This window comes from Alosa sapidissima, chromosome 18, assembly GCF_018492685.1.
Source record: "Alosa sapidissima isolate fAloSap1 chromosome 18, fAloSap1.pri, whole genome shotgun sequence".
NCBI classification, from domain to species: domain Eukaryota; kingdom Metazoa; phylum Chordata; class Actinopteri; order Clupeiformes; family Clupeidae; genus Alosa; species Alosa sapidissima.
Window position 1 is genome coordinate 25,152,403 of NC_055974.1, and position 136,299 is coordinate 25,288,701.

At 42.8% G+C, this 136,299-nt stretch overlaps 6 protein-coding genes across 20 annotated transcripts in view; 1 reads left to right on the forward strand and 5 right to left on the reverse strand.

Moving 5' to 3' along the window:
* The window catches only part of LOC121690330 (ephrin-B3-like), a 52,105-nt gene extending 47,691 nt beyond the window's left edge, over positions 1 to 4,414 (reverse strand). The window contains exon 1 of the mRNA XM_042070815.1: positions 3,193 to 4,414. Within this exon, the coding sequence (XP_041926749.1) occupies positions 3,193 to 3,341 (149 nt within the window). The 5' untranslated portion in view covers positions 3,342 to 4,414. The remainder of the gene's footprint in view (positions 1 to 3,192) is intronic.
* An 8,643-nt stretch (positions 4,415 to 13,057) lies between these two features.
* Positions 13,058 to 36,122, reverse strand: wrap53 (WD repeat containing, antisense to TP53). Of its 4 annotated transcripts, none has more exons than XM_042071004.1 (11): positions 36,031 to 36,122; positions 32,164 to 32,661; positions 31,681 to 31,996; positions 31,237 to 31,332; positions 30,144 to 30,252; positions 22,676 to 22,764; positions 17,858 to 18,081; positions 15,699 to 15,910; positions 14,524 to 14,627; positions 13,864 to 14,007; positions 13,058 to 13,679 (listed from the first exon to the last, which is right to left on the reverse strand). In XM_042071004.1, the coding sequence occupies exons 2-11, from the start codon at positions 32,450 to 32,452 to the stop codon at positions 13,421 to 13,423; spliced, it is 1,842 nt and encodes a 613-aa protein (XP_041926938.1). In that variant the 5' UTR covers positions 32,453 to 32,661; positions 36,031 to 36,122; the 3' UTR covers positions 13,058 to 13,420. The 4 variants fall into 4 exon arrangements, with proteins under 4 accessions (XP_041926938.1, XP_041926939.1, XP_041926937.1 ...); XM_042071005.1 differs by lacking the exon at positions 36,031 to 36,122 and adding an exon at positions 33,256 to 33,533 and having other exon boundaries at positions 31,684 to 31,996; XM_042071003.1 differs by lacking the exon at positions 36,031 to 36,122 and adding an exon at positions 33,256 to 33,531 and having other exon boundaries at positions 32,164 to 32,657.
* A 10,008-nt stretch (positions 36,123 to 46,130) lies between these two features.
* On the reverse strand, positions 46,131 to 80,934 carry gigyf1a (GRB10 interacting GYF protein 1a). 5 transcript variants are annotated; one of them, XM_042071000.1, is made up of 25 exons: positions 80,707 to 80,934; positions 69,705 to 70,513; positions 69,139 to 69,202; positions 68,494 to 68,623; positions 65,786 to 65,881; positions 65,403 to 65,517; positions 65,181 to 65,289; positions 64,519 to 64,763; positions 64,058 to 64,275; positions 63,588 to 63,720; positions 63,235 to 63,411; positions 62,102 to 62,223; positions 60,945 to 61,104; positions 59,218 to 59,444; positions 58,959 to 59,062; positions 58,069 to 58,172; positions 57,761 to 57,834; positions 56,340 to 56,480; positions 55,717 to 55,914; positions 55,304 to 55,506; positions 54,922 to 55,085; positions 53,833 to 54,002; positions 52,814 to 52,861; positions 49,710 to 49,854; positions 46,131 to 48,710 (listed from the first exon to the last, which is right to left on the reverse strand). In XM_042071000.1, the coding sequence occupies exons 2-25, from the start codon at positions 69,760 to 69,762 to the stop codon at positions 48,643 to 48,645; spliced, it is 3,273 nt and encodes a 1,090-aa protein (XP_041926934.1). In that variant the 5' UTR covers positions 69,763 to 70,513; positions 80,707 to 80,934; the 3' UTR covers positions 46,131 to 48,642. The 5 variants fall into 5 exon arrangements, with proteins under 5 accessions (XP_041926934.1, XP_041926932.1, XP_041926933.1 ...); XM_042070998.1 differs by having other exon boundaries at positions 58,069 to 58,169; positions 63,588 to 63,723; XM_042070999.1 differs by having other exon boundaries at positions 55,304 to 55,503; positions 63,588 to 63,723.
* Positions 80,935 to 102,095: 21,161 nt separating this feature from the next.
* LOC121690438 (interferon-induced very large GTPase 1-like) lies at positions 102,096 to 115,454 on the forward strand. Of its 5 annotated transcripts, none has more exons than XM_042070991.1 (6): positions 102,096 to 102,491; positions 102,850 to 102,917; positions 103,154 to 103,211; positions 103,446 to 103,703; positions 104,573 to 104,833; positions 110,384 to 115,454. In XM_042070991.1, the coding sequence occupies exons 2-6, from the start codon at positions 102,891 to 102,893 to the stop codon at positions 115,072 to 115,074; spliced, it is 5,295 nt and encodes a 1,764-aa protein (XP_041926925.1). In that variant the 5' UTR covers positions 102,096 to 102,491; positions 102,850 to 102,890; the 3' UTR covers positions 115,075 to 115,454. The 5 variants fall into 5 exon arrangements, with proteins under 5 accessions (XP_041926925.1, XP_041926926.1, XP_041926927.1 ...); XM_042070992.1 differs by having other exon boundaries at positions 102,096 to 102,487; XM_042070993.1 differs by having other exon boundaries at positions 102,096 to 102,458.
* A 3,252-nt stretch (positions 115,455 to 118,706) lies between these two features.
* Positions 118,707 to 123,701, reverse strand: LOC121689967. The gene is made up of 7 exons (XM_042070226.1): positions 123,449 to 123,701; positions 123,045 to 123,290; positions 122,560 to 122,817; positions 121,974 to 122,276; positions 120,697 to 120,961; positions 119,898 to 119,981; positions 118,707 to 119,797 (listed from the first exon to the last, which is right to left on the reverse strand). Exons 1-5 carry the CDS (start codon positions 123,688 to 123,690, stop codon positions 120,910 to 120,912), a joined length of 1,101 nt encoding a protein of 366 aa, XP_041926160.1. The 5' UTR covers positions 123,691 to 123,701; the 3' UTR covers positions 118,707 to 119,797; positions 119,898 to 119,981; positions 120,697 to 120,909.
* A 3,206-nt stretch (positions 123,702 to 126,907) lies between these two features.
* LOC121689966 lies at positions 126,908 to 135,502 on the reverse strand. 4 transcript variants are annotated; one of them, XR_006024947.1, is made up of 4 exons: positions 134,952 to 135,502; positions 127,559 to 134,767; positions 127,211 to 127,272; positions 126,908 to 127,026 (listed from the first exon to the last, which is right to left on the reverse strand). XR_006024947.1 is itself a non-coding variant. In XM_042070224.1 (3 exons), the coding sequence occupies exon 3, from the start codon at positions 132,913 to 132,915 to the stop codon at positions 128,227 to 128,229; it is 4,689 nt and encodes a 1,562-aa protein (XP_041926158.1). In that variant the 5' UTR covers positions 132,916 to 134,767; positions 134,952 to 135,013; positions 135,300 to 135,502; the 3' UTR covers positions 127,004 to 128,226. The 4 variants fall into 4 exon arrangements, 2 of the variants coding, with proteins under 2 accessions (XP_041926158.1, XP_041926157.1); XR_006024946.1 differs by having other exon boundaries at positions 127,211 to 134,767; XM_042070224.1 differs by having other exon boundaries at positions 127,004 to 134,767; positions 134,952 to 135,013; positions 135,300 to 135,502.
* Between the last annotated feature and the right edge of the window lie 797 nt (positions 135,503 to 136,299).

The following is a 136,299-nucleotide window of genomic DNA, read 5'->3' on the forward strand; positions in this document are numbered from 1 at the left end:
TGTACTCTACACAATGACAATAAAGTTTAATCTAATCTAATCTAATCGAATCTAAAACATACTCACATTCACACACAGACACACACACAGTAGTAGATCACAGTAGTAGATTTTCACTAGTATTTAAAATCCAGAAGGGTGTTTATAGTGGCACACTGCCCCAGGCGTGTGTGTGTGTGTGTGTCTTTTTGAAGGGCTTGGCATAAAGGTAACACTCCTGTTGGCACCTATTTATGACATACTCCTGCTTGAAGAAGTGTGTGTGTGTGTGTGTGTGTGTGTGTGTGTGTGTGATTATGTGAGTAAGTATTTGAGTGTCTAAGAGCATGGTCTGTGATACACTCACCGCAAATCTGAATCAGTTTTCTAACTGTCCGATTACCATGAGCAGAACCAAGGCATAAGTTGATATCGAAACTGGACAGTTGTCCACAATGTAGCCTAAACCAAGGTAGATGGTATTCAAATTTCAAGTAACAGACATGCAAATGCAACCTGAATTTAACTTTAAAATCAGTCTGAGTTATTTCACATGATCTGTTTTAGAGCTCTGTCCAAAAGGCAACATGCAAATATTACTAAGCTCAGCAATAGGTGGACACCAAGAGATAAAATAACCTAATTTGCCTACTGAAAGCCTGATTGTGAAGTCCCATTGTAAAAGTCTAAGCAAATGAAATACTGGCCGCAAAATCTCCATATGTTATTAAATTACTGTAGTAAGCCAGAGGAAAAGTCACAATGGATTTCCCCCCCGCCCTTCCCACGCGGAACGTCTCCACGGTGATCCCCAGTCTAAAGCAATTCCATTTTCGTAAGCCTAACTCCGAGTGACATTGATGGTCAGCCATATTGATTTCCTTTTATTTTAAGATATTCCCTGCTGCCACACACATACCCGCGCACGCGCATCTAAACCTCCTCCGTACATCTATCCATCATCTCTCTCTCTCTCTCTCTCTCTCTCTCTCTGCGTGTTTCTCCCGTACCGCAGGAGCAAGTTCATTAGTTGCTGATATGAACACATGTTGTTCATTTGCCTCTCATCTGAGAGAGGGGAGGGTGTCACAGCAGCAGCACCATCATCTCGAGCAGCGGGTCGGGGATGGACAAGGAGAGAATGGAGGAAGGGGGGGGGGGCGTTTTGATTTACAAGGGGAGACGAATCAAGATATAAAGAGAGAGAGAGAGAGAATAGGGTAGAAACCTGCACGCCAGACACTGAAAGAGAGGGAGAAAGACTCAAATGAAACAGAAAGAAAGAAGGAATAAAAGAAAGAAAGAAAGAAAGAAAGAAAGAAAGAAAGAAAGAAAGAAAAAAAAATGACAAGAAAGAAATCGGTGCGTTCCTGTTTAGAGACAGATATGGAGAGAACTCCTCATGATTCCACGCAACCAGACAGGGACCTTCCTCAGGTAATTCACCAGCATCCTAAACAGCAGGCAGCTTTTGTCTTTGCCTGGCGCAGATTGTTGTAGCCTGGAGCCCCATCAGGCCGTGCAGACAGTACAGATGCCCATTAGGCGACGAGCGCGTGGGTGTGGAGCAAAAGAGAGCTCTCTGCCGTTCAGTAATTAGGATGCAAGTGTCTGTTTGGCGGCCCGTAAAAGCTCCAGGCTACAAACGCGATTCGATTCGTTTAGTTGCGTGTTGGCTGGTGTGCGTGCAAGTGTGTTTTTGGAGTGCAATTGTATGTTAATAATTTGTGTGTGTGCGTGTGTGTGTGAGAGAGAGAGAGAGAGAGAGAGAGAGAGAAAGAGACAGAGAACATTATGTGTGCGTGCGTAAAAGTGCGGGGCGGGTGCAGTGAACGGACTGTAGGCTACGACTAATTTCACAACCCCCCCCCCCCCCACACACACACACCAGAAAATGTCACTTTTACAGATCCTACACATATTCCCATTGGTTTCATTACCTATCCACAAAACCAAGATAGGTCAAAAACTAATTTGGAGAACATAAAAATAATCATCATTGTAGCCTAGTAGGCTGTGGGAGCCAGCTCACGAAATTATGCTGTAGATTAGCCTGGAAACAAGGGCAAAATCGCTCATTAACAGTGGGTGTAAAGAGCCTAGATGACAGACCGGGGCAGAGTTAGAGTCCCCTCTGCAGCATCTGTCGAGGCGAAGGGACCCACGACTGCCACATGGACACATTAAAAACCTATTCGTCTTTCAAGGGCCCCATGGCATTGCTAATGGGCCCTGCATAACCTACATACCGATTTAGACCGGCAGCGTCGGGTGTCCACTTAAACAAGCAATAGCCTACATGACAAACGACCCCGGTGTGGGAGAGTCAGGCTTGAATTTGTCCTTTGATTGTCTTTATAGTGGGAATTGCTCCGACAAGTGAGCGTGGGCAGCGTTTTAAACACAGAAAACAAAAGCCAGTAAAGAGTAGGCTACAACCAGCTAGTTCAATAAAAGTTCAGTTATCACAAAAGCAATGCGTTAAAATCGAGCACGAACTAACCTTCGGCTTGTCCCCAAAGACATTCATCAAGTGATGTTTGACTAACATAATTCCTTAGTAAACGAGTTGCCTCCATTTCCTTCTCCAAATGGGAAACACAGGTGGCAATCTAAACTAACATGTAAGGTCAACCTTAAGGGGATTTCTACACTCATGGAAAGAATGCTATACGGTATTTAGAAAGGTTTTTGTTACACGCATCAGTGCGCTAAGCCTTCGGCTGTTTCAGCAACACATGCATACGTTTGTTTTACGTTCTATCTGATTTTATAAAATAGGCTATATATATTTTGCCCTCTAACATTTGGTGGTTTAGATCCCTCTTTTAAATGTGAAAGTTGTTTGTGTTTTGGTTGTTGTAGCCCAACCAGGCTGAAATAGAATATAAAGAAGGCAGCACATAATGACCCAACTTCCTTTGCTTGTCGTAAAATTCCTCAACACACACAGTCAATGAAATCTGGCATTTATTAGTCTGGCAGCAGCATGCCCATAACTTCTGCAGACTCCTTGATGAGCTATTCGCCGAGCTCGTCAATGGCCAGGCTTTTTTTTATTGAACTCTTTCCAAGAGCACCGGGGAGGAAATCTTCAGAACTATCCACGCTTATCTCCACATACGAGCGCGATAAGATGGGATTTACCCACTCGAACACGTTGGAATCTCACAAATAAACACTTTGCCAAACGCGCTTAGTTTCGGGTCTTACCTTTTGTTCAAGGAATTCCAGTAGATGGGCTCCATGTTGGTCGCAGAGATTCCAAGTAAATCCACTAAGAATATTAGCAGAATTCCCCATCCTTTCCCACAGCTCCGACTCTCCATTTCAAAAGCAAAATCCCGTTTACTCGCCCCCATCAATGCCAAGGGATTCTGTTTCCCAAAGGTAAAAGGACTAGACTCTCCGATGCAAAGCGTTGAAGCCCGATGTAGGCTGTAGGTGGTTCGCTGTTAGGGGATAGGTGTTCTAGGCACTGGCATGGATAAAAGCACCCCAAAGGAAAAAGCCAACAGAAAATAAATATTTCAATTCACTGAAAAGAAGTTTACGTCCACAATAAAAGGCCACGGTGAAAATGTATCAAATAGAAAAATAGTCTATTTTAGTGTCTCCTTAGAATACGCGCTATGCCAAATCCATGACTTGTGTTTATGGTCCTGCCGTTTCAACGCAAGTCCTTCCAGACAAACTGATTCCGCTTCAAAAATATTATCCGTTTTTAACAAATGGTCTATTGAAATGTTTCAATAGAATATCTAACGATTATATGTCCTCTCCTGTCTCTCGTCTTGTTATCTGTTAGGATTCTGTTCGGTTTCTCTCCCATTCCCCCTGTCACTCTTTCTCTGCAGTTTGTTCTTCGTCTCCCCCGAGAGGAATGGGAACAGGACAAAATAATCAAAGCATGCGCGTAAATTAATGATTGTTTAACATCAAAGATATTTCCTCAGCTCTCGGCAAACCATCCTCACAAGGACATGTTGATACAGGCGAGACTTCTCATCGCAGTTTTAGTCCTGTCTTCGTTTCCTTGCGCAGCCGAAGCTCCTTGTTCAATTTTCACCCTCTTCTCCAAATGCAACTTGTAATTCCGTACGTCCAGTGACCCACGCTCATTCGCGTGCCTTGAGCATTAAGGTCTGTCGATGATGGGAATCAAATGGTTGTTTCAGGTGCAGCGACCCATAGAAATCATAAAAAAAAAAATCCAATCGCTGAAATCTATTGTAAAGTCAATATTCAATAACAAAAAGCGAAGTCGAACATGAAGATAAGTAAATATGTAAAATGTTGTTCCAGCTATTTGATAGAATTTGTACACAGGAGTTTCCTGCGTGTGTTAAAACACACAGATAAGGCGAGTCATGAAAGATCTGGATGGCTTTTCTACTCACTTGCTCAAAAGCCTCCTGGCCCGACTTGTCCTAACGCTCGCAGGCGGCACATTGACAGACTGGCTTGTTTGAGAAAGAGAGGGAGGAGAAAGGGGAGGTGTGCACTGGAATAAAAAAATCCCATCTTCCGGCTGGCAGACACACTAACGGAGCGGATTTTTTCTTCGAGATTTTTTTCTTCCCCCATTTTTCCAGGAGGCGGTATCAAGCCGTTTCAGCCCTCCCAAAATTTACATGGGCACCCCTATCTCCCCCTCCTCTCTCTAACGGGATACAGTGTTTCAGTGGCCCGACACGGCCCCCCCCCCCTCTCAAGCACCCCCCCCCCCCCCATGGCTGTTGCCACCGTACGGTCACACTATCACGCACGACAGGCGCCACGCGCGCGCCGCCAGGATTATGATAGACCCAGAGCGCCCCCAATGTTCACCGTGCATTTTGCGTCAATGCATCCAAAACGACTCCATGTTATGGTCACACAGTGCAGATGTCGCATCAAACAGATTATCCCTGCATTATCATCCCATGACATATACCTCCATTTTCAATAAAATAAATCCTCTCATGCCTAGTGATATACGTTCCCTTATATACTAATTAGAGTTGAAGAGACTGACCACCTTGCTTTCTGTTCTACATTCCCACCATTTCGCTTGGATAATCTTGACAAGGCCAGGGAAAGATTTTTTCTCCAAACAATAACAGTCTTAAAGAGCTATTACATTTGATATGATGCAGAGCGTCCCTAGAAAGTCTCACACCTGGCCACCTCAATCCTGTTCCTCTACTGCCACCGTGTGGCCATATCACCCAGTTCTTTAACCATGATCTCGCTCCAAAAGACCGAACAGAGCCTTGCGTTTTGTGAGTCTATGAACGTAACCTATCAATAAACAATCTGAATCAACGTAATGAACAGAAATATTAGAGCATAGGTTCTCAAAGTGCGGCCCGCAGAAACATTTCTGGCGGCCCGCGATAACATCTGATAACATCTGTAAAACTGTACAACTGTACTGTGTGCTTTGAAAAGAATGAATCTCTGTTTAGTGGTGTTTCGTGGCCGTCAGGTTTTCCTGTGGTGCTTTGGTAGCTGGAATTGGCCCTGAATAAGGCCTATGCAGATAAGAAGCAAGGCACACTGAGGGCACACTGAGACTGTTTTGCAGGTTTAGCCTCAGTTATGAATTAAAATGTGTTTAATGCAATAAATATAAACTGTACAGATGCGAACTGGTCATTAAAATGATTACAAATGGGATTTTTTTTTCCAGGTTTTTTTTTTCTCTCCCCCCCCCCCCCCCCCCCCCCCTCCTTTGGCGGCCCTCAGTTAATGTTGGGTTCCTGAATTGGCCCTCACCAATCAAAACTTTGAGAACCCCTGTATTAGAGGATAGCCTAGTAGGCCAAACAAATAAATGATTAGGTGTGCAATTAACTGATGACAAGATAAAGAATGTAAAGATGAAATGTTAATTTGCATTAGATAAAATAAAATAAAAACACTTGTTTGTTTAAACTGAATTATGAGCAAAATCATTCACCCCGAAAACAGTTTTAGGGTTCAACACAGTTCATGCAGAGAGATCAACCTGAGTCTATGACTGTCAGTCAAAGGGTTGAACCAAAGTCCTTTTAGGCAAGTCCCTCTACTCGGCGGCCATATTGCAACGCTTTTTGGGCACTCATCGGGCATCCTCTTTGGCAGAAATGCGCGTGAGCAAGGCTTCACGACACCAATCTTGCTCCAGCTGCGAGTTCACAACACACGATTGGCTCAATGTATTCACATCACGCCACATGATTGGCTCAATGTATTCACATGTCGACGTTTTGCCGAGGAAGGGGTGGGATATGTGTAGACAACGGCCATATTGGCGTTACAAACTAGCCCCATGCATTTTTTATGGAGGATTTTTTGAGTGCTGTGTCTCCACATTAGAAAGTCTCTGGTTGAACTGACTTTCAGTCAGAAGAAGGAGATGAAGGGGATGAGGGGGCGGGGGTGTTGATGACATCATCAGTCTGCGTCCCTGTCTCGGTGAGGCCAGGCTCCCTGCCTACTCTCTGCAGCTGCAGCAGGTTGTCGGGGTGGAAGGAGGAATCGGTCAGATCCACTGCTTATAACTGCACTGCACTCTCTGAGAGCAGGGGGAGAGAGAGAGAGAGAGAGAGATGGAGTATGAAGACGGAAAGGAGATAAAGAAGAGAGGGGTTGAAGGAGTCAGGGAGGATGGAGAAATTTATATATATATGCATACTGGCATGAGGCCTGGCTGGAGCACGCAGACTAGTAAAGCCAGACCACTGCTGCACCTCGGAATCGGAATGGGAATGGGAATCAGCATGAGGCCATTTGCATACGAGCGCATAATATTCTTTTCTCTTAGGAAGGGAAGGTCACAGAGGAAGGTCATCAGGAATCTATGACAAAGACACGAGAGAGGAGAGAGAGATAGGATGTGTGTGTGTGTGTGTATAGTGTGTATATGTGTGTGTATGTGTGTGTGTGTGTCTATCTGTCACAGTGTCACTCACTCACTCACTCACTGCATCTCCTAAACTCATGCATAACTCTTGAGTTATGCATGAGTTTAGGAAATGGAGTGAGTGAGTGTGTGTGAATGAGTATGTGTGTGTGTGTGTGTGTGTTGGTGTGTGTAAAAGCTCTTTAACTCATTCAGAAGATGAGAGTATTAGACACGATGTGAGCGAATAACACCGGACAGAGAAACAGACGGAAAAGGACAAATGGTGAGGACAGGAAGAGAAAGAGACCAGAAAGAGACCAGAAAGAGACCAGAAAGTCCAGTCTGGAGAGTGTTGTCATGGGTACAGAGTTGAACGGAGAGCCTCAGACAAGGACGTCAGGAGCTGACCTTCAACTCTTACTCACAGAGGACAGGCTCCCCTGTGATGCGGTGGAACACTGTCTCCTCCAGCTGCTCTATCCTGTCACACACACACACACACCCACACACAAACACACACACAGTTTGTACATGACACACAAAAGAGATGCATAGGCATACACACAAACACAAGGCATGTATGTGTAAGGATATAAGGTACCTTGTCCCTTGTCTTCAAAATGCTTGCAAGCACTCAAGCTTGCCATTAGATGCACACAGACGCACACACACACACTCACACACACACACACACACACACACACACACACACACAGACACACACACACACAGACACACACACACAGGGAGCAGTGGGCTCACTTGCCGGTTCTACAGGTGTGAGACCTGCTGTGTGTGTCTCCCGCGGTGTCTGTTCCTCTCAGCCTCTCACACACTCCTCTCGTACACGTACACGAGTGACACACCGGCTCACACACTTCTGAGAAATGCGCGCACGCGCACACACACGCACACACACGCACACACGCACACACACACACACACACACACACACACACACACACACACACACAATAAAGACCATCTGGAAAAGAAATAAGGGAATCGATAGAAAAAGAATTTGCAGACTCTTTCTCTTCTCCAACGAGCCCCCTCTGAATACACACACACACACACACACACACACCTGCAAAAAGTAAATGGGCCGAGCAAAGAGAGCTAGAGCCAGTTGGTTAGTTCTCCATCACATAGACACACACACACACACACACACACCTGTGCCTCTTTAAGGCCACTGTCTGCTCACTTTTCTCCCTCTCCCTCTGCATCTCCTCTCTCACTCACAGCCAGCTTCCTCCCCACCTCCAGCACAGCCCTCAGCCCAGCCGCGAGGGCCTCCAGCTGGGCTTGCCGCTCCACCCGCTGCCCCTGCTTCTCCTCGGCCTCCAGCAGGGCCCGTGGAAACTGGGCACGCAGGCACTGGCCACCCAGACAGAGCGAAAAGAGAGAGGGAGGGAGAGAGAAAGATGGAAGAGAGAGATAGAGAGGGGGAAGGGGAGAGAGGTGGGAGTGAGGGAGAGAGTGAAAGAAAGAATGAGGGTAAGGGACATGGGCTGAAAGAGAGAGAGACAAAGAGAGAGATGGAGATGGGGTGAGTGTGAGAAGAGGAAAGAGGGAGTGAGGGAGAGGAGAGGAGAGGAGAGTGAAGGGGGTGAGGGAGATGGAGTGAAAGAGAGATGGAGAGAGAGAGAGAAGGGGAGGGAGCAAGGGAGAGAAGAGAAGAGAAAAAGAACAGTGTGTGGGTGATGGGAGCTGGCAGCGTTTTGAAGATGAACACACTCTCCTTCTGCCTTTGAGGCCTGGCCGCTGGGCACGCATCGTGTGTGTGTGCGTGTGTGTGTCCCCTTTATTCCCTGGAGTGCAATTACACAAGCAATTACAGCCCATTACTAAAACTTGCCGGCCGCACAGCCAATCCGCCGGACAATGGCTGGGTAGGGAGAGCCATGCTGTAATAATCCGTGTCCACTGCTTCTCTGAAGCCAGTGGCATGGCTGTGCATTGTCCTCGCACGGTAAGGGTGAAATTGCTTGCACAGTTTGGTGTGTGTGTGTGTGTGTGTGTGTGTGTGTGTGTGTGTGTGTGTGTGTGGAAGGAGGGTGTGCTTAACTACTTATGGTGTGTCTTCATTTCTGGGAAGATCTCCAAACTAATAAAACCCCTGCAATCTAAGAGCTATTTTGTTAGTAACAGAAGTAATGGAGGCGGTCTGGAATTCTGGGTATCGTAGTCTTTCCAATTCAATCGTTTGGCCTTCTTCCACGATTGAAAATGACTTCTGCAGCACTGAAGCAGAATCCATGTACTTTCCGTTCATTCGTTTTTAGTAGTGAAACCAAAGACAAAAAAAACGAGAAACCACTTTTTCGTTTCCCGTTTTAAAAACCAAAATGGAAAAAACGGATAACGGGTCGTTTTTTCATTTTTCGATTCTCCACCTAAATGAAAATTCTAAATTTTGGATTACGGTATCTGCCGATTCTTTTCCGTTTTGCCATGGGGGCACGTCTCTTTTGGAACTTGGTTGCCAAGGTGAGGAAGACCACCAGCTGTGCTGACTGACAACAAACTGAAAGAACAGTAAAATGGCTCTTCAGGAATACACCGAGTTTATCACAGAACTGTTTGAGAGTGGGAAAACCCATTCTGAAATTGCCACTGAGCTACAGCGAGTCGGTGCACAAAGCTGCTCATTAATGACAGTGAGAAGGGTTTTTTTTCAGAGCACAATCTCCGAAGGATTGACCAGGCACTCTTTTTTTGTTTTTGTTTAAATCCGCGCTTGATCTCCCTGGGAGTTGAACCCTGTGACCTTGGCATAGCGGGGCATCGGGCACTGCGGTTGTTGAACCCTGGGACCTTGGCATGGCGGGGCATCGGACACTGCGGTTGACTGCCCGCTTAAGCTGGCCCGACCCGATTAGAGGCAGAACTCTGAAAAGCCTCCTGGAGCAAGTGAGCGAGTTTGTGAAGGTCACTCACTCACGGCGGTAGCTCTCTGAAGCTCGGCTCCTGCTGGAGCTGCAAGGCCCTCTCCCGCTCCTCTTGTGCCCGCTGGAGAGGAGAGCCTTTGACTGGGCAGCCTACTCTTCCTGGCACCTGGGAGGCAGGGGGTCTGGAGGAAGAGGGAGATGATAGGGAAGAACAGGAGGAGAAGAGGAGGAGGAGGAGGAAGATGCAGTAGAGCCCTTATGGCTGAGTGATAGAGAAAAAGAGAGAGAGAGACCATACGATGCATACTAGACGGAGACAAGCCTACAAGCTTGAGGCAGTCGAAACAACCCACACCACTCTCTCAAAGGTATTCATAAAAAGGAAACACTCGCAAGTACACACACGCACACAGACTTTTTCCACCGAAGATTCAAAACAACACATACCACTCTCAAAAGTATTCATAAAAAGGAAACACTCGCACACACACACACACACACTCTCACACTTTCTCCACTGCAGAGTTAATGGGCAGTCTGTGGCCACGGGATGTGACGAGCTCGGAGTGGCCGGCTCCGGTCCAGTCTCCAGCGGTGGGACTGAGGGGCCAGTAGTAATTACGGAGCCGCCGGGTGAGCGGCGTGGCGTTCTGATGGACACCGGGGGCAGGCACTGATCCCCCCTGCCGGGAGGCATCGCAGCGGGCAGTCTCGCTCCGTCAGATGAGAGAGGCCTTTGATGACCTCCATGAGGGAATCAGTGAGCAAGTGTGTGTGAGAGAGTGTGTGTATGTATGTGTGCGTGTGTGTGTGTGTATCAGACAGAAAGATGGGCAGTGGGTGTGTATCAGATAGGGATACGGTCATTGGCTGTGTATGTGTGTACTAGATACGGAGATGCTCACTGTCGTGCAGCAGTTTGAAATAGATTTCCAGGGTTTCATCAAAGCGATATTTTTTTGGCAACCCTTTGGACTGTCACTCTGGCATGTGTGGCTCCTATTAGCTCTTTCCAAGACCCCTACTGTTCGCTGCCACTCGGCGGCCAGTGACAGCTCAGTCACTACACACACAGCACTAACGGTGGCACTGGTGAGGCGGCCATTTTGTGTCATTTATTTAGAGGTGGAAAACAATGGCTATGTAAAGTACAAGTCTGCTGACATATTTGCTCCAACCATTTACCAAACCGGCCGATTCTAATGAGCACAAATGAACAAACTGGTGCGTTTCCCAAATCCATAGTTGCTAACCCATTGGACTGGGGTCAGAGTTTGACTCATGTAATTTCCCGATCCCGCTCAATCTCTCTCTCTCGTTTCCTGTCAGTCTCTTCAGTTCCCCTTCATAACAAAGGCAAACAAATCCCCAAAAATATACTTTAAAAAAAGCTGAATAAAAGAGAAAAAACAAGAGACACAAATGGAGACCGAGGTGGACGTCTCCTGAAGTGTGGACGGTGTGGTTCGGCTCCGCATCCACTCCAGGGTCCTCGCCTCGACATTTTTGACCATTGAATGCCCCTTCTGCTTGGGGAGGTCTACTGGACCAACCTTAGTCCCTCGCCCCACACACCAGTTAACTTTCTCCATCTGCAGGCCTCTCTTTCTCTCTTTCAAGGTGGTTGCCTAGCAACTGAGAACAACACACAACCCGGCAGTTGTGCAGAGGTACTCATTGCACTGTGATGTGTGAGGAGAGGGAAAATAATGGCAAAAAAGGGCCCATTATTCTGTATCTGACCGCATGCCTATTTCAGTATCCTTTGTATAATTTGAGGTTTTTTTTTTTTTTTTTCATTTTTAATAATACTCAGGGTTCCTTAAAAAGGACAAACAAAAAGCTGATGGGGTCACAGAGACAAACAAAAGGACAGTAAAAATGTCCAAGGTAGAAAAATGAAAGGAACAAAAGAAAAAAAAAATGTTTTCATACAATTATTTTTATTCATCTTTGAGTAGATAATCAGGGTCGTTTCAGGTCTTTATCTTAAAAGCTGGCTGTTCCTGAACTATGACCTCAGCACACAAAGGAAGGAAGCTGCACAACTAATGTCCAAGTTATGCCCTTTCTTATTCTAATAATAAAAATAAAACAGACATGCAAACGTCACCACACATAGCTCTGCTTCATAACATGTAGGCTGAGTTTACAAGTATGCACATCTTTTCACTGTTTTCTTAAAAAAAACAACAAAAAAAAAACAAAGCATAAACACTCTCGTGGATAGGTAAACGCTTCTCCTTTTATAAATCCAAATATCATATACCAGTGTGTCTGTATGCTCAGTGGTTGAAAGGCAATAGGAAGCATCAAAACTGAGCAGATCGTTTCCTGGTGCAATGGTGTACATTTAGCTTCTAGAACTCTCCACAGAAACTCTAGGAGCGCTCGCACACTCGCTGCATATGCACACGCACACACACACACACACACACACCCCTGCGCACACCTTGGCACTAACCACAATAACTAACGTACCCTGAAAGCTTGTAGAGAAAGCGAACAATCTTCAAAGCACGCTGGAATGGCATGATATGGCACTTAACTAGTGACTGATAACGCACAGTACAATCTAAAGACTCAGTGGTAAAGCACGCAGTCACGACAGGGGAGCAGGGCTTAGCAAGGGCTGTACATAAAGGATAGTGCGGTATACACGCACGACACTCGAGTCAGTCTCCAATCCATTCCTGAGTAGCAGAGTGGCAGGAGGCTAAACCTCCAACGGGCAAATAGTTCATATGACTTTCACATTCACAGCAACAACCGCACAGAAACACTTTCTTCTGTACCATAGCAGGTGGTTGGTTGATATATTTTACTGCATGATGGGTAAAGATTTGATCCAGCTATTTCAACCTGTGTTGTGATAAACCAGCGCCGACATGTTTCCCCAATTCAATGTCAATAATGTTACCTTGAAAACAACTGCGCACGGTTCACAAAGACTCTTGGGTATTGAAGTATTTTTCATTCATTTTTCATAATTCTTATTCCTGCTATTCTACACCCACGGCCCTCGTTGTTGGTAGTGTTCAAATCTCTTACTGATCATTGGAACACTTCAAATGCCTTTTTTTCCCTTCCTCTCTTCAAACATTGATGGCTTTGGATCACATGTCCCCATTGGATCACAGAGGACTGGGTTGCCGAGCACGACTGCAGTTCACATATGTACAGGAGATAGCCTTGCGAATGAGTTTGGTCTTTCATTAAAGAGACGATTGTGCTCGAAGAACATTCTCTTTCTATTCAACACGACTCAAGGCTGCTCGTCACCATAGTCCTCCCCAGCTGTATTCTTTTGACTATTAAAAAAAAAATAAAAAAATAAAAAAAAACACTTGACACTCACACTGTTACACTCACAAAGGACCTTATGAAAGACACGTCTCCTCCATAAGACATTTCTCAAGAGTCTATTCTGTCAATTTAATATACATATATGTTAAAAGAAAATAGTTTAACAAAGTTCATATCAATGTATCATCAATCCACAAAAAAGTAGAGGAAATAGTTTGGCAGGTTGGCCTTTTATGAGTTTAAGAGTAAAGCACACGTTACTTCCCCTGACCCAGCAGATAGATTTAAATCACTTTTGAAAATGGCAGTGGAGATGTTTGGTTAAGTACATTAGTGGAGGGTGTTGGGGGGTGGGGGTGGGACAAGTCTGTCAGTTGACCCTTGCTGGTTGGTCCGGTTCAGCTCCGCCTCCTGCCTCAGCAACGGACGCCAGCGGCCCAGACCACCAGATGGTGAGGGCGTTGTCTCGTGGGAGGGCCGTGCCATCAGATGACGACGATGACGGCATCACCCCGTTGTTGTCGTCTTCGTCTGAGTCAGAGCCTGAGTCGCTGTCGCTGTGCCCCCCCGGACACAGGAAGTGGCGCTGGCCACTGGACGTCACCAGCAGGGGCATGAAAGGATGGACACTAGAGAGAGAGAGAGAGAGAGAGAGAGAGAGAGAGAGAGAGAGAGAGAGAGAGAGAGAGAGAGAGAGAGAGAGGAAGAAAGCAAAATGAAAAAGCTCAAATGTGCAGTCAGCGATCGTATGCGATTTCAAGCCCATAACATTTCTTGTCACATTCAGCATTCATCTCGCTGCTACAGGCCTACCTCATGCCGTTGGCACAGTCCCTGTGTGCTCGGAACTGGAGATGAGGCTGCAGTACCTCCTCCTGGCCATCCGGGGGTGCTGTGAGGGTGTCCCACACTGACATCATTCCATCAGTATCACCACTCAGCAGGTACCTGCCGGTTCTATAAACACACACACACACACTCAACTTGAACATTAGTCTTTATACTTACATTAAATATTATTTTAATGTGTGTGTATAGTGTAGTATAGTATAGTATAGTATATATACTCTTTTGATCCCATGAGGGAAATTTGGTCTCTGCATTTATCCCAATCCGTGAATTAGTGAAACACACACATCACACAGTGAACACACAGTGAGGTGAAGCACACACTAATCCCGGCGCAGTAAGCTGCCTGCAACAACAGCGGCGCTCGGGGAGCAGTGAGGGGTTAGGTGCCTTGCTCAAGGGCACTTCAGCCGTGCCTACTGGTCGGGGTTCGAACCGGCAACCCTCCGGTTACAGGTCCGAAGCGCTAACCAGTAGGCCACGGCTGCCCAAATATATGTGTGTGTGTGTGTGTGTGTGTGTGTGTGTGTGTGTGTGTGTGTGTGTGTGTGTGTGTGTGTGTGTGTGTGTGTGTGTGTGTGTGTGTGTGTGTGTGTGTGTGTGTGTGTGTGTGACGGTACTTACGGATCCAGGTCAAAGTAGATGCGCTGGTTGGTGTTTACACTCCTGTGGATGGAGAACAGAACCCGACCTGGATTTCTCAGATCCCAACAAAGAATCTCCTTGTCCTAACACACAGGGACACACAAATACACACACACACACAGTAAAAGTCGATATCTGTTACAGTGGAGTTATTAGTCAAGAATATACGGTCATTTCCAATTTGTATTATTGCGTCTGCTACACCTGTATTTTGTTTTCTAACAGGGAGGCTACAACGCGCGCTTAACTGAAGCATTCCGCTCGTGCTGCGTCCGCAGCAACATACTTTCACTATAATCAGTGGAACTGGCTACATCAAAAAAATCACCCGTTGTAGCCCCCCTGTAAGATTTTACAAGGGTGCTAACAATGTTAACGAGTGATTTTGTTAAAAAATATTAAATTCTTTATGAGGTATTTTTTGTGGCAGAATAAATTTGCTTTCCTTCAAGGTTGGATTTTTTTTTCTCATTGTCCTCATTGTGAGATGAAGATAAATTGCGAAAAGATGATTTTCAAGAGCTCTTTTTCCTCAACTTTAACGTTACCATGGGTGCCAATACATGTGGAAGGCGCTGTGTGTGTGTGTGAATACAGTGTGCAGATGATCGACAGCCTCAGGATTCTGTGCATGTGTGGTACACTGATTCTTCAGTTTACAACTGAAATTGTGTGTATGTTTATGTATGCATGTGTGTGTGTGTATGTTTATGTATGCGTGTGTGAGTGTGTGTATATTTATGCATGTTTGTGAGTGAGTATGTTTATGTATGCGTGTGTGAGTGTGTGTACTGTATATTTATGCATGTTTGTGAGTGAGTTATGTTTATGTATGCGTGTGTAATTGGCTCATTCATTCATTCCCTTCCTCTCCACCTCAAGCTGGTGTGTGGTGAGCGTTCTGGCGCATAATGGCTGCCGTGCATCACTCAGATGATTGGAGAGGTTCCCCCTTCACTGTAAAGCACTTTGGGTGTCTTGATAAAGCACTACATAAATGCACGTTGTTGTTGCTATTTAATGTGTGTGTGTGTGTGTGACGTGTGTGTTTATACATGTTTATGTGTGTGTGTGTGTGTGTGTGTGTGTGTGTGTGTATGCTTGCTTGTGTGTGTCTGTATATGTATGTGGGTGTGTGTTTCGTTTGTCCATACCTTGCGGGCCCCTGTGTAGAGGTGGTGTCCATCAGGCGCAAAGAGCAGGTGCGTGATCCCGCCCTGGTGGCGCGGGGGCAGCAGTGCGAGCAGCTCGCCGTCCTCGCACGAGTAGACTCCAACGGTGCGCGAGTAAGAGCCGCACGCATAAAGGGACTGGCACGGGCTGAACGCCATGCAGGAGACGATGCCACCCTGGCCCTGCTTCTTCACTGAGGACGCACAAAGAGAACGCCTCACATCGCCACATGCAGAGAACACTAGCCAAGAACCAAGAACAACGAATGGCGCATCACTGCCGCCTTCTGAAATGGATTGTGGGTCTAAATGATCTAGATCAGTGGCTTAAAGTAGCAGTTTACTTTGACGGGGTGAGAATGCTATGCTATGCTATGCCGATGTTACTCAAAACTACTCTCGGTCGTTTTGGTCCGCAATGAAAATTCACACTCATAATCATCTAAAAATAGACGCTAGATTGTTTTTAGACCGGATTTCCTCTTTAATCCCCTAGTCACCTTCCTGAAGCAGCATTTTACCCTTATTCAAACAAACAGTGAAGACAGAGCTTGGAAGGTTCTAGAAAAAATAAAAAATGGGGATAAATCCATTTACACTGATGCACATGGATGGCCCAGGACTTGGTACAGCCATCACAGAAATAAAATAAAACTTGTTCATGCAGTAATTTAATGAGATCCCCAAAGTACAATTGAACGGAGTAACATTTACAACTTGCAAGTCAATGCACTAAAATGGATTATGGGAACTTGTAAAACCAGGGGGTGGCTTTTCCTGAACCTATTGCAGATTACTAACCGTGTTAAATCATTCATACAATCAATCGTAAATGAGCCAATGTTGTTGTTGCCCCAAAAGAACACACTTCTAATCAGGCTTACTACATGGTTTTTAAAGGCTCAGCATAGTAGTTCCATTGTGCTACAAAACTTTTGGAAAGCGTATGTGTGTGTTTGTGTGTGTAATATAGTGAATGTGTGGGTGTGTGTTTGTAGTGTGTTGATTACTGAATACAGGCCTCAGTGAAAACCGTGTCAGCACTGTTTGTGTGTCTCAAAGAGGACTTAAACTTTGTGTTCTAACACCAAGAGTGTCCAATGGGTCACTTTTCAGTTCACTTCACTTCAGATCAAAAGCGTCGGCCTTTCCTTGACACATGCCTTATAATGGGGCCGTAGTGTGTGTGTGTGTGTGTGTTAATCCCGTTCCAGGCTTACAGTGCTAATCGACATCCTGACCTCCGCTTGCTGAACGTGGTTGCCCCTCGCATGACTTGCGTCTCGGACAAATTGAGTTTGAAGCTTGTAACACGAGCCTCACACTCCCAAAAACAACTCCAGTCTCCTGGAGAGGCCGCTCCCGTCTAACTGGGACGGCGAGCTGACAGCATAAATCAGCGTGTTTTGCGTTACGTGTAGACCAGTTGTAGACACAAAGGGCTAAATCAACATTCACGTGATGAAGCTCTGCCTCGAGAGTGTCACCAGAGACGTCCGTTATTCCGAAGTTGCTCACATAGGCGCTTAGGTTCCAACAATAAAGATCTGACTTTTCCGACTTGTTAAATACATGAATGTTTAAAATTGTTTTTAATTCCCACCTCAACTAGATCTACCAGTAACACTGGTGAGAAGAACTTGTCCAGGGCCATTCCACAACTCTAGTTTAAATATTTGCATTTCACAGAATGTAAGCGCTAGCTTAACTAGCGTAGGTTAGCTGTTACTGCTGTCTACACAAACATTACAATGAAATATAATGAATATGAACACACTGTGTAAAACATACCAGTACAAACCTTTGATATATGACATGACATGATATAAGTGTAAGTTCAGTGTAAATTGGCCCATATCTGCTTTAAGCTGCCTGTCCATAACTTGGCCCATGGGTCTGCTTTAAGCTGCCTGTCCATAACTTGGCCCATGGGTCTGCTTTAAGCTGCCTGTCCATAACTTGGCCCATGGGTCTGCTTTAAGCTACCTGTCCATAACTTGGCCCATGGGTCTGCTTTAAGCTGCCTGTCCATAACTTGGCCCATGTTGTCCCAAATTGTCTCAGTCTTTTTCCTATGGGCTGCATGTGATGAGCTTGAACAACAGGACTATGGGTCAATACAAATGCGTTTGGCTACGCACCAGTAGTAGGTCTCTCCTCGCAGTCTCGGCCAGGGCGGTCAGTGTGGAAGATGCGCACCATCTTGTCAAAGCCGCAGTAGAGCTGGCAGCCGTCGGGGGAGAAGCAGAGCGAGTGGGCGGCCGTCAGCTCGTCCAGGTGGTTGTATGGCCTGAAGGTCGCACGGAGGTCACCGTAGAAGGCGTCCCAAATGTGCACCGGGTTGTCACGACTACTGCTTGCAATGCTGAGAGAGGTAGAAAGAGTTTTAAAGGCAACAACAAAAAAAAGATCACAAAGGCTATGTTCACATTACTGAAGTGACTCAATCTGACCCCCCCCCCCCCCCCTTTTTTTTTAATGTGACACAGATCTGATTTTTTCAGGGTTTCTATGAATATACCAAATCTAATCTATTCCAATTCGATTTGAGTCACTTATACATGGTTCTTGATCAGATTTATATATCTGATGCAGTTTTTGATGTGCTTGTGTCCAATGTGACAACATTCAAAAGGAAAACATCCAATGTGACAACATTCAAAAGGAAAACAATAAATAAAGATTAGGTTACTTTTTCAATAGGCCTACATTAATTTGTGTTGGTTTAAAAATGTGTCTTATATCTTCTGCTTATCCTACCAGCTGCTGAACATGTCTGGCCCAGTTCAATTTCTTGGTTTGAAAATGTGTCCCAACTTAATTTTGAATTGAATAGCCCTGATGTAGACTACAGTTGGCACAAGCTGTTCCACATCCTGCAGAGCGAAATGTGATACAAAGATTATCTACTTTTTGTCAATAATTTCTTGTTGGTTTTAATGCTGTGTACTTTGGAAGTTAGATACTTTCGCAATAGAGTTAAATACAGGTCACTTGTAACACCAAATGTGAACCGTCAAAATAGGCAAATCTGATCGGAGCAAAAACAATCAGATTTGAAGAACGAAGTTGGTAATGTGAACGTAGCCAAATTGAAACCAAAATAAAAGAAAACAAGTAAGATATCACCTCCCACCAGCAAACAACACATCAGTAATACACTCATGTTCTCTCAAAGGAGACAGAAAGGTTGAGAAGAACTTCAAAATGAGCATGGTCTCTCTGGTGCCTATTACTTTCTGTTCCAATTTCACACCATGTGTAAACACTCCAAATATCTAAAACAGTGTGAGAGAGAGGGAAACAGAGAGCGAGAGAGAGAGAGGGAAACAGAGGGAAACAGAGAGCGAGAGAGAGAGAGGGAAACAGAGAGCGAGAGAGAGGGGGAAACAGAGAGCAAGAGAGAGAGAGGGAAACAGAGAGCGAGAGAGAGAGAGGGAAACAGAGAGCGAGAGAGAGGGGGAAACAGAGAGCAAGAGAGAGAGAGGGAAACAGAGAGCGAGAGAGAGAGAGGGAAACAGAGAGAGAGAGAAACCGAGAGATAGAGAGAGACGTGACTCGTGTGTTTTCAGTGTGACTAAACAGATCAGATATGCCTGGGGGATGCTAATTGTTTTTCAGGCGGCAGGCAGCACAAACCCAACAGCGTGCAGGAGCCAAGAGCCCGTTATTGGCCACGTTTAATTAATGGTTTGATTTCGGGGACACGAAAAAAAAAAAAAAAAAAAAAAGGAGAGCAATAGAAGAAAGAAGAGGCCATCAGGAGGCGCATCTCACACACACACACACACACACACACACACACGTCTTAATTCTCGCTCAAAAGCAGTGTGAAAAAAAGTGAAAACATGTTAACAGATGCTAGTCAGCGAGCTAATTGCATTCTGATTAGGACTGCTACACCAAGAAGCGACTTTCAAGAACTCAAATCCCGCCAGCATGGCCTCCACCCTTTTACCCTAGAGTGTTTGCGGGAAGTGGGGGTGTGTGGCTGTGAATACGAGAGCCTGTGTGTGTGTGTGAGTATGAATTTAATTGTGTGTATGTGTGTCTAAATATAAGAGTGTGTGTGTGTGTGTGTAAATATAAGAGTGTGTGTGTGTTGTGTGTGTGTGTGTGTGTGTGTGTGTAAATATAAGAGTGTGTGTGTGTGTGTGTTGTGTGTGTGTGTGTTTTGTGTGTGTTGAGAGCGCTTGGGGATTCAGTGCCGGAGTGTCTGTTGTTGCTGGCAGTGTGTTGGACAGTCCAGTACCGGCCAGCAGGATTGGATCTGAAGTCCAGGCCTCAACCCCCCCCCCCCCCCCCCCCCCCCCCCCCCCACCTCCTTCCCTCAGCTCGCTTCATTCCCCAGATAATCAGCTCCTCCTGTTGTTTATGGCTTCATCTGTGACCCGGCGACCTCCAACCCATCGCTCTCCTCCTTCCCTCCTCCCCTCCTTCCCTCCTTCCCTCCTCCCCTCCTTCCCTCCTCCCCTCCTTCCCTCCTCCCCTACATCAATCCGTTACTTCTCCGTCCATTCTGGCCTTTTCCTCTTTTTCTCCGCCTGTTCTTTCTCTCTTTCTCCCTTTACATGAGTCGTTAATTCTCCTTCCATTCCTCCCTCTCTCTCTCCTCTTTCTCTCGATCACTCTCTCTCTTCCCTTCCTCTCCTCCTCAACATAATAGGATGCTTCTCCTACCTTCTTTTATTTCCTTCTCCCATCTTTCCCTCCACCATTCATCCCTTTCTCTCTAGCTTCTCTTCTTGCACAACAGCGCTCTTCATTTCTTTCTTCCATGTTCCTTTTCTTTCCTCCTCCTATCTTTCCCTCTATCGTTCTCCCATTCATCCCTTTCTCTCTCGCTTCTCTTCTTGCACAACTGCACTTTTCATTTCTTCCTCATTTCTTTCTTCCCTGTTCCTTTTCTTTCCTCCTCCCATCTTTCTCTCCATCGTTCTCCCCCCTTCATCCCTCTCTCTCTCTCTCATTTCATTTCTCTCTTCCCTGCTCCTCCACTCCCCGGGGGCCATAAAGTCGGTCTGTCCTAAAGAGGCTTGTTGTTTATTAAAATGACACATGCACTGGGCAATGGACGTCTGTCTTTTGAGCAGATCCAGCCCAGTTCAGGCCAAAATGTGTTCTTCTGGACATCTCTGTGATTGGAGCGGTTCCACATTCCACACTGGAAACAGTGAGACGCTCACAAGACGGGGGTCAGACGGCAGAAGGAGACAACAGAGAGATAACCATGGAGCGAATGGAAGGTACAAAACAAAACAGAGTCTCTGACACTGGCGCTAGAGTACTGGATAAGGAGCCGGGTTTCACAAAGTGAAAAGAGTCTGGTCACTCATGATTGGGAAACCTTTCCAACATTTGCATCGCGACGGGCGTAGACTTTGCACTAACTTTTAAATCATTGATCCAGCCTAAGCAATCACATTAAGCAGGGATTCATTTCATAACGTTACTTCCTACTTTGCCTAAACTTTAGAAACTGACAATAAACAGCATTGGCAGTCAGGAAACAATGTATGCGGGCCTACCTTTGCTGTAAATAAATTGACACATTCTGCTGACTGCAATTTTTGATGTTTGAGTTGCTACTACCGTTTACCACAGCCACTTTCGATTTCGAAACCATAGCGTCATCCCCTCTCGTCACTGATTGGGCATGTAATCTGCCGCCTGGTGAAAACTACGTTGTTCCAGACTAGTATCTCCCTGAAAGGAGATCTAGGTGGGCGTGGCCAGACTTTTTGCAGGCAGTAGCCTGAAAAGTCGTGAGTTTGATTCCCAGCGGTCAATGTCGTGCCCTTGAGCAAGCCACTTAAACACGAGTTGCTCCAGGGAGTCTGGTTCTGCAATTAATTGACATCTGTAAGTCGATTTGGATAAATCATCAACCAAATAAATAGATAAATAAAGATAAAAGACAAAGCTACTGCTTATGTGCACCTGGAACGCCTGGTATTGTTGTCGCGGGTAGGAACATTACCCTTTTCGTCAGCGCTAAATGGGTACCCAATGCGTTGAACATTGACAAAAAGGGGAATTCCTAGATTGTGCTACTTTAGGCCAAAAAAGGACTTGGCAAACATGGCGCTGACTCTATATCTTTGGCCGATAGACTGTAGCTTTGGAAGGGGTCGGACATCATTCCTCTAAACACACGTCACACACACACACACACACACACACGGCATTCTCCATCCCGAGGGTCAATGCACACTCTGATCCTCACCATCTGGCTGTTGGTAAGCAGTGTGCACTTCCTCAGAATGCTACTTCAACACACACACACGGCTTTCAGTCTCAGCAGTACAAACAGCTCCCAGTGGAGGGGAAGCTGTTAAGACTGTGACTGAGTATCCTACCACACACACACACAGGTCACAGGGTTCCTGTGGAGAGAGTCAAACCTCTCTGGGGGAGAGTGCTGAACTGTCTGGATCGTCTGTCTATCAGGAAGTCAGCAGCTGAACTGCCTCTCCTCCTCTCCTCCTCGCCTCTCCTTTCCTTTCCTCTCCTCTCTCCTACAATCCTCCTCTCCTTTACCCCCTCCCTCTCAGAGATGGAGAGAACGAGAGAGAGTGAGAGAGAGCGAGAGGTCAGTGATTGGGTCGCCATCCCAGTCTCCCATGGCAACAGAGGCTTAAACTCTTCACTACTCCACTACTCTCTGGCAACACACAACAATGGCGATCTGCTCTTTTACAAATAACAAAATGAACAAACTTCACTCAGTCAGTCAGTTCACAAGTCTACTGATGAGAAAATAAAAAAAAAATCATCTGTCCTGCTGCAACCCTTTCTAATCTGAAGTATGCATGCTTGTTCCTTCTACAGAGCGCCGGAAGGCAATACAGAACAACTGAGCGGGTTTGAAAACAGGATGGTTGGGGCGCTTTGATGGTAGGAGGAGTGGTAGAGGACGCAGAAAAAAAAAAGAAAAAAAGAAAAGAACAACAACTCACAAACACGTGTCTGGGTCCAGTGAACTCATCTTGGGGAACCAGCAGTAGTCATAGATGGTGTCGCCCTCTGACATCCGCAGCACTGGACTCTGGGGAGGAACATATGAGAGAGAGGGAGTGTGAGCACAGCCTGGCCATGGAGAAAGGCAGACACAGCTGCCCAGAGAGCAGAGCCTGCGCTCACACTTCATGCAGTTTGTGGGTGCTGTACAAACAGAGTAGAACGTCTTCATGGAGTGCACTACATATGCGGAAATCAGACCATCTTCATTGAGTTAATTCAATTCAATCCTCCCTGAGTTTAAAACCTAAATGAATGAGGCAAAATCTCTATACATTCTCGGAGAAAACCAGAGTTTGGTCACTCTGGCTGGCAAATTTGTAGCAGCCTGCCATAACCTGAGGGACAGCCAGTGAGGCCACAAATGTTTGTGATTATCATTTGAATATCTCTTATCTCTAACTTTAAACAAATATTTGTCCTTTTTAAAAAAAAAAAAAAAATGTTTATGTACATGAGCTTTGGCAATAATGTTACTGTGATGTTCATGCCAATAAAGCTTTATTTAACTTAGTTGAGTGAGTGTGTGTGTGTGTGTGTGTGTGTGTGTGTGTGTGTGTGTGTGTGTGTGTGTGTGTGTGTGTGTGAGAGAGAGAGTGTGAGTGTGAGAGAGAAAGAGAGAGAGAGAAAAAAGAGGCAGAAAAAAAGAGAGGAACCAGATACAGAAGAGAAAGAAAAACAGACAGACAATCAGACATTTAATTGGTTAACAATAAGTGTCGTCTCTTGTTTTCCATGTCGACTGAGGACATGTTCTCTTTGTGTCATGCTTTCCAACTCTTGTGAACACATATTTTTTCGATTACACGTTTACTGCTAGAATGCTTTAGGGAACCTAACCGTCAAACCAGTAATGCACAGTTTGAAAGTGATTCACAATGAGAGTGTGGGGGAGTGTGTGTGTGTGCACAGAGTGGGGAGTGTGTGTGTGTGTGTGTGTGGAGTGGGAAGGGATCGGGGAGGGTGGGGGGGCAGAGGAGTAACTGCCAAGCTCATAAATAAGACGCACAACTGTGACCAAACTGGCTGGGGTTTAAAGAAGTCATTTTGACACACATCATAGCAATTTGGGCAAAAGTTCACAGAAGTCCCATTTCCCCTCTGCCATGGCATTTTTGTGGAATAACATTACTCATCCCTGCGGATCGCAGAAAACAATGGAGCGGAGTTTTTCCAGGTCTATCAAACCATATTATAACATCAATGCGCCATTATCCCATTATTACAAGGGCTCAAACAAGGTCCGCAGCCAAACGAATACCATTAAACCATTAAACGAAACCATCCACGTCTGACCAAACTGTCGACTGCCATCATTAAATACGATAAACGACCCCTAATGCGATCCATCCCTTCAAAATGTCAAAAATCTTTTTGACACCGACAAGCTGGGGTTTTCATCTTTGAGTCAAGAATTCGGTATAATCGGCAGGCAAATACATAATGCAAATAAACGACAAATGAACCGTGTCCTGGCATGGGAGGAGCATTTTTGCACTGCTGCAGTGGAGTGTGTGGAGGGGGGTTCATTATAATTGATCAGTGTTGGACCACAGGGGTTGTGCCCTCGGTTGGGGGTCCCCGTGGTGAAAGAGAAATACATAAAAACATATCCAGCCAGTCCAGTCCAGTCCATCCCCACCAGCCAAGTCAAGCCAACCACAGAGAACTGCGCTACAGTCTTTCCCCACTGGTTCCGTTTTGGAAGGTTACACACACACACACACACACACACACACACACACACACACACACACACACACACACACACACACACACGCCAGCCTAAATACAGTTACAGTTGAACACTTCTGACAGTGCTGTTGGTAAAAAGGTCATACTGACCCACGGGGCAGGCTTTTAATCAATGCTGTTGAGCAATTACATGACAGGTACGTCGTTTTCTAGTTGGCTGATCACAACAGGTTAACCACAAGTGATTAAAAAGATCGCCAGATAAAGATCTGTTGGCCAATGTCAAAGGGAAAGTGCCCAAGCAATATCACTCATCAAGACTGCCTTATGTATACAGACCTTACTGTTCTGTAACTGACCCTAGGCCGATGGGTCAGTCCCTTGAGTTGTGGATCTGCTCAAGGTTTCTTCCTATTTGTATCTGTTTGTGGTGTTTGATGTGAAGCACTGCCCTGCTTAATGAGGGTATGTTCAATATGGAGAGATTGTATGTATTTCTAAAACTGTTCTGTTCGTTGATTGTGATATGCTGAATCGCGTTCGATGCCGTTGTAAAATGCAGGATAAACATACACCTTGACCGCATTTCGTTCTATATTACTGCGCTACCATAACTTGATACAAAAGTTAAAGTAACTGAATCTCAACGTTGCTTGGCAACCATTCAGATAGAGGAAATATATTTCTTGGCGGAAGAATGATTACAACGGCCCTTAGCTATTGTAGAATCAGTGTAACCTACGGCATCTCAGGGCTTATTGCTTAATTTTGTACTTTTACCCATTAGTGTTACATGTCTGTCCTCTTTTACAATGGAGCTACTATGAAATGGACGCAAGAAAGATTTCAGACTAAATTTCAATAAAGTGTTAGCCTGGGTTTTCCCATGCTGCCTTGCGTGCGATTTTATTTGCGCTGCTAGGCAGCCTGGATTCCATGGACACGATTTTCACCTCAACGAAGGAACCATCTCAATGAGATGAGGTCTGGCGTTAGCCAGGCTAATAAAGTGTTGTCTATCTATCTAATCCCATATACAGGAAACTGGGCCCAAGAGGACTCAGTGTAAGTCAAGAGGTGTATCTCTTGCAGGCAGTGCGAATGCTGTAACTAACCAGTTAACATGGCGCTGAAATGAAAATCAACAGGTAGCTCAACGTAGAGGCAGGCAATGTGAAACAGGCCTTTGTATGGTAGGCTTTGTAAGACTACGGTGCAGATGAGAGGATTACACTGAACCCCCATTGGTTTGTTTAACCTCAACAGTGATCCTAATCTGGGTCCAACAGCTTTAAAGGCCTCCAGCAACTTGATGAGTAGTCTGTATCCGTCATTTTGGTTATTAGTGAATGGATCGATAGCTTGCTGCTGTGCTTTAAAGGCCTCCAGCAACTTGATGAGTAGTCTGTATCCGTCATTTTGGTTATTAGTGAATGGATCGATTGCTTGCTGCTGTGCTTAACCATTTGACCACTGTTATGCGGTCTTCATTATCTAATGCCGTTTCGGACATCATTAAACTACACTGTTTTTTCCCTACTTTGACTATCGTTCCACACAAAAGAACAGAACTACACATCGCATAAGCATGGTGGTTAGTGGGATCGACAGGTGCATGGCTGTATACGATCGTAACGATTTTGACAGAACTAACAAAACTAGATGCAATTAGATTAAAAATACCGTAACTTTATCACACTTTCCAGGACTGTACTGTGTTTTTTTAATGACTGCCATCTCGCAGACAGTCCCATTTTAATTTCAACACCCAAATGCATTTGTCTCCACAGACAACAATGGGATTTGCCACCGACACCTCCATAACAAACAACATATGTGATAGTGTCTTTACATGATGATTAAGAACAACTGCAAAACACTAACTCATATTCAAAACAAACTTGGCCCAAAGTTCTTAAGCTGGCACTGTGATTTACAATGTTGACATGCCAAAACAACATGATCCCTTCAAATTGAAAAGACCCTCGTGAACAGTAACTTCTCGGGACAGCAGCTGTCCATGGAGTTAGGAGTGCAGTCAAGGCATCTCTTTAAAGAGGCTATGTGGAATTATGTAGGATTTAAGTGGTCTTGAGCACATCCATGTGGCACTATTGCATTGACTTGTATTGCATTTAATACAGCTGCCGCATGCAGTAAAACCAATGTGGCATTACAATAGAGCCAGCCCGGCGCTAGCTACTTCAGTAGATATCTGGACAACACAGAGCATAGGCGTTTTTGACATTACTTCAAGATGAACGTTTCGTCAATGGAGGGCAAGCGTACTGTATTCAACGTTTCCCATACATTTGACTTATTTGTGGCGGCCCACCACAATATCAACATTGAACACCACAAAATGATTTTCTATGTTGTGCAAAATGATTTTCTATATGAGATGAAATCCTTTCATTTCATCTCTCTCTCTGATTTAGTTATTGTGTGCAAGCATATAAGAAACAGTATCCCTATGCTAACGTTAGAATACTGTTGGGTTGTCGAGGTTAGCACACTATAACGTTACAGCTACTTGTCATTATCGACTCGTGCAAGGCAAGTATTACTGTAGGCTATTCATTGTATTGACTCCGAGACAGAATGTTTGCTCAACACTCCCCCCCACCTCCTTCACCTACCACCACAAATACAATTCCATTCTGTGGTAAACACTGGTATTTACAGTTAAGAACAAAATTATTCATACCCCTGGCAAATATTGATGTAATGTTGATTTTCTCTTGACCGATATGTTTGTTTTGACTGAAAATGACACGGCCACATGTCAAAAGGTTGTAAGACAATGAAATAAAATAAAAAAATTGTTTTTATCTTTTTTTAACATTTTTATGAAAAATGGCATGTCCAAAATTATTCATACCCTTTTTAAATAATCAATGGAAACATCTTAATTTGCCATCAAAGCTCTCAAAATGGTTCTTATAATATCTACCAAGCCTCTCCCATGTCTCCACAATGATTCTAGACCACACCTTTCTAGACCACACCATCACTCTGGTCTTGTGCTCACTTTTTTGACGGATTGAGGTCTGGACTCTGGCTGGGCCACTCTAAAATGTTGACATTGTTCTCTGTTAACCATTTCTTGCCTTGTTTGGCTGTATGTTTTGGAGCATTGTATGGTTTAATGGTCCAATGTCCAACTGTGGGCGAAGTTAAACCTTTGCGCTCCAGCATCGGAAGGGTGATGAATCTCGGAAGGCATGGGTAGCCTATCCTCTATCCCCCAGTAGCATACCCATCAAGTTCTCCTGTAATTTCACATATAACATTAGGTTAAAGCCTACACATTAATTAGTCTGTAGTGGATCTGATAATATTCTAGTTAGGTGTAGGCCTGCCCTAATGCACCCTGTTGAAATGTGTCGCTCAAATTGGATTCCCGGAAGCCTACATCATTCCTGACATCGTGTAGGCCTACTGGGCCCTGCCATTTCGCCTCCACGTTTGTGATAAGATGTGAAGAATCATCACATACCATCTGGCAATTATTCAAATAAAAATGTGTTTTAAACACCAACACCATTAAGAGAGCATCCAAAAATAGAAGTGGCTATGACATATCCATTCGACCTTAAGGACATTCTAAAAAAAGCCAAAGCCCGTTAATTGAAGCTCACCAGCTAAGACAGCCTATCGTCCATGCACCTTTGGAAAACTTAATAAGTGATGCTGACCTGCCAGTTGGTGAAACTACATTTTAATGATCCTCGTGGGTTTGTGTCCAGGAAAACGAATGAAGTTGCGCAGGAACTGCTTTAGCGTAAGGCAAACTTTAGCCTACGCACCGACCGACAGCTTGCCGATATGCTCTGCGTCTCCAACACTACAAAAACTCCCAGTCGGAGGGCGTGTGTAGCCTATTAAAAAACTATATCTACCCGGCTGAGCTGTTATGTATATTTAACCTTATTTATGAATTTTCTATATGTTTTCCCTTTTTTGTACTGTACTTGTTTTAATTATATCTTCAATGTGTCTGAGATGTTGTTTGTCCATCTGTCAAAAACAGATGCCAAAGACAAATGTCAACTATGGTGTAGGCTAGCTAGCCATATTTTTTTTATTCTATTCTAATCCACCATGCGTAATGTAGGGATGGAGAATGCTTTTCAAGTAGCCTATATTTAGGATTCAGCTGAAAAACTCTAGCGCTCTTGAAAAGCTTGTTTGGAAAAGAATAGATAGGCTATGTGATGTGATGATATGTGATATGTGAATTGCACGGATGAATATTACATGATTTTCTGCTTCTTTGTCAATCGGACCTTCATCAAAATGAAACGGCGTGTGACAAGTGTAAAAATAGCGGCCTGGTTGAACATGCACTGAAATAACCGAACATAATTGAATAATAATCTGAACAAAACCTACCCCCTACCAGGTTAAGTTCAGAGCCTATGTTACCATAGTTACTTACATAGCCCGATCATTTTTGAGCGTTATGGAAATTAAATCCCATTTTTACCGAACTCTGGGTTAACATACCCAGTAAGCCAGTAAACCTGCTTTCTGGAATACCCCCCAGGTCCCCCTGATTGAAAAACATCCCAAAATAATACTTTTCAAACCCCCACAATTGAAATGGACATTGCGATTGGAATGTAATGCTTCTTTTTTTAATGCCAAACTCAGGCCGTGTCCCTGATCCAGCAAAAGCTAAATTCTTTGTCCAGGTGTGCCCTTAAAAAGGATTAGCGGAGTTGTGCATGTTTGGAGAAGAGTGATCCATGATCAGCATCCAAAATGACCAAGTGATCCATTTTGAGATGGAGTGAAAATTTTAACCACCAAAACACCATCCACAATGTGGAGAATAGCTATAGAAATTTATTAGTGTTGGGTGTTTTTCAGACAATGGAACCTGGTGGACTTCTCAAAGTAAACGGTAACGCTAAAACAAGGGGCTACATTGAGATTTTTGGTGGAAAAATCAGGCAGTCTGCCGAGAGACCTGCCCCAATGGGCATCATTGGACCATTAAACCACACAATGATCCAAAACATACAGCCAAACAAGGCAAGAAATGGTTAATTGAGAACAATATCAACATTTTAGAGTGGCAGAGCCAGAGTTCAGACCTCAATCCGTTAAAAAAGTGAGCACAAGGCCAGAGTGATGGCCAATAACCATTCCTGACTGAAAACCCGGATTGCTGTTAAAAAGTTGTGGTCTAGATAGAATCATTGTGGAGACATGGAGAGGCTTGGTAGATATTATAAGAACCATTTTGAGAGTTGTGAATGCAAATAAAGATGTTTCCATTGATTATTTAAAAAGGGTATAAATAATTTTGGACTTGCCATTTTTCATAAAAATGTTAAAAAAGATGAAAACGCTTCTTTTTTTTAATTCCATGTTTCTCCCACATTGTCTTACAAACTTTTGCCATGTGACAGTGTAATTTTCAGTCAGAATAAACATATTGATTAAGAGAAAATTAGCATTAAATCAATATTTGCCAGGGGTATGAATAATTTTGTTCTTAACTGTATGTAGCACATTTCATACAAAAATGCAATGCAATGGGCTTTACATATTAAATAAAAGAACATGCCCCGGTGAATACCAACACCAATGTCTGAGCATAACAGAAGTTTCTGTAGAGAGTGACTCTATACGTCATCAGTGACTGGTGAAGTTGTGTGAACAAGTAAACCTGTGTGTGTGTGTGTGTGTGTTGGAGCTCACCATCTCCGTGAGCAGGTCCCAGTTGTTGCTGTAGAGCTCAGGAGGGAGGTTGTAGACCCGCAGTATATTATCTGCACTGTTGGACAGCACACAGGAGCCATCGGGCGCCCTACACACACACACACACACACACACACACACACACACACACACACACACGTTTACAGAGGCAACATTAAAGCAATTATTTGACCAAAGCTACACTTCAGGACACAAGAGTGTTCAGACTCCATACAAGCACATGAATTGAATCGATGGACAGCGTCTTATAAATCCTCATATGAATGATTCTTAGCCTTATGGTATCTAAAATTCGCAAGGAGCCATTGGCACCCTGCAAACAAACAGACACACACCTACATTACAGAAGCAACATTAGAGCAATATCATATTCATCTTAATTCGACCAAAACTACACTTCAGGACACCATACCAGCACATGCATAGAATCGCCTTCAAATGAATCCAGAGCATCCTATAATCCTTATAGGATTAATGCTTAGCCTTATGGGATTCATAATTAGCATACATGATTATAGTATATTCAAATTTAGTATAGATGTGACTAGTAATTTTGAATGATTTTTACCATGATCCTAGACAGTAGCTATATTTCCATATGGTCAGTATGACACAACATCAGTTCGTAATCAGTCTAAATCTGATTAGTGGTGAGATATATTGTCACCCATCTAGTTGATCAATATGAAGCATGTTAATGAATGTGATCAGTTGTTCATCAGAATGTGAACAGTTAACTCTGTGCTTGTCGCTTATTATTCCACAGAAGAGAACTGTCAATGACAAGTATGAACAAGACTGTTCAATTTAACATTCAAGTAAAAACATAATACAGAAAATAATGGGAAAATGTTGAAGACATCATTAAATGCCTTGTTTTCTCTAGATTCCAAGTTTAAGGTTGGAGTTAAGTTTCCTTAAAAAAAAAAAGACTCAATACAGTAAATCCATTACCAAACAGTTAATTGATTTATTTAATTGTTAACAACTAATCGATTCATTGCTGAAGACTTGAGTTGGAGTAAATGTGTCAAAGCCAGCAGCTGAACATCAGCAGCATTTGGCAGCTTACCACTTGCAGCCTTTGAGGTAGTTCTCTGCGGAGGTCGTGTACTCCGCCCAAGACCCTGTCAACATTTGGGGGTTCTGGTTGAAATCAAGACCCAGGCTGCAGACAACATGAGACACAAATCCTTGTTACACTCGTCCCATGCATACTTGACACACGTGGTGTCGCATGCTGGAAAAGAGCAAGTCGCGAAGCAAGCAATGTCAGTGTAATGCTAATCGCAAAAGCAGAGATGTCAAGTTATCTTTTATCAGGTTAGAATGATTTACAGCCTGTTTAGTCCATGACTGAAGTCAAAAAGGTGAACAACTAAATCAGTTGCTTAGTCAGTTGTTACAATCAAACTGTAAAAGTGTGTTTCTTTCATTTGAACTGCAAATGGGCTAAAGTGTGCTTGTTGTGTATTTGCGGCTGTTTGTTTGTTTGTTGGTTGGAGGGGTGACCTACTGTTGTTGTTGTTCTGTAGGAGTACATTCAGAACAGTCGGCGTCGTTTGAGTCATTCCCTTGATCCTCCACTGCCACAGGAGCCTCCTCATCGGCTCCGTTCTGCTGCCACTCCACCTCTACCTCTACCTCTTCTGCTCCTCCTCCTCCTCCTCCACCTGCTGCTACAGGAGCCTCCTCATCGGCTCCGTTCTGCTGCCACTCCACCTCTACTGCTCCTCCTCCTCCACCTTCTCCTGCTCCTCCTCCTCCACCTGCTGCTACTGCCCCCGTTTCTCCTCCATCTATCCGTTCCAGGTCACTAGGATGAGCGCCATCTGAATAACATCAAAATACACAAGTGTATTATTTACATTTCTTTAATTTTTTTCATTAATTGTACTTAAAATGGTTGTCTGTATTGCCAATTTAATATCAAGCTTGCATGAACACACAAAACCCAGAGCACAAGAGGCTGGTCTCTCTTGAATCTCTACTATCTTACCTGTGTGTAAGTAAAGTGATGAGGCATGGTTCTGGTGTCCCTCTTCTTGCAGGCATGCTGGCGTTTTGCTGATGTCTAAATTCAAAGCCATCCCGTCGTTATCCAATCGTGGCTGTTTGGCAGCAGGGGGTACCTCCTCTTCGAGCCCCATCAAGTCAAGTTCACTCGCCTGAGCTCCGGCGTCTTGGGATGGTGATGGAAACTCGTTGGGTGGCTCTCCGTCTCCCTCTGCCTCTTGTCCAGACACCGATACTCCACCGCCGTCACTGCACCGCTCGGCTGCCGACATGCCACCTCGCTTCGCAACGCAAAGGATTCCCCAAGATGAGCAACCTGTCGTTGCGGTCTGATGATGATGACTCGATTGTTCCCACCCCCAAAACACGATGTTAGTCAAACGTTGGTGTGGTAGGTGCTACTGGGGTAGTGTTTCCTCCGTCTGTGCGGTTGGCCAAGTCTACGGGAGACCGGGGACATCACAGCACCTCGGGTCACTGGCTTTGGGAGACACAAACCAGGAGGGAAGGCGGGAAAGGGGACAGTAAGGAAAACCAACAGAACAGAATAACGTCAGCAACATGAACTCAAATATAACTGACTTAACGAAGCTAGGTTAGTAAAATGTCGTTCATCAAGAACAGTTTGATATCCATGACAACGCTATTCCTGTCTAATAGGATTGCATGGTGATGAATACTAAAAACACAAGCAATTGTGATTAACTGGAATTCCACACAATTTACCAATCAATCACTAACTATGCTTTCCAGACAGAGGTGGTCAACTGCTAAATAACGTTAGAGGCAGTAAGTACAGGCTTCTTCGCTCGAGAAGTTAGCTAGCTGTAACGTTATGTTAGTCAGCGCCACTCAGAAAACAGCCATTGGTAAAATAACCCATAACTTAATCATTAACCTTATTTGAGTATTGCCAGCGCACTGCATAATTTCACTTAAATCTAGGAAACATTAGCTTCTAGGCTCTTGTAGCTCAAAGTTGTAGGCTTGAACTTTACCACCAACAAATCAATGGCTTGTTTACGTTCGTGTCGACCGTCGACACATTGCATTAGCAAGCTAATGTTAATCTTACCAGCTGTTGCTTCCCTGTTCTTGCGTCTATTGTATAAATCAGCGGTGGCTGAAATTCGGTCCTTCTTCGCTAAAACGAAGCCTTCCAAAATGTTTCGAAAATTTTCACCCACCAAGGCCCTGTAAAACGAATCAACAAAAACTCATGCCTTGTATACGTACACACAGGAGGCCGCCATGTTACAATCACATCAACGTATCACCCCGGAGGAAATATCGCGAGATTGTCCCCTCCCCTCCGCCACGTGCTAAGAGCAGAACCCGTCTACCTTATTATGACCGCCGCGCGGTTTGTATGTTGATCTCAAAGGGCCATGTCAACCCATTCCATAACCACTCATTTCATGTACAAGTATACAAGGATACAAGGAAGTTTATTGTCACATGCATATAGTTACTGGAAGTAAGAAATGCAGTGAAATTATGTCTGGTGTCAGCCTATTTGTGCATTAATGGGGGGGGGGCAGGGACTTACTATTGCAAGCAGAGTACTGTATGTATGATGTATGTGAGTGATGACAGTGAAGATGTGTGTGTGGGCGGGAGGGGAGTGGAGCAGTGACTGTGTGTGTGTGTGTGTGTGGGCAGTGTGCTGTAAGTATGTTGGGGATGTGTGTTGGAGAAGCTTCCTGATGAAATAATGTGCTGTGTATGTAGGGGGGGGGGGGGGGGGGGGCAGGGACTTACTATTGCAAGCAGAGTACTGTATGTAAATATATATATGTATAGCGCCACCTAGTTAAACACAAAAAAGTAAAAATGAGGTGTTGTAATCGCAGGTATCTGTGACCTAACATAGTCAAAACTGCACGAAATTGGAAGTGTAGGATCATTATGACACCCTCTGAATGCACGCCAAGTTTCGTGGAATTCCGTTCATGGGGGGCCACACAATAAATTAATTTATGTTACTATACACCAACTGGCCTGTAGGTGGCCGGAGACAGTTTTCTGTGAATATCTCGAGAACCGTAGGGCCTAGGAGGTCCACCTTTTTTTTTGTATGTTGGTCTTAAGGGGGCATGTCAACCTATCCCATTACCTTATTTCATGTATAGCGCCACCTAGTTAAAAATTAAAAATCAAAACATTAGGTGTTTTCATCACAATATCTCTGGCTGACATGGTCAAATCTGCACAAAATTGAAAATGTAGGATCATTATGACACCCTCCGAATGCATGCCAAGTTTCGTGGACTTTCGTTCATGGGGGGCCTTACAATAAAATAATTTATGTGTACATTTTAGTGACCGTACACCAACAAGGATTTCCGGGACACTGAAAGAACGGGGTACACGAAACTTGGTGGGCATGTAACCCCACATGGATAGCATGGAACCATCGTTTTTCGTTTTGATCTGTAGCCCCCCGCTGGACTGGACCCCCGAAAGGAGGGTAGGGCAGACACAGCTTTCTGTGAATATCTTGAGAACCGTAGGGCCTAGGATGACCAATTTAAACCCATTCCATGTGCACACATGTGCATAAACAGATACACACGCACACACATACATTCACAGTAATCCTACGTATGACACATACTCACACAGTAGACATATATACGCATGCATGCACATGCACACACACAGGCACATAAACAGGCAAACACACAAGCACATCCACATGCACGCACGCACACCCACCCACCCACCCACACACACATAAACATAAACATGTTCACGCACACATGCACACAATTCAAGAATTTCTCAGAATTATGAACAGGCAAGATGGGAGTGTGGGATTGTATAAAATGTATTTTATATGTGAAATCTATGAACTAATCATGTTTTGGTACTTGTTGTCTAGCAGATACCAGTGAGAATTGAGTGTGCATAATGCAATTCAGTGAGACAGCTCAGACAGAATCATATATGCCTTTCAGCGTGACTTATTTTTGTGGAAAACATGTGCTGGACTGGGCGGCGGTCATATTTTGTCCATATTTCGGTGGTCACATATAGTTAGGAGGTATGTCTGGTACTATACCTATACTGCTATAGCACTATGCCTCCCATAGACTGTATTATGTTCTAGTCTATGATGCCTCCTTATTAGACATTCTCTGCTAAGAAGTTGAGCCCATTTTCATTTGACTATTTGTTTCATATAGATTTTGTTTTTAATTTAGCCTGCTTTTCCATTGTAGGCCATGACTGCAGCCCATTATGGTTCAAATGGGACACCCTGTATTTTTAATTTTTTTTATTTTATACTAGTAGGCCTTAACAAAATTTGCATTTTTAATTGTATTAGATTAAGATTAGATTTTCTTGGATTGCCAACGAAAAGACAAAGACAACGAAATGTGGTTTGTGTCTATAACCAGAAGTGCAAAAAAAGCTGAAAAGTGCAATCAGACCCGGCTGCAGAGTACAGTGACTGAGGGGGCATTTGCGATTACCAAGGGGAAATGGGGGGGTGGTGGAGGAAACATTTCATGTCACAGTTGAATTAATTGTTCACCGCGACCACGAGTGTCCGCGAGACCCAGCTGTGCTCTTACATTATACATTATTAAGGCTCTTATGCATGTTGTTGCTGACAGCTTTGCCTGTCTAACAAATGTTATCTCCGCGATTTAATATTGTTTGTGTAATGTATAGGCACAGCACGTACTTTAATTTCCCTATTTTTACAATCGGCTAGCCTAACAAACGCATTTCATTTCAAAAAGCAACCTGGTCAATCGCTAACAACTAGGCTAACTGCACCTAGGCCTACAACACATCCAAAAGGGTAGAAGCTGCCAGTAGGCTATCATAACTTTTTTACCGTTTAGTCTGTGCATCGGCGCAGCCATACGACGATGTGAATTAGTGACAGCTGTTGTGCGGGAAACTCCGGTCTCTAGACAGGCCTACTTGCCATGTTGCTTGATTTTCTGTAATAAATGCAGCCTGTAGCCTAGGTTACTTCAGCAAACCCAGACCAGTTGTGGCATCAGTTTGCTTTTAAAACGACAGTGTAGCATGATAGGGAGAGTGTCTGTTGCGGGCTATTTAATTTACAGCATAAGCATGACGAGCTCCATGTGTGAGCGCACTAGACCAGCGGCATCTTTAGTAGCAGCAATCAGTACAAATAAGCATGTTTATAACAATTCAACAAGATAGATTTGGCCAAAGGTGGTTGCGGTCGTGGCAGCCGTGGGACCGGAGAGACCACACCCCCGCTCCCTCCGCTAATGAGGCTTGCCTAGGCCACGGGGGAGTCTCCGTTGTGTGTGTGTGAGACCAGGGCAAGGAGTTGGCTGTGTGGGTTTTATGCCGCTGCATGTAGCCTAACTAACGAAAGAAGACTACATCTACGTGAAATAACAACAAAATAGAAACGTACCGACGTCACGTTCTGGCCGGTAACTATGGTAACCCAGCACGCGCGGCCTTATTGGCGATACTCAGTGAATGAAGTACAATGGAGTATTATGCACTTTGGATATCTTACGTGATTGTAGCGTGTCTAAACAACAGAAAAGCTCATCAAATTGCGTCTAAGATGCAAAGGCATATAGGGCAGGACTTGGACCACAAGAAAAGGCGCGATATTTCGAGAAATTACGGATTATTGGCAGCGCAGATCCATATGAGTTGGGTGAGGGAGACGATCAACACAAGCGCCCACCTTCCTCTGATAACTTCTGGAACTTCAGGTTTTTTAATAACTTTTGGAAGTCGATGCCTACACCAGATGTTTTTCTCAGTCTGACCTATTGGTACAACCTAAAACACGGCAATAATTAACCATTTTCCTTGACGAAGTTAGGGATTTACTTAAGTGCCTAATGCTTTCTAATGAGGCAAATATCTCCAATATGGCGATGTCCAGATCTGATGACACGCCGTGCAAACCCCTAATGGTGGTGGTCACAATGGAGGGGGCACAGATTTTATTTGAGGGGGCACCGCCCCCCTTTTGCCCCTCCCCTAACGCCGGGTCTGAGTGCAATGTGATATAGGTCAAGGTTAAGTCAAAGTATAGACAGTGCATAGACAGGACAAGAAATAGATAGATAGATAGATAGATACTTTATTGATCCCCAGGGGAAATTCAAGGTCTCAGTATACAGACAACACACACACATTCACTAACAGCAGAAAAAGTAATTAAAAGTATATAATATAAAAACAAAACTAAGCAATAAAGATAGTAGAAGATAAAGAATATACTAAATATACTAAAATACAAATTATACTAACACTTAATCTAAATAAATTCTAAAAACAGTATCCACATAGTGGTGATTAATCAATCAAGAGGCGCTTGCAATGACTGAGGCAGGGACTGAGCCTGTGATTCTCTGTGCATAGTAAGGTAAGGTGCTCTGTGTGAGTGAGTGTCATGGTGATAGTGCAAATGAGTAAGTCCAACAGTGCAAGAATAAAGTCTATATATCTATACATATAACTATTTTAAGAAAAGGTATAAGTGTGGCATGGAGGGAGAGGTTATGCATATGTGCTAATGTGCTAATATAGCACGCAAACAGTGAGGCAGAAAGACCAAACATGTATCCAAACATGGAGGGGGTGAAGAGGCAGACAGACTATGCAGAGAAGTCTATCTCTCCTCTTAAGTGAAGCATTGAACAGTTCAATGGCCCATGGGCACAAATGACTTCCTCAGTCTGTCTGTTGCAGTGTTGTGCCAGTTCACAGCTTTTCTTAGTTCAAGTTCAGTTCATACATGCTTAAAGTGAACAGTTCACGTTCAAAGTTCACAATTTTAATTCTGAACTAGTTCAAAGTTCAGTTCATTTGACTTTTTTCGTGAGATATTCAAATAAATACTTTTTTTCACACTACGAGCTAGAAATCACTATAGACCCTTTCAACAATAAAAACAAAAACAATGCTTGAACGTTCTATTTGGGCCCCAATCTACTTCCTCTGCATTAAGATAACATATGGAATGTTAAAACGGAAGCCTTGTGGGGCCAACTATGATGCTGATAATGGAACTCTCTTGAAAGGGTCCATACGTTCTTTGAAGTTGCTCATTACATTTGCTCATGACACTGCAATTGTGGGTTTCTTACCAGGTGATGAAACTTGCAGCACTCTCGTCGTTGCCTGCTATGCGGCGTTGCTATGCCTACCCCGCTCTGCTGCAATTCATCACGGGTAACGTTGTGCGGAAGCCAGTATGCTATTCAACTATTCTCAGCCGGACACTACGTTGCCCGCAATGCGTTGCGCACACAATGTCAAAACCATTTCTGTCTGGTGATACATGATTTAAGCGGCACCAGCGAGAATACAGGAGGGAGGAACTTTCTCTCGTTGCGTTTCAAAAGAGAAAACAGATGTCACTCAGTTTTCAATGGAAAACAAATTCCAACGTTCATTTACAGTGATGTCTGCCGTTCATGACACATAATGTGAACTAATTCACGTTCAAGTTCTTTATTAAAAAATGTGTTGCGTTCAGTTCAACGTTCACGAAAAAATGAGCGTGTTCAATGAACGCGTTCTTTTGAACTCGTTCACGCACAACACTGGTCTGTTGTGCAAGGCAGTGAGCGAAGTCTCCAGCTGATCAGGCTCTTCTGCTTAACAATAGTGCTGTGGAGTGGGTGACACTCATTGTCCAAGATGTTGATCAGTTTGTTCAGGATCCTTTTGTCAGATATTGAAGTGATGCACTCCAGTTCAGCTCCCACTACAGAGCCAGCTTTCCTTACCAGCCTGTCAAATCGCCCCGCATCCTTCTTCTTTGTGCTTACTCCCCAGCATACCACTGCATAGAAGAGGACGCTGGCAACAACAGACTGGTAGAACATCCTGAGGAGCTTGCTGCACACATTGAAGGACCGCAGCCTCCTCAGGAAGTACAGCCTGCTCTGCCCTTTCTTGTAGAGTGCATCAGTGTTGGCTGACCAGTCCAGTTTATTGTCCAGGTGGAGACCCAGATACTTGTAGGTGCTTACCACCTCCACATTGACCCCATCAATGGAGACTGGTAGCAGAGTGGGCTTAGACCTGCGGAAATCCACCATATCTCCTTGGTCTTTGAAGTGTTATGGTCATTGAAATATAGTGCAATGTAGACCGTAGTATACAGTTGTATTACAGAAGATGGTTTAGAGCAGTGATCCTCACTATTTTTTTCACAAGAGCCACATTGGCAGTGCAAAATCAAAAAGAGAGCCACTTTTAAGACAACATAACTCACCTTTGCAAATGTGCATTTCTACATATAAATATCCCACAAAAAAATAACACATCCAAAACAGCTAAATATATACAGCCAATGCTTAATAACTTCCTTTCACCTTAATTATTTGGGTGAAGGAAGAAGTATAATTCAGATGTTTACGTTTTTAGTGCAGTATTGTATGTTTATGAAGCACATCTGAAAAAATATATTGGCTGTGTTACCACATAGCCTACAGCGCTTTCCGTGATACACGCATAGACAGTAAAAGATACACGCAGCTGCATGAAATGTATTACAACTTATCGCCACAAGGTGGCAGTTTAAGTCCGCTGTAGCATTGCCGGTAGCGGATTGCATTCAAAGGCGTTGCAAGTGGCAGTGAGATACTGTAAGCAGAACGAAACTAAAGATCACCTCGTTGAAGTCATACAGTAGACTAGGCTAAATCAGAGCCTACTTTTGTTTTTATCAAGCTGGGGCCAGAGATGATGGCCTTGGGCGAACAGTTTAGGCCTACTGAAAATGAGTAAAACCAAATTTGGCGAAATCTTGCCAAAGCTGCATGCGAGCCACCAATAATAGCTTGACGAGCCGCACAATGAGTAACACTGGTTTAGAGTGATATAAATAAAATATAAATATGTGCAGTCAGTGTATTAGCAGTTACCTTATAAGAGCAGAATAAATATTATGTGAAGTATTACTATGTAATATGAACATGAACAACATGTACAGATATGTGCAATGTAGTGGCAGTACCATTATAGTATAGTAAGAATATAGATATAGATAATATTAACAGAATATATTATAAGAAAAACTGAATAAATATGGATATTCAGTATGAACCATATAGACAGATATGTACAGCTATGTGCAGTGTGGTAACAGTAGCACTGTAGTGCAGAAACAGTAACATTATAAGAGTAGTAAGAATAAAGTGTACAGGATGAAGAGCAGTAGAATATGGCTATGTGTAAGTGTAATTACAGTATGTACATTTGTAAATAAATAGAACACTATGGGTGGGATAGGGTAGTGCAATTGTCCGGGGGGCGGGGGCATGTCCGCCTCCTTGTTGACCTGTAATGCCTCCCGGAGGCATATTAACATGTAGCCAATGAGCTATCTTCTATCTTATTTCCATGCTTAAGAGATGTCCAAAAGGTGAAATCTGTACACAAAAATGGATTCAATCAAGATCTCTTTTATTGTATTTGTTTAATCATTTTATCTCTTCAAACAAACAAACAAACTATGTACAGTTTTACGTTGGTTGTTCTTCTCCTGTTAACTCTTATCACTAAAACATTCATAAAATGTAAGCAGAAGGGGTTGAGCTGACTGGTCAAGAAGAGGCAACTAAATAAAAATCCAATGACAATTAATGTAGCCTAATTACTTTTTCCCCTTCCCAAAAATAAATTTCCCACAAGTGACAATCATTAGCAGAATTAAAAAAATGTCTTTTCTAGCTTATGGCTGCACATTTATTTTTTCAAACAAAATAGTTTATTTCCATCTTAACTACTGCATGTTCAAACAATCATTGGCATTTTACCAACATTTTGTAAATATATCTAATGATTAGGAAGGTTTATCCAATTGTGTTTCATGCATAACAGACTTTGGAAGCGGTTCTTTAAAGGAACACATCAACATTTTGTAAAACTAGTTTATTTGCCATCTACCCCAAAGTTGGATAAGAGGATACATACCCTTCACTTCTCTGTGTGTGCAATAACCCAGTCCAACACAGTTAGCCTAGCTTAGCATAATTAATTGGAAATGGCGTATTCCAGATATCTAATAGCTAGCCTATAGCTAAAAGGGAGCTATAGGTCAACTGGTATAACCTAATGGTGAATTATGCTAAGCTATGCTAACGGTAACAAACTGGGTTATTGCACGCACCAAGAAGAGAAGGGTATCCTCTTACCTAAATCTGAGGTAGACAGCAAATAAACTAGTATTCTTTTGAAACTGCATTATGCAACTCGGCTTTTGGCCCATGCTCTCTACTCTCACTCTGAAATACTGAACTAGGTATAAGAACAATATCGGAGATAGTACTTAAGTATAACACCACCAAAACAAAGTTTGAGACAAAAAAAATATTCTGCGGACAACCACCGATAGCCAACAGCCCAATATTATGGATGCCACCCAAGCACCAAATTGTCAAAGCCAGCCTGTAATATCATGCAATAATCTGGGGGCCAAAAGCAACCTTCATGTTGCACATTTTCCACAGACCACAATTCTAAGTCACACAAGGATTGGAAAGGAATCCACGATTACAAGGTAAAGAAAAGCTTGCATAATGCAGTTCATGAAGTTAACAAGTAGTCACCCAATTGTCTGAGCAATTTCACATCCATAAAGACGCTAATAAATGTGTGTGTTAGAGAGGGACAGCCTGGCTGTAGGGCAAAGCTAAACTTTAAACACGCTAATATTAGCACGCTAACACTAACCCTTTCCCAGTCAGCTCAGCTCATCTTAGCAGAACACCGGCTCTCACATCTCCTTGCCTGTGAACTCAGCTACATGTAGGCATTTAAAACTGGTCGTTCATTTCAGGAACAAAAGGCAAAACCATCATCATGAGACAGTCATTTTTTCCCCTCTCTCTGTCTTTCTCTGTTACCATTGGCTCCGCTTGTCTTGAGTGTTTGTCTCTGGTACCATACTGTTGAATACTTCCGACACGTAAATCAATTCTTCCACATTGATTCATTCTGGAGACTACAACTCTTGACCTAACTTCGGTTTCCAAATTGCTTTCCAAAGACACCGAGAGGGTATTCCAAGTACTTGATTTAGTGACAAACTTTGGTACGTAAATACTAGTAGGCTAAGTGGTAACCCTCCTATATCGAGCCCTATGGCTGGGGGGTATTAGGGGGTTTACCACTTACTTAATGAACTTACCATAGTTTGTCGCTAAACTATGTACTTGGATTACCCTCAGCACTTCTGTGTCTTTCTCGTCACCCAATGTTATGCTGTACAGTTAAGGCATGTTGATCAGGAAAATAAAGACATGTTAAGAAAAAAAATGACAAAATGGATACAACTTTCTACACTATTTACAGAATCCACCTGTCAAAAGGTGTTTAAGTATGTGTATATCTTATGTGTCTGACGGTGTGTATGTGTATGTCTTTGCAACCATATGTCTGTGGGGAATTTGTATGTGTGTTTATATATAAGGGGTTTTTAATGTTTGTAACCTGTGGATGTCTAGTGGTCTAATGAGGTCAACTGAAGCAGCGAAAACCTTTGTGGGACTAGGCCGATATATTTAAGGATCTCTACTATGTTTACAACAATCAGAATCTATGGTCACATCACCTCCCAGTGACCATACACATGCTTTCTGGGGGTTTAACATTAATATGGCGCTTTTGTCCAATTGGGTCAAATGTGGTTCAATAACATTGCTGTTTGGTGAAAACTGTGTGTGGAGGGAGCTTCACTTGGCTATGAAATATGTAAAATATTGTGTTTGTTTGTCTGTGTGTACATGTATGCGGGAAGATTTACAATGCAAGCTCTAGTTGCATGGGCATCGGTTTTGCACTGACATTAGAGCCATCACCATTGGCAACCAGTATCTCCGCACATAAAGGGGGCATCTCTCTAGACCCTTTTGCAGTATGTCAGTCAAGGTCTTGGTTGGGTCGGTCACTTCCTTCAGAGTTCCACCCGATTACAGGACACGTCCAGTCGCACAGACCCACGCAAATGTCTTTTATTCGGCGAGGACTTTGTCCTCAAGCATCTCCTCGATTTGTCCAAGGGTTATGTTCCTCAAAGCCGAGGTGATCATCTTCCCAATAGATCTGAGCTTCCAACTCTAGATTCTGGTTGTCCTCCAAGGTCCCGAGAGCGAAAAGACTAAGAGTCGAGGAGGGCAGGGGAGGGACAGTAGTTCAGAGTGATTGTGCATAGTAGCACATACACTAGTACCCTCGACTTTGTCAGGGTTATCTGGTTCAGCTTTGTGGCCAATGATCAGGTGTTCTTTTCAATCTTCTAACACGTTTCTATTGGCTCCAAACCATCCTTTTGAACTTTGGAGGAGGTAAAGAAAGGAAACTGGAAGAAGGGGAAGGAGGGGGCGGGGAAAGGGTGTAGAGAAGGGGTAAGAGGGTGGGGAAGGGTGAAGAGAAGGGGTAAGGGGGTGGGGAAGGGTGAAGAGAAGGGGTAAGGGGGTGGGGAAGGGTGTAGGTAAGGGGGTGGGGAAGGGTGAAGAGAAGGGGTAAGGGGGTGGGGAAGGGTGTAGGGAAGGGTGTAGAGAAGGGGTAAGGGGGTGGGGAAGGGTGAAGAGAAGGGGTAAGGGGGTGGGGAAGGGTGTAGAGAAGGGGTAAGGGGGTGGGGAAGGGTGAAGAGAAAGGGGTAAGAAAGGATGGAAGAGATTCTCTGGTTCCTGAAGTCCTTGGATCAAGACCATCCTGAAAAGAGAACACAAACAAGAAGTTAAACTTAATCAAAGTCTTGAAATACTGAGGCTATGAAAAGCATTTATGGGAATCAGTGGATATATAGTGTTTTAACAAAAAAGATCAGTACCAATTTGATGGTCCTGCAGCTCCATCCGAAATCTATACAAGGCTCTGTGTTGGATGATGGAGATCAGGAACGTCTTTAATTCCATCAACCGCGTTTCCCAACTATTCACAAGTCTTGAGGGGACTCATTGAAGGAACTCCACTCATTCTCGGGTATTCCTGCACATCCTGATTGATTCCCACAGTGTGAGTATGCAGGACAGAGGGTGCAGTCATTGTCAATCTGTGGTATTGTGATAATCTGTCTTTGCTTGTGCTATTCAGCAATATGTCCCATTCATGCTCTTCTCATGTCCTCCCCGCCTTCAACAACAACGGGGACTTAAGATCCATGTTTGCAGTAGTTTTTTTTTTGTTACTTTTCAGCCTGCTGTATAAAAACTGTTTGGAGAAACATTCATAGTTGTTGTTGTATAATGAAATTCTTTCATCTGTCGCCTCAAACCTGTTTTAATCTTTCCCCACGTATTTATTTTTTCAAAGAGAAGGTTGTACAAAAATATGTCAATATACAAAGGAGGTGATGGGATTCTTTCATCCCTCCAAGAGTTCAGGTTTTTTTTTGTATTATTTTACTTATTATTTTTTTTTTTTTTTGTTTGAAGGGAGTGGGCACATAACTTGGTGCTCCCCTCCCAATGCAGATGAACCTCACAGTTTCAACGAAAGAAAAAGTGCATAGCAAGTGTGCCAGGGCAGTGTCTATTGTTTGTAAGCATGAGGGTTTGGGAAACATCCCGGTAGTCCTTTGCATAGACTACCTCATGATTAATAGGAATTGCCCATACAAAAAAACACCTTTTTCAAACCCTCGATGGATGGGGTTTTGGATTGGGATGAGCTGACTTTTCTTCTTCTATTTGCACAAACTGCCCTATCAAATGCGATGCTAGGTGGTTTGAGGTCATTCATGGATTACATATCTACAGGTCTCTCACTTTTTTCTTTTTACCATAAGATATGTCCCATAGTTGTTTCTCAAAAAGAAAACAAAATGCTTAAGCCAGAAGTTAGTCCTTGGAAGAATGGAGGGCAGGGAGAAGCATCAACTATGGAGGGGCTTTCTTGACTTTACTGCAGCATTTCTGATTCCTTGTACCTCCAAATTCTGGTGTGCTGTGTTTGTGAATGCTAATTGAATTTCTCCAGTCCTGACCACAATGATTCATTCAGTTCAGGGAGTTAAGGACTTAAAATCAGTAAACACAAATGGCTACCATGAATGAGGTTTTTCCACCATTGGGCACTCAAGTAACTAACAAACAAACAAACAAAAATTTCGCTTGAGACGATCTTGTCTGCAATGGTTTGCAATGTTCTTTGATGTCACACAGACAACAATATTACCACCCAGGGGAGGTCTGACAACAGGGGGAGGTCTGATAGTGATGGTGAAATATCCCCCAGAGTGTCTGTCAAGGGTCTCTTCCTGAAAAGTCTATACAGCACCTCCATGTTCACCTCCATATCGCCCCCATTACTTTTCCCGCCGTCAAAAAAAAAAGAAACTGCACCCAAAGTAATCCGCATGGTTTGTAAACAACAAAAACAAAATATCCAGTAAGGAATTAAAAAAAAGAGAGTCAGATTCTTTTTGTATTTCATCATAACATTGTTTTTTTTTTTTTTTGTATTAACAGGACTGTAAGAGGCAGTGTGTTCAATCAAGCGTCCATTCTTTGTCCACAATTAAGATGAGATAATCCAAAAGCAGAATGAGAAACAGGATTCAACTCCCATAAGCCTCTTTGTTGCCTTTCAACACTTTTTGGTTCTCCACGTTTGTATCTTGAAGTATCGGAGAACAAAAGGAAAAAAAAAAATCTTCTGGCTTCACGGGTTTTTTTCCTGTCCTTTTTTTTGGAATACATTCAACCATTTTCTTTTTTTTAAGAAAGAAATAATACAACACTTCACATGGTGGCAATGAAACTGAAGGAAAAAAATAGCAGCCCCAAGTGCTTAACCTTAGTCCAAATACTTTTAACTTTGAATATAATGCATATATATTTCTTTATATATAGAGATATATAAAAAGAAATCAACAACAATAGCAACAACAATGAATACATAACAATTTACTAACATTGTGTGCACCTTATTTGTGCACTTTGCACAGTATGATGCCAAGTTTATTTATTTATTTTTTTGACTTTTTTGAACTTTTAGAGCAAAGATCACAATCAGAATTACTCAATCGCCCAGGAGCAAGAGAGTGGACACAAGGCAACTAGCTCACATCCCCGTGGAGAAATCAAACTGGACTACTTTTTTTTCTTTTTCCTTTTTCAAATGAACCATCTCCAGACTGTGCTACGCCCTACGGAGAATGATCAGACAGCACGTCGTGCAAGATCTCATGGTTAGTAAGCCATTGAGGCACAGATTCAAAACAGCTCTGCCACCCCATAATAACCGCCTTAAATCTCCATGGCTGCGGCGAACTGTGACCCTTTTTAGTTCATAGGCACACTTGTGGAAATGCACACATACACACGTTCGCAAACAACAAAAATCACACATTCATTCAATGAGTACCTCTTATGATATCTCATTCTGTGTTATGCGCACAGCCGCCCGCCCGCACTCGCACACACACACACACACAGATTCAAGGTCCACCTCAATCCCATTCTGCTACTGGAACCTCACAGAGGCACAGAGTTGTGGTCGAGTGGCTTAGATGCAGAAAGCAAAACCATGGTGACAGATCATGGAGACTGTTTTACACACACACACACACACACACACACACACACCTCCAGACCTTCCCAGTTCCCACCAAACAGGTAAGCCGGTAAACAAGTGTTGGCTAATGGCAAAGAAGGTGGCACCCATACCAGTTTGGTAGCAAATGAAAGGAGAAAAAAAAAAAAAAAAAAATCAACCTGGGGATGAGAGTGCTGGTGTACAAAAAATAAAGTTGAAACAAAAATGGATGCACTGTTCTATTGCCCTCTCTCACCTTCATGCACTGTTCTATTGCCCCCTCTCACCATCATGTCTGTGCCATACACACACTTGCACTCACACATTTCAGAAGAGACCACACAGACATTTTTTGACAGAAATACAAAATAAACAAAGTAACTCATTTCAACTAAATGACAAAATGGCCTCACAAATCTTGGTAAGCAAACAGAGAACAAAAAATTGCGCCGACATTATTTTCGGTCACACTTCAGTAAGACATTCACACTCGTACAACCTCACACACACTTTTAAATTCACACAAACACATTCACAAAAATATTCATCTATATAAACGTTGACTTTTTTTGTTTGTTTTTTTTTTCTTATTATTTTTTATGCAAGTGCAAATATTCAAGTTTTTAAATCATTTTAATAGCTTTACCTTTTATAGAAATGTAGAAAATAAACAGTGTCTTTCAAGAAAGGATTTTGTTTGTCTGATAGGGTTTTTTTTGTTTGTTTGTTAAACAGAAACCATCGGTCCCTCTGGTATTCTAGGCCTACTCACACATATATACACCCACCCTCACCCCCACACACACACACACACACACACACACACACACTCTCAATCACTTCTTAAACGCCAGTCATAGATCAGGAAGAAAAAACAAAACACCTTCCAGTTGTGACGAACACACATACATGTAGTAGAGTGTGAGAGGGCTAGCTCACACTCCTTATCTACACACACACATGTAGTAGAGTGTGAGAGGGCTAGCTCACATTCCTTATCTACACACACACATGTAGTAGAGTGTGAGAGGGCTAGCTCACACTCCTTATCTACACACATACATGTAGTAGAGTGTGAGAGGGCTAGCTCACATTCCTTATCTACACACATACATGTAGTAGAGTGTGAGAGGGCTAGCTCACATTCCTTATCTACACACATACATGTAGTAGAGTGTGAGAGGGCTAGCTCACATTCCTTATCTACACACATACATGTAGTAGAGTGTGAGAGGGCTAGCTCACACTCCTTATCTACACACATACATGTAGTAGAGTGTGAGAGGGCTAGCTCACATTCCTTATCTACACACATACATGTAGTAGAGTGTGAGAGGGCTAGCTCACATTCCTTATCTACACACATACATGTAGTAGAGTGTGAGAGGGCTAGCTCACATTCCTTATCTACACACATGGATGACATGTTCGCATGTAAAATAAAACCCAAGCAACAACAGAAATTCAAACACGCCTACACACACACACCCAAATAATATATACTATATATATATAACCCTCGTCAGAATCGCAATCTTGATAAAGTGCATTTAGTTTTAAGGTGCTTACTGTCTTAGTGCCAGAGGAATCCCACAACCCAAATATCCAAAAAACAACAAAGAAAACGATCCACCAAACTCACACCATACAACCCAGCTTGCCTCCCAAACCTCAGTGGAATAAGGCAGGAGGATTTCTGTCCACCCCCTATACACAACTGACACCACCTCTTTTACCCCAACCACCCTGTACCACACACACACCCCAAGTCCCAAACTCGATAGTCCTGGCATTCAGTACCCCCCCCCCCCCCCCAACCCACAGCAGTGCACATTGGTCATCGGGGTGTCTGATTACTTGGGCACCACGTTGTTGTTGTTTTTTTGTTGTTGTTGTTTTTTTGTTACATAGAAAAAAGGCCTCAGGTAGCTATTGCTGTAGATCAGTAATCCTCCACCATCTCCATCTCATTTAGGCTCAGGCGCTCCCCTGCAGTATGGAATGAGTACCCTATGGGTGGGGGGGGGGGGGGGGGGGAGAGAGAGAGAGAGGGAGGAAGACAACAGAAAGAGAGAGGAAATGGGTGACGGAGGGGGGGGGGACACAAGGGAGAGAGAGAGAATAGTGGATAGTTAAGGAAAGAGAGAGAGAGAGAGAGAGAGAGAGCAGTGGATAGTTAAGGAAAGAGAGAGAGAGAGAGAGAGAGAGAGAGAGAGAGAGAGAGAGAGAGAGAGAGAGAGAGAGAGAGAGAGAGATAGAAAGAGCAGTGGATAGTGATAAAAAGGAAGGAAAGGGAATGGGGAGAAAGGAGGAGGGAAGACAGGAGAGAAGACAGGAGGGAGGGAAAAGAACATGGAAAATAAGCTTTAAAAGATAACCTTATGCAACCTCACATAACAGCAGAAACCATGATCTCTCGCATGGCTAGACTGGGGAGGGACGCAGCGTTAAGACAATTCAAACATGGTGACATTGAATTTTATGGATGTAAAAAAAAATATGGCTACATTTAACCTGTACACTCCACATTGTGTGTAAGTGTGTGTGTGTGTTTGTATATGTATGCTTGCACATTTGCACATTACACAAGGGCAGGCTATAAATGGAAATTTCTTTTCTTCGATCTTCTTTGAAGCATGATCTGATTCTGATTAATTGGGCTATTGGGTACTGCATTTCAAAAATGTATACAGTGCTCAGGGTCCTTTGGTTTAAAACACACAATGGGGCCAACACATGGGGAAATTACTGTAGTATGTGTGTGCAATGCGGCCTGTGTGCATCTTAGAAAAGTCTGAAAAATTGTGAACCTTTAACAGCTATACAGATGTAGTGAGCAGCACAGTGCAGACACACCAGACTTTCGCTAACACTGTAGCAGTTCTATTGAACTTGTAAATATAATTTTGTGCCTTAAGTAAGAAAAATTGTGATATATAGTGATATCCATGAGATTCAGTGTCATGTATGTGATGCATGCATTGTGTTTTTTTAAATAATCTATCTTACCAAGGATGCTCGGGTCAGAATGCAGCATCATGGGCTGTTTCTTTTTCAGCTTGGCGGCCTGGTCGTAGGCCATGCCCCCTTTCCCGGCATGGGCCGCCTGGAACATGGACTGCAGAGCGCTGGGGGTCACGCCACGCATGGAATCCTGGGAAGAAGGAGGAGTAGGACAATGAGGAGTTAGGAAAGGCCGCCAAGCAACGTGAGCATGTCACATTCCATGACCATGACAACGGCAACAATGAAATAATGGGAATAATGAACAAACTTAACAATAGTAACCATGGTAACAAGTCTTCATAATACAGTACCGAAGCCAAAGATTGTTAAGGCGGAGCAAGATACTTCGTCGTAGTTCATGTCTATGGGCGCGAAATGGGGATCGAATCCTTTCTGCATAAAGAGGCGTGTCGATGACGTATTGATGAGCGTACGTTGCAACCGGAAAACAGCAGCGGCATAAATAACCGGCGCACACCTGATATAAGGTTAATTTTCTCCAGACTGGAATGCTCAAAAATGCTAAAAATGTACCTGAAATGTTCAGAAGGGTTTGAGGATCATGAAAACGTGCCCAAAATTCACATTCATAACTGTATAGAACCAAGATCTTAGCATATGTGGTGAAATTCTGAGCTATGGCCATAGACTTCAATGGAGCAGTCGCTGCATAAAGGGGGATTTTGACCCCCCCCCCCCCCCGATCCGGGTTCCCGGAAGTGGCTCCTGATGAAATATCTTGCTCTGCCTTAACAATCTTTGCCGAAGCCATGACGTAGCGTTGTCAAGGTAGCAACTTCACTGGAACTAAACAAATCAATCTAAACATAGTAGTTACCATAGGCTACGGGGCTTTCTTAATCTATTTAAATAATTTTATGTTTCCAAGACGTTAGTATATTTTTTTTACACTGTAGGAATCACATACTACAACACGTATATCAATACGATCAAATTTGTGACTAACAGAGTTTTATTTTAGCACGGGTTTCCTCCATAAAAGAAACCTGCATGTAACATGAGGCAAAAACGTCACTCTTAACAGCCGTAAGCATTTGATAAGACATATCCACTGGCGTTTTGGCGTATAGAAACAAAGCCACATGTCTAAATACAATGCCACTTCAAAAGTTTGTTTAGATCCAGTGACACTGCAGTCATGGTTCTGAAAAATGTATTGTCAATGGCGAAAGAGAAATTATTTTCTGGTCACGATCGACATGTGCCTTGAATTACATGTGATATTATGATGTTTGTCAATTTTAAAGACAATTTCTCATGTAAGGTAAGTAAGGTAAGGTTTGTGTTGTAACCAGGCTTGGAATTTCACCATTTTAGGGGCAAGGCCACTTGGCCTTCAGTTGGGCATATTTGGTGGGGGGCACAAAGGCCACATGTCAGTGCACCAAGGCCAAAGTTAACTATACAGTAGTAGGTTATAAAAATGATCAAAGTTGTATTTAGCCTATTCACAGCAGAAGACCTGCACCACTGTATGAAACATTACAAAAACATGAAACATGACATATTACATATAACTGTAAATCATCTGATCATCTAATATTTACAGATATCTAGGCTATATTTAACATTTATTTTATATTTGGCCTGTTATGAAATCATGTTTTGAACAATTTAAGCACAGCTCAGCTTTAAGAAACTCAAATAGCCTAGATGCATGCTTAGCATTTTGTGATCATTAGGGCTACTTTCAAAACTCAGCTGTATATCCTCTGATTTTAATATTTCCTGATATCTAGGCGATATTTGTAATATTTATTTTGTATTTGACCTGTTATGAAAACATGTAGAACAATTTAAACACATTGTGAAATTTAAAGCCCAAATTTGGAGAAATGTATGTCGAAATTTGCTGCAAATTCAAAACCGGATTACTCTGGAACAGCTATCTCTACAGGGGACTGCTTTACACCTTTGTGTTCGGTAAGGTCTGCTGTTTATTCTGATATATGGTTTGCCGTGTGTTGAACGAATGGTTCGTAAAGTATTCCACCGAGATGAATGGGTAGGAAGATGGGCGCAGAACCTTATGTAGAATTTATGATTAAATTGAATAATATTATTTACTTTTTTTTTCGCAAACCGTTCACCACAGCAATTAGCGGCTAGCTTTGAAAGCTGAGAAAAAGCTCTTTCATGTGATGTGATACTTCTTTCTGTGTGATGAGTAGGCTACTTCGGGAGTAGTTCAACTGAGAATGGCTGAATTTGGGCGCACTTTCTTTCTTGCCGTGCGCTGTCACTTTCTCCACTGCGTAAAAGACTAAATTAATTTGCGCTGTGAATGCTAAGATTATTTTGACAGGGCAGGCTAAATAAAAATCGCTATTAGTTGGACACAAAGCAGAATATTCAAAGAAGGGGGCACCAAAGCCACAGTGGCCTGTAAACCTCTGATTTTTTCAAAGGGGCATCACGGCCAATGCAGAGGGGCAACGACAGCCATGGCCGTCGTGGCCGCCGTGAAATTCCTACCCTGGTTGTAACATACGAATTACAACATTGTGAAAGTTTACAATTCCAACAACTACAAACACAGCAGTTGCGCTAGTGACGTTAGCCCATTCACAGCCACACCGGATTGTACAAGCATACCAGCAACAGGTTTTACTTGGGCTTCCCAGGCCGATGAAAATACCATGAGTCAGAGAATAAAACACATCAGGTAAGGTGTATTCGTCCATAGACTGTACATAAACTACTGTCAAGTGACATAGCTGGTGGCAAGATGTAACCGTTAGCTAGCCGTATCATTTCACTATGTTGGTGATGTACATCATTCGAGACGAGAGATGTAGTCCACTGAGCGGATTCACACAAAACCCAACTTTTGCAGTCTATCAAACAGTACTTTCTTGACATGAAAAAATATCTTTTAAAATTTACACACATCATATGTGAAATTCATGCTACAATTCGAACAGGACAAAAAATTGCTCTCTAGTAACTCCCGTTCATATTTTTTCGCAAGATCACATGGACCGGAAGTAGAAGGGTGTGACTTTAGCTCTCTATTGATGATAGACTGGCTGTCTGTACTCTAGCCTGCACACTGGAGAGTGCTGTGTGTGTAACAGTAGATTTACCTGTAGAGCGAAGTTGTTCATGGTCAGTCCAGCCACCTCCTTGGAGAGCTATAGGAGTGGAGACACAGAGAGAGAGAGAGAGAGAGAGAGAGAGAGAGAGAGAGAGAGAGAGAGAGAGAGAGAGAGAGAGAGAGAGAGAGAGAGAGAGAGAGAGAGAGAGAGAGAGAGAGGGGTGATGATGCAGAGAATAACTTCCATCTTAATGTTTTTAGTTGATGTTACTCACTGAAGCCCTAGACTGTTTTAAGGGCATTTCAAAAACAGGCTACCCAAATCTGCCACAATTTTATGTATTAATACTTGCATTGATTTAATTTTGATTTTTAAATACAAAAAGCGTATATTTTTGAAAATATTTTTATATGCATCTCACCACTGCAAGCTGGCAGCTCGACTTGCCTTACATATATGTGTAGAGCAGACGGTCTTGAATTTGGCAATATCATTGCCATGGTGGTGGGATTCTCTGGGGCTGAGCAATTTACAGACATATGTGGTGTGCACCTTACAGAAATAACTGGCATTTTTTTTATTTAGTGATGAAAAATGACCTTTCTGCGTTCCATATCTGTGACACGAACTGATCTGACCTGACTTGACCCGAGTTTGCGTGTTAGCCTGTGTGTGCCTATGGTGTATAAACTCATAATGATTCTCTACAACAACTTTTTACTGCATTGCCATGAACAAAGTAAGGGCAAAAAAGGGGTTTCTTTGTTGAACAAATCGGAATGCAAAGTGAGCCTTCAATTGGATGCCATGCAGGAATTTGCTAGGATCTAAAAAAAAAACGAATTATGAACATGCTTTGTCATAGAGAAACACATGATAGCGTTGGATTATAAACACGCTTTGCCACAAAAACAGACAAAAACGTGGGGCAAGTCCAGCTATATGGAGTTATTATTTTGCCGTCACTTCGTCTGTTATATAACCCAGAAAGTTGTACTTGGTATCAAATGATAGCTCTACACACACTCTCTCTCCTGCTCAAACCACACACACACACACACACACACCTGTTGCTGCTGCTGCTGCCTCTGGTGGTTGGCCTTCTGTTTGGCACGGCGCTCCAGGAACTGCTTGGCAAACTCTTTGGCTTCCATGGTGTCCCCCAGATAGGACCGGATGAAGTCCAGCACCTCGTATGGAGATTCCACCTCCTTCAGGTATGCCACAATGGTGGCCACTGTCAGTACACACACACAGACACACACACTGATCATCTCTTCCTTAAGTTAATCATCTCTTCCACTGTAAAACAATGTACACAGTTGTGTGAGTGAATGTGTGTGGGTCAATGACGTGACATTGCGCATCAGCAGGTGGTGCAAACAGGTAAAATACTAATTTAAACCAAGACATAGTAGACTAAAGTGAACAAATTGTTCAAAAATGTGTTGTACCTAATTGTTCTATTAAACAGTATATATATATATATATATATATATATATATATATATTTTTTTTTTTTTTTTTTAAATTCTGAAGTATCAGAACTAAAACTACAAAAAAATAATGTGTTGTGTCTGTGTGTGTGTGTGACCATCAATTGAGGAGGCGTTGTTGAGTGTGAGTGTGTGTGTGTGTGTGTGTGTGTGTGTGTGTGTGTGTGTGTGTGGCATCGAGCGAGGAGGCGTTGTTGGTGGTTGAGAGTGTGAGTGAGTGTGAGAGTGTGTGTGTGTGTGAGTGTGTGTGTGTGAGAGTGTGTGTTTCAGAGAGTGTGTGTTACCATCGAGCGAGGAGGCGTTGTTGTTGTTGGTGGTGGTGATGTTGAGTGTGTGTTCATGTGTGTGTGTGTTACCATCAAGCGAAGAGGCGTTGTTGTTGGTGGTGATGTTGAGTGTGTGTTCATGTGTGTGTGTGTGTGTGTGTGTTACCATCGAGCGAGGAGGCGTTGTTGTTGTTGGTGGTGGTGATGTTGAGTGTGTGTTCATGTGTGTGTGTGTGTGTGTGTTACCATCGAGCGAGGAGGCGTTGTTGTTGGTAGTGGTGTTGAGCGCGTGTTCATGTGTGTATGTGTGTGTGTGTGTGTTACCATCAAGTGAAGAGGCGTTGTTGGTGGTGGTGATGTTGAGTGTGTGTTCATGTGTGTGTGTGTGTGTTACCATCAAGCGAAGAGGCGTTGTTGTTGGTAGTGGTGTTGAGCGCGTGCAGCATCTGTTCACACCACGTGGTGAAGCCGTCCTGAGGCTTCATGCCCTGCAACAGCTTCAGCAGCTTATCCTCCTCCTCTGTGCGCTTACGACGAAGCATATACTGCTCACGCTCGCTGAGGGAGGGAGGGAGAGAGGGAGAGAGAAAGAAAGAAGGAGAGAGAGACAGACTTTTAAAACCACTTTTATTTAACCATTGTATGGATCAAACCACTTTAAAAAGCCCCCCTCACCCACCCCGCAGTCACACCCACACCATGGCATGGAGAGTGTGTGTGTGTGTGAGTGCGTGTATGTGTGTGTGCGTGCGTGGTGTGAGTGTGTGTGTGTGTACCTGAGTGAGGGGCTGCTCCTGCTGCTGTTCTTGTGGCTCATACCCCGCATGCCAGCCTGGCTCTTCAGCGCCTCGTCCCACATGCCCATGGCGCCAGACACTCCGCCCCCTGCCCCAGACTTCCCCTCCAGGCCACTCCCACTGGCCCAGAGAGAGCCCGCCCCCTCCCCCCACTGCCCCGACATCAGGCCCGCATGCTGCTGCTGGGGGACAAGGAGAGAGAGAGCGAGGGAGGAAGAGAGAGAGGGAAAGGAGAGAATGACAAAAAAAGCATTCATTATTTATTATACCAAGACCCTGTTTACATTTGTTTTTAAGATGCATTGCGGATTATCTGATTGCAAGAGCACAGCGCATTTAGCCCAGAGTGTGTGTGTGTGTGTGTGTGTGTGTGTGTGTACAGGCGTCCTTACCCTCTCGCGCTGCTGCTGGGCTCTCTGCTGCTGCTTCACCCTCTCAGCCTCCTGTTGCAGCTCCAGGAGCCCCAGGGCCTTGCCTGGCTTGCCCAGCCCAGCGGTGGAGCCTCCGGACCAGCCGGAGCCCGACGCCGGGCCCCCCTGGCTCTGGCTCTGCGCCAGCAGCTTCATGATCAGTTCCTGCTGCTGACGACACTGAGGGAGGGATAGAGAGAGAGAGAGAGAAGAAGTAGGAATAAAGAGAAAGAGGGATGGAGGGAAGGAGGAATAGATAGGAGGGATAGAGAGAAGGGAGGATGGAGGGTTGGACGGATAAGAGGAGGGATAGAAGTTAGGAGGGATAGAAGTTAGGAGGGAGGGAGGGCAAAAGGGAGGGGAACCAACACAAGCAGGGAATCAGTGATCAGGAGCAGGCAAGAGGACAAGTACTTCCAGAACTGTGTGTTTGTGTGTGTGTGTGTGTGTGTGTGTGTGTGTGTGTGTGTGTGTGAATGAATGTGTGACCATACTCAAACATTTCCTTCAATAGACAACATGGGGGCACCTACTTGCATGGAGTAAGGTAGGTGTGTGTGTGTATGTGTGTGTGTGTGTGTGCGCGTGTGTGTGCACGCTCCTACCTGCTTGCGTCGGAACATCTCCTCCTCCTCTCTCCTCTTGTGCTCCTCCTGCTGCTGCTGCCTCCTCTTCTCCTCCCTCCTCTTCCGCTCCTCCTCCTCCCGCTTGGCCCTGAGTTCAGCCTCTCTCCTCTCCTGCTGGAGCTACACAGACACACACACACACACACACACACACATGAAGCAAAGCCAAGGTAATTTAATGTGGAACTGTTTCTGAAAGACAACAAAGTGAACTGTTATGCTGCAGGTTGTTGCAAAATCTCATCTGCCCAGAAAAGGCCTATTATGTAGAAGGCAAACTCCAACCCTTAAATACAATAGCTGAACATTTGATGGACAGTGTGCCCTAAAGCAAGAGCTGCTATATTATTATATGTAAGGGATAATGGACAACACGGTGGTCTGATCACAGAAATTAATGCACGGCCGAGGTTGTAAAACGGCCCCGACGTGAAGCGCAGCGGGCGTACCCCAAGATTCTGATGAACTTTAGCTTTGAAACATAGCTATTTTACTTAGCCTGCTGTCATCCATCTAGCGAAAAGCCACCTCTGTCATATGCAACAATGTTGCCATGTTCTGAACGTCTGCATTTTACAGCTCGGATGCAACGTGACAGTTCATTTAAACTTCACAACGAGTTTGGCAAATTAATATACAAGTGTGATACGGCCAAAAAAATGGATCTACTTCATAGGTGTGAAAATAACATACGGTTAATGGTCGTTCTGAATTACGTAGGACAATGGGAAATTCAACCAAGCAGTGGAATAAATGTATATATTCATTATTATTATTATTATTATTATTATATTATATATTGCTATATATTCATTCACTTCATTAAAGCACAGACATAGATCATTTACAATGCACAACAAGCTATAGGCCTATTTATCAGAAGTTTTTTCAAACCGACAGAAGATTTTCCCCCTCATACCCTTTTGCACTGGTCCCCCAGAAGTCATTTGAGTTTGAGAACATGTACCCTGCCAAAAGCCTCTACATTCAGTCAAGCAAATTAAATCATATTGTGAATATTATAGCAGAAATGACTAGTTTGACGGGGCAGTGGTAGCGTAGTGGTTAAGGAGCTGGGCTACCATAATAGCCTAAAACGTTGTGGGTTCAATTCCTGGCTTTAACTGTTGTGCCCTTGAGCAAGTTGCTAGGGGACAATGCCAGGGACACTGTAGTCCCTTATAATATACATATTATGTAAGTCACTTTGGATGAAAAGTGTCTGCTAAATGAATACATGTAAATGCTAATGTAGTTTGCAGGTATGACACTCAAGTCAATATTATTTCACATTACACATTTTTGTTTTTCCAGTTTCTACCATTAACTATAATCTTTTCAGTTGGGAAGTGGGGAACATGCTGTTATATTTGATGACACCAGGGGGAGCCAAAGCTCACCTTTTGAAGCTGTTCAAGAGTTGGACCCTGAGTTGAAGAATTCATTGTTAAGTCCCATAGACTGGCCTCACCGCCTAAAGAGAGGGAGCAAACGAAACGGCAAGGTCAGATATTTAGCAGATTTTGGCATTCAAAAACAATCTAATAGAGAATTTTAGAGTTTAGAATTTTAGAGACCCCCCCCCCCCCCACACTATATTCCATTTGGAAACTCTGGAAAAAAGTGTATATCTGCCGGTAGCTGTTAGCTGGGAAGTGGTTTGCAACTGGTAAGCTTGTGTGTGCTTGTGTGTGTGTGTGTGTGTTACCTGTCGGCTGTGAGGCTGAGGTATGCATGTCCCACATGGACCCTGTATCTGGCACTGACATTGACCTGTTCATCGAAGGCATCATACCCTGCTCGCCACACCTGCTGGGAAAGCACGCACGCACACACACACACACAACATAATCATTTCAAATTATGAGAAACACACACACTTAAAAACAGATACAATAGAGTAACAAAGTGTGACGCTCCGTTTCCATGACCGCAGTGTTACTGGATCTGAACAAATTTTCGCAGTGGCATCAATAGCATTGAATGTATTGGCATCGTTTCTACCTCAGAAATTGTTTTTAAATGTAGGTTGTAGCAGTTTAAACGTGTTTTACCTGCTAGGCAGCAGCTTAGCCACATAACACGGATCCTCTCACAGGTGTAATAGAAAGAAACAAAATCCCAGTGGATATTTCACGCCTTATCAAAGACTGGCAACTGTGAAGAGTGATGTTTTTTTTGCCAAGACGCGTCCGTGAATTTAAGGATTTTAACCGCAGGCTGTGAAGGCTGTCTCTTAAATGCTGGTTAAAAGCTGGTCTCTGGTTAAATGCATGGACGAAACCCATGCTAAAATACAACTCTGTAGTCAAGAATTTGATCGTGCTGGTATGAATGTGTTGTAGTATGGGATTCCTACAGTGTAAAAAATATATACGAACGTCTTAGAAACATCGTAAAATTATTTAAATAGATTAAGAAAGCCACCACTATGGTTAGATTGGTTTGTTTAGATCCAATGAAATTGCTACCTTGGCAACGCCACGTCATGGTTTCGGTACTCTGTACCGCACACATACTACAGAAACAAATAAACACACAAACACATCAGTATATGAACACACACACACACACACACACACACACACACACACACACCTGTTGATGAGCTGGAATAGCTGTTGCTGCTGGAGTTGCTGATAGAGAGCTGCTGCAGCCGCCAGCTCCTGCTGCTTCTTTAGGCGCTCCTGATCCATGTTCCCCTGTCCGTACACACACACACACACGTTATATTAGTTACACAGATCTCATACAGACACAACCAATCAAACAACACAAACACGCACACACGCAGACACAGAAACACGCACGCACGCACAGAAAGCACAGCACGCACATACACTGGCTGTGAACTCACGGTGTTGGCCCTGGCTGCAGGCTGGCGTGCTGGGGGGGGTTGTTGTTGTTGTGGTCGGACCAGGAGGGGGGGCGGCGAGGGTCCGGGGGCAAAGGGCACGCGCCCCCACATCTTAATGACGTCGCCCAGAGGCTGGAAGCCCTCGTCACAGCCTCGCTTCACCAGCAGCGTCATGGAGAAGTAGCCCGCCTGGAACCACTCGCACATCTCCACTGTCGTGAACGGACCTGGGAACAGGGGAGACAGTTGTGAGTGTGTGTGTGTGTGTGTGAGTGAGTGAGTGAGTGTGGAGTGTGTGTGTGCGTGTGTGGAGAGTGTGTGTGTGCGTGTGTGGAGAGTGTGTGTGTGTATGTGTATGTGTGTGAGAGTGAGTGAGTGTGTGTGAGAGTGAGTGAGTGAGTGTGTGAGAGTGAGTGAGTGAGTGAGTGTGTGAGAGTGAGTGAGTGAGTGTGTGAGAGTGAGTGAGTGAGTGTGTGAGAGTGAGTGAGTGTGTGTGAGAGTGAGTGAGAGTGTGTGTGTGTGGAGAGTGTGTGTGTGTGGAGAGTGTGTGTGTGTGTGGAGAGTGTGTGTGTGTGTGGAGAGTGTGTGTGTGTGAGAGTGAGTGAGAGTGTGTGTGTGTGGAGAGTGTGTGTGTGTGTGTGGAGAGTGTGTGTGTGTGTGTGGAGAGTGTGTGTGTGTGTGGAGAGTGTGTGAGAGTGAGTGAGTGTGTGTGAGAGTGAGTGAGAGTGTGTGAGAGTGAGTGAGAGTGTGTGTGTGTGGAGAGTGTGTGTGTGTGAGAGTGAGTGAGAGTGTGTGTGTGTGGAGAGTGTGTGTGTGTGTGTGGAGAGTGTGTGTGTGTGTGTGGAGAGTGTGTGTGTGTGTGTGGAGAGTGTGTGTGTGTGTGTGGAGAGTGTGTGTGTGTGTGGAGAGTGTGTGTGTGTGTGGAGAGTGTGTGTGTGTGTGGAGAGTGTGTGTGTGTGTGGAGAGTGTGTGTGTGTGTGTGTGGAGAGTGTGTGTGTGTGGAGAGTGTGTGTGTGTGGAGAGTGTGTGTGTGTGGAGAGTGTGTGTGTGTGGAGAGTGTGTGTGTGTGTGTGTGTGTGGAGAGTGTGTGTGTGTGGAGAGTGTGTGTGTGTGGAGAGTGTGTGTGGAGAGTGTGTGTGTGGAGAGTGTGTGTGGAGAGTGTGTGTGTGGAGAGTGTGTGTGTGTGTGTGCACGTGAGTGAGTGTGGAGTGAGTGTGTGTGTGTGTGTGTGTGTGTGTGAGTGTGTGTGTGTGTGTGTGTGAGAGAGTGAGTGTGTGTGTGTGTGTGTGTGAGAGAGTGAGTAAGTGAGTGTGGAGTGTGTGTGGAGAGTGAGTGAGTGTGGAGTGTGTGTGGAGAGTGTGTGGAGAGTGTGTGGAGAGTGTGTGTGTGTGTGTGTGTATGTGTGTGAGAGTGAGTGAGTGTGTGTGAGAGTGTGTGTGTGTGTGTGCACGTGAGTGAGTGTGGAGTGAGTGTGTTTGTGTGTGTGTGTGTGTGTGTGTGTGAGAGTGTGTGTGTGTGTGTGTGTGTGTGTGTGTGTGAGAGAGTGAGTAAGTGAGTGTGGAGTGTGTGTGGAGAGTGAGTGAGTGTGGAGTGTGTGTGGAGTGTGTGTGGAGAGTGTGTGTGTGTGTGTGTATGTGTGTGAGAGTGAGTGAGTGTGTGTGAGAGTGAGTGAGTGTGTGTGGAGAGTGTGTGTGTGTGCGCGTGGAGAGAGTGTGTGTGGAGTGTACCCTGGATCTCTCCCTGCGGGTCCTTGTAAAACCACTTCATGGCGGCCTCGTGGGAGAGGGGCAGTGCGGACGCCGTGTTCCGACTCTCCTGCAGCGCCTGGGTGAAACACTCCTCGTCCAGCGACGAGTCCTGGAGAGACGCCACCATCTTCTCAGCCTCCTGTAAACATGTAAACACACACACACACACACACACACACACCCGCGCACACAGAGGGTCAGGTATATAAATGATTAATTGCTCTGAAGCTTCCACACACAAACATAGCAGTAGGTAAATAATTAATTACTTTGAACCACCCATACATGCTAGGCTAAGACTGTAGGGCCTTAGTAGCATATTTCAGAGGCTCGAGTAAGATTGTTGCCCTTCAATAATACATTTCCGAGGCCTGATTGAGATCACCTTTCAGTAGTATATTTCGGAAGCTTGGGTGAGACTGCATATAGCCTGGTAAACCAAACTCATTCACAAAGTGAATAGAGTCTGGCCAGTCACGATTGCAAAACCTTTCCAACACTGGCATGGTGACGGACATGGACACAGCGTTAACTTTGAAAGTATCTCCATGAAAGGAGATCTAGGTGGGCGTGGCCGTAGCCCTTCAGCAGTACATTTCAGAGGCTTCAGAGGTGTACCGGGAGAAAACCATCTGTTCTGCCATTCCGCAGCAGCGGCTAAATCCAGCCTTGTTATCTGGGTGTTGCAGATCATCTTATTTTTAGTGTGCTTTAGAAATTCTTAAATTCTAAAAAAATAATACTCCGTCTCTAACATTGCAAACACCCAGTGTCTTGTATATAAACATGAAGCATATTCTAAACACTTTAAAACAATAATGTTGCTATTAAAATGAATGATGACTCCACAGAACTCTTGCTTTCAGCATATTCATACTCACACACAGACACATACCACATACATAACTGGACACTCTGCAAACAAAGAAATTCGTACATACAAATACAATTACACTCACGCTCAAAAACGGCACACAGACAGAATCTCATCCACTTCCTCCCTCCCCCCCCCCCCCCTCACACACACACACACACACTCAATCAAACAAACAGACAGGCGAAACACTTTTCTACAAGAATTCACTCTTTAGCCATCTCTTCTTAAAAGAATCACACGCGCACACGCACACACCCACCTGCTGCAGGTGCTTCATGCCCTCGTCATCCTCGGTGTCACCCCCCGGTGGTGGGGGGTGAATAGCAGCTGAGGAAGGGGGCGGAGCCAGACTGGCAGGGGGGCTGAGCTGTGGAGCTGCCTCTGCAGACACACACACACATAAACAGTCACACAATCACACAGTCACACACACACACACACACACGAAAAGTCAGAAAAGGCAAGGAAGCTTCTGTGACAAAGAAACAAAAAGCACTGCCATTTTGCAATAATATCAGGCCCTTAGTGTGATGTCTGCAGACTCACACACTTACTAATGTGTGTATAAGAAAGCCTGCAGACTCACACACTTACTAATGTGTGTATAAGAAAGCCTGTATTAATGCTTTTCCCGTGTTGGAATGCCTGTATAAGGGATAGTGTTGTCACGGTACCAAAATTACTGTTTCGATACAAAGAGCTGAAAATGCAACAATATTTGACAGAGGACAGACGTAAATTACTAGTGACAAAATATTAACTTCAGTGTGTCACGCTCTTTTTGTAAATTACGCTTAAGTGTTTTAAAGTGTTTAAATCGTCCTGGCTCTCCCTTATGGTAGGCTAGTTGTGAACAGGCATGCACAAGATACAGCTTCAATCAGAGGAGTTGCAGCTTCATTTAGGGAAAAAATATATAATGTCCGCAACACTGCTTTTGACTCCCATATATTTAATGCACAAAAGGCTACAAAAGGCTCCTTTGCCTGAAGAAGACCCAGCAGGGTCGAAACGTTGCCTTTTGTAGCCTTTTGTACATTAAATATATGGGAGTCAAAAGCAGTGTTGCGGACATTATATATTTTTTCACTTGAGTAGGTTTTTTTTTTTGTTCTGCACCTGCCAGAAGGTGGGATGTGCACACAATAACTTTTTGTTGAGCTTTATTTAGTAACCAGCAGTTCACTAACTGAACCTCAGTCGCCAGCCCATCTAACTTCTATTAGTTTTGCGTGTGTGTTTTCACTCTCCTTTTGCACGAACACACACAGAATAACAAAAAGGGAGCCCTGTCATGTTACATTTTCATACTGGTACATCTCTAGCCTCTAGTGTGAATGTGAACGTGAATCTGAATGCATGGAGTGTATCCCTGTATGACTGCACCGTTACCTTCAGTGGTGTTCTTGCTGATGGTGGGCTGCAGCGGCTCTTCCAGACCAGCAGGGGGAGCAGTCACAGATTCAGAGAGAGGAGCAGGTGGCGCAGGCATAGAGGAAAGGGGGAGAGAGGGAGGGGAGGAGGGGGAGACAGGCTTCACCTCCATCTCAGCCAAGGCTTCTTTCACATCTGCAATGGAATGATGACAAGATGTGAGATGGGAGGAGAGAAAGAGTGTGTGTGTGTATGTAAAAAGAAGATGCGTGAGGAAATTCTGTGTTTCACAAAAGAGGTAGACCCCCCCCCTGATTTCATCAACATGACCCATGACCCCCTTCCCTCCCTCCCACTCCGTTGACCTTTACCTTTGTCCAGTCTCTCCCCTTCGCTGCTGCTGTTCCTCTCCTCCTCTCTGGCGGTGGCCATGACCTCGTCATCCTCGTCCTCCAGGCCCTGGAACTCAAACTCCTGCTCCTCATGAATGGGGTCTTTAGAGCCCTTCTGTGAGAGAGAGAGAGAGAGAGAGAGAGAGAGAGAGAGAGAGAGAGAGAGAGAGAGAGAGAGAGAGAGAGAGAGAGAGATGGGAGGGGGGGGGGGGGTGGTACAATTACATTTAGTAATTTAAGCGACTTACATATGTCAATTACATTACAAGGGTCATTGTCCATGCAGCAACTCAGGATTAAGTGCTCCAGGTCACAACAGTGGAAGCCGGGAATTTAACCCATGACTGTTTCAGGCTACTGCATGCTAGCCTAGCTCCTTAACCACTACGCTACCACCATCATGGCCCCCTCTCCTTATCACACACACACACACACACCAGTGAGCTCACCTTCAAGGGCATGAAGGCGCCGGAGGAGTCGAAGGTGCCCATTTCGCCATCCTCTTCGTCGGTGCACCACTCGGGCAGGTTGTCACGGTCATCGTCCAGGCCCTCGCTGCCCGCCCTCCGACGCCCACCCTCGCCAGCCTCCGGGAAATTGAAGTCGTATTTCCTGCGCCGGGCTTCGCCAGGGTGCTCCCGCCAGCCCGCCGAACGAGGACCGCCATCTGAGGGAGGGATGGAGGGAGGGATGGAGGGAGAGAGGGAGGGAGGGAGGGAGAGAGAGAGAGAGCGAACGTGAGCAAGGGAGGGAGGAGGGGAGAGAACGAGGAAGGTGGGAGAATTTAAGATAAGTTAGACTGGTGAAGGAAGGAATGACTGAGCGTCTGAATGAATGTGTAAATGTGTGTGTGTGTGTGTGTGTGTGTGTGTGTGTGTGTGTGTGTGTGTGTGTGTGTGTGTGTGTGTACCGTCTCGGCGCGAGCCAGCCAATCTCCAGCTGCCTCCGGGCTCGGCTCCGGCCCCTTCCTCATCCTCCTGCTCCTCGCGGAGTGTGCGCCAGTTGTCGCTGTCCGAGCGCGTAAAGTCCTTCCGCCCACCGGCGGTCGCTACGGCAACGGCAACACCACTGGCGACGCTGCTGCCGCTGGGCGCCTCCTCGTAACACACACGCACTCCGTCACGGCGCAGTGGCTTTTCAAAGCGACGCTCACCCCTGAGGGAGATTGAACTTTTTTTTTACTTACTATCCTTTTCAAAAATGCAAAGAAACAACTACACAACCTTCAATTAATCAATATGTATATAATATGATATAATATAATATAATATAATACATTGACTTAGACTTAGATTAGATTCAACTTTGAAATGCAATGATTCAATGAAATGCAGTTGACATCCAACCAGAAGCGCAAAGAAGCATTAAATACCAAGTGCAGGTAGAGAGTATGGTTGTGTACACAATAGAGATTAATAACGTCACAGTCTCTCACGGGGGGAAAAAAAAAAAAAAAAAAAAAAAAAAAAAACTTTCTACAAAAATAATTCAAGGAAGCCGAAAGAAAGAAAGAAGGAAAGAATAAGAGCAAGAAAGAAAGAACAGACAGAAGGAGAGAAAGGAAAGACACACCTGTCGTCCCAGCTTTGGCTGCGATGGATTTCTCTTCCACAGCGCCCAAAGCCCACCTCTCCATCCTCAATACTTCTTTGGTAGAATCCACTGTCTCCTCTTCCTCGTCCTGTACACAGAGAGAGAGAAAGAGAAAGAGAAAGAGAAAGAGGCCCTTGTAAATAAACACAGATAGTAATAGAAAGATATTCCGCATGTTAACACACACACACACACACACACCTCTGCCTCCTCGCGTGCTGCCTCGGCCTCGAGCCACACCGGCAGGGATGGCCCCGCCTCCTTTTCCCATGAGCCTCAGGACAGCAACGCTGTTCACCGACATGGAGAAGTTCCTCTGCAGCATAGTTCAACATTTAAAATCACATTTGACTGATAAACACATATCCACTCATAACACAAACACACAGGTAAATGCTAATAGAATGCAGGGTGGTGAATAATTATTCTAAAAAAACTAATAATAATGCTTGTGTCAGTGAACATGCTGGCATGCATGTGTTTAAATCTGTGTGTGTCTATGTGTGCGCACGTGTGTGTGTGTGTGTGTGTGTGTGTGTGTGTGTGTGTGTGTGTGTATGTGTATGTGTATATAAATATCTCACCTGCTCCTCCTCAGTCAGAGGCACTAAAGCCAGAGGCTGCAGAGGCTCCTCCTGCAGAATAGCAGCAAACTCCTTATCCTGCATGTCCTCAGGAACCTGAACACACACACAATATTTACATTACAAGTGTGTGTGTGTGTGTCCGTGCGTGTGTGTGTCTGTGCGTGTGTCTGATGTACCGTATTTTCCGGACTATAAGTCGTTTCCGGAGTATAAGTCGCATTAGTCAAAAAAAAAATGCGTCATGAACAGGAAAAAAACTATATAAGTCCCACTGGACTATAAGTCGCATTTATTTAGAAATGTATTTCACAAAATCCAAAAACAGAGAATATGTAACTGGACTATTGAGGCCAAAAAGATTAATGTTAATGAAGACGAAGGAGTGAAGGCAGCCAAGAAGAAGGCCGGATAGACCTAAAGCAAAAGATTCACTGAAAGAAAATGCCATGTGGTACACCAAAATTTAGCTAAAATGTGGAGAATACAATGTAATCAAGCATTTTGGGCAATGTGGAGTCACAAACTGGCAGCAGATTAAATGCTCACGAGAGAGAAAAAAAAAAAGACGTGACCGAAGCAAGCCAGGCGATCGGCCTATAGGCCCGATGGTCATTGTAAAGCAATTTACAAACGATTCACTGAACAAAAATGCTGATATGGTACATGAACATTTAGCTAAAAATGTGGAGAATGCAATGTAATCAAGCATTTTTGGCAATGTGGAGTCACAAACTGGCAGCAGATTAAATGCCCACGAGAGAGAAAAAGATGCGTTTTAAAAAGACGTGCACAGACCGGTTTTAATAGGACGTGCAGACCAAAGCTGCAGCAAGCAGGTGATATTTAGACATTTATTTCACAAAATCCAAGACCAAGAACAGACAGATGTAACTGGACACAGAGGCCAAAAATATTCTACAGGGAATGTTAATGAAGACGAAGGAGTGAATAGTAAGCCGAAGGCTGCTGACGAGTGCCCGCGCTAATTGTAAAGCAATTTACAAAAGATTCAATGAACAAAAATGCTGATGTAGTACATGAAAATTTAGCTAAAACTGTGGAGAATGCAATGCAATCAAGCATTTTGGACGATATATTGGCACAAGCTGGCAGCAGAACAATTACTCGGCTGGCCACCTCCAAGAGAGCGAGAGAAAAAAATATGCGCATTTAAAACCAGGGTCTAAACTTCCGCGCAGGATTGCGGGTATTGCGCATAAGTTATTAAGTATTGAGCATAATAATAAAAGTCCCACAACTCCATCATAATGAGAGAAATTCCCCACACGTTACAGCGCTGTCTGATAACGTTAACCTAATAGAGCGGCCTGAATGCGGGACTATTGACTGGACGGACCAACTCTGACTTCAATTGAACCCCATGCAGAGACACACACACGTGCGCATGGACCACTTTGCGGGTGCCTCTCTCTCTCCCTCTCTCATCGCTGAAGTCAAATTGTAGCCTAGGTGCTTCTACATCAACCGTGATCGACAGGAAAGGAAAACAAACGTTTAGCGATCAGGAACAGTCAGGAATTTTGCAAACGCAGAAGCGACAGCCTATAACGCGAGAGAACATGGATGTGTTCTCCATTTGAGGAACGTTATAATCGATTGCGGACGTGAACAGACAGATACAGACACGGAGCGCATAGTAGGCCTACTTTCACTGTCTAATGTGCGTATTCAGTACGTGAAAGATAATTAGTAGCAAAACAGCGATCAAATATTAGCCTCATGGCAGTGAGTTTTGTTTTCAAATATTTTCATGCATGTCTAGATAACGGGTGAGGAATGTTTAGGCGGCAGACTATCGTAAATCTTCAAATTATCGCTGGGGTCTTTATTTAGGCTGCGCAAAGCACAGCACCTTTATTTGGGGCATGGCTTACTGTTTGATTATATTGCTAAATTGATGACCACTGAAATCTATGGGGTATTTGATGGTTCACTATTAAGTTTCATGTATGTGGGGTAGGGTGTTGGGATCTCCATCCGCTTATTGCAAGATAAGACATCCGCTTTCATTTATTCATGGAACGTGTGTTGTGCTGAAATGGAAACCTTATTCAGCCTAAATTTAGTTCTTTTTTTAATTATGCATGATTTACTTTTTTTTATAAAATTCGTAGGCTGATGCCTGACAGCAACAATTGTGTTTAAATGTAGGTTACTGCTTCAGCCTCTGGCAAGCTCAGAAGGGGGCGGCATGCAACTGGTAGCTTGAGAGCAACGTGTTGGAGACTCATGGCAACAATATTAAACCAACCAACAATATAAAATATTAAGAAGAGCTCTTTTATGAGTTAAATTGAAACAAAATTATTACTGGCCTTTATTTGTCTGAATCTGAGGCCCAAACAGAATCCAGGGCATAATTGGAGGATTTAGGTATGCACGTGTGTTTCAGGCATAGCGCAACCACTAATCTCTGACTGAAAGTGCACAGGACTTGTGCATTTGAGAGCGCTCTCTCGCGGCTAGACAGTAATGTTTCACTTAGGGTTCATGTCAGTTAATATGAATTTAAACATTTAAAAACATGTTCAATTATATATTCTTTTCATATATAAGTCGCACCTGACTATAAGTCGCAGGGCCAGCCAAACTATGAAAAAAAGTGCGACTTATAGTCCGGAAAATATGGTATATTATGTGTGTCCGTGTAACTATAGGAGTGGGTGCGTGTGTCTCTTTCTCACCTTGTTGTCTTTGATATAAAGTGCTAGCATCTCCTCGCGGCCGTACCGATAGTCGGCCAGTTTGTACTTTGGCATGGCGGGGGAGGGTGGGGGGGAAGTCACACTGCCCCCGCTGGATAGTGCACGGAGCCTGGACGAGAAAGGGACAGAGAGTGGGACAGAGAGAGAGAGAGAGAGAGATTTATTGGATCATTCCTTAACCCATGACATCATGCCATGGCCCATACAAAGCCAAACACCATACAAACATTCACACACAAAAATCCCACAGAGACAGAGAGAGAAAGGAGAGAGAGAGAGAGAGAGAGAGAGAGAGAGAGAGAGAGAGAGAGAGAGAGAGAGAGAGAGAGAGAGAGAGATTTATGTTCTGCCTTTCCTTTCCATAACTGGACATACGAGAGAGAGATAGATAAATAGAGAGAGAGAGAGAGAGAGAGAGAGAGAGAGAGAGAGAGAGAGAGGAGAGAGAGAGAGAGAGAGAGAGAGAGAGAGAGAGAGAGAGAGAGAGAGAGAGAGAGAGACAGAGAGAGAGAGAGCAGACGAAAAGGGAAAGGAGAGGTTGTGTGGAAGTGAATATGAGGCAAGATGCCTAAAAGAGGAAATGAGGAGGAAAATGAGGTGTGTGTGTGTGTGTGTGTGACCCACCATTCTGGGCCGAAATTGAGAGTCTCAGCAGTCATATTCCTCTTGTCCTCCAAGAGCTGAAAGTCTGCCAGGCAACAAAAGCACATGTGACACATGGCAAAATAGAATGCACAAAACACAATAATAGACAAAACACATTATAGAAACACACATTTGGTAGTACTGTTTTTCCTTTTATGCACCAACTCATACACATATGAAAATACAAATGTAATTTAAATCAGCTGAGTGCGTGCACGCACACACACACAGCAATGCAGTCACATGATCTTTAATTCTCATAATACGGCATTTAACCCCTTAAATAAACAAACATTTTTTCCAGGGATTTTAAGCTCATTGACGTACCCACGTGCTAAACAAAGCCATACATACACTATGAAAGCCACACACACACACACACACACTAGAAATGTGCTGTTGAGTTTTATGAGTAAAGGGGATATACCTGTGTACTGCAGGGGATAAAATACAAGGGGCTGCTTTTCCAGGCATGCATTGATGATGGACTGCTCTCTCTCTCTCACACACACACACACACACCTATCCAGCCTGTGTGTACTCACCCTGTCCTGTTGAGCGGAGCAGGTGGGTTCTGTGTGGATCCGAGAGTCCTGTTTGCATCCAGTGATTGTGTGTGTGTGTGTGTGTGTGTGTGCGCGTTTGTTACTCTTTGTGTGCGCGTTTGAGCGGCTGCAAACCTGTCTGTTATCAGCGTGTGTAACAGAGAGAAAGAGAGAGAGAACTCCCAGGATAAGGTAGAGAGTGGGGATAGCTGCCTCAATTAGGAAAGGGATGGGGTGGGAGAAGGGTCAAAAAACACAACTCAAACAAAAGGCAATTTTAAAAAAAGAAAATCAAACCAAAGGGAAAAAAAACACTGGGCACTTCAGCTAATAACTCTCCCAGGAAGAGAAACAAAAAAGAAAACAGCAAAAATTGCAAGAATGAATAAAACTGCAGAAATCTCTAAACGAGTGCGATTCCTTTCGGGCAAAAGAAGACCACGGTCCCAGAGGGCTGTAAACTGGGCTGCCAGTGTCAGCAGAGGTATACTATGAGAGAGACACTCCAAGAGAAACAGGTACAATCCCGCCGTGAGAGTGTTTTAAGGGTGTGTAGGGATATACAGGGAGGGGAAGGGTCAGGGGGGGGGGGGGGAGCGGACCAGATGAGGTCGCAGCTGCCTGCAGCCGATGTGACGCCACACGACGCAACGCAACACCACGCGACACAACACCTCTCTCGTTCTCTATCGATCTCGCCCCCCGTTCTCAAGCCGCTTCCTCGCTCCGGCCAAAACGCCCGTCCGCTGTGGTCCTCTGTGGTGACCGCTTCCTGATTCCTTTTACGTCTGAATCTTCTCGCCCAGCACCTGGGAAGACAGGAAGGAGAGGACATGTTAGTCTAAGCAGTCACTCCCATGGAGGTATTATATACTGTAATTTAATTTCCCAACTATTACACACTGATTTTGCAAAATGTATTCAGCTATGAGGTTAATATAAGGTGAGGGGCTACACATGAGAATTAATTTTTCTTCCTTCTTCTTTATGATTAAAGCTTGATCACATTCTAAATCGGTGGGCTACTGGGCACTGTGGAACACTACAGTGTTTCTCAGTTGCTTTGATGCATTTCTAAGATCAGAATTAAAATTCTCAAAACTCAAACTCCATATCATCTTATCACTTGTGCCCATCATTAAAGCAGTTTCTCCTCATCTTGAACAAATCACAATGCTTTAGTACATCCATGCAACTGATTTTATACAAAATGTCCGATGTTTATTTTTATTTTCAATTGCTAATGAGTCATTCCGTGTCAAATCAGACAAAATCGAGGAAAATGGTTGCAGTACCGACTCGATTTGTTTAGGTTTAGGTTCCATGACTAAAACCTGTAGAATATTTTTGTTGATATATGATTGTTTACACTCTCTAAAAGGCCTCATCTTGGAGGCCATGTTTGGACATTCATATCTTAAAAAGTATTATTCCTAGCCTGACCAAACTTTGTAGAATGGAAGACAAACATGTTCTGAGTACGATTCAATCATTAAAAGTTTGTACCACAGACTCATTGGTTTTATAGAAGCCCCAAGTTTCAGAGAAAAAAATAAAAACATGCAAAAAAAGTGATATTGAGGGTCTCAAAACTCCTTTATTGTGACACACCTGCCATTAGGGCTGTCACTTTTGTGAAAAAATCCTGTTCAATTCTTGAGAAATAATTGTTCATTGAATCGATTGTAAAATCGATTTTTCATGTCTGAAGACATTTCAATTTTCAATGCCAAATATAGGCCAATCCACTAACAACTAACAGGCATTAGGACGAACGTAAAGGGGGCGCTTGAAGACGCACAAGCCAGCAATATTTCTGATGATTTCTTGGCGTGAAGTTTCGTGCACAATGGAGTGCAACAAACAGGAGTGCAACATTCTCAAAAAACAATAAGCAGAGTGGACTGCCATAACATCAGTGAAAAACATTACTGCAGGCTTCAACGTGGCTGCGTTTACAAATACAAATGTCAAACAAATGTCGCCTACGTAGAACTCACGACTGCACAGTTTGCATACCGCTTTGTCCTTCTCCATAGTTTGATATACCCAAACCCCGAAGTGCTTCCATATCAAACTCCTCAAGTTATTAGGGCCTATCACTCGTCTCCCTCATGTTGCACAGGTTGATCGCGTTGTCCTCAATTTTTTGGCAAAACACTAGCAGCACAGCAGCCGATTGAAACAGCCGTTTCCGGTGCGTAAAACTGGTGGGAATTTTCTTTTTAGCTTTCGCCAATGCTTACTGCACTTCGGAATTCTTCGTTATTTTTCTGCTTGTTTGTGAGTTTTGTTAGATCTAGATTTTTTATTTGTTTAATTCGTTTAAAATTAATAGAGTACATATTTGGTTAAAATCAATTCCCTATTTTAGTTTTCGAAACTTGTGTTGGTTGGTCCAATCGATTGTGCAATCGATTTTCAAACGTAAAGTGACAGCCCTACCTGCCATCATTTAGTATTTTCTCTAGAAATATAATCCTTTGTTAATGTTGTCCCAAAATGTGAAGGCCATGACAATAATAAGGATAAAACAAGGCGTGTTTGTATTTTTGTGTCATTTTCATGCAACTTGTGTGTTTTGGGAACATACTGTAACACCATTATAAAAGAAGCAAAATGCTATGCTGTGTTTCACCTGAGGGGGCGCTAAAATCTATTGTTTATTTTAAATGTTTATTTTGGTATTCCCGAAACACCTGTAATTACATGCATCTATTCTGTCAATGGGACTTGGTACAATATTGGTACTTTACACATTAAAAAAATCCATATACTAAACTATTTCCACATAGATGTTTATGGTCCTGCTAGCTACCCCACATACCATTTCAGTTGCCTGAAAATGACACAAAAATACAAAACACCCCTTGTTTTATCCTTTTTATTGTCATGGTCATTTGATGTGGAGACTTCAAATTGTTGGAAAATATGAGGAGACTAGAGAAAATATTTGTCAAGATATTAATACCCAAACATGGCACATGTTTTTCAAGCTGTAAAAATGAAAGAATTTCAAGGTCTGAAAAAGATATGAAGACAGAAGATTTGCACAGAAATATTTCACAGGCCTTGGTTTTAGGGCTCATTGATGATATAGACAAGGTTTGAACAAAATCTGAGACAGTGCAGCAACAACCTTATCTGATTTGACACGGAATGACTAATGTCATGTTGGTCAAAATGCACTATACTGGTCTGGCTCCCTGCTGAATAGTCCTACCCCATAGAACACAGTACAGTGGTGCATTTACAACGCTGTAAAAGCCTTTGTTTTCTTTATACTGTCACAATGTCTGTCAACAGAACAAAAATTTAAACATATCCGCCGTCTTGCAATCAACCCCCGCCACACACAATAATGTGTAACTTAGTAGTTTTGAAATAGAAAATAGTGCTGCCTTGCACATTGTTCATTAGAAAATAATGTACTTACAGAGTACTGCCATACTGACAACAAGACAGACATGTGATAAAATATTTGCTTACTTAACGTCTCAATACTTTACTCTGAACACTAGCCTATGTTATGTTGTATAGCTTAGTGTCGGTCATTGGTTTTTGTCTCGTCTGTCTGTGAATATGGAAAGGACGGAAAGAATATGGTTCTATCTGACATTTTTTTTCCAAGATTGAGTTGTTGACATTCTTATTCTGACACCTTAAGAAGGTGAGGTGTTTCTTGTAGTTGTATGCATTTTTGGACATTATATCTAAAGAGGTTTGTTCCGCTTATCGGTATATTCTTGAATTTCCCCTGGGGATCAATAAAGTATCTATCTATCTATCTATCTATCTAACTCTATGGAATTCTTAAGACTTTGAAGCTCAATATCTCAAAACTACTCAGAATGTAAATAGAACCTTATAATTCTAAGGGGACGAAGTAAGTACTTTGTTGGGATTTTCACCTTCTAGCTTAGATATTTCTTTGCAAATTTTCAGCTAGGATTGAGCCGATGAACGATGTCACTGTCCATCGTGATGGTTGACTGACATCACGATAGGAAGCCACCATTGTGATGCCAGACACACCACCAGACACACACTAATTCTACAGACCCTGTTTTAGTATAAAACAAACACTTTGCAGGGATTCTCTGGAACTGATATTGAGCATAATACTGATGCATATGCAGGCTACTTTAAAGACTGTCTGCCAGAGAGTGCAAAAATGAAGGACATTAGTCTATGTAACATTTTTTTAAATAGCTCACACTGTAAATTGAACTTCAAATTTTAAATGTTTTAGAAGAAAATAGTCCTAAGAAATTATTAGTATTGTTACAACTAAAGGAAATTGTTGCCGATTGTCAAAAGTTCAAACGTTTGGGGTCACTTAGAAATGTCCTTGTTTTCATCAGGCATAAAAAAAAAAAAAAAAGGTTTGGTTCCTGTTGGTTGTCAGTTGAGGCCATGGGTCGGTAGGGATTTTTTTTTTTTCCCCCAGTGGCAGTAAGGGATAGGTAGAAAATCAATCCCTCCAGGATTTCACGAGGTTTTTTGAGACTGTTTCGACCTAAAATGCCTGGATGGAAGTTGCAGTGTTTTTAGCTGTTTCTTGTGGAGAAATTTAGGGCAATTAAGGTTAGTAAATCACACTGATAATCTTGATGCTTATTAAAAAAGGATAATCAAAGGTAAACAGTAAGGATTACAGAAAATCAAAGTAGGCCTACTTTATTTGTGAAAATGCTTTGACTGAGGTAATTCACAAAGCAGTATAACCTTTCGTAGAACTGTCCAAAAAAGACAGTCACCTAAAGAGATGGCATCATGTCATATGTTTCAATACATTCATATATTTTGTGAGATGGCATCATGTCATATGTTTCAATACATTCATATATTTTGTAATTCATATTAAGTTCATATCTTTTTAATAATTCATAGTCTGTGGCCTGCATAATTACTAATAGCCAAGTAAGTATCTAGTAATTTCATATTGATGTAAACTATTTGACTACACTTCTGTTTAATGTCATTACATTGGTGGTGTACGTCTAATTGACTGCCTGCCCCTTTAAGGACGTAGAGAGTAGCCTAATTACATTTCTGAGTGGATTGGAAGGCTTGCATCTCACTGTGTTCGGCTACAAGTGTAAATCACTTTTTGCATAGTGCATTATGATATGTGGATGCAATTGGGAATGTCTTCTATGTCATTAGTTAAAATAAATGTTAAAAAAACAACTCGAATGAAATCATTTTTGGATCATAGAAGAGGTAAATGTCTTGCAATTTTATTAATTTCTATGATTTTGGTAGCACTACTCAAACTAAGACCACAAGCTAGCAAACATGACATAAGCTAAAAGGACATATCCAGGTAAACGTTTGCCAATGGGTTGCATAGCCTACTCAAATGTCAGTAAACCAAGTAGGCCTGAATTAACTTACTTTCATAGCCTAGGTAGGTTAGCAACACCAGGTTGAGAGATGCAAGTAAGCAGATCATTAACGTTAGCCTTCTATTTATTGTCATCAAAACTGCAGAGGAACGAACACGTTAGGGCAGTCTTTGGTGTCATATGCAGAAGGTGCAGAAGTAAGTGTGCCATCTGGCTCAATATTCTGCGCGAGGGACTGTTGTGGTAGGTGAAATTTCACGGTGAAACTATGATGATTGGTCAAATTTGCGAATAAGTTGCGGTGTTTGGACAAAATTGCGAGTGCCTTGGTAAGTGACGAAAACAATCATCTTCGTGAACAGCTGTGCATAGGCTACTTTGTAAAAGAGAGAATACGCTCATCCCTATACATAACGCAAGGGGTAATTAATGTAATTATAGTTCGCCTTTTATTTGTGGATTTATTTAATGTAGCCTAGACTATTTAGTGTCATTTCTTCCCCAAGCTCATAAAATAAATTTGGGTCGCACATAAATTGACAGGGTCGGTCGGAAACCGGAACCCAAGAATTTTTTTTTTATGCCTCATTAATGTTTGACTGTTGTAGAAAGAAATAGCTGATCTTTAATGCAATATCTACATTGCCCATTATCAGCAACCATTCATTCATTCAATGTTGCAAAGGCACACACTGTTTACTAATCTGGATATAATTTTAAGGCTAACTGAGGAAACATTGGAGAACCCTTTTTCAATTATGTAAGCACATAATGGAATCTGAAAACTGCTGTCCGGCTTAAAAAAACAATGCAACTGACTATGATGGAGTGGAATATATATACACACAGTGTGTAAAGCCATAACTACCCCCCTCCCACTTTTCATACTTTTAAAGGCCTGTAAAACATTTTTCACAATTCCATACTTTTCTAGATCTGTGCAAGCAACGAGCCTGTGAAACATGATGGAGAACAATGCCATTCATGTTAAAACCAGGTGTGTTGAATCAAATGGAGGCAAGTAGAAGGCTAACCCCTCTTTTAAAAACTAAAATGTTGAGAAATGAAAAGCAATTCTGTGGCCTGCCTACTTTGCTTTGCAATTCAAATCAGCTGCAGCTCACAACAAGCGAGTAGTCTGAAAGTCAAAGCACATTGACGTGAAAGCAGCAAAAATAGACCGAACACACACACACACACACACACACACACACACACACCTTGATCATTAGAAAGATAGTAAAGTAAACCACATGCAAAACCACAGAGGCTGGTAGTGTGTAGGGATGAACGATATTGAGTTGAAATCACAATATTTAAAGACATTTTTGGCAACAACAATACAAATGACGATATGAGAATAATATTTTTCGCCATGGTTTTCTTAGCCACAAGTCACGTCATCTTACAGTCTTGAGAGCAATGCAAAAACATATTTTGTGAAACTTGATCCAGACCATTTATTTTCTTCCTCGCCTACAGTTTGAACTCTGCATTCAGTCGTTCTTGTTCTACATGCGAGCTGCCCACCTTGCAGTGCGTAGGGCCTATGTAAACAGATCAACTACAAAATTAGTATCGTGATACGTGAGTGACATGACAAATTCAATACAACACGACACATCTCCACAAGAGTGGAATAGGGGTAAGGGTTTTAGTAATTCTCTATTGGGTTGAAAAGTGTAGCAGGGAATTTCAGAGAGGTTAATACTAGGTAGTTAAACGGTAGCCTGTGTCTGCATACGACAAAAATTGTTTGTTGCATTTTTGTGTTGCAAAAAGTGTTGCATTTTTGGACGTTATATCTGAAAAAGTTTGTTCCACTTATCAGTATAACTCTATGGAATTCTAAAATTGTGATTCTCAATACACTACCAGTCAAAAGTTTAGAGTCATTCCACTTCATTATAGACAGAATACCAGCTGAGATCAGTTGCATTGCTTTTTTAAATCAGGGCAGCCGTTTTCAGATTACATTATGTGTACATAATTTACATAATTGCAAAAGGGTTGAGATCAGTTGCATGCATCGGTTGCTGGTTTTCATTCTATAATGGAGTGGAATGGAAAGTGACCCCAACCTTTTGACTGGTAGTGTATCTCAGAACTACTCAGAAAGCATGTAGAACCTTATAATTCCAAGGGTAGAAGCTCTTAACAATGCCGGTCTCAACTCCGGTGAACTGCCACGAGCAGGGCTACACAAATGAATCGATTTTTAATCAAAATCACAATTTGAACTAATGATATTAGCTGATCGCAAAGACTGCAATTAATCATGCAGCTCACAACTCTGTCCCAATGGCTAATATTACCACATCTATGATTTTTATATTCATGTAATCCTCCTTGTGTGACAGACAGTGAAGCTCACCTAAGAGAAGTGGTGCATTGGAATATTTTGGAAGACCGAACTGAAGCTTAACTTTTAAACATTGCAAATAGATATTTTCCTGCAAATTGTGTAGCCCAAGCCATGATTGAGATATGACTGACCCGAAATGCCACAGGAACATGAAAGTCGGGGGATCAGGGTCCTATAGTGCGTTCTTGTGCTCCAAGTCGGGGAACAAGGTCCTATATTGCGGTCTAGGGCTCCAAGCTGTGGTTCCCATTTCCCAGAATCCTCTTTTTAAATGGAGTGCTAAAGGACACACCAGCATGGATCCTTAGATCATGCACATTCTCCCTCAGAACCGGGGCAAATACTAAAAACAGCACCGTCCGGTACCTACAGACATTTTGTGTCCGTCAGGCATTATGCACGTACTGCATGGCATGCGTGTGAAAGTACTTAAGCACTGGCTCAAGTCAAGAGAAAACAAAATATACTTTATAGACTTACACAACAAAGATCAGCTACTAGTTGGGGGGCGTATTGTAATCAAGTGCCCTTGTCCAACTGTATACTCTCATATCACTTAAAAAGTACTGGACTGATGTACTTTAACTTTTTGTACCAGGGTCATACCGGCCACCGGCATGCATATCCGGCATGCATGTGCATTCCAAATCACAATGCAAATCCAGAAATGTGTTTCAAATAATTTGGTTAACATTTGGTGAACAAAAGTCTACTGCAAATATTATTACTTAGATGCAAGTGGTTAGTGAAGTTCCCCCACCACTAATGTGCTGTAATGTGCTTTCGGTGCCTTGATAAAGCACTATATAAAATGCAAGTTGTTATTGTTGTTGTTGGATGCTTTATTCCCCCTACACAAGGACACCCTCAACCCAGTCAAAAAGCCTCACTGGCACATCACTGCCAAGTTGTGTGAAACAACAATCAAGTGAAGGTGACAGTCTTGAAGGAAGTTAAAGAACGCTTGGCACACCCGGCTCTCTTCACAAAACAAACACAGGCACACATTTTTACATTGCAACCGATAACATTCAAGCCTTCAGCTTGTGAACGAAGGGATGGGGGGGGGGGGGGTTGGCTTATATTGCACCTACAGATGCTATGGCAACCAGCCATATCTAGGCAACTAACTATAGCACCATAGAAGAAGTAAAGAGGAGTGGCATGAGAGTGATCAGCTGTTTAGCTCGACTGCAGTGGGAGTTAAGGTCACCAGGATAGCTAGCCTACCTTTGAGCAAGCGTCATAAAAGCAAGTGTGAAGCGCATTCACTTAGGCAGCTGAGAGATACCTAATTAGTTGTCTAACACAAGTTGTTTGTTTCACATGAACACCTATATAGACTTTTCACGATCTCAAAATGCTACATTTTTATGAACTAAATTACTGGACCGACAACCGTTGTGACGGTAGATCTGGCACAGCTTCACTCTCAAGGTGCTTAAATGAAGTATAAGGGAAGATGTAGGAAACCCAGCACTTATTACATTTGGCTGACACATTTTTAGCCAAAGCGACTAACATGATGAACAGTTTAAGCTTTTCTGAAAGCACATTAAAGCAATTCTCTCAACAATTCTAGGACAATTTAAAAAAAGGTAGCATACAATAAGAATAAGTGCATCAGTGAGTACTGTTTTTAAACAATTTAAAAGTGTCAGTTCTAATTTATCTAATCTCATTTATTAACATATTAATCAATCATGTATTAAATTATTGAAATATCTGTAAACATGTACACATACATGTAAACATATATGTACATACACACACACACACACACACCTGGACCATGTTCCCAACCCTAGCCTTCTTTCCTAACCCTAGGCAATATGTCTAAGGCCATTCCTGACACTAATGCACCTTTTTTTATTTTTATATTTTGACAAAAGCAGACAGACACTCATTCACAACGTGTTTGTCATCAGATTTCACAATTTCTGAACAGTAATGTTATGAATAAGTTTTCCAATGGGTGTTGAAATATGGGTGTTGAAATAATTAGCAAAGATCAAAGTTATTGGTGGTCATTTTCAAAAAGAATTGAAGGAGTGCCATGTAGCCCAATTAGCTTGTATAGGTGACTTAAAGATGGTCAAATGGTACACTTCTCTTTCAAACCCAATTTCACAAGTGCAGCACTTTGTACGTAATGTTTACGTACAGGCCATACATTCTTGTACATTCATCCACTACACTGGTCTCTGCCGCTAGTTACAGCTACACGATAACTTCCACCAAACAAAAATTAGTATAGTTATTTTAAGAACTCAGAACAAACATTTTCAGGTCAAAAACAATTATAATGGTGATCTCATTACGCATGTGCACCTGATCAACTGAGATACATGCATGCATGGGTTGTTTTAATCATAGCGAGGTGAATATGGCCATGCTGGATTTGAATGTGAACGTTTAAGTGTAGGAGTAACGCAATCGTAGTTGTAAATAACTGAAATTATACATTTACACGTTTGTTTTTACTGCGTTCATGCATGCATATCGACAATTCATTGCATGAAACATGGCTGGCTAAACGACGCTAATGCTGTTCAAGCAAATCATATCCGTTTGCAATGGTTCATAAACCAGTGAGCAACCTACGATTATAATCCCCATCGCGAATTTGTTTGTGAACATACCTGATGTTACCTGAGATATGCACAGCCAAACTACCAGTAATATTGCCGTCTGGAACTAAGGATGAACCGCTGATGTTGGATTCCTTTCGGGACGTAGCGTCAGCAACGTGATCGAGTCCAGGGCATTAGCGATAGCACTAACGTTACGTCTCGGTGCAAATGAACACGGATATTGATACAAATCATACAGCTCTACACTGCACGAGCAAATAAGCTTTACTCGTTATAAGCTACCATGCTTTATAACTCCGCTACGGCTATCTCAATAATGCAATCGGTCGTTGTGGGCCTCGGTTAAACCACGTTACGTGGGTTCACTTCAACTCCCCATGACAAGAGATATGGCGAAGGGGGGCGGAGTGTCCGCGTGTGTTAACACATTCCCCCCCACCCCCTCCCTCACCACAGGCCGGCCGCCCCTGTTACTTTAACCCGCTGCTTGTGTTGGCCTTGTGAAGACATGACAATATGACACAGTCCGGTAACACAACAAACCCAGGATAAGAGTCGGTACCAAAGAAACCGGACCCGCGATTAGTCTGCACACGCGTAACGCGGGGCCATCCTCGGTTTAAATGCATAGTCAGTCGCTACGTCCACCATGAAGCAAGCCATTGCCACAGCGTAGGACAGTATTAACTCACCTTATCTGAAGCAACTGTATTTTAGTATCCAGTCGTTGTTTACTATCTTCACTTTTGATGTGAGTGCATGGGTATCTGTTCTCCTTCTGATCACGTTTTCCAAAAGAATTGCGCTATCTTCATGGAATCGTGTTCAATTGTTAAATTAATGATTTCACCCACTCCAACGGTCGCTGCGTGTTGATGTCTGGCCTGCTTGCTACTCTTGTTGTTTGTGTTTTAGAAAGATGGCCGTCCTCCTAATACCACGTGACTTGAGGAGATTCGGCTGTTTGAGGTTTTGGTAAAGGCTGGGTAAAGGATGACAGCTCATCAGTGTTTCAGCATTACTTGCAATCACAGCAAGCGTTCATGGGATGTGGACTAGTTTAGTCACAATAGCGAAGTGTGAACTTAACTATCTGTCATATTATGTTAGGCATATGTGTAGGCTAAGCACCCGCAAAGCATCCCGCAACAAATAAACTTTGTTCTACATTGTACAGTAGGCCTAGTTAACAGAGACTGACACAGGGCGGGTTAGCTTGCAAATCTACTCCTACATGCTGCTGCTGGAGAAGTTAACTATTTATTGACCAACATTGGCACACTGACACGTTGAATGTAGTGCGATAGATTGTCCCAATTTGACTCGATAGCCCCACCAAGTCGCAGGAACAAGAAGGAAATGAATAACTGCCTAATCTAGCGAAGCGGTCATATAGGGATTGTCAAAGTTTTTTTTTTTCCTCATCTACTTCCTGAATTTTTGGTCAACGATACCCGGGACACCGAACCACTGGGGCACATGAAATTTGGTGGGTATGTAGCCCCACTAGACTTTTACGGAAAAAATTAGTTTGGTCCCCCCCTCGCGCTGGGCCCCCGAAACCCAAAAAATGCAGTTTTAACTACCTACCTAAACCGTGGCACCGAGGATGAAGATTTTTTTATGGTATGTTGGTCTCAAGGGCCCACATCAACCTAGCCCATAATCACTCATTTGTGATTTGCACCCCCCCCCCCCCATAAAAAATGAAAATGCAATATCATTCTGCTTTAATCGCCCCTCTCTTCAGTTTAGATGTTCAGAACTGCACCAAATTTTATGTGTATGATTAACCTGACATTCTCTGAGGGTATGCCAAGTTTCGTAGAATTTCATCAATGGGGGGGTCTAAAAAAATTAAGTTATGTGTACATTTAGTGACTGTACACTCATTGGCCTGTAGATGGGGGTGCACACATATACACACGCACACACACACACACACACAGGCACGCACATACCATCAGTATCGGCAATTACAACGGCCGATACATAATTACAAATTCAGTAGGATTAAAGGAAAACCAAATATTCATCATAATAATTTGCCTGCATTTCCAGTATTGGTGTCACATAGTCGTTTGTCCACCAGATGGCGCATCATTGCAGTAAGACGTAATTTTGTTGGAAGTTAATCTAAAGTGGGTTGGAAAGACACTACGCTTCCTACAAGGACAAGACTGTAGTTTACCGCAGAGAACGTCTAATAAGGGTAGGATGATTTCTGCATGACAAGTAATTCCCATTTCTTCTTGAAGCCGAAATAAATCTGAGAATGTTTATCGGACATGCTTGGTTTTTACTGCAGGTAGGCTACGTTAATCTTAAATTATATCAATAGCCTAGAGTAGGTAAAATAATGTTACCGTTAGCATTGGTTGAGTGATGGAGGCCAATTTGATTATTGATGTATTTGTAGAAAACTTTATAGGCTACCAAGAAAATTGTTATAGGCTACCAAGAAAATTTATAACAGCACTAATTGCATCTTTCGACTGTCATCTCATTTGCTTACGACCATAACCTAGGCTACTAACAGGAGCTAAATGAGTTAGCCACAACACGTTCGCTACATGATGGTTTTCTAATGGAAAATATATAGGCTACCTGAAAGATAACCTGTCTATGATGCATCCTAAACACCAGGCTGGGACATTTAGCTTAAGTCTCAAAAAGCATCTGAGTCAACGTTCATTCCCAAACACCCTATAGGCTACTTCAATCCTCTATTTTCAAAGGTGATTCAAGTAAGGAAGAGCATGGCTCAAAGTAAAGTAACTAGGACTGAAACTACATAAATTCGTCAAAGTGAATAATTTTTGTCAACTCGCCGCAATGTAGATTTATTAACGCACCCGTGATCTACAATCCCCATTTAAACCAAATGTTTTAGAGCGCACGTTGAGAGATGTATCCAGGGCAGGGCTGTACCTACACATATTTGTTGCACGTGCTACAAAAATCATTCTTTGCGATGGATGATAGTACCAACGTTACACCGGTCCAATACAGTTTTGCCTATGGCTATACCGTGAGACCGAGACGTTTTTTGTTTGTTCGAAGTGCGTGTTTAGGGTGTGAGAGGGGAGTCGATGTGCTTTGATTCCAGCTTAGTAGTAGTAGTCTATGCGATTAAAAAACACGTGTGTGTGAAGTATCCAAACAATGATAACGCTTTCAAGTGCGCACGTTCCAGTTGACACAAGTCTGCGCAATGTTTTTCATGTTTTGTGTGCGAGTTCCTGTGTGTCCCGAGCCTGCTGGGAGGGTCGGGGTCTCCATTTCCCGCCACAGTGCAGCATCGTTGTGCTCGAGAGACAGCCGACAAAAGTTCTACAAGAGGGCAGCGCGAGGAGGGACCTCGACGTGGACTGCTGACCGCCTGGAGATCGGCACACTGTGGACAGGTGGCAACGGCCACGAGCTGTCACAGTAGCCAGAAGGGGCTACCGAACGTCCAGGGGTTTCAGCGTATCCGGGGGTTCGGCTTGCAGTGGGACTGTTTGCTGCTGTTTGAGGTAGCGCAGCTGCACGGCGGGAAACCGAGGGCCCAAGCTACACCACGACCCACGTCTGGCCGGTTCTGGTGCTTGTTCGGGGGAGAACTGACGTGACAGAGGCAGCCGAGAGCCCTTCCAGTCGGGAGGGGTTATCGTGTAGCCGGAGGCTTTCCGGTCACTTGGACTAAGCACTGGGACTGACACCGACGCAGCCGCGAGCGGTGAGCTGAGCTGTCATTGCCGGGGACGACAATGGCTCGGGAGGGGGTTATGTAGCGTCGGTGGATGTTCATGTTTAGCGTTGAATGAGTGTCTCCCAGAATGCAGTGCGAGTGAATGCTAGAATGTGTAATGTCGGTTATAATGGTTGTAGTTACGTTTAGCATGTTGTGTATTTGTTAGCGTGTTAGTCTCTTTAGTTGTACCTCATGTGTTTATCCTCGTGTTGATGTGTGTGGTAAACCCTTATTGTGTGTTACATGTGCGGCTGAGACTACCCCTGTGTTGCCCTGTCCTAGTATATCTGAATGTGTTTGACTCTGCCTGTTCCAATAAATGGCCGTCCTGGCCAAAGCTGAATCTTGTCTGAGGGTGAGATTGCTACAATACTGTAAGCCATTGGTTCCCAAAGGAGATTTTATTTGGGTCGCCAGCATAGCCTAGTGACAATTTATGTTGTGTAATAGGCCTAGCATAGGGCCTACCTTATATAGCTTATAGTTTGTTAACAGTCACGGTTTTGTCATAACTCCCTCTATGCATTTTTGCATTTAGAATAGCTCTGAAACCGGGGGCGAACACGTCGCAGGGGGGGCGCCAGTGCGTGGATATCTCAATCGCAAAATTAAACAATATTTCTATCGGGCGCCTACCATGGACTAGGCTGGGTGAACTCAGCCTGATCTGCCGGCGATTCCTTTTCGATTTCTTAAAAGATTGAGCTTGGTCTCGCGAAAGCCAGACTAACCATGGACCTCATAGTTGCAAAATGCAAGGGAACATGAATCAGCATATTATTTGCACAAACAATAACGGACAGTAGCTCTTCAACTTGGCCCGTTAAAATGTGTATGAACAGTCTAGCAACGCATTTAATGAAGGCCCTTTTGGACATATCAGTTATTTGCACCACTGGGTAAAACGGCATTTTGTTTTAGACTACTGGTATTTAATTTATGCATTGACAATAAAGCTGAATATCATATGAACTAGATGACTAAACTTATGCATATGTAGAAGAAGAAATATTCACAAAAATCCATGACATGACCTCTCTTCTTGATAGCTGTTGAAAACGGCATGGAACTGACAGGGATTGTTTTGTTTAATAATAAATAAATAAATACATTATGCTGCTACCTTCTGCTTTTCCCAAATACAATGTAGCCTACAGGTGTACCTTTCATCAGTCCAGTTGCAATGGATGGACTGTGATGAACTGCCCTACTTGTGATTGTTTAGATATTTTAAAGGTTTTATAACAATGCTACAAATTTTTTGGCAAGTGCTACAAATCTATTCACCTTTGCAGCGCCAGTAGGCTACTTTGTGTGCGGCCCGCAAACACACATTCCAAACAAGCATACACAAAAGTTTCAAGAGTGGGGGATGGAGTAGAAGATGGAGACAAATTCATTAATATGATTTATTTTTGCTGAATGGATGTACAGGACTGAGCGGCGGTCATATTTTGTACCGCTATGCGGTACATCTAGTATTTAGTTGTAGTCGTAACACATTAGTTTTCTTTTTTTTTTTTCGTCATCTACTTCCTGAAATTTTGGTCAACGATACCCGGGACACCGAAACACCGGGGCATATGAAATTTGGTGGGTATGTAGCCCCACTAGACTTTTACGGAAAAATTTTGTTTGGTCCCCGGGGGCCACTCCCCCACCGCGCTGGGCCCCCCGAAACCCAAAAAATGCAGTTTTTCCTAAATAACTACCTGAACCGTGGCACTGAGGATGAAGAATTTTTTATGGTATGTTGGTCTCAAGGGCCCACATCAACCTGGCCCATAATCACTCATTTGTGATTTTCACCCCCCCCCCCCCCCGGTAAAAAATTAAAATGCAATATCATTCTGCTTTAATCGCCCCATCTTCAGTTAAGATGTTCAGAACTGCACCAAATTTTATGTGTATGATTAACCTGGCATTCTCTGGGGGTATGCCACGTTTCGTAGAATTTCATCCATGGGGGGTTCTAAAAAAATGTAGGTTATGTGTACATGTGTAGTGACTGTACACTCATTGGCCTGTAGATGGCGGTGCACACATATACACATGCACACACACACACAGGCACCCACATACTATCTATCGACAATTAGAACAGCTGATACATAATTACAAATTCACAGTGCCGGCCCGAGCCTTTTGGGGGCCCTAAGCAGAATTTGATTTGGGGGCCCCCTCCCACAATGCGGAGTCACCTGTGCTTGGCGATAATTGACAACTTCACGCTATAATGTAAAATTAATACAGTGAGGTTATGTATTAATACAGTGACTGATTATGAACTACTGTCCCCCTGGACACAGATGCATAAGGACTCAGTAGGCTCATTCAGTAATCCATCCTTGCTCACATGCCAAAAATGTTTTGGGGCTCTGCTCTAGACTTCTGGCCCCATGTGCTTGGTAAACCAATGTATTAGTTGTTATTTACACCAACCCTGTCACCTTTTAAGGGTATTTATTGATTTATTATTTACAGATTTATTTGAAACATTCATATTCAAAGTGAAGCACTAAGGGTGGTTTACTGAAGTTGAATTGACAAATAACAAAATACAACAGCATTTGTATTTGTTGTAAACAAGTACATCCGTTTAATGACTTGTTTTTCAACAGATTTGCAGAACAAATCCGCAAATGTGCATTAAATGAGCAATCTTCAACTACAAAATAAAACCAAAATAGACAAACATTAATAATCAAAAATAAAATGTCCCAAAAAATAGATACTTATTCCTACTTCGTTCCTGGCTTTCAGGTATCTGCAACTCTGCAGTGGACGAACCTGCAATGATTAAATAAATACATACATACATACATACATAAATAAATAAATAAATAAATAAATAAATAAACAAATAAAACAAAAACTATGTTAAATGTGTCATGTCATATTAACAGGCTATGTAACCATTTGCCATCAAGAAAACCTCACCTTCTGTGTCATCAGCCATGGAGGCAGACACTTGATGAGGTAGAGTTAGGTAGTGGTAGAGATGTGCTCCAAAGTACATCAACAGTGTCTCTGAAAAAAGAAAATATTGCATAAGTGCACAGTTGATCGAGCAGAATGAGTTTATTTTGCTATCATTACTTAGACTCATCAACAAGCAATTCCACATGTAACAATTCATATTCTATTGGCAAATGAGGCATAATCAAAATTATACTTAATTGCAGTATGGTGAACGCTTAACATGGTGATCTACTGCAGCCTAAATATTAGGGTAGCACCGCTACATCACTTGCCACTATCTTAATCAAATGTAAGTCTATTTTCATCACAGAAGTCTCCCCACCCAACATGGTATATTTTCTCAAACACTACCATCTCTCTCCAAAGATCTTAGAGCAGAGCGGACGTGCTGTTCCATCTTTGCCTATGAAGCTGGAACGTTACCGATGCCCAGAGTCGCGCTAGTCAGTGGGTTGGGGTTGGGACTGGGAGCCTGGGCTTAGCCTGCTATCAGACTTACCACTATGTCACATATTATAGAACAGTAATAAACTATCAACACTTTCAGGTGCGAAATCAGAAACAATCCCTCTGTGGTAAATTTCCCTTCAGCTACAGTACGTTTTCATGTAGCTACTGTAGTGCTAATGTCCACTTCAGTCAGCTAGCTAACTTTAATTTACAACATAAGCCCACCTATGGCTAGGGTACATGCTTGATTGAACATCCAAAACAATCCCAATACCCTTGACATCTGAAATACACCTAGATAAATATATATTAATGGGAGACATTTCTCTGTTGATGGAGGGGATTTAGCTCTGGTGATGGCTTATATTAGATCATGACAGCTAGCTAGCTACCTCAAGCACAAAACATACTGTAAATAGTAATGCAAACATACCTGTATCTTGCTCGTTTTTCTCCTCCTCTTTTATTTTCTTCTTTCTGTTTTCGGCACCAGAGGGATACGTCCTTTTTTGTGACTTTTCTTAACATTACCGTCTCTTCCGATTTTTGAATTTGATGCAGTGTCTGCACGAATTGTCTATGCACCCGAGGTGTCTAGTTTATGCGCGTGACTCAAAGGCTGGCAGACACAGTAGAGGTAGGCAGGCATATTGATCATGAAATCAGAATTTTCTTGTTTTGAATTATTAATTGTTTCATTTATTCATTCATTGATGTCACTTGTTTACGTTATTTATTATGTAAAAAAAAAAGAAAGAAACTCGATTGGGGCCCCAAGCAGCCGCTTAGTTCGCTTATGCCTCGGGCCGGCACTGCAAATTCAGTAGGATTAAAGGAAAGCCAAATATTCATCATCATCATCATGGCTGCATTTCCACTATTGGCGATACGTAGTCGTTTGTCCACTAGATGGCGCATCGTTGCAGTGAGACGTAATTTTGTTGGAAGATAAAAGTGGGTTGGAAAAACAATGGACGCTTCCTACAAGGACTGTAGTTTACCGCAGAGAACGCCTAATAAGGATAGGACTATTTTCATTTTCGTTCGCAGTGCTCAGTCCGAGGGGCGGGATAATCAGTTGTCTTTCAAATTCCCTCTGCACGCAATAGGACGCAATAGGATATTTGTTTTCAAGTAGCAGGGAATTCAAGCCAAACCGTTGAAAATCTGCCATCAATCATTATGTTAAGCCCACCAAACGACTCTATACACGATTTCAATGCCTGATTAAGTTTCGATTTCTGGAGCTCACAAGCCAACGGAGAGTTGCTAGACTAGCCCTGGCAGCAAATGTAATTTGCTGCCGCTAGGGGCGCGTCTAGATTTCTAGGCTACGTGCAGGGTGTGAGAGGGGAATCGATGTGCTTTGATTCCAGCTTGGTAGTTGTAGTTTGTGAGATTAAAAAGCACGTGTGTGTGTGTGAAGTATCCAAACAATGATAGCTTCATTATGGCTTTCATTATGGCTGCTTTAGCAACACAACTTAAGCTACTGTGTAGTGGGTCCCATTTAGAAGTGGCTACTTCATTCGCGCTTTTCGTGATTCATGGAGCTGCGTGAATTTTATTACACGATGTGGCAGCTTAAGTCCGCTTGATACTGTAAGGCGTAAGCCATTGATTTCCAAAGGAGATTTTATTGGTGTCGCCAGCATAGCCTATTGACAATTTATGTTGTAAATAGGCCTACCTTATACCTGTAGCTTAGGGAAGCTAACAGTTTTCTATTAGGATCTAGTTTGTTAACAGTTACGGTTTTGTCATAACTCCCTGATGCATTTTTGCATTTAGAATAGCCAGAGCGTGGATATCTCAATCGGAAAATTAAAGAATATCGGGCACCTACCATGGGTGAACCCAGCCTGATCTGCCGGCGATTTTTTTTTTATTTCTTAAAAGATTGAGCTTGGTCTGGTGAAAGCCAGACTAGCCATGGACCTTAGTTACACAATGCAAGGGAACATGAATCAGCCTATATTTGCACGAACAATAACGAACAACAGCTCTTCAACTTGGCCCGTTAAAATGTTTATGAACAGTCTAGCGACGCATTTCATGAAGGCTCATTTGGACATGTCAGTTATTTGCACCACTGGTTAGATGTAAAACTGCATTTCGTTTCAGACTACTGGTACTTAATTTGTGCATTGACAATAAAGTATCATATGAACTAAAGATGACTAAAATCGTATGTAGAAGAAGAAACATTCACAAAAAATCCATCCATCCAAAAATGACCTTTGCTTCTGATATCTGTTGAAAACTGCATGGAACTGACAGAGATGTTTTTGTTTATTAATAAATAAATAAATAAATAAAAATATTACATTATGCTGATACCTTCTGCTTTTCCCAAATACAATGTAGCCTACAGGTGTAAGTGACCTTTCATCAATCCAGTTGCAATGGATGAACTGTGATGAACTGCCCTACTTGTGATTGTTTAGAGATTTTAAAGGTTTTATAACAATGCTACAACTTTTTTGGCCATTCTACAATCTATTCACCTTTGCAGCGCCAGTAGGCTACTTTCTGTGCAGCCGCACACACACACACAGGCATGCCAAACAAGCATACACAAAAGTTTCAAGAGTGGGGGACGGAGTAAAAGATGGAGACAAATTGATTAGTGTGATTTATTTTCGTGGAACGGATGTACAGGACTGAGCGGCGGTCATATTTTGTACTGCTATGCGGTACATCTAGTTATTCTACAACTTACAACTTAACTACCCGAGTATCAAAGCTGCGGGTTTTGGAGAAATTGTTGCAGTTTATAGGAAATTTCAGGGCAGCCGTGGCCTACTGGTTAACACTTCGGACCTGTAACCGGAGGGTTGCCGGTTCGAACCCCGACCAGTAGGCACAGCTGAAGTGCCCTTGAGCAAGGCACCTAACCCTTCACTGCTCCCCGAGCGCCGCTGTTGATTCAGGCAGCTCACTGCGCCAGGATTAGTATGTGCTTCACCTCACTGTGTGTACACTGTGTGATGTGTGTGTTTCACTAATTCACGGATTGGGATAAATGCAGAGACCAAATTTCCCTCACGGGATCAAAAGAGTATATATACTTATACTCATATACTTATAAATGCAATATTTTCTGTTGCACATTAGAGTACGTAGCCTCCAGAAATGTTTGGACTGAACAATATTTTTGTAGGCTACTGCATTGTAGGCTACAAAAAATAAAGTATTTTGTGTCACATATCAGCAGTTATTTTTTACTTCACAAACAAGCAAACAAACAAAACATTTGCCACAGCCTGCCTATTATAATAATAGTTATGGAACTAACCCCCCCCCAGAGAAATGTTCATGAAAAAGATGTCAGTTTTGATGGAAGAGCAGTGACAGAGAAATTGAGGAAAGGAATTTCAGTGTGTGGAGGCCATGGCACTGATTAACTATAGGGAAAGTCAATTAACTATTAAAACACCATGGGCAAGACCTGAGTTCACATAGTTCAAGAGCTTTATTGATAGACTTTGCCTGCTGTTTACATTAGTGTCCAGTGAGTTGTGACAAGACGACAACCTGTGAGTGATGTAGGTCTAAGGTTTTGGACAGAGTCACCCCCCCAGGATAATGGATGTGATTTCTCATAAGCCAAGTGGGGCTACATGCCCACCCAGGTTCATGAGCCCCCATGTTCCAGGAGTCATCAACCAAAAATCAGTGGAATAAAAGTTGACAAAACCTGTATGACTGCATTGCTGCTGCACTACGAAATGGGATGGAGACATGCTTCACCTGTACCCAAGTCCTTTTAGGCAAGTCCCTCCACTCTGCGGCCATATTGCAACGTTTTTGGCCACTTATCGGTTCAATGGCTCAATGTACTCACATGTCGCCGTTTTGCCTCGGAAGGGGTGGGATATGTGTAGACAACTGCCATATTGGCGTTACAAACTAACGCCTTGCATTTCTATGGAGGATTTTTTGAGTGATGTGTCTCCTCGTTAAAAATGTCTCTGGCTGTACACGCCTTCCAGACCTCTCAGGTCACAGGAGAAATCTATGTTGGTAAAACCCGCTGTCAGAATGGTGAGGCAAAACAAATGTGTCCTTCACCCGCAATTTTCACACAAAGGTCGGAATAAGACATCAATCGGTCATCACACCTCCCATATTGTTGCGCAATACTCCCATTTTACCCTCAGCCTTCCTATATGCATGAGAAGGAAACGGCAACTTGCCATTCTTTACTTGTGTCTTCACCACAGTCTGGTCTGTTTGTAGATATGATATCATGTTTTAAGGAGTATACGTATCGACAAATTAACGCCTGAAACATAGCCTAGAAATCTAGACGCGCCCCTAGCGGCAGCAAATGTAATTTGCTAATGTAAAGTTGCTAGTCTAGCAACTCTCCGTTGGCTTGTGAGCTCCAGAAATCGAAACTTAATCAGGACATTGAAATCGTGTATAGAGTCGTTTGGCTTAACATACTGTAATGATTGATGGCAGAGTTGCAACGGTTTGGCTTGAATTCCCTGCTACTTGAAAACAAATATCCTATTGCGTGCAGAGGGAATTTGAAAGACAACTGATTATCCCGCCCCTCGGACTGAGCACTGCGAACGGTGAGTGCCCAGACCCTACATTTTAATGTGGGTCTGGCTCGCCAGGCTAGCCTGAAACAGGCAGTGATGCCTTAGTACATCTTCTCCAGACTGTCTAATGTGGTTCCTAAACTGGAAGTTGCCGAGAATATGGGAGGGGTCACGAAATTTTGCAGTTTGAAAAGCATAATTCCCTTCTTTTCTGTCAATTAGCTAATTTAGGACAATTGAAGAAAATGTAATGTTCCTTTTTTTACTTGGACAGTGAGAGACTGACAGGAAACGACAGGGAGAGACAGAGCATGACTGTGCCTGGCCAGTAGATGGCACTAGTCACATACACCTGCTTTGTGCCCCCAATGAATAACCACAACTGCACACATTTAATTTAAAAATGCATTTTCTTCATAAATAATGATGATCCTGTGGGTCATGCACAGTAAAATCAATGCAATAACAATATAAAGGCGATAGTCTCATTAAAGGTGCTATATTAGGTTGCATTGTGTCTAATACACGCCACGTGTGGTACAAAGTGATATTAGGCTATAAGAGAGCCTGGTCGATGCTAGCTGGCTGGGCAACACATTATAGGAGTTTTAGACATCATGTTTCTAGATATTTTTCGGTCATTTTAAAAAGTTCTTACAAACAAACAAGACTTTTACAAAACAAAAATCCACATTCTTTAAATGTAAACCTGTACAGTGCTTCTCACAGCTTTGCGGTCTTCCGAAATGTACTCAACACAGCTCAGGCGCTTCAGCAGCAAAGTGCAACTGAGAGAATTGGTCTGGTGTCAGCCACACTATTGAAGGACAGATATTTACAAAATTGATAAAAGTGTCATAAAAAAGGATGGGGGACAAGGTATGTGTGGTATTGTCACGGTTGCAAGGGCTTGACCCACACGCAGGGCAAAGTACGGCAAGGCAATCTTAAGAGTTACAAGAATCTTTATTCCCAACTAAACAAACCTTGTGTAACACAAAACACATTGACTAATAACCGACGAAGACTGAGGGGAGACAGAGGGTTTAAATACACAGGGGTAACAGGGCACAGGTGGACAATGAACAAGGTAAAACAAGACAGGTGGAAACCATAATTAACAGACTAACGCGGATCAGGTGAGGGGCGGAGACACGTGCACAGGGAACAGAAACACATGGCAAAACAAACAAACACATGGAACAGGACACAGGAAGTAAACAAGAGGAGCAGACATGAAGGAAAACACTAAACAGGGAAAACAAAACACGACAGGACCCTTACATGTCTTCTGAAGGCCTAAACAGAGCCCAGCCAAAAACTCCAATACAATTTTGATCAACTTTGAGGGACAGCTATGACCATGCTGGATCATCCAGACCAAATGTGAAAAATTGTCATTGAAAGTAAAAGAGAAGAAAACCCATGGCCAAAGCACATCCTACCCACAAGGCACTTGGCATGAAAACAACAGCAGCAGATGCTGCAGAGGAAGCTGATGCTGCAGGAGAAGCAAATGCTGTAGTAAAAGAAGATGTTGCCGATGGAGATGATGTCGCAGAGGAAGAGGAAATAGTTCCAAATGAGGAGGAAGTTGTTCCAGAGGAAGCAGAGCCTGCAGCAGCAGTTGCCGAGCACGTCACAGGGCCACCAGAGGCGCCAGAAATGGCAACAGACGTTCTGGATGCCACAGCAGCCATGAACCCCAAAGCAAAAATATAAAAAGGATTTTTGGCCACCAATCCCCAGGCTTCAGTCACCTACCAAAGAAGGCAGCAGCACACATAAGGATGGGGGACAAGGTATGTGTGTGTGTGTGTGTGTGAGGGGGGGGGTTTGGAAATATTTGTTAATTACATCATTCATTGGCAAGTTATTGAATTAACTTTGTTTCTCAATTAAGGCCAGTGCACATCAGCACCGACATGAGTACGCCGACGCTTTTAACTGACAAGCACCAAATAAACAATAGATTTTATGTGCGGAGTGCGCCACACTCATGTCAGCGGTGGTGTGCGTTGGCCTTAACTTGGGACATCTGTTACAGACAATGAATAATTGATAAGCTACAGCTCTCAAAGTTTAGCCTAACAATTCCAAAACTATGGTAAAACGTTGAGACAGGCAATTCTTGAGAACTGCATAGATTCCTTGAAAATGAATCATTTTAATAGGCAAATAAAGAATGTTTTGGTGAATTGGGCCTGAAGTTCATGTGGGTTAGCTTTCAGGCCTGGCTCAGCAGATGCATTTGTCCAAAGCAATTTAGAAAATTGATGAATCAAATCCCAGGCCAGGTCCCAAGAACCCATCTTGAAAGGCTACATTACTACTGTGCCACCACTGGCACACTGGCTTTAATAAAAGCTATTCTTGACCATCATGACAATAATAATATTAGCTTCATAAGAAGGTGTAACTAACCATTTACAAGGTATTACTAAATGGCTTGTTAACTCTTTACTATCATTAGATAACACAAATGAAATACTTTCAAGTAGGTTATAGGACACTCAAACCTTTCTAAATTGCTTTGGACAAATGCATCTGCTGATTCAGGCCTGAAAGCTAAAGTAAAGTATAAATAGTAGGGGAGACCGGGTATGGTTGTAACACATTTTTCTTCAGCACCTAAAACTACCATTTCTTTTAAAGCTACAGTTCTGGAACTTTTTGGCAAAGTAACCACATTTGTCTACTACAAGTGGCAACCATTTAAATCTCTTCAACTATATTACAGAATTTGTGAGATTATGACAAATACAGTGTGTACCTTTGTTACAACCTACCCCACTACTGGGGTAGATTGTAACACCTATTGGGGTAGATTGTAACAGGTACAAAAAAATGCAGAAAAACAATGGAATTCCATTTGATATACTGATTTATTGCATAAACAGGGTACACAAGGTGTGAAAATAGATTCACCAACATATTGTATACCATACAATCCGTTCTTCACATAGAGAATGAAGATCATATAAACGTTTTAAACTAAATATAAAAACCACAGCGTTTATACTTTTGTGTGTGTATGTATTTGTGTCTCTCATGGAAAGAGAGAGAGGGCTGAACAGTCACACACACAAAGATGAAATTAAACAGACATTAAATGGGTCTACTAGCCCCATTCCACAGGTTGTAACATATTCAAAAATTGTGTTACAACCTACCCCACCACTGTCATCCATTGTTTAGCTAGCTGTATTAGCATGGTGCTTTGACATTAGCAAGAGAGAGCTACACCATTCTTTACTAGAGAAACTATAGTTTGACCTGATGTAACTCATACAACTGTATCTACAATGGTAAAAGCACTAGAAAAAATAATTAAAAAAAAAAAAAAGTTACTTTCTTACCTCAGATGTTGAATTTTTCTCCTTACTCCGGGATAAATGGCACTAACAACTTGAAAATGTCCATGTGTGATCGTTAAGGAAGTCTGAGCAGTCAGAAACTGTCACATGGCTCATATCTTATCCCTGATTGGTGGAATTGGTGATGTTACAACTCTCCCCATGTTACAACCATACCCGGTCTCCCCTACTCACTTTAGATTGGGGGCTGCAAAACAACTTACAAACCAATGAGAAACATATTACATATGTATACATTTAGTATAGCTGTTAATAGATGATTTGCATTAATTGCACTTTAAGACACTCAAAACACATTGTATGCATAACATGTTTATTAACGGTAAGCCCTATAGATGCCAAAATCCCCATATAAACTTACAAACGTATAGACGTTTGAAATGGTCTATGAGAAAATAACTATATATGGCATATATATAACTATAACTATATATAGTTACATGGGCCCTGGTTGAATTGGAATTGACGTGGAATGACCCAAGGGCACTTTGGACATTCGTAGGCAAAGGGGTAGGTGCTCAGGCACCCATATACAATTTGGATTTAGCTAGCGTATAGCTATAAGAAGAATTAGCTAGGAATGTATTAGCTACAACAAGATGTGCCATCTGGAAAGGGGTTAAAAAGATGGGGATGAGTATATTTACTGGTTACATCATTTTACTTAAACTTTAGGACAAACTTTAGGAGATACAAGAAAATACCAATCTAGTTTAGTATTGTGGGGGTTGAGGGTGCGTGTACCACCTAGCCCTTGGCCTATACTACTAAGCGCCTCTTTAGATTAAGTGTTATTTAGTATAATTTGTATTTTAGTATATTCTTTATCTTCTACTGTCCTTATTGCCTAGTTGTGTTTTTTATATTATATACTTTTAATTACTTTTTTCTGCTGTGAATGTGTGTGTGATGTCTGTATGCTAGACCTTGAATTCCCCCTTGGGGATCAATAAAGTATCTATCTATCTATCTATCTATCTATCTATCTATCTATCTATCTAAATGAAGTGAACTGAACTCAGTGGACACAGTAAATCTAATAGAATGAATTGCTCAGCTTAGATATACTATTTATCTTCTATTATTTGATGATATTATGTTGTGTCGTTTTCATTCAGCATACCTGTAAGCGGGCGAGGTACGAGGTAAATGATTTCATTGTTTCCAACATAAAGAGCCCAGTGTTTAAAGTAACCACGATTTACTTCTATAAGATCACTGCTGTAACAATACAAGAAAAAAAGACATACCTGTACTACAATTGGAATAGACTTGGTCTACACAAACCTTTTACAAATCAGGGTCTATATTCACAAAGCATTTTATCTTACTGATAAGACACTCCTGCTTTCTCAAAATCCTTTTTTCAACATATGTAAGATTTGTCAATGAGTTGCCAAACGTTGTTTATGTTTATGAACATATGATTATGAAACATAAACATGTTTATAATATTTAACACACACTTTTTTCAAAGCCTACATTACTATTTAAAAATAATAGTTTGAAATAAAGTCGAAAAGCCTACATAAGCATAATAATATGAATTATGATAACAATATCAAATATCAGCAATGAAAATAATGAGTTTTCATCACAAAAACTATATGGAAATTATAACTCATGATCTAAGCATTATTTAATTAAGTGCAAGATGAAGTGTCTTTAAACATTTCTTGAAAATCCCAAAACTATCACAAGAATGTAGAGCTAGGCCTACCCTAACTCATTCCACCAACAAGGAATCAAAGAGGAAAAGAGTGTTGATATGAATTGCAATGTCTTAAAAGCTCCAACTCCATCCACATTTTACAGTAGCCTAAGGCTATGTGTATGGTTCCCAAGATACAGGTGGCCACTATCTCAGCACCACTCTCCCCTGTAATTTACCAGATCTGTGTGAATGAGTGTTTCATTGAAATACACAACTGTTATTATGATGCAATCCTAATCCTTTTCTGTAGTTTAGCCTATTTAATCTCGTTTCGATGGTTGAATAAAATTAGGTTAACATTCCATAACTGTCAACTGTCACTGCTCCTTCTACCTTTCACTCCACATTGTTTCCTTACTGGACTTCTGTTGATTTCTTTTCAACCTCTATCTCTTCCTTTGAGTTTCCTTTGAGTTCTTTACCCCCTTTGTCTTTTAAGAGGATCACATCTTATGAGACCCCATCATCAGCTCACAGCTATTTGGGTCTGATGACATCTGTGTGTGTGTGCGTGTGTGTGTGTGTGTGTGTGTGTGTGTGTGTGTGTGTGTGTGTGTGTGTATGTGTGTGTGTAAACATGCTCCAATCACATTTTACCATAAGCCTATGTGAAAACTAGGTTTAGGATCATAGGCCTACAGTATGTGTATGGTTTCCAAGATACTCATTGCGTCTCAAGCGTCTCAAGGTGAATAGGCTACATATCTTGAGCAGATCAGACCAGCCGTCGGGGGTGGGGTGCGGGAAAGTACTGTAAACACCAGCAGACATCCTTTTATTAGATGGTCAAGGGAGAGGTGATGGTATCAACTGGTGAAGACAGAGCAAGGACAAGTGGTGGATACTGTCTGCTATGAAGTAAACAAAATAAGAAAACCCTTTTACACTAAACTATACAGAACGGTAGAGGCGACACCGTTTTGCATATATATTTTTATGCATTACACAGTTTTGCATATATTTTTTATGTATGATGGGAAGATGGTTTCCACTGATATAATTGACCTTGCTCAACACTGATTGGCTAACAGGTGTTTTGGGGCGCGAGAAGGGGTGTATAAAAAATAGGGCACAGCCATCCATAGGTCAGATCTCATCGGGGGGCTCCAGCTGATGACATCTCACCTTCGCCCTATTGCTTGACGGTTGGTCTGGACATTGTTTGGGCTGTACTATCACTGCAATACGCCACGGTGAATACAGATCAACAGTCTTCAGAGATCTCCTGTCTACATTTTCTCCTTCGGACGCCTTGTTCCAGAATACTCACTACTAAACAGCTAATGATCCCTTTTAGGATGCCACCATGTCATTGTTCCGATACTTTGTTATTTCGACCACTTAATATTTCTACAAATGTTTATTGGTCAGACATTCTATTGATCAGACAGCCTGTTATTTCAATGATTTGGTTCTCTGTAGGCTATAGTTTGACTGACTTCATACACACACACACACACACACACACACACACACACACACACACACACACACACACACACACACACACACACACACACACACACACACACACACACACACACACACACACTGGTTAGCACTTCGGACCTATAACTGTAACCGGAGGGTTGCCGGTTCGACCCCGACCAGCTGAAGTGCCCTTGAGCAAGGCACCTAACCCCTCACTGCTCCCCGAGCGCCGCTGTTGATGCAGGCAGCTCACTGCGCCGGGATTAGTGTGTGCTTCACCTCGCTGTGTGTACACTGTGTGCTGTGTGTGTTTCACTAATTCACGGATTGGGATAAATGCAGAGACCAAATTTCCCTCACCGGATCAAAAGAGTATATATACTTATACTATACTTATACCTACATATAAGTAGTGAGCAGGCCTGAAGAGTTTAGACTCAAAGAAAAAGATAAAGGTAGAGGTAGATGACAAACTAATTTCCCAAAAAGTTGGCATGTTCTTTCAGGCATTAATGGCAGTGGTTCAGGAATGAATATTATGGTTATGAAGATACTGCCACCCTTTGGCAGAAGTAGGTGTTGCAGACCATGAAAGTAGATCAGAGCAAAGAACAATTTTACTCAAATTCAATGACTTACAGTAAAAATTAGCCTACGGTGATCAAGTCTGCTTTATTGTCAATATCTTCACATGCCCAGACATACAAAGAGATCGAAATTACGTTTCTCACTATCCCACGGTGAAGACAAGACATATTTTACCAATTAAGTCCACAGACAAACATAACATTCAAGTAAACAATAAATGAGTAAATAAGAAGGCACATAAAATGAAGAAATAAGAGCAGCAAAATTGGGTTGAAATTGTGCATAGACAGTCAATATAATAGTGCAAAGTCAGGCCAATAAATGGCTGAGGTAGTTCTGTTTGACCTAAGTAAGCAAGTGGCATGGTGGTGCAAGCTATGTAAGAGCAGCAGAAGTGTTGTGTTTTCAGGACAACAGGACAACAACAACAAGTTGCAAAGTGTGCAAGTGTACAAGTGGAGTAGTGCAAAGGCAGCCATTGTGGGTCCAAAGTCCAGGATGTTATGTAGCTGAGGGGGGAGGGGGGAGAGGGGGGAGAGAGTTCAGCATCCTAACAGCCTGGTGTATGAAGCTGTTGGTGAGTCTGGTGGTGCGGGAGCGCAGGCTTCTGTACCTCTTCCCAGAGGGCAGTAGATCAAACAAATTGTGAGCGGGGTGACTTGCATTACTCACAATTGTGGTCGCCTTGCGGGTGAGGTGGGTGGTGTAAATGTCCTTCAGGGAGGGGAGTGAAGCACCAATAATCCTTCCAGCTGTGTTCACTATGCGCTGCAGGACTTTCCTGTTGTATTCAGTGCAGCTTCCGCCCCACACAGCGATACAGCTGGAGAGGATGCTCTCAATGGTGCCTCGGTAGAATGTGGTCATGATGGCTGGTGGAGCACTTGCTCGCCTGAGTTTCCGCAGGAAGTAGAGGCAGCGCTGAGCTTTCTTCGCCAGTGATGCAGTGTTGGTGGTCTAGGAGAGGTCTTCACTGATGTGCACCCCCAGGAATTTGGTGCTGCTCACTCTCTCCACCACAGCACCGTCGATGGTCAGTGGCAGGTGTTGGGTGTGACCTCTCCGGAAGTCAACAACAATCTCCTTGGTCTTGCTGACGTTCAGCAGGAGGTTGTTGTCCCTGCACCACGTGGTCAGAAGGTCGACCTCCAACCTGTATTGAGTCTCGTCGCCCTTGGTGATGAGACCCACCAGAGTTGTGTCGTCAGCAAATTTCACTATGTGATTGTTGCTGTAGGTTGCAGTGCAGTCATGCGTCAGCAGGGTGAAGAGCAGCGGACTGAGCACGCAGCCTTGGGGGGCCCCCGTGCTCAGTGTGATGCTGCTTGAGATATTGTTGCCAACACGTACTACTTGAGGCCTCTGACAGAGGAAGTCCAGTAGCCAGTTGCAGAGGTAGGTACTGAGTCCCAGTTTGTCAAGTTTGCAGATGAGTTGTTGTGGTATTATGGTGTTGAATGCAGAACTGAAGTCTATAAACAGCAATCTCACATATGAGTCTCTTATTTCCAGGTGGGTGAGGGCTGGGTGGAGGGCAGAGCAGATTGCATCCTCTGTGGACCGTTTGGCTCAGTATGCAAACTGGAAGGGGTCCAGGGTGGGGGGGAGAATGGATTTGATGTGTGACATGACAAGCCGCTCAAAGCACTTCATGATGATGGGTGTCAGTGCCACAGGGTGGTAGTCATTGAAGCAGGATGGAGCAGTTTTCTTCGGCACAGGTATTATGGTGGCAGCTTTGAAACATGATGGGACGATGGCTTGCTTCAGGGAAGTGTTAAAGATGTCTGTGAAGACATCCTTAAGCTCCTCTGCGCAGTCCTTCAGCGCACGACCTGGGACGTTGTCTGGGCCTGTTGCCTTACGGGTGTTGATAGCAGCAAGTGTCCTCTTCACGCTGTCGGCAGAGAGGCACAGGGGCTGCTCGTGTAGAGGGGGAGGGGTCTTCTGTGGGCAAGTGCTGTTTTGTGCTTCAAAGCGAGCAAAGAAACGGTTCAGATTGTTGAGCAGAGGGATGTTGCTCTCACAGCTCTGTGGCGCGGGCTTGTAGTCCGTGAAGGCCTAGTGATATTAACACGGTCTCAATGTTATCTTAACTTTATTTAGTGCCATGCTTTTGTGGTCCCTAATAATAATTTTGCTTTCCAATGTTTTGAGAGGGAAATGTTTTGCATTGCAATATTAATTGTGTTTTGCACAACAAGGCAAAGCAAGGCAAGGCAACTTTATTTGTATAGCACATTTCATACCCAAAGCAACTCAATGTACTTTACACCATCAGAGAACAACATATGAAATAAATAAAAGCTTGAAAGGCAAATAAGTGTGTAAAAGGAAGATAATAAAATACATATTTACATATAAATAAAACATAAAAGAAATAGAAACATAAATTACTATATAAAAAGCAACACAAAAGATCATACAAAAGGTAAAAAACAGGTAGTTGGAGCATTTCTTATATCCTCTGGAAGTTGGTTCCAGAGATGAAGTGCATAGCAAAAAGGTACAGGAAGTGCAGGGGCTTGAGTATGGGTGATATGATCAGATCTCTTGGATTTTCGTGAGAACTCTCAGCCATGTTTTGTATATGACTTGAAGTTATTTAGTCTTTTTGGGGAGGCCTAGGAGTCCGTTGCAGTAATCAATTCTGCTGCAGTTTTTTCAAGTTGTGCCGTGACATAAAATCTCTTAGTCTGGCAATGTTCCTCAAGTGGAAAAAGGCTGATTTAGTGATTAGATGGCTTTGTGGCTGTCGAGGTTAGGATCATTGTTAAGACACCAAGATTGTTTTAGAGGCTTTTGTAGCAACAAGTGGCTTAAACGTTGTTCTGTCCTTTATGTGTTTGACTAGATTTAGATTTAACCCAGGGTATTCATTAAATGTCTGTTCATGTTGGTAATCTATTTCCCTATCTCACCCCTCATAAGGAATGTTTAGTTGTTTAGTTGTTCTAGTTGCTAAAGGAGACATGTGGACCTTTAAGTTTAAGTTAAGCCCAGGAAAGGTCACATGTGAGAGCAGCAAACTGCACATTGCAATTGTTTAATGTTCAATAAGGAATACCTCGTAAAATACCAGTTTGACACTCAATAAACTATGGACACTTTAAAAAACGTTTTTTTTTTTTTTTGTAAGGGGTATCAAGACAGAGTTTCTGCAAAATCGTGCTTTGTTTGGTTTAAATCCAATGAAAATGGACAATATCTGCACACACAGAGCCAGCCAGCATACTAAAATGTGTGCTTTCCCAATGAAAACGATAGCTGATGCACAGGATTTTATCTTCACACACGTGGAATTGTGGACATGTTTTAGTAGACTGAGCTGAAGGAGCCTGCACGCATTCTACTTACCCTTAAGGTGCACCTAAAGTAGGCCTAGCCGCAAAGTATTTTTCCTTTGCACATGACCGGTACCGGGCTCCATATTTACTCGATCTGTGCAACTCGTCTCATTTTAACCATTATTTGGCAGAACCATTTCCTTATTTTGTCCTGTGGTCTTACGAGAAAACAAAACGCCAAAAGTAGATAGGCGAACCTTTTAAATTGATCAAGCAATTGCTTAGACTTGTAGGCCTATTGGGAATGCCTGCGACGACAACAGGTATCAGCACTCAACAACAGTCGACCTGAGTAGGTTAGTCTTGGTCTTGGTCCACGTTAATGTGAAAGTAGCCTACTTCGTGCAGATAGAGGCCTACTGGTTAGCCTACAATATCGTGCGAGTGTTTTCTGTAATGAAAATTATGTAAAAGCCACATATTCTGATGTTACGTTACCGACATGTAAATTGATCCAGAATTCGTTAACGTTAGCATTTCTAGAGGCTTATTTGTTTTACCCACTAGGCTAATTAGGCTAGGCTGTGCATGAGATGAAGCTTGTTGTTCAGTAGTCGTGTTTACTATTTTAAGTCTTGGTAAAAAAATAATGGATGTTTTAACCCCTCACAGAACATATTGGTTATGATGTGTTATTCATGTTCTAATCTACAGATTGATACGGTTGCTTCAGATTCAGCTGCATAGCTGGCCTCATGGATAGGCATATCTCAGAGGATGAGGTAATTTCCTGAGTAGGCTATAGGCCAAATTTCAACATCTAGTCGAACTTAATCTTTTTCATAATATAACTTTTTAGTTTTTATGAAAAGATTGCTGCATACATTGACAAGTATAATGTTTTGTAACAATCCCAAGATGTAATCTGCAGTAACACACAGTCCTTCAAGCATTCACAATTGTGTTATGATGTCATTTGATTTGATTTATTCAGAATCCTTTTTTTTGCTTTCCAAAGGATTTTGAGGATGCCAGTGATCTTTTAGGGGAAGAGGATAACTCGGTCGCAAACACAGGTTTGGCATGCCAATGATTCGATGATGACAACAAAAAAGACTGTACTAGCAGATAAATTACAAAACTCTGTGAGGGAATCTTATACTGTACTTTGGAATAATGCATTTTAAAATCGAGTCATCCCATTATGTAAAAGAAATACAGTGGCACTGCAATACAAGAGTAGATGTGTATGTTATGTTCATAATGCCCTGGAATAATATTTGTTGTATTCAAAACAACTGTATCTGCAGATGTTCCAGCTCCAGGTGACCTGACCTTACAGAGCATCAGCACCCACTCTGCTGTTCTTATTTGGGACCCACCTGAGGGGATAGACACCTTTGGGCTCAGCTTCTTCACCAATGGAGAACAGGCAGAGACCAGGACCACCAACTCCAACAGTGCTGAAGTGGAGAAGTTGAAACCTGGGACAGAGTACACCTTCAGTGTTGCCTCAGTCACAGAGAAGGATCGGTGGAGTTCGCCAGTCAATGTGACCACACACACTAGTAAGAACCTAAAACTTCATGATCAGAAAGTATCTTACTTTACTGAATAAGCACCCACATACATTATTTAAGTAAAAATAGTGAGGCAAATGCATCTGATTAAGACTCTTGTGTCCATAATAGCTGAACGCTGTGATCAACCACTGTGTTCATCAGTTGTTTTTCAATAGTTCACATGCTGTGTGAACAAGTTGCACTGATATAGTTTTTCTATAGTTTTTTTTTTATATTACTTTGTCTACTCTCTTATATGTCCATATTTATTTTATGCTGGTCTCTAGACTTTATCCTTGCACTGTTGCACTGTTGGACTTACTCATTTGCACCATCACCATGACACTCACTCTCACAGAGCACCTTACCTTACTATGCACAGAGAAACACAGGCTCAGTCCCTGCCTCAGTCATTGCAAGCGCCTCATGCTTAATCACTATGTGGATACTGTTTTAGACTTGATTTAGATTTAATGTTATTTAGTATAATTTGTATTTTAGTATATTCTTCATCTTCTGCTGTCCTTATTGCTTAGTTGTGTTTTTTATATTATATATTTGTATTACTTTTTCTGCTGTTAGTGCATGTTGTGTGTGATGTCTGTATGCTACTGAGACCTTGAATTTCCCCTTGCGGACCAATAAAGTATCTATCTATCTATCTATCTATCTATCTATCTCTCTCTCTCTCTCTCTCTCTCTCTCTCTCTCTCTCTATTTATCTACTGTATCTATCTATCTATCTATCTATCTATTCACACATGCAGCTGCCAAAATGCATTTGATTCTACAGCTGTACTGTTACTGGCTACTGTAAAGAAGCATTCCAGATTTGTACAAAAAGTGAAGATTTCTTTTATTTTAAACATTTTCAGAACCAGTTCCTCCAGAGAGAATCCAGGTGAACCATGTCAGTGCAGACTCCGTTTCCCTCAGGTGGGAGTCACCTGACTTTCCGGTATGGGAGTACCATGTGACCTGCTGGCAGGGAGATGAACTCGTCCAGGAGATGGCAACTAAATCTCAAGATGCTGTGCTCAACAGCCTGTTACCAGGTGTGAAGTACTCCATTGCGGTCACAACTGTCCTTGAGAATGGCAGTGAGAGCAAGATGGCCACCAGATATGCACACACAAGTAAGTCTCCTGGAATTTTTATTGTGGCAAAAAACTAAAAATATATGCCTCCCTCTGGGTTAGATTGAAATCTTGATCACATTGCATAATTGCGGAGGGCAGCCGTGGCCTACTGGTTAGCGCTTCGGACTTGTAACCGGAGGGTTGCCGGTTCGAACCCTGACCAGTAGGAACGGCTGAAGTGCCCTTGAGCAAGGCACCTAACCCCTCACTGCTCCCCGAGCGCCGCTGTCGTAGCAGGCAGCTCACTGCGCCGGGATTAGTGTGTGCTTCACCTCATAGTTCACCATCATAGTTCATACATTCTCTCATAGCTTTAGATATCATGTACACACTCACACTCTCTCTCTCTCTCTCTCTCTCTCTCTCTCTCTCTCTCTCTGATGTGCAGTTAAGATGCATTCCCAATTAATTAGAGTAACTAACGTTCAAGTTAGATCTGCTGCATGATCATCCTTGCATGTAACACGGCAGGGGCGCAGGAGGCTCGGAGGACGTGGGGGATATGTCCCCCGCAGTGCTGAAGAGACAGCCGTCGTCCCCCTCACTTTTGATAAGGAAAAAAAGCTTTATAGGTACGCTAAATAAATAATAACATAAAGGATTTGCGCTAACTATGTAAAACTCCCCATTAACAGCATCACATCACTAACCACAGCCATCTACAGTACTGTAAGACGGCACAATCTCATATTCACTCTGTTGGATATCTGAAGCCAGTTTGTCTACTAACAATCATAAAATAATCCAGGCTACTTACTTAGCATAAATCATTCATCATCATCATCTTTATTTGAGGCAGGCTGGTATTCGAGGCAGGCTTTTTAAAATATTTCTAACCTGCATTTAGACATGTGTTTCGTTTGGAGCGGCATACCGGTAGGCTATTAAAAGCATTTTCGGTTTGGTTTGGGATTTAATTTACTTTTGGACTGTTTGATTATATTGCTAAATGTTGGGACTGATGGGCACTGAAATCTGGGAGATATTTGATGGTTCACTGTTTCATGCAGTTGAAAAAGTGTCGGGATTTCCACTGCTGTTTATTGCGATACATTGAATAGGGGTTGTGCTGTAATGGAAACCTTTTTGCGAAGCCAAGTAGCCTAAATTGAGTTATTGTTTAATTATGCATGATTTAGTAGCCTACTTTTTTTTTAATAAAATTCGTAGGCTGGAATGCCCTGAGTCGCAATAATTGTGTTTAAATGTAATAGCCTTCAGCCTCTGGCAATTAGCTCAAAAGGGACGGCAAGAGAATGAGCTTGAGAACGTGTGTTGGAGACCCATGGTAGAAAAACAACTTTTCTTTGCCAACCGTAGGCTATTAATCCAACCAACATAATACAATACAATACAACATATAATAAAATATTAAGAAGAGGTGTTATTTCATTGACTTAAATCGTAACAATGTCTTCTAGTGGACTGATGGTAATTGTTGGTATGGTAGGCAATTGTTACCCCGTCTTGTATATGGGAACCTGCCTTTATTTGTCCTGCTGTAAATAGAATCAATCCCGGGCATAATTTGAGGATTTATGGTAGACTAGTGCTCAACTCCTCCTGCTCAACATGACATTAGCTGTTTATTGATAACAAACTCAACTAGCCTACTTATCAACTCGTTTTTACTAGCCTAACTATAAAATACAAGTCTATCAACGTTTTTGTTCTAAGACATTTATTTCAAACATAATTTCAAGACACAAATTGGATACTTCATTTACCTTGGTGCATAAATCCCAGAGAGTAGGCTACCACACCCCAGAGTGATGGGCCCATGGGCGGATTATGAACTTTCGGGCCCCTGGGACCAGATGTATTAAGGTTGTCGCATATGTGGGAGGGAGGGTTTGGGGGTCCTCCCCCATAATTTTTTAATTTGTTTGATGTGATTTCCTGTATTTTGGTGCATTTTGGGGATGGCCAATACTACATTCAATAGCCTACATCCTGATTTGTTGATATTGAGGCAATGATTCCATGCAAAAGCTTGGGCTTTAGGGCCCCCTGACCCCATGGGCCCCTGGGCCTGGGCCCGGTAGGCCCGTCCAGTAATCCATCCCTGGATGGGCCTAGCGTTCTTCTCCGTTCAGTGTGGGGTGTAAACAAGCTGAGAATTTAGCGGTGTCACGTCTGCCTGTCACAGACGTGGGGAGCTCTTTGAAGCTTGGGATAATGTGATACAGTTACTACAGTAACAGTATTTTATTTTACTTCTTATGTCATTTTTTTTTTTAAATTGTATAAATGCTTTGTTTAAATGCTGTTGGAACAAATAGTTATAAAGGCAACAAAAGTTCTAACGTTGCATAAATATTAACTGCAAAGACACAGTGGGGAGTTAATTTGGTTTATACCAGAGAATTTAAGTAGGCCTAACTAGGCTGTTTGATCATGTAGTCTATGTTTGGATCATAGGCATGATGATTCATTCATGGCTTCATAAAATATCAACATATCATGTTGCTTTTTTCTACCATTGGCCCAAGTAGTGACCAGTATTCTACCATTGGCCCAAGTAGTGTGAAATAAATAATAAAAAATAAATAAATAAAGGTAGAATTGCACATAGCAAGAAGCTGGTCTGAGGGCAGATCTGGCGTTGTGCTCATCTCACAGTTAAAAATATTTTGAAAACGATCAATTATCTTAATATTCTGGCAAGTTTAAAATATGATGGTCGAAAGTGGGCCAGAGGTGGCGATCCGATATCTGGAAATCTGATCTCTCTATGGGTTTGTGTTCACAATTTGGTCCCCCTCACTTTCAAAATATCTCCTGCGGCCCTGTAACACGGAGTCGGTGCATTTTGACATCGTAAACATTCTTAAAGAGAGAAAAGCAGTTTGCAGTAAAGCTATTTATTGGCTACATTTTGGTACCCCCTCTGTCCCTTGGTGCCCTTGTGTGTGATGCGAGTGGTTTAGAGTTGTGTTATTGTGTAGCAGCCTAAAGTTGAAACATTTCCTTTTGTCACTTACCAATATTTGCCCTGATGCACTCGTTGATGCAGACACATGCACTCACTTTGGACTCCTTTCCCTGCTGCTGCCCCTTTCTACATTAGAGCAACTAGGCTAGACAGGCGCGCACGTGGAACTACATACTAGGATAGACAGGCGCGTATTTTCCGGACTATAAGTCGCTCCTGAGTATACTGTAAGTTGCATCAGTCAAAAAATGCGTCATGAGCAGGAAAAAAACATATATAAGTCGCACCGGACTATAAGTCGCATGTATTTAGAAATGTATTTCACAAAATCCAAAACCAAAAACAGAGACTATGTGACTGGATTATTGAGGCCAAAAAGATGCATGTTAATGAAGACAAAGGAGTGAAGGCAGCCAAGAGGAGGGCAGGAAGGTAACTGCAAAGCAAAAGATCCACTGAAAGAAAATGCCATGTGGTAGACCAAGATGTAAAAAAACTCACGAGAGAGAAAAAGATGCAGTTTTAAAAGGACGTGACCGAAGCAAGCAGGCGATAGGCCCGACGGTAATTGTAAAGCAATTTACAAAAGATTCACTGAACAAAAATGCTGATGTGGTACATGAAAATTTAGCTAAAAATGTGGAGAATGCAATGCAATCAAGCATTTTGGACGATGTGGAGAGACAAGCCGGCAGCAGATTAAATGCTGGAGAGCGAAAAAGATGCGTTTTTAAAAGGAAGTGCAGACCGAAGCTGCTGCAAGCAGGTGACATTTAGAAATATATTTCACAAAATCCAAGACCAAGAACAGACAGACTATGTAACTGGACACATTGAGGCCAAAAATATTGAGAATTCTACAGGGAATGTTACTGAAGACGAATGAGTGAATATGGCAAGAGGCAAGCTGAAGGCTGCTGACAAAGGCCCGACGCTAATTGTAAAGCAATTTACAAAAAAATCACTGAACAAAAATGCTGATGCGGTACATGAAAATTTAGCTAAAAATATGGAGAATGCAATGCTTCAGCCTCTAGCTCAGAAGGGGGCGGCATGCAGCTTGAGAGCATTGACAGCAACGTGTTGGAGACTCATGGTGTAGGACAATGACTTTTCATTGGCAACAATACCAACCAACAATATAAAATATTAAGAAGAGCTCTTTTATGAGTTAAATTGAAACAAAATTATACTGGCTTTTATTTTTCCAAATCTGAGGCCCGGCTAGAATCCCAGCCATAATTTGACGATTTAGGTATGCACGTGTGTTTCAGGCATAGCCAAGCACTAATCTCTGACTGAAAGTGCACAGGACTTGTGCATTTGAGAGCGCTCTCTCGTGGCTGTAGACGTAATGTTTCACGTAGGGTTCATGTCAGTTAATATAAATTAACATTTAAAAACAAGTTCAATTATATATTTTTTTCATATATAAGTCGCACCTGACTATAAGTCGCAGGACCAGCCAAACTATGAAAAAAAGTGCGACTTATAGTCCGGAAAATACAGTACTAGGCTAGACACGCGCGCACTTGTAACTACGTCGTGGGGTCTGGGATCATAGCTGTGGTTGCGCGGCAATTGCTAGGTAATAAGGTAAACCCTATTTCTGCTGCCAATCAACAAAAAGCATGCCTTTTATATCTGTGTATGTAGGCTACACAGGACCTCCCACCCCGCCCCCTATCATAGTTCATACATTCTCTCATATTAGATATCATGTACACACACACACACACATCGGTACATCGGGATCGGTACTGTTCATGCCTGAGAAGTAAGAGTGTGCCCATTTCTAGAATGAATCAATTAAGCCGAGTAAAACCAGGCATTTATTATTCACTGTTAGCATGTTCCCCTTTCCCTAACATTCAAATATGGAATCAGTGATAATTTCACAAATGTACAGTATACTCGATTTTTACAGCGCCGCCTGAGTTTATAAACTCCATCATGATGTCATTAATGCACACACATTTTAATTTCCATTGGATATGAAAAAATATGAAATGAGCAGCTTTTGAGTTTTGATTGACTGCTGGCACTAACATTGATTAAGCTGTCAAAGTATTTAGTTGATGAAAGTGGGAAAACTTGATTATGAGTCTGTGTGGAAAAAATGGAACTTTTTGTGATAATTGTGATATGCATCAAGTCTATACCATACAGTAGGCTATACCATTGCATCCAGTCTGTTTGTTTTTATATATAGAGTGTGGGGTCTCCCTGTTAGAAGTTATTTCCTTTGCTACTCTCACCTTGCAGCTACAGGGAGTTCAAGCTTCTGTAAAGCACCTTGAGATTGGCGCTTTATAGGTAAAACTCATTGGAGCAGAATTGGATGGAACTAAACCTAGAAATCTTTTCTGTCCCTTTATGGTCTTTTCCCGATCAATACACAATCGATTTGGAACAAAGTATTTAAAAATGGCTTGCACAGATAGATAATTAAAATAGCCCCCGCAAAATGAATGATGGCCCATCACTCATTGATGTTATTGGATCAAGTTGATGGTTTTAGCTTGTTTTCACTGTATATCACAGGTTAGTGCGTGACAATGAAAAGTGTAGTGCTACAGTGCTGATGCTGCCTCTGTGCTCTATTCAAACAGAGACCAAGCTGGAGGGCCTTCTGGTTGACTTGGGGCTGGAGAACCACTACAAGGAGAAGCTTTCTCTCAGCGCCGTCTTGCAGATCAATGAGAACACTGTCACTGATGAAGCAGCCATCTCCCTGTCAGCCCTGCCATGGTGTTTCTTAAAGAGGTTAATGATGGTGAATGTGACTGCCAGAAGTGTGAAGTGCTTTTCGCAACTTGATGTGTGCTTAGATAGCGCTGACTTTGATATTTACAATGATTTGGACAGCTTGGTGGATTGCATGGGCTCAAGCATTGTAATAAACCCTTTAGATATTGTGACTGCTCTGTTTCTGTGTTCCGATGGCTTTCTGCAGCAGGAGATGGCCTTGAAAATGTCTATGTGTCAGTTTTCAGTGCCTTTGCTTCTCCCATCTTGTGATACAAACCAGCCAATGTTTATGGTCTGGGCTTTGCGGGATATTGTTAAGAAGTTCAGACCACACTCTCTTGGGGATCCTAGAGGATTTGTAGAAGAGAGAATTGTTCTCTCTTATTTGCCAATGATTTCGTTTGTTAGGTTAGGTGAATGTGGTTTTTCCAAATCACAAATCCTGAACAAATTACTCAGCAACCCCCAGCAATACCATGACACCTTCCTTCACCATGATATGGACTGTGGGGACAGTCCACGGAAGATCTCTGATGGATTGGTGGAAATTAGCTGGTACCTTCCTTGCGGGAACAGAAACATTGATATTTTTCCTGAGCCAGTGACTGTGGCCAACTTGAGAGGTGACATTCGCTCGTTTGAAACACAGTACTCCTTCTTGTGTCGGACATCTTCAGCTGTTTTTGTCTTTTTTGACAGTTTGGATACAGATCACAAAATATTAACAACACAGCATCACAAGGCACAGTTGTTCTTGGTGGGCAATGCTCAAAACAAGAACTTCAAAATGAACGACTTGAAGCTGGTTGCCTCTGAACTGCACTTGAAGAAAGCCAATATCATTCTTAAAGTCAAACAAATGAATGATGCAGACTTTGTCAAAAATCTGCGTTCGATGGTGACAAACTGGCTAAAGAGTGACCCATCTAAAATGCAGCTGGAACAGATGACTGACATTGCCCATGAGCTTGGCATCCATGTGGATGAGGACAACAGGGAATGCCAGAATGCTAAGAAAAATGCTTTTGAAATCACTTCAAAAATCAAGGACACATTACAGTTCAAGGACACCCAACTCCCCTTGCAAGGGAATATCTGGAAGGAGCTGGCAAAACTTGAGAAGGAGGAGTGCAGACTGAGACATGCTGATCAGAATATTGAGAAGTACAAGAGTGACCTTGAGACACAAAAGTTGAACCTCAGGAAAGAGCAACAGAGCTATGACATGTCAGAGGCCATGACATGTTTCCTTGGTGCATTATCAACTTCTAGACAAGAAAGGTCTTACTTTCTAAAATGGATGAGGATGAATTTGGACAACTTGTCTCGGGAAAGTCTCACAGGTCTTAGAGACCAATACAAGGAAAAATGTCAAGATTCAGTTATAAACAAAGAAGAAATCAAAGAACTTGACAAACAGATTTCCAATAGTTATTTGGGAATTGAGCACTTTGTGCGAGAAATGGGCCAGCTCTATGAGTCCACATTAACCCTGCCCAAAAATTCGGAAGGCAGAAAACAAATGATGCATTTGCCTGAACTGTGTGCCAAGCTACTGCTAGATGGCTTTCCCTTGGAACTTGTAGATGGGGATGCCTCCAACATACCATTGAATTGGGTGAGAGATGTGTTACTGCAACTTGATTGTCTGGTAAAGCCCAGAAACAAGATCATTGTGGTTACTGTCTTAGGGGTCCAGAGCACTGGAAAGTCCACTCTCCTGAACACTATGTTTGGGGTACAGTTTGCTGTTAGTAGTGGGAGATGTACTCGCGGGGCTTTCATGTTGCTTATAAAAGTTGGTGATGACCTCCGTTGTAGGATGGATTGTGATTACTTGATGATAATTGACACAGAGGGTTTGAAGTCCCCAGAACTGGCTCGGCTTGATGACAGCTACGAGCATGACAATGAGTTGGCCACGCTTGTGGTCGGACTCAGTGACATCACAATAATTAACATCGCCATGGAGAACTCTACAGAGATGAAAGACATTCTCCAGATTGTGGTGCATGCGTTTCTAAGGATGAAAGAGGTGGGAAAGAAACCAATTTGTCAGTTTGTGCACCAGAATGTGGCTGATGTCTCTGCACATGACAAAAACTTGAGGGACAGAAAGCTCCTTCTGGAACAACTAAATGAAATGACGCAAGCAGCAGCCAAAATGGAGGGCAAGGAGGAGAACCAGAAGTTCACAGATGTGATGGAGTATGACCCAGAAAGAGGAAACTGGTACATTCCTGGACTATGGCACGGAAATCCTCCCATGGCTCCTGTCAATGCAGGCTATAGTGAGGCTGTCTATGATTTCAAGAAGACCATGATCCAAGTGTTTGGAAACTGTAACACATCTGGAAACAGCATCAAGGATTTCCTTGAGTGGACAAAGAGCCTGTGGAACGCCGTGAAGTACGAAAATTTCATATTCAGCTTCAGGAACAGCTTGGTGGCAGACGCCTACATGCGGCTATGCACGGAGTACAATAAATGGGAGTGGGATTTCAAGAAGCACATGTACTCATGGCTCACCAGCGCTGAAACCAAAATCTCCAACTTTGAGGTGACCAAGACCGCTTTGGACAATGACATCAATGACTTTCTATCTCAGTTGAAAACCAAGGCTGTCCTAGAACTTGACCAGATGGAAAAAGTTGTTCTCAACAGTCTGACAGAGTACTTCAAGCAGACAGAAGGACATGTCTATCTTGTGGAGCGATACCGCGAGGTTTTTACCAGAAGTGTAGAATGTCTCCGAAGAGACTTGGAGAAATCTGTGCTGAGCAAACTTCAGATGGCTGTTTCCATTAGTAAGGGAATGAACAAATTGGAAAGTATAAAAAAAAAACACACTGATGTCATGGAAAGTAAAGTACTGCAGCTTCTTGACAAATGTAAAACCAGCAGTTCAAAGAAAACTGATGCAGAGCTCTTGGAAATCTTCGAGAAGATGTGGGAAGAAACTGTGTCTGAGATAGCCTTCCATGGATTGGAGCCAACGGACATTGTAAGTAATGTATACCATCACCTGAGGTCAAATTTGAAACAGAGAGGAGGTACAGTGAACAAAATGATTAACAATGTCAATCTGTTAGAGTTGGGTACACAGCCCTTCACTGTTACTCCTGACAATTTCATCCGGAGGATTGTGCACAGTGTCAAAAGCTTTTTCTCTGATGACTACAAAATGATGGCCCAGGATGTAGCAGACAATCTCATTCAGAATTGCTTGTCATTTGTTGAAGAGAAATGTTGTGGAACATCTGACTATAATGAAACTTACATTCAAGAGATCCTGCACAAGATTGACAACACGCTATCCTCCAATCGTAAGCTTCACTCTTCAGAAATATTTGAAGTTTCTCTTAAACTCCATATCTGTGGAATTGCTGCCAGACGTTTTCAGGACATGCACAATCGCTTCATACATGATAATGATCCACATAGGTGCCTCCAGCATTTCAAAGAAAAGTACTTTGCAGATTTCAAAGACCTGTACAATGAGCGAGACCAGTGCAAGAGGAAAGCAGAACAATTCGCAATGTTGTGCCTCAAACCTGCTGTGGAGTCTTGGGTTGCAGCCTCTCTAGGTCCAGACATAGTTGATGAAATGTTGGAGGGAAAAAATGCACTACAGTTCAGCACTAGAACATCTTTCCAGTATTCAATCCTGAAAGAGCTTCTCTTGGAATGCAACTTTGATAAGTATGTCAAATACATCCGTTCATACGAGGACTTTGTGAAGGATTGGATATCTGACCAGATCAGGGAGCACTTGGGAAATGGAAATAAGATGTCACAACTGGAGGACAAGTACTTCAAGACGATCTCAAAAGAAATCCTCAAGGCTATTCAGACCGCCCAGGGGAAGACCCCTTCAGAGACCACTGTTAAGAACTTCATTCAAAACATTTGCAGAGAACTTGAAGGAAAACTGGCCATTCCTAAGGATGCACTTGATGCCGTCATGGCTCTCAGCAATGCGAAGGTTGAACCATTTGCCCAATCGCTCTCAGGCTTCATTGAGGACATCGAAAAGTCACTGAAGGAGAAATTCCTAAAACTAGATGTTAAAACAAGACTCCAAACTCTCAAGCTGAAACCACAAGATGAGCTGTTCAAACGAGTCTTCGGATGTGGCCAGCAGTGTCCATTCTGCAAAGCACCCTGCGAAGCTGGTGGGGAGGCTCACACAGATCACTGTGCTTCAATCCACAGGCCTAAGGGTCTGGGTATGTACCGATGGGAACAAAGTGAGAAACTACTCATTGATATTTGCTCCTCATCTGTGTTCAGTGACAATCGGTTCAGATGCTTTGAGACAAATTATCAGTGGCATCCTTATAAGAAATATCGTGAGATTTACTCTGATTGGCACATTCCAGCAGACCCCAGTATTCAAGCCTCAGATTACTGGAAATATGTCATGGTAAAATTCAACACACAGTTTGCAGTTATCTACAGGGCAAAGCCAGCTGATATTCCCACTGCTTGGCAAGCAATCACCAAAAAGCAGGCTGAGGATAGCCTGAAAGAGTCCTTTAGAGTGACCTAAATCACACCAAGCCTAGTTTCAGTGAGCAGTGATGTACACTGATTGTCTGAACTTGAATGATCCTTCAAAATAACCTGTAGGTGGATTAGTGAGTGGTGCTGATTTTCCTTTTGCTCTTTATTGTGTTCTAGTTTTTCTATTTTTTTAGTTTTACTACACACAAAAAAAACTGATTGCCTTCAATGATAATGTTTTGTTTGATACAGTGGTTTTTTTGTGTGATTATGAAGCATGATCATATGAAAAACTATAACTGTGTGTCTTAGTACAAACATAAATTTTGTTCATGTTTGTTAGGGTACCGTATGGTAGTTGCATCATTAAATACTCCCCATAATGTAATCTTTGCTTCTGTTGCAATAAAATATGTAAACTGTGAACTGGTTTGAAATTAATTTTATTTTAAGATAACAAGTAAACATAAGTAACATACGCTGAAGTGGTCAAGACGCAGTACTTTTAATACTTTTCAGTACTTTTTTACTTTTACTTCACAGTAATATAATGATCAATAATTGCAAGGGGGACATTAATAATATAATTTTGATAATAGCCTTTACTAAAGGGTCAGAATAGTACATAGTATTTTTTCACTGATGTGCTCTTTGCCAAATTGTAAGTACTCATGTTATCAGTCAATGTGTTTAATAATTGTTCATACAAAACTGGGAGATTTTCATATTAGCCCCACATGCCAATTCTTCTCTTCCTCTATACCAGTTTTACCTGCATTCTCCCTTTTACCTCAGAGAACCTCTATATCTCAGTCTTGGGGAATTAGTGTCTTGAGAAAGAAATCACTTTTAGATAGATAGATACTTTATTGATCCCAAAGGGGGGAAGATAGATAGATAGATAGATACTTTATTGATCCCAAAGGGGGGGGGGGGGGGGGGGTAGATAGATAGATAGTTTATTGATCCCAAAGGGGGGAAGATAGATAGATAGTTTATTGATCCCAAAGGGGGGAAGATAGATAGATAGATAGATAGATAGATAGATAGATAGATACTTTATTGATCCCAAAGGGGGTGAAGATAGATATATAGATAGATAGATAGTTTATTGATCCCAAAGGGGGTGAAGATAGATAGATAGATAGATAGTTTATTGATCCCAAAGGGGGGAAGATAGATAGATAGTTTATTGATCCCAAAGGGGGGGAAGATAGATAGATAGATAGATAGATAGATAGATAGATAGATAGATACTTTATTGATCCCAAAGGGGGGAAGATAGATATATAGATAGATAGATAGATAGTTTATTGATCCCAAAGGGGGGAAGATAGATAGATAGTTTATTGATCCCAAAGGGGGGAAGATAGATAGATAGATAGATAGATAGATAGATAGATAGATAGATACTTTATTGATCCCAAAGGGGGTGAAGATAGATATATAGATAGATAGATAGTTTATTGATCCCAAAGGGGGTGAAGATAGATAGATAGATAGATAGATAGTTTATTGATCCCAAAGGGGGGAAGATAGATAGATAGTTTATTGATCCCAAAGGGGGGGAAGATAGATAGATAGATAGATAGATAGATAGATAGATAGATACTTTATTGATCCCAAAGGGGGGAAGATAGATATATAGATAGATAGATAGATAGTTTATTGATCCCAAATGGGGGAAGATAGATAGATACTTTATTGATCCCAAAGGGGGGAAGATAGATAGATAGATAGATAGATAGACAGATAGATAGATACTTTATTGATCCCAAAGGGGGGAAGATAGATAGATAGATAGATAGATAGATAGATAGATAGTTTATTGATCCCAAAGGGGGGAAGATAGATAGATAGATAGATAGATAGATAGATAGATAGATAGATAGATAGATACTTTATTGATCCCAAAGGGGGGAAGATAGATATATAGATAGATAGATAGTTTATTGATCCCAAAGGGGGGAAGATAGATAGATAGATAGATAGATAGATACTTTATTGATCCCAAAGGGGGTGAAGATAGATATATAGATAGATAGTTTATTGATCCCAAAGGGGGGGAAGATAGATAGATAGATAGATAGATAGATAGATAGATAGATAGATAGATAGATAGATAGATAGATAGATAGATACTTTATTGATCCCAAAGGGGGGAAGATAGATAGATAGATAGATAGATAGTTTATTGATCCCAAAGGGGGGAAGATAGATAGATAGATAGATAGATAGATACTTTATTGATCCCAAAGGGGGGAAGATAGATATATAGATAGATAGATAGTTTATTGATCCCAAAGGGGGGAAGATAGATAGATAGTTTATTGATCCCAAAGGGGGGAAGATAGATAGATACTTTATTTTTATATTATTTATATAATATAAATATAATATTTATATACTTGAATGTCCCCTTTGGGATCAATAAAGTTCACACTACTAGGCACACATTGACATGTGGACAGACAGAAGATGGAGACTGGAAGTAGTGGGGCATTCTTCAATGCCATTATCTTACAATGTTTTAGGCTTATAGTGTTCTAATTTATGAGATCATCTTAGGGAATTCAGCCATCACCATTTCACCCACTACTCTTTGTGTGGCTGCAGTTTAGGATATTAACCACTAGAGGGAGCCGAAAGATTACATGTTGGCTCATAAGCAGCTTAATAACTTTTAAGTGTTAAAGCATTTATCTATCATTTAGTTTATATGTATGTATGTATGTATGTATGTATGTAAATACTAGACACAAATCCTACAACCTGCAGCATTCAATGTGGATTTTGTCAGGGGCCAAGTAAGCCACCCTAAGTCTATCCTTGTGAGCGTCCGTTATCTCCACCCCACTCAGTAGGATGTCTGGTTTACTTTTATTAGGTTGCTGTTTGAAACGGCAACTTTAAGGATGCAAATCGGGGGCTCTGCTACTCTCCTCTGCATCCCTTAAGTGATGATCTGGAGGAGAACATTATCTTCACATCACTGGCATGTCACCTACACAACGCTTAGGCCTGCAGACACATCATAATTTTCATGCTGCATCATGCGGCAGTGGCATTGTGTGTGTGTGTGTGTACATGTACACTCGCAGACACTCAGTATCACTCACCCACACTCAATATTGATATTACCTTTCCCCCATTGACACTCTTAAATATGAATATAATATACACTCTTAAAATGAATATCTGGACACAGAGATGTGTTATAAAACATCGTAAGTTGTGTTGTTTTCAACACATAGCGTGTACTGTAATAAATTAAAAAAAGGAAACAAGAAAGAAGAACACAAACTGTTGTGTTGTTTTCAACTCATTCGTTTTAAGAGTGTAGACATCTCAGACAGAACTGAGTGTGCTGCTTGTGGAATTGCACTACAAGACTTCATACTGGAGAGACACCCAGAGTGACATGTATCATCATGATTTACAACATTACAGTGAGTGAGTAAGACAACATGCTTTCAGAGTAGATTTGGAATTTTGACTGACAGTTGACACTTAAGTTTATTGATGTGGCAGACACACTGCAAATAAAAGTTCAGGGAATATAGAATATATACATTTTACACGACAGTGCCAGACTGTCCCTTTGCCAATGTCTTGTCCTTCCTGTTGAACTACTCCCAATACTGTCCTACAGCACAGTTCATAAAAAGACAAAATGATATAAAAAAGACACATGATTTAATCATACATTTCACGCCATCTGCTGGCTGTAAACTTCTATGCCAGTACCATGGAAATACAAACGGTACCTTTGAAATAGCTCAAATAAACAGTTTGAACAGTAAATGTGATAATCCTGATCCTGATTAAAAAAAAAACATTTGATCTGATCCCTGTATCCACTAAGCATTGTAAATAAAGCATAGTAAACACATTATAAAGTATCCATAATGCCTCTTAATGATCAACATAAGTCTAAATAATAATTCATACATAGTAATGACTGCAGTATAAATAGTTACAAAGTTATAATATAAGCCCTTTCAGCCTCAAGTATCAGAGTGCATAGTAAATGTTTTTTGGTCTACTGATAATTATACTGATGAACATTCTTCCGACACTTTACAATCATCCAACTGTTCATCCAAATAAAACAGAACTACATCAGCAGTATGGCTATAAAGACAGAATATGAACAATTCAGCATCAGATAAATGGTAAGGCACAATGGTTAAAGTAAGACTAAATACATTGCCAAACATGATGAACGTGACATATATTTCTTGTAATGTATTTGAAAGATTTGTCAACTAATGTATTTTCTTTACCTGAAAGTCACTAACCCGTGGAACCCATAAAATGTGAGACACACTAAAGATTGACCAATGAGGACCGAATGTAACAATGTCTCACTACACTTCCCTCCCCACACTTCAATTCTTCTGAGCATGTTGTGCTTTATCATTATGTTTTCTTTCCTCTGCTCTGGTCCATTAAAATCACTCCAACAGCACTTTGCTCTGATATATTGTAAGTCGCTTTGGATAAAAGCGTCTTCTAAATCATATAACCATATATGGCGTGTTTGTGCGGTTTCCCTCCTACTTTGTTGTGCAGGTCACTCTCTCACTTCTGAACACATGAACTACATCAGAGCGATCCCTTTCCTGTGCGTTGTATGGCATGGCGTGAGTATGAAACACATCAGGTCAAATCCAGTGGAGATATCAGCACACCTACAGGGTCACCACAGCTCAAAGCGTGCGTCTCCCTGGAAGAGCTGTCTGCTCTGAATCTTATTGTTGAAGAGTCTGCAGACAGGAACACATGAAAATGTTTCATCTTCACTGAATTTGACAAATAAAAAATAACATAAATGTACAAAGTACAATACCTTAATATCATACTAACCTTACGGTCTGAATGGATGTTGCTGCATTGACGGTGTTGTGGATCAGCTGAGCCCCTTCATCTGTGATGCTGTTGTTACTGAGGCTGGAGGAAGCAGGAAGTGCATGACGACATGACAGGAAATACCAACAACCACATGTACAGACACAGAAACAAACACAACAACCACATGTACACACACAGAAACAAACGCAACTACCACATGTACACATACAGACACAGAAACAAACGCAACAACCACATGTACAGACACAGAAACAAACGCAACAACCACATGTACAGACACAGAAACAAATGCAACAACCACATGTACAGACACAGAAACACATGTACAGACACAGAAACAAACGCAACAACCAAGAAACAAACGCAACAACCACATGTACACAGACACAGAAACAAACGCAATAACCACATGTACAGACACAGAAACAAACACAACAACCACATGTACAGACACAGAAACAAACACAACAACCACATGTACAGACACAGAAACAAACACAACAACCACATGTACACACACAGAAACAAACGCAACTACCATATTTTCCGGACTATAAGTCACACTTTTTTTCATAGTTAGCCAGTCCTGCAACTCAGGTGCAACATACATATATTTATATATATGTTTTTTTCCTCTTCATTAAAAATTTTTTGACTGGTGCGACTTATACTCCGGAGCGACTTATAGTCCGGAAAATACGGTACACACAAACCTGCAAAACAACTTACAAATAAGCAGGTGTACACACACACACACACACACACAAACACACACACACACACACAGACTTACTCCAGGGTCTGTGATTTGTGCAGATGAGGGAGCAGAGGCTCCAGGCAATGGTCTGTGAGCTGGCAGTGGCTGAGGTCCAGTTCGGAATCCTCAGAATATTCCAGAAACAGCGCCAGAGATCCACAGGCCCGAGCGTCCAGCACAGTGTGACTGAGGTCCACTTCCCCACCCACAGCATGGGAGAGAGACACGGCTCTCCTCACACACTCACTCTCAGAGCCGACACACACCAGTCAGGAGCTGCAACAACTGGCCCTTACTGCACCTGAGAGAGAGAAGGAGATTATCAATGTAAATATAAAAGTTGAACCACAGTTTATAACAATTTCACTATAGCAATCATCATATTTTAAAACCATGCATACTGTATATCTTCAATTATGTTCCATGCCTGACAGTCCTCTGTTTAGACCAGTAGTTGTCTGAGAGATTTTATTAATCTCTTCTCTTGTTAATTATCAGAAAACTGCTTCATATCTCACCTGAAATGGATGAATTCTGTACATCCCATATCAATGTATGGATTTCCTATCACAATGTTGTGTGTACTTGACATTCCTGTACTTAGACCTAAAAGGCTTCTTTCCTACATGGCCCAGTAGGCTTGGAGGATTTCAGAATTTCACATCATCTTAGAACACAGAGAACACCTTCACATTTCACCTCAGATGGACTTTTGCTATTATTTACAGTCCCATGTGAGATATTATGCTTGAAACTGACCTACTCACACCAAGTCCTAACTGCATGTGATGGGAGTGAGCATTAGTGACAGAATCAGTTTGATTACTTTGATTTCAATTGGAATGTTCTAACTGCATGTGATGGGAGTGAGCATTAGCGCCAAAATCAGTTTGATTACTGTGTTTTCAGATTGAATGTTCTTACTGAATGCAACGCGACATATTGCTGTGCAGTGAGATGCAGCACAACGTTTTGAGCAGATTTTTGACGGACGCCCCATTTTAATTTTTCTTTCAGTTGCTCTCATTGTTCTGATATTATGAACGAGATATATGATGCAATAGAATGGAATATTTAACAGATTCAGTGTGGAGAGAAAGCATTCGATGCTACATGACAGTTGTTAGACCTTAAGACTTCTCCTCTACCTGACTACCTGGAGGATTTCAGTTCAACAGAAATAAACCTTGGACACATGATCGTCTGGGAACACAACAAACTGCTTCACATTACTTCATAGACTCTTTTAGGTTCTCCAGTAATGACCTTTGACCTCATCATCTTAGAACACAGCAAACTGCTTCCCATCTCACCTCAGACGTATTCTTTCTAGAACAGAGAAAAGATGTTCTAGCCCCGCCTCCTCCGCATCACAGTCCATCAGCATGAGCTCAGGGTCAACACTGACCCTCTGGATCACCATGGAGACGACCCTGCAGTCCTCAGGTGTCAGGTGCAGAGGTGGTTCCTGTGTCTCTTCTGTCAGGTCCATAGCAGAGGAGCAGGAGAAGTCCAGTCTGTGCTGCAGAGCCTGAAGAAGAGCTGCTGCTGCCCCCTGCTGGACGTCTGAGGACTCACAGCAGTGGAGGAACCTCAACAGCAGCTGCCTGTCAGTACTGGAGTCAGAGAACAACACACTCTGCGATGTCTGTATTGTAGTGATCACCTTCTTTACAGTCTACTGATATGTTCACATGTCCATGTGTGTACACGTACTGTACACTCACAACACCAGGAGAATGAAAGAGAGTGAAATGTTATTAAACTAATACTAGATTTGTGCTGGTTGATCACTACTAAAACCTACGGCACAACCAAATGTATTTTTTTTTTTAAATATCCACATGGATTAAATGATGGTCCTTAATACAAATTTCAATCTGATAAATCCTGAGAGACCTGAGCTGAGAGACATTGGTGAGAAGCTGCAGGAGGCTCTCTAGCTCCCCCTCTGGTATGGAGGTCCACATCAGGTTGAGTCTGACCCCCTGGCTGTGATGTAAGGTGAAACGCAGGGCAGCACAGTCAGCAGCATCCAGGCCTCTGGTGGTCAGGTTGATGTGGTTCTCTGTAGATCTCAGCAGGCTGCTCACATACTGAGGAGAACGACTCTGGTAGATCTCCATGATGATGCACATGATGAATCCTGGAGAAGGCCTGAGGAGTCATAGTCATTGGCGCTGAGTAATTTCAGCATTTATATGCAGACGCCACATGAAGACATACAGATTTTTAATAACTCAGCTTGTCTATCCTCAGCCTGTATTTGGTGCTGCTAACAATTTAGTACTTTTATACTTCTCATATCAATATGATCTCCAATCACAATGTAATGTATAACATATTCCCAATAAATGTGGTTGTCAACCATTGATCACTGCTACCTCTTGAACCGTATCCTGTCCAGTAGATGAAGGAAGTCTTTAACATTCCTCTCAGTGATCTTGCTCTTCCTGAAGTCAACGGTCACAGGTCCAGAGTGATGCTGCAGCAGGTGGAGAAGCACTTCCTGGGTCAAAGTGCACAAGGTCAGGTCTCCTCCCACCTTATCCAGGAAGGACTCAATGATTTCCACTTCCTGTGCATCAGACACCAGCATGAACAGCTGTTGCGTATTTTCCTTACTCAGTCTGCAGAGTCAGAGAAAGGGATAGAGAGACAGTGACATAGAGGAGAGCTGTCAAGGTATATATGTGAAGAATAAGGAACAGCTTCAATTATGGGATTGTTTTCTACTTGCAAACTGGTATTTGCTACCAAATCAAGTCACTGAAATATGTGGATTCACCTGAGTTTGAGAGGGTCCTGTTGACAGAGCAGGATGATGAGAGAGTGACCTTCGACCCTGCAAGATGTCAGGTCCAGACACTGGACCGTCCAGAGTCTGAGGAGGAGAGCCAGGCAGCTCAGGACCCTGGACAGCACTCTCTGAGAGACTTCTTTACTGTTGAGGTCCAGACTGAGCTCCTCAACAGAGACTGGAGCCAAACCTCTCCCCGTCCTCATCGCTCGGGCCAGTCTCATCACCATGGTGATATTCAACCTGATAATGGACACAAGACAAACATCCTTGTATAAGACAAAAATCTTTTCCTTTTATAATACACACTGAAGATAAGCAATGATATAAAAGAGTCTTGTGTCACAAAGCTTTAGGGTTTTAGCACATTTTTAGCATTGGAAGGCTCTAGCTTTAGAAGGCCGCATTGGCCAAATATGCCAGGGCCGACTGTTTGGCCCAGTCCAGCATTAGCCACTAGAGGTAGCTAAAATAGTACATTGGCTCATAAGCGGCTTAGTAACCTCCGGTGATAGCATCAGGGCATCTACTTTTAATTTAGCTTATGTATTACAGAATATACTGTAAGTTTATCATGAAGTTAACATCACAAAATTCCTACAACCTGCACCTTTGTGGATTTTCTCAGGGCCAAATAAGCCACCATGTCTATGAGCTAGTTTAATTTTATTAGGTAGCCTTTCAGAAACAGCAATGTCAAGGCAGCAAATCGGGGGCTCTGCCACACTGCCTCAATCACTTAACACATGATACTTTTCCATATATTTTTGATGAAACATTTCTGTGGGATTAGCTATTGATCTACCTGAATAAATCCTCCTCTAGGCTATCTATACCCATATTAAACTACTAGTTGGGAATTAGTAATAGAACAAGTTTACCGTGTCACAGTGAGATCACAGTGTCACAGATCTGAATGAAGTCCTCAGAGAAGGAATAAAACTCAAGACAAAGTGTAATTCAGTACATTAATGGATAAACTATTTTTGGAAAATATTTAATGGCTTGTAGTAAGTGTACCATATTTTGTCCCCTTAAAACAACAGTCCACCATATTTCCTAAAAAACAAGTTCTATTTAAAATGTAGCAATCAAGGAGCACAGTCATTGGTTTGTGATAATCAGGTTTGAAACAAAATAATACAAAGGTTTACACATTTACTAGTTCTAGTTCTCATTACATGCGTCTGGTTCTCAATACATGCGTAAAAGTGTTTCCACGTTCTATATTGTAAGGTGTCATCAGCAAATCTATAACGTTGTTCTAGTTGTACAGGGGTTCTCTTGTTGTGAGCTCATGATTTATTATACACTACTCAAAAAGATTAAAGGAACACTTTGAAAACACATCAGATATAAATGGGAAAAAACATCATGCTGGATATCTATAGTGATATGAACTGGGTAATGTGCTAGGAACGAAAGGATGCCACATTGTTTTTTTTGGAAATTAAAATGATCAACCTACACAACCTATACAAATCAGCCTCAGCCATGTATTATTTAGCCTTTTTACTTATTTCACTAAAAATCTCAAATTTAGATGTTGTATTTTTAGTTTGTATAGAGTTTGAAACAGATACTAAAACAGTGAAAGTGGAGTGGAGTCTTGTAGTTAAAATGAATAGAAGGCACAAAAGAGAAAACCCAGAAGTGGTTTGGTCTCAAATGTAAAGCTAAGCTGGCCCAAGGAATGAACGGCCAAACAACAAGATTGGACAGACGTCTGTGCGATTGGTGTGTGACATACACTTGTTCTCTGGTCATGTGTAGTTGTTTGATCATCAAACCAGATCAAAATCTAGGTGAAGCCCTGTATAACTTTCCACAACAACTATTGTTGTAACTGTCTATTACCAATAGATGAAAAATGCATTTTGTTGTTCTGGTATTACTTGTGCTGAGACAATCATTTTGAAACTAACTTAAATGTTAGATGTTTGGCTGTAGGGCCGATACAGGAGCACATAGGCCATACCTTAACATTTGCATTTATTCATTTAGCCATTTTTATCCAAAGTGACTTACAAAATGACTATTAACATCCAAGCTAAAATCCAAGATTAATACTACAACAATAAATACTATTGCAGTTGTGACTCGTGGCCTGATATATAACCAGATCACTGACCACTTTTCAGGTGGAGATCAAATATTTCAGTTGGTACAGAAATATCTCAAAAATATCTCCAAAGAAATAACTGAAGCCATTCAGAGCACACAGAAGCAAGTCACTGCAAAGTCCAGCATCAGGGGAGTTCGTTCAGGACGTTTGCAGGAAACTTGGAGAAAAGCACACACTTTGGTGTCATTACCACTTTGACAATACCAATGTGGCAGAGTTTTCCCACTCGCTCGCAGGGTTTGTTGAGAATATGGAGTCTTCACCGAAAGAGGAGTTCCGTAAAGAAGAATACAGGAGCTATTGAAAACACGTAAGATGAAACCTCAGGATGGGCTGTTCAAACGAGTCTTCGGATGTGGCAAGCAGTGTCCATTCGGCAAAGCACCCTGCAAAGCTGGTGGTGAGGTTCACACAGATCACTGGGCTTCAATCCACAGGCCTGAGGGACTGGGAAGATACAGGAGATCATACTCCAAGAAATTAGTGACTGGCATTTGTTCGTCATGTGTGTTCAGTGAGAAGACATGCACATGCTTCAAGACAAATGACCAGAGGCATCCTTATAAAAATATTGTGAGATTTTCCCTGATTGGCACATTCCAGCAGACCCCTAGCCTAGAAATCTAGACGCACCCTAGCGGCAGCAAATTACATTTGCTGTCAGGGCTAGTCTAGCAACTCTCCGTTGGCTTGTGAGCTCGAAAAATTAAACTTCAGGCCAATCAAATCGTGTATAGAGTCGTTAGGCGGGCTTAACATAATGATTGATGGCAGAGTTGCAACGGTTTGGCTTGAATTCCCTGCTACTTGAAAACAAATAAGATGGATGTTGCTGTTGGCGAACAGTGTGACACGAGTTAAGCTTTTATTAAGTTGGCAAAAGTTTGAACTAGCCAACTAGCTCCGCTGGTGGGAAACGCATGGGACTTATAGCGCTGTCCTATTGCGTGCAGAGGGAATTTGAAAGACAACCGATTATCCCGCCCCTCGGACTGAGCACTGCGAACGGTGAGTGCCCAGAACCCCAGTATTGAAGCCTCAGAATACTGGAAGTATGTCATGGCAAAATTCAACAAAATGTTTGCTGAAAGGTACAATGCAAAGCCAGCTGACATCCCCCTGTTTGGAAAGCAATCACCAAAGAACAGGCTGAGTATAGCCTGAAAGAATCCTTCAGTATCAAGTAAATCAAATGAGTTAGAAATTATCAGTCCTGAGGGTGTTTTTATTTCAATGACCCTTCAGAATAACCTGTGAGTAGTTGGATTTTGACTTCTTACTTTTGTTTTTAATTTTGTTTTTTGTTCCATTATATTGTCCAGTGTGCACATTGTAGGTGTAACAGAGGTCGTCTCTCCCCTCCCTCAATCACTCTGCGTTGTGTTGTAGTGGAATAGTGATGGACGCCACAACCGACCTTTGCTTTAATATTTATTGCTCTCTGGAATATATGACAAAACAAACACAAATCAGGCAGGGAGCGAGCCAGTCGCGTCACAGCTCCTCTGCCTCAGGACAGTAGCAAAAGAGAGCGGCAAAACCACGAGACACGCAGTTGCGTGAATCGCCATACAAGTACATGTGAAAAGACAATAACAAAAGTACATAAAACAAACATGGCATACCTGGAATATATGACAAAACAAACACAAATCAGGCAGGGAGCGAGCCAGTCGCGTCACAGCTCCTGCCAATCAAACAGGTAACCCACGTTTAAATACATTCAGTCAATTCACCAGTATGAAGGTCTGAAAGCTAGCTAGTTAACGCCGCTACACCTGCAGCCACGTTAGCAGACTGTAGCATGTAAAACTGAGGTAATATGCATTGTGTAACGAGCTAACATAAAAACAGTGATTAAACAAACGTAACTCGTATATAAGGTGTGCAACACCAGAAAACAGTTATTTGTGAAAAATGCACAATACAAGTATATAAAAGATATGATGTATTGTATGCAAGACTCCACATACCTCTGCCTCAGGACAGTAGCAAAAGAGGCAGAGGAGGGGGCTACATGAACACTTAAGGGGTCTTCAGCGCGGGAACCAACCCCTGCCACACCCAAGCCACACCCCCCTACGACCTACTGTACCTCAGAGGCGTGGGAAACTACAAAATATGTCCATAGAACTTGTAGAAACGATGGGGAAATTCAGGGAAGCATAATTAACCCTGCTACACTCACCCCCACTGACTTCACTGAATTTCAACTATTCAGCCATACAAAAAAAAATAAATAAAAAATAAAAAAATCAGAAAGGTTTACCTATACATAGACCAATATAATATAGAAATAAGTAGAAAACAACCCGTATTGAAAAATAAATTGCAGGTAGTGCAACCCATAGATAGGACCACTGGTCCACCAGCGATGAAAGCCGTCCGTTAAAGGACTAGGAAGGTAACCCAACCTTAGAAGAGGTGCCCTATACACCCCATGAGCAGAGGATACCCTAACCTGCAAGCACAGTCTAATGCAATAGACAGAACATGTATGATCCTCCCCTTCAGGGGAAGTACAGTGTGGAGAGGAGAGACTTAAAAGAAGAGAAGAAAAAAAAATACACCCTTTATGAAAGAAAACTTATCAAAAATACATACAGGGCCTACATACACAGTAGAGACGTGTGAATAACCTCTAGTGAGCTCCTCTAAAAAGACTCCGCACCCACTGCGTAGACATAACCTGTATGAGTCTATTCACAGGTTTAATCAGCCTGCCACGCCTTGTGCGCACGCCACTCCTACGGCGACCAGGTGAGACAGTAGACGCAGTAACACCAGTGTGGGTAGAATTCACAGTTGGGAGAGGGTCAACTGACAGAGAATCAGCGCAATCATCCGACACAGCGCACAGAGGGCTCTCACAGGCTGAAGGTACCGAGGTCCTCTCTGATTCCACTCCAGCTGAGACCGGAAGCATATCATTCCCTCTGTCTACCGTCACTGACCCAAAATCTCCTATGTCACTACCGTGTGTGTCAGAGCTACCTGGGAGACCAGCAACCCACCTAACAGTCCTGTCAACAGTGGCGCTATCCCCACTGGACTGTGAGCTGCCAGCCGCACTAACACTGCCACCAGAACATGACAGATGTTTGTCATCCTCACCAGCGTCAGGGAGCGGCAAAAAATTCACTGGCATGATGAGGTTTCTATGTACAGTTTTGACACTGCCTGCTGGACTCCTAATTTTAAAGGTGTGTGTGGTGGCATTCACCGCCAAAACAGTGTAAATTATTCCCTCCCATCTATCTGCCAGTTTCTTCTTTCCCCGTTCACCTTTGTTGGCCAGCAGTACCCTGTCACCCACATTGACCGGTTGCCCTTTAGTTCTTCTATTATATAGCTCAGTCTGCCTACGTTGCTGCTTCTCCGCATTAGACTGAGCTACGACCATGGCCTCCCGTAAGTCCCTGCCCAAGGATGAAACATAGGTGTCAATGTCCACTGTATCCCCGTCCAGCAGGACACTTTCAAACATTAAGTCCACAGGTAACCTAGGAGTGCGGCCATACATTAAAAAGAAAGGGGGGAACCCTGTGGTCTCGTGGACAGTACAGTTGTACACAAAGGTGAGATTGTTGAGTAGCTGAGGCCACTTGACCTTTGACCTTGGTGGTAGGGCTCTAATCATACTTCCCAGAGTACGGTTCATCCTCTCTGCCTGACCATTCCCCATGGGGTGGTACGGAGTGGTGTGAGATTTCTCCACCCCAGCTAACAGGAGCAGCTCTGCGATTAAAGAGCTCTCAAAATTAGCCCCCTGATCCGAGTGAATGCACGCAGGAAAACCATACACACAGAAGAAGTTATTCCATAGAACCCGAGCTACAGACTTAGCAGACTGATTAGGGCAGGGATATGCACACGCCAGTTTCGTGAAGTGGTCAGTGACCACTAAAACATCAATGGACTTGTTGTGCGAATCTTCCGCAGACCAAAAGTCAATGCAGACTAATTCTAAAGGAGCTGAGGTAGCAATGGAAACAAGAGGGGCCCTAGCCTCAGGTTCCGGAGCCTTGCTAACTACACACCTTTTGCACCTGTGAACATAATCCCTGACGTCCCTTTCAAGCGTGTCCCAGTAAAATCTCTGTCTGGCCAGCCACAGAGTACGCTGCTGGCCCTGGTGCCCTGCCTCATCATGAACCCCTTTTAGAACCATGATCCTCAGCGCCTCAGGTACCACATACTGGAAGGTATTCTTTTTAGACACAGGATTCTTAGACACCCTGTACAGCACACCCAACCGCGTAGTGAGTTTACTCCACTGCCTCAACGTTTTAAGCGTCTCCCGAGACTCATGCACCCTCTCCCGCCGGGATGGGCGACGTCCCCTGTCAACAAAGAACCTAACTCTGCTGATAGTGGAGTCCTGACACTGCTTGTCATACAGCTCATCATGACTAAGGACAGGCAAAGGATTCTGACCAGTCATAGACATAGATTTTAAGTGCTGAACATGTGCAATAGCCCTAAGTTTAGCACCGTCCTCCCAGTGACGAGAGGACTGCAACACAGCCGAAACCTCCGCACGTGAGACCCAGCCTCCCATCCCATCCTGAACAACATGTGTGGCCCCAACACACACGCTGTCAGACAAGAAGACCCCTGACCGCCCTCTCGTCAGCAGGTTCTCTGCCTCGTCCTGAACGACATGTGTGGCCCCAACACACACGCTGTCAGACAAGGAGACCGCTGACCGCCCTCTCGTCAGCAGGTTCGCTGCCTCGTCCTGAACGACATGTGTGGCCCCAACACACACGCCATCAGCCATGGAAGCTGCCCGCTGTTCCCGTGCCTCAGAAAGCTCAGACGACAGGCGAAACATGTCTTGGACTGAGTCCACCTGCAGGCTCTCAGCTTCTTTAAGCAGTTCAGCATAAGAAGTTCTGGTCAAGCGATGCATAATCCTGGGCCTCACAAAAGGCTCTCTGCTAAGGGCATCCGCTACCACATTCTTAGGACCTGGAATATACAGGATGTCAAAATCAAACGGGGCCAACCTAGCCACCCAACGCTGCTCACACGCGTCCAGCTTTGGCTTCGTCAAGACATACTTAAGGGGGTTATTGTCAGTCCATACAGTGAACCTGTGACCCCGCAACCAGTGACTGAATTTATCACAAATAGCCCACTTCATAGCGAAGAACTCAAGCCTATGAGCAGGATACTTGGACTGGGCATGATTCAACGACTTACTGGCAAAAGCAATGGGCCTAGCTTTGTCCTCATTGGGCTGCACTTGAGATAGAACAGCTCCAAGACCACTAGTAGATGCATCAACAGACAAAAGGAAAGGCTTTGTGAAGTCTGGATGAGCCAAAGGCACACTACTCACCAGTGCAGATTTAAGATTCTGAAAAGCCTCTGTACACTCAGGGGACCAGTCCTGAGGACAGAGCTTTCTCTTCTGCACAGGCTTAGCTACACCTTTACCTCTGCGTGGGCGCTTCGACCCACCTGTCAGTGAAAACAATGGCCTTGCCAGCACAGAGCAGTTTTCAATAAAATGCTGGTAGTAGACCACCATACCAAGAAAGGAGCGGATCTTACTCGCTGATGGTGTGACGCCATCAGCCTCCATTAGGTCTGACTGCGAAACATTCACAATAGCCTCAACTTTATCCGGATCGCTAGCAACACCCTCTTGCGAGATGATATGACCAAGAAATTTCACAGACCTCCTAAGAAAGTTGCACTTAGCTGGAGACAGCTTCAGGTTGTGCTCCTTCAAACGCTCGAACACCATGCGCAAGCGTTGCAAACTCTCTGCCTCAGATCTCCCAAATACAAGGACATCATCCAAATAGCAGAGGAGACTTAAGAAATTCTGATCACCAAAGATAGAGAGCATCATCCTCATGAAGGTAGCCGGACTATTACATAGGCCCTGAGGGAGCCTATTATATTCATGCAACCCGAGTGGAGACGAGAAAGCTGTATATTTCTTATCCTCCTCATGCAATGGCACATTGTAATAGCCAGATGTCAGATCCATGGTGGAGAAAAATACATTACCACCCAGAGCAGCCAGAACGTCTGCTTGATGGGGAAGTGGGTGGGCGTCCTTGACCGTGCGCGCATTCAGCCACCTAAAGTCAGTGCATATCCGCAGGTCTCCATTCTTCTTCCACACTAGCACTAATGGAGAAGCGTACTCACTATTAGACTTCCTAATAATCTCCTTCTCCTCCATTTCATCCAAAGTCTCTTTCAACTTCTGATAATGTGCTGGGGACAACCTGCGATATGGCAACCTGAAGGGACGGTCATCAGTCAACCTAATCCTATGGCAAAATTCACTCGCTTCACCACAGTCAAGGTGATGCCGAGAAAAGATAGATTCAAATTCCGTGATCAACTCAACTAACTTGTCCTTCCACTGAGAAGAGACCTGACAACCGTCAATAGGTATAGCACCCAGTCCAAGACTTTGCAGTGTGCAGTCACCATTGCCCACACAGCTGCCGGAATCACTCTTTACAGACAAGCTGCCATGAGAACTGCCTGAGCTCACCTTAGCCACATGCTGTGAGACAAAATGTTGATCAAAATCTTCTAATGCAATGGCGGGATATACGTCAGCTACTTTTGCATTCCGGCGCAGAGTTACTGCCACCGACGTCGGATTAATGATCTTGACCGGAAGCCACCCGTCCCCCCACATAGGAGAGACAACTCGTCCAACTAGCATTTGTCTATTAATACAGCGCGAAGTGCTGGGCTCCACAACAACCGTGCTGCCAACAGAGATGTGTGTCTTAGGTGGTAACCTACCCCACACAAGATGCTCAGCCATGGGCTGGAGCGTGACTGCGCTCTTCAGCCTCAGAGTTCCCACTTTATCTGGGATGGACCCACCTCTCCATCTCTCCAGACTGGATAAAAGACGTAGGAACTGACTGCTATTCTCCTGACCTATAACGTCAGGTTGGCTCACAACCCGCCAGAAAGCATCACTGGACTTGAACTGTCTGATTAATGGCTTTAAGACATTCGTTCCAACAATCAATGGATCCACCTGCCCCTCAACAATCAACACCGGGACTTCAAAACTGAACCCATACATCTCAATGGCCAAGTCACACACGCCCAGAGGACTAGTCTGCTTACCTCCACAGCCAACCAGAACAATATCAACAGGGACTGGAAACTCACCTGGCAACACTCCTGCTTCCTTCAGACGCGGCACAGCGTCTGCACTAAGCGTGGTGGCCATTGACCCAGTATCCAACATCCCCTTTAACTCAACTTTGCCCTGCACCAATACAGAGGTGTAAAACAGACCATCACTCTGTGCAGTTCTCATGGTGTTTTGCATGACAACCTTACTTGACTTTGGCAATGTCTCACAAAAATACGAATAAACAGACTCAATATCATCATTTAAATTGGAGGGTGAACTCAGATGCCTGCCACTGCCCTCCTCCGAATGGAGGCTCTTCAGTTTCCCTGAAACGGCTTCGGCTTCTGCGCAGTCCCCACCGCAGCAGAATCCACAGCACGTCTCACACCCTGTGACCTACCTTGACACTGAGAGCGCATGTGCTCAGGACTAAAACACAGAAAACACAACTTATGCAACCTACAGTGTGACTGCGTAGAGTGGTCCAAACTCTGACACACGTCACACTTGAAACTGCGCCTCTCACCTCGCTTAGGCTGACTATGCCGAGTAGCTTGGGAATTACACACTAGTGTCTTCTCCAGCATGTCCAATAATCTGTCCAATGTGGTACCTTCTGCAGCTGCGCTATCTGGCTTGCCCACCCCCACTGAAGACTCACCAGGTGACACACTGCAGCTCACAGCCTCCATTACAGGTGTGCCCATAGAAGCAGTGTTCTGTAATACGTTACTCCTCTGTAACTTGTGATTCCTTAAAAACTCATCCAGACGTGCCTGGACCTCACAAGTAGTCCACTCACTCTGTGGCTTACTTAAAAACATCATCGAGAGCTCTCTATCAGGGCAATGCCTAATGAACATGGCGGCAACTTCTACAGTCTGCAGCCGCAACGCCCTACTGTCATGTCCCAAAGACTGTTCTGCTACCTCAGCTGCCTTATTCAACCTGATCCAGTAGTCAAGAGGTTGCTCATTGACATACGGCGTAGTGGAGTAAAAATCCGCAAGAGGCATACCCGAATGCACCGCACTGTCGAAATGCTGTCTGAGAATGCAAAAGACAGCATCCACGTTACCTGAATCAGACACCTGCACATTATTACGCAGCCAGATCCGAATTACATCCCTGGCGCGACCCATCAGTCTGCTAAGCAGCTCATCCACACAGTCCCTCCCAGTGTAGCCACCCTTATTCAGATACAATCTCATTAATCCCTCCCACTCACACAGAGAGAATTTATCACTACCATCACCTCTAAAGAAAGGCGGCTCTTTCCTCTCAGACTTGAGAACGAGATTCAATTTTGACAGATCAATAAGAGTACCACCCCCCAGGGAATGGCCCGCAGAGAGAGCTGGTGAACCTAGACACACACTATTCACAAGGTTCGCACTCACAGACTGACTAATGTTGGCACTGATTTCTCTAACCTGCTCACTGGACAGTTTAACTGGGATATCAGACTCGGTGAACTCCAGTGGTGGCAAATCCTGATGCACAGGCGTGGAAAATGTTACCCTATCCTTAACTACGCCACCACTGGCTAAGCCAGAGCTACCTGGAGTACTAAATGTCAGAAGGCCCCTCCCTCTCCCCACACTAAAGTACCCATGACTCTCACTAGTGAAATCCATATTAATTCAAATATGTAAAAATGCAGGGAAAAGAAATAACACAAATCATATAATGCTATATACACATATATACAATGCTCATTTGCAATACACACATTAAAACACCCTTGACAATGTGTGATATCAGAGTCCGTGCAAAAGATACACGTCAGATGACACTGACGTTCCTGACGATAAGAGCAGAAGAGGCGCAGCGACAGTAGACGGAGGCAGCAACAGATCCGGTCCAGTGGAGACGTCACATCAACATGCAGCAACCCCGGTGTTCGGCTACAGCTGAACTGACGACGGGTCAAACGGCACCAGTGTAACAGAGGTCGTCTCTCCCCTCCCTCAATCACTCTGCGTTGTGTTGTAGTGGAATAGTGATGGACGCCACAACCGACCTTTGCTTTAATATTTATTGCTCTCTGGAATATATGACAAAACAAACACAAATCAGGCAGGGAGCGAGCCAGTCGCGTCACAGCTCCTCTGCCTCAGGACAGTAGCAAAAGAGAGCGGCAAAACCACGAGACACGCAGTTGCGTGAATCGCCATACAAGTACATGTGAAAAGACAATAACAAAAGTACATAAAACAAACATGGCCTACCTGGAATATATGACAAAACAAACACAAATCAGGCAGGGAGCGAGCCAGTCGCGTCACAGCTCCTGCCAATCAAACAGGTAACCCACGTTTAAATACATTCAGTCAATTCACCAGTATGAAGGTCTGAAAGCTAGCTAGTTAACGCCGCTACACCTGCAGCCACGTTAGCAGACTGTAGCATGTAAAACTGAGGTAATATGCATTGTGTAACGAGCTAACATAAAAACAGTGATTAAACAAACGTAACTCGTATATAAGGTGTGCAACACCAGAAAACAGTTATTTGTGAAAAATGCACAATACAAGTATATAAAAGATATGATGTATTGTATGCAAGACTCCACATACCTCTGCCTCAGGACAGTAGCAAAAGAGGCAGAGGAGGGGGCTACATGAACACTTAAGGGGTCTTCAGCGCGGGAACCAACCCCTGCCACACCCAAGCCACACCCCCCTACGACCTACTGTACCTCAGAGGCGTGGGAAACTACAAAATATGTCCATAGAACTTGTAGAAACGATGGGGAAATTCAGGGAAGCATAATTAACCCTGCTACATAGGCCTACAGAATTAACAATGATCGTGTTCTGGTTCTGGTTTAGCATTTTGATAGGTGAGGGTGGTAGAAATATGTGGGTACTGGGGAGAATAAAACATGAATGCAGCAGTAGGTTCAATGACAGTTGTACTAACTGATAAAGAAGCAAATATTAAATAGTAACTATTATGGTGGTCACATCAGTAAACTACCATCTTGCCTTTATTGAGAAATCTGCAATATTCAATAACACATGTAATCTGTATATAAACTGTTTTAGCCTTTAATTGTAGATGGAAATAGTGATAGGTGATAGTGAGGGTGGTAGAAAGAGTATGTGAGGGAGAATCAAATATGGATGTAGCAGTACTTACAATGACCATTCAAACTGTTACAGAAGTGTACCTTAGTACCAGCTGTTATAGTTGCATCATTCAACATGCATCTGGTCTTTATTGAGAAATCTGCTTTTTTTAAGTTGTAGATGAAAGTCATGCCCTCATCAAATAAAGACTTCAGTAAAACCAAACATTTTGAATTTTAGCTTTAAAGCAAAATATGTGGTAAGGTGCATTAAAGGTGCCATGTGTAATGTCCACCAAAAATCAATTCATACTCCACATTCCATAAAAAATGGGGGCAGTATACCTCCAGAAAGTGAGCTGGTTTACCCTAGAGTAACAACCGAGACTCGTGTATTGCAGTTTGGTTAGCGGTTATGTTGTCCGCATACTGCCTCCCATGGCCGAAACTGGTATTATGACACCTGTCGGGCTGTGGCTAGTAATTTAGCATGCTAATTCAGGTTG

Bases quoted from the DNA above. Each gene is read 5' to 3' on its own strand.
- wrap53 (XM_042071004.1), bottom strand. From the start codon at position 32,452: ATGTCGGCAGCCGAGCGGTGCAGTGACGGCGGTGGAGTATCGGTGTCT. The intron at 18,082-22,675 runs GTGAGTTGTTGT...TACCTCTCTCAG, and splicing joins CTGGACCCAGACACGTGTTT to CATTGCAAGCAGTAGTCGTG. The intron at 15,911-17,857 runs GTGCGTAGCCAA...GTGCGTCCTCAG, and splicing joins CGAGGAGAGACCTACTACTG to TGAAGAAGCAGGGCCAGGGT.
- gigyf1a (XM_042070996.1), bottom strand. From the start codon at position 69,762: ATGCAAACAGGACTCTCGGATCCACACAGAACCCACCTGCTCCGCTCA. The intron at 69,203-69,704 runs GTGAGTACACAC...GTTGCCTGGCAG, and splicing joins GCTCCGCTCAACAGGACAGG to ACTTTCAGCTCTTGGAGGAC. The intron at 55,086-55,303 runs GTACACACACAC...TCCCTCCCTCAG, and splicing joins AGGAGCAGCCCCTCACTCAG to CGAGCGTGAGCAGTATATGC.
- LOC121690438 (XM_042070991.1), top strand. From the start codon at position 102,891: ATGGATAGGCATATCTCAGAGGATGAG. The intron at 103,704-104,572 runs GTAAGAACCTAA...AAACATTTTCAG, and splicing joins CAATGTGACCACACACACTA to AACCAGTTCCTCCAGAGAGA. The intron at 104,834-110,383 runs GTAAGTCTCCTG...CTATTCAAACAG, and splicing joins CACCAGATATGCACACACAA to AGACCAAGCTGGAGGGCCTT.
- LOC121689967 (XM_042070226.1), bottom strand. From the start codon at position 123,690: ATGGTGATGAGACTGGCCCGAGCGATGAGGACGGGGAGAGGTTTGGCT. The intron at 123,291-123,448 runs GTGAATCCACAT...CTGACTCTGCAG, and splicing joins CAGGACCCTCTCAAACTCAG to ACTGAGTAAGGAAAATACGC. The intron at 120,962-121,973 runs GTGAGATGGGAA...TCTCTCTCTCAG, and splicing joins CTAGAAAGAATACGTCTGAG to GTGCAGTAAGGGCCAGTTGT.
- LOC121689966 (XM_042070224.1), bottom strand. From the start codon at position 132,915: ATGCAAAACACCATGAGAACTGCACAGAGTGATGGTCTGTTTTACACC.